At 53.1% G+C, this 142,136-nt stretch overlaps 1 protein-coding gene and 1 long non-coding RNA gene across 2 annotated transcripts; one reads left to right on the top strand and one right to left on the bottom strand.

Moving 5' to 3' along the window:
- The first annotated feature begins 57,542 nt into the window (after positions 1-57,542).
- Positions 57,543-96,896, top strand: LRFN2 (leucine rich repeat and fibronectin type III domain containing 2). The gene is made up of 2 exons (XM_054722321.1): positions 57,543-58,957; positions 95,912-96,896. The coding sequence occupies exons 1-2, from the start codon at positions 57,558-57,560 to the stop codon at positions 96,894-96,896; spliced, it is 2,385 nt and encodes a 794-aa protein (XP_054578296.1). The 5' UTR covers positions 57,543-57,557.
- A 12,039-nt stretch (positions 96,897-108,935) lies between these two features.
- On the bottom strand, positions 108,936-110,504 carry LOC129150588 (uncharacterized). The gene is made up of 3 exons (XR_008557307.1): positions 110,451-110,504; positions 109,906-110,031; positions 108,936-109,596 (listed from the first exon to the last, which is right to left on the bottom strand). It is a non-coding gene; the product is annotated as an uncharacterized LOC129150588 (long non-coding RNA).
- Positions 110,505-142,136: the final 31,632 nt, after the last annotated feature.

The raw sequence follows: 142,136 nt of genomic DNA, 5'->3' as shown, positions 1-142,136 counted from the left end.
TTAATGGAAAGGTCTGGTCTGGAGGTAAAATTTCAAGAGTCTTCATCAAACAGAAGGATACGACTGGATATGATCGTCTGGGAAGAGAGTGTAGACACAGGAGAGAAGAGGGCTGAGGACAGAACCAGGCAATGTGGCAACAGAAGTTTAAGAGCTGGCAGAGGAGCCAAGGAGGTAAGCCTGGAAGAGCCTTGCAGGAAGGAGACAGGGTCAGTGGTGTCAGCAGCCGTGGACAGATCAGGTTAGGAGAAAACAGAGAATTGGGAACAGGCTGTGAGATGTTGGGAACTCGTTGGTGACCTTGACTTTGACCAAAGCTTTTCCATGGAGAGGTGGGGATTGAAAGCCCACAGGGAGGAGTGATGGGGGCTGGGGGGTGTGGAGCAGCAGAGACTGTACTGACTACTTGTGGGTCTTTTGCTGGGGGCGGAACAAGGAAACGAGGTGGGGGTGGGGGGCTGCCAGGCAATGCGGGGCCAAGGGAAACATTTTTCTTTGAAGATGTGAACTATTAGACATGTTTGTTAATGGGAATGACTCAAAGGGAGAGACCATGGTCCAGGGTGCAGAGGGAATCACTGCGGGAGAAGGTCTTTCAGAGGATGATCCTGTGCACACGTGCAGGGCTTGGTCCTAGAAATGGAAGGGGTTTTTTTTCCCAGTATAACAGGAAGGAAGGCAGAAAATGTGAGGACAGATGCAGGTAGGTGGGTGAGCTAGGAGTAGGAAGAAGAGACAGGTCTCTGATTCCATTCATTTCTCTATGAAGTATGCCTCGAAGCTGTCATCTGGTGAGGGGGCAAGCAGAGAAAAATGATAATTTGAGAAATGAGGGAAATTTTTGAAGTGCGTTTCTCGGAGAGCTGGCAAGTGGATTTACTGGGTAGAAAAGTACAGAGACATGACCTGGCAGAGTTCAAAGGTATGCCCCGCCGTGAATCTGACCCAGCCTGCATGGCGGTGTGATATTCTCTAGAGGGTCCTGGATAGGGGTCAGGTAAGTGGTGGCTGGGTTTCACCAGGGTTGGCTGTTTCTAGATGGGTATGAAGCGGGGAGAGGGGCCAAGGACATCAGGAGTTCCAGGAAAAGGGTGGTTGTAGAGCTGGTCCATGAAATCCGGGCTGAGTAATGAAGGGAAATGAGAACAGTGTCTGTCAATAGCGAACAAGGTGACGGGTTGGGAAGGTCTCAGTAGGTGAGAGAATTGTTAGCACAGGAGAAGAGAGTTCTACAGGGCACGGGAGTCAGACCCCGGGGCACCCTGGAAGCCAAGAATTGAGAGGCGCGGCAGTTGTTGGTGAGGATGGGGTCCAGGGTGTGACTGTGGGTGAAAGGCTGGGAAAATGCACAGGAAACCGGAGCTACGGTGGGGGTCAGGGAACTGGGAGGCCAGGTGCTGCCTGGATCGCAGCAGGGATGCTGAAGATGTTGAGAGTGACGGCAGGGAGAGTGGTGGAGGGAGGAAGCGAGACAGAGCCGAGCGCGGCAGCCATCCGTCGGTGACGAATCTGTAATCCTTGGAATGTCACCGTCTTCTGGTGGAGAGGTTTTAAAACGGTTTGTAAGAGTCTCGAGTCTTGTTTACAGGAAGCACTTTGAAGCAGCTTGAGCAAACAGCAGCCGTGAGAGCACACCTGCTGCTGGAATCGGGGCTGGGGAAACTGAGTCCCTACTCCCTCCACGACGCCGAGGGCCTTTGCAGGGGCTCCTCGGCACTTTCCCTGCACGCAGCTACACACCGCCGAGGGAATCCAGTGCCCCTATTCTCCCTGAGGAACAGGAGTGCCCCTCCTCCAAGGCCACCCTGGGTGTCAGCACAGAGACAGGACTGGATCCCGGCTTCATCACGCTCCAAACCTGCCTTCCCACGCTGTTGGGTCCCCTGGGGTTCCTACACGCTGAGCTGTAAACGCAGGCCTGGCCAACGTTAGCAGGCAGCCCTTCTCCAGCCGGCCCTAGGGAGTCCATTTCATTCTGTCCGCCCTGTGTCAGAGCTGCGGGTCAGCACTGAAGTCCTTAAAGAAGGCCCGGCTCGGGGGCAAGTTCATGCCGAGGGCTGAGGGACTGACCCAGCTGTGGGGTCTGCCCCTGGGGGGCCAGATCAGGCTTTCAGAGTAACTGCAACCTGGACTTGGCCATGACTGGGCTCCTAGAGCCTCGGCTGGATGTGGGTGAGGTAGGATCGACCCAGGGGGTGGAAGTCAGTGCCCGGACGTGAGGTCCGCATCCAGCTGAGTGGACAGTCCAAGTAGGACATCAGCGTGGCCTAGAGGCAGAGCCAGCTGCAAGGCAGCGCGACGGATACCAGACTCCAGAGATGGTAAGGACGGTGCTGGCGAGACTATATACGGAGGGGCACGTCCAGTCCAGCAGGGTGAGCCCAATAATGGGGGCCTGGAGGCCAAGGGCAGTGCTCAAAGCCAGCTGAACATCCTTCATGGTTTTGAGCCATCTGCCCATGCACAGGGGAACCCTCCTGGCCTGGGATATAGTGTCTGCCTTCGGGGAGGGGCTGTTAATTGCTTAATGCAGTGGTCAGCAAACCGCGGCGGCTCGATAGCCACATGTGGCTCTTTGACCCCTTGAGATTTTAGCAAAGGCCAGCTTAGGAGTACCCTAATTAAGTTAATAACAATGGACCTACCTATATCGTTTAAGTTTAAAAAATTTGGCTCTCAAAAGAAATTTCAATCGTTGTACTGTTGATATTTGGCTCTGTTGACTAATGAGTTTGCTGACCACTTGCTTAACGGGTGTCAGCCAAGTAAGTCAGAGTTCAAGTCAATACCCAGCAGGGCTGGAGCACCAGGAAGGGAAACTGAGGCAGAGGGCCAGGTGCACTGACAGAGGCAGGTGGAAGCTATAGAGGGACACATTTCCCATCTGTGACCTTGGGGCCCCAGGGCACAGAGGACTCCAGGACACCCCCTCTGTCCTGAAGCCCTATCCCCGCCCCCATATCAGCAGGGCTCAGCTCGCTCACTTGCCCCCTCCTAGGGGAAGCCTTCCCAGATGCCTTGTCTAAAAGCGCTCCCAGGCCTTCGCTTCATTCCTCTCCATTAACCCGCTTTATGTTTCCTTGAAGCACTTATTACCGCCTGACACCAGAGAGTATGTGTGTGGTTGTCATTGCCCACCTTCCACACGAGCAGTAGACCAGAGCGCCCCCGAGGCAGGGAGCTTGGTTTGCCCATTTGTCTGGATCCAGGGACGAGGCCAGCTTGACAGGGAATCGGGAGGGTGCCCTGTGGCCCCTCCCCTCCCGCTTCTCCATCACCAAGGGCACGGTGGAGTGGCAGGCACTCTGCTCTGCACGCTTCGGGCTCCGGAGCTGGGTCTGGGTCTGCAGAGAGGCCATCCCCCAGGCCCATCCAGCCCCTCCTGCCCAGGGATCCTGTTCCCGCTGCCCTAGGCCCCCAGCGGCGTGCAGGGGCCCTGGCTGCCGCAGCAGCTCCGTAAGGCTGTGACAGTCACCCTCCCTGAGAACTGGGCCATTGCAGGCCGGGGGCATGTGAGCAGCTGGGCCGGGGAAGCTCCAGGCTCGTTGCATCCAGGCCGATAAGCCTCAGTAAGTGACTCTAAAGATAATCAATTGTTTTCAATCTAAGAGAAACAACCGGCTCCAAGGAACCTCTATTTAAAAACCACACACACAGGCCAGATCCATCTTTTGCTAAATTGTTGCACATGCTGATATGATTTGGCCTGGCAGGCTCAATGTGCTTCCTCGCAGCGCCAGGGAGGGGGCTGGGAGGGCTGTGCAGGACAGTGGAGCAGGGGGAGTTTCCGGGTTACAGGGGCAGCTGAGCAGAAAGGAGAGAAGGGTCTGGGGCAGACAAGGCGGAGGGAACCTCACTTCCCAGCTTTACCCACCTGAGACTCAGGTAAGGGCCCCTGCTGTGTGGGAAATCCTGCCTTAACCCCCTCCCTCCTCCTCTGCTGATCTGATTAGTGGCCTCCTGAAGGGACCTTATACAATAGGGTCCAGATTTTCCAGAGAGGAAAGCAGCCTCAGAGAGGGTAATCTGCTTACCCAAAGTCACACAGCAAAACACTGGCAGAGTGGCGCCAGGGCCTGGGACCCCAGAGGCGCACCTGGGTTTGGTTCTCAATGCAGCCGGGAGGGAGTCTTGTCTCCTCCCAAGGGCTGGGCGCACCATTCTCCTTCCCTGCCCCCCGGCTCCTCCCAGGCGGCTCCAGTGAGCACTGTTAAGTGAGTGCAGAGAGGGGTCCAGGGGTCCCCGGGAGGAGAGTCTATCGGGAGGGAATGGAGCCACTTGCGCAGACGAGGCCCCAGAGGACAGACACGCAGCAGTCTTTGCAAACCTAAGACGGACCGTGCCCTCCTCTGCTCCAGACCCTGCGGCGGCTCCCCAGTTCACCCAGAGTAAAAGCCAAAGTCCTGCCCAGGGGCGCGGGCCCCACAGGATCCCACGCTGACTGCTCCTCCCCCCTCCACCTCAGCCACCTGGTCTCCTGCCCTCCCTCCTTCATGCCACGCACGTGCCACCATTTTACAGTGAGCCGTAGACTCTGAAGGAGTCAAGGACATGAGGCTCCACTCAAGGCTGAGTGGGGTGGGAACCAGGGGAGCTGGGGGGTGAGGCAGGATCCAGGACAGGCAGGCAGTGGAGGGCCTGGCAGGCGGTGAGGGTCCCGCCCTGGCAGGTGGGCAGCAGGGGGAGCCTCGCCCTCTCTGAGCCTGGGAGGTCCCCATCCTGGGTGGCTACTGAGGCGCCTGCAGCACCGCCACAGGGAGCTCTGGAAGGAGGCAGCGCCTGGGCAGTGTGGGGGGTCCGCGGGGCTGAGGGCCACAGCAGCCAGGATTTCTCAGGTGTGGGTCTTGAGACCCAGTCCCAGGGAGGAGCTGGGGTGACTGTTGGGGCCCCGGCAGCTCCGGGGTGTCCGCGATGGCACCCTGAGAGGAGGGCTGTGGTCCTGTCTGTCCTTACTCCCTGCATGGGGCAGCGGCGGCCTCCCTGCCCCTCCCCCGCCTCCCCACACTGTCGGTGGCCCGAGGCATGGACACGGCCATAAATAATAGTAATAATGAGAGAGTCTGTTCCAAGCGCGATGATTTTATGAAATTACATTTTTGAAAAGGTTAATTCTTCCATCTCCCCACTTGTACTCCAATCTGGAGAGACAAATGTGAATTAATTGCTCCCATTTCCTCCCCGGCCTCCACAGAAGGCTGACAAGACATCTGCTTCATGGGCCTGCCTTCCGCAGGCTTGCCCGCCGCAAAGGCTCCTTCCAGGGCTCCCTGACCCCCCTGCCCCGCAGGGCGAGTGCGGTCCTGCCTGGGCCGCCCACTGGTCCTCACCAACAGGATGGCGGGGAGCGCAGCTCGCCTGGGGAGACCTGGCAGACGAGGGGCAGCACAGGAGACTTTATGGAAACGTGGATGTGGAGGGCAGCGTGCAGAGGAGCAGAGGGGGTGAGGTGGGGGGGAGGGGCTGGGGCTCCCCACATACATACCAAGTGGGCAAGAAGGGTGAGTCAGAGACCGGAAGTGAATGGAGACAGATGGACAGACAGACCTGAGGAGGGGCCAGAAGCCGGTGGGCAGGTCCTTTTTCTGGTCCCTGCTTTCCGTCTTTTTATTGTTATTTTCCCCTAAATCAGGCAGAGGATGTGTGGGGAGACAGACCCTGAGGGAAGACATTTACCTCCATAGGAGGCAAGGAGAATGCTGAAGGAGTACTTCCTTGGAGTCCTAAGTGTGACCTCCCCCCACATTATCATCACACTCCCAAAGCAGCACTCCCCTCCCCCATTTCCTCCCCTCCCCCACTGTCTCCCCTCCCCGACTGTCTCCCCTCTCCCACTGCCTCCCCTCCCCCACTCCATCCCTTCCCCCACTGTCTCCCTTTTCCCACTGTCCTCCCTCCCCCACTGTCTCCCCTCCCCCACTGTCTCCCCTCTCCCACTGTCTCCCCTCTCCCACTGTCTCCCCTCCCCCCTGCCTCCCCTCCCCCACTGTCCTCCCTCCCCCACTGTCTCCCTTTTCCCACTGTCCTCCCTCCCCCGCTGCCTCCCCTCTCCACTGCCTCCCCTCCCCCACTCCATCCCTTCCCCCACTGTCTCCCTTTTCCCACTGTCCTCCCTCGCCCACTGTCTCCCCTCCCCCACCATCTCCCCTCCCCCACCATCTCCCCTCCCCCACCGTCTCCCTCCCCCACTACTTCCCCTTCCCCACTATCCCCCTCCCCCACTGCCTCTCTTCCCCCACCGTCTCCCACTGTCTCCAGTGCCCTCCTCACACCCCCCACCCCCACCACCCCAGTTCACCCCCCACCCCCGTCTTGGATGCCCAGCCTCCTCCTCTAGGGAACAGCCCAGGTGGCCTCAGCAGGTCTGCCCTGTGTGCCTGGCTCTGGGCTCTGCCACTCTCAGCTGCGCCACCTCAGACAGCACTGCCCCACTCTGAGCCGCAGTCTCCTGACCTTCGAGGTGGTTCTGAGTGCCCTGCCAGCTCTGAAGTGCGGGGAGCATTTGGAGCTGAGGGCAAAGGTGCGAAGGCGCGTGCGGTCTGTTGTTTTGTTGTGTGATGATTCCATTGTGGTTGGACATCGTCAGAGGTTTTCAAGTACAATAAAGTGGGCCGGCAGGGGACACAGAGAGGAGGGAGGTGGAGGCAGGCTGCGTGAGGGTGTCTGCTGCCTGCTTGCCTCTGGGTGTGCTGTGAGGGGCGGGTGCCTGTAGTAGGTGTGGGGGAGGGGCATGTGCTTGGTACATATCTGGAGAAAGAGCGATGGCTTCAGTCAGTCTGTTTCCTAGGGTGATTCCTAAGCCTGGTCGTCCCCTGCCCACCACCCCGAAGCCCTAGGGGGTACAGATGTGAACCTGCCTTCAGGAGGCAGAGGAAGCGAGACCCCTTCCCACCAGGAGCGATTCACCTTCAGACCAGCCCAGGGGGCTTGTGCATTAATTGGAATTATCCCTAATTCTCAGTGTGTACAGGGAGGAAGCTTCAGTTCCACCTGAGACTTGTAGTGGGGGGAGGGGGCGCATCCTGGAGGAGGAGACATTGAAACATAGAGTACACTCCGTGGAACAGGAGGCTGGGCAAACGGCTCACTGAAGGGATGGAGTGTCGGGCAGGTGCCCAGGGTGGGGGGCGGGTGGAGGGTTAGGTTATTGTATGACTGTGGCTCCGTTGGGTCTGAGATGAGAGGGCACAGAAAGGCTTCTCACAGGAGGGGGGGCATGGAAGAGACTTGGGTTTGTTTCCATGCAGGAGAGGACCGCTTGGCAGGGGGGCATGTGCTTCCTCCGGGGTGGGGAAGGAGTGGGACGGAGGGAGGGAGACAGGGTGTGGGTACGGAGGGGACGGGCAGGCGGCCAGCAGAGTGGGCCCCTGCTGCCTGGTGGTCCAGAAGAAGGAAAGTCTGGGCTGGAGAGCAGACCCGGGCTCCGGCGGGGCCAAGCACCTATCCTCTGCCTCATCCCCCGGACAGGCGGGCTCCCTGGTTATTCCTGTTCAAAGAGCGGGGAAGACCTACTTCCCTCCCAAGAGCCTATTTATGCTGCTTTCTCATTTTCCAGTCCAGTGACTTTACGGCTTTGTGCGTGTGTGTGTGTGTGTGTGTGTGTGTGTGTGTGTGTGTGTGTGTGTGTGTTTGGCTCCAACAAGGTTCCCCAACAACAAGAGGAACCATTCCCTCTCCCCGATCCCCTGCTGGGCACCCACCAGATGGGGAGGGGCCTGCCATGTCTTCTCCAGGGCACTCAAGGCTGGATTGGAGCCCACACCAGGGCTGCAGCGGTGGTGGCCTCGGCTGCTCCCCCTCTCACTGCCTCACGGCCCAGGGGCCTGCAAGAAGAAGTGGGGTTTGGAGAGCAGGGGCCGAGGGCCAGAGGTAGAGAGGGAGCCGGGGAGGGTGAGGGGCTGCGGAGGGTGGGCTGGGGCTCGCAGCGTGGCCATGGATGGCGGGCCTACGGGCTTCCTGTGGTTTGCGCCTGTCATGTCTTTCCACACGTGAGCATGATCCCTCCTCCCAGCCATTTCCTAGGTCCACGGCCCATGGATTTGCTCATGAAACCTACTGACTTCTTTCCATTATTTCATGGTCCCTCCGCTTCCAGCCATCCTTCTCACCACCGCCTTAACAGAAATAAGAGGTCACGTGCCTCCCACAGCTGTCTGCCCACCTCCCCTCCCTGCCTTTCTAGGGACGGAGACTCTGTGGGCAGCTATTTTCTGAGAGAGGAAGCTTTCAGGAGCACCAGGGTCTCGGGGAGCAAGAGCTGTTTTATGGCCCGATTATGGCTGGGTCGCCTGGTAGACATCCAGTGGAGACATCCTGAGAGTCTGGAGTGCAGGATGCAGCAGGGGGTGGGCACATGGACTCAGGACTTATGGGCATGGGGTGATATCTCCCAAAAGGAAAGGACAGAGATAGAGAGAAGGAAGGGCCAAGAATGGCCTCGAGCACGTCACTCTTTTGTTGAAAGAACCAGCAAAAGAGCCCTGACTGGTTTGGCTCAGTGGATAGAGCATCGGCCTGTGGACTGAAGGATCCCAGGTTCAATTCCGGTCAAGGGCATGTACCTTGGTTGCAGGCACATCCCCAGTAGGAGGTGTGCAGGAGGCAGCTGATCGATGATTCTCTCACATCCATGTTTCTAACTCTCTATCCCTCTCCCTTTTTCTCTGAATAAAATATTTTAAAAAAAAGAACCAGCAAAAGAGACTGAGCAGGAGAGGAGAGAGGAGGGGGACCAGGAGCCCTGGCATCTCATGTTCCCAGGGTCTTTCCAGCTTGGCCACTTCACACATTAGGTCCATGTGCTCAGGGAACAGCCCAGAAAGAACGCAGATTGAACCAGAAGCCCAGCCCAGGCCCTTCCCAGCTAGGTGGCCCCGGGCAATGTTTACTTTGCCTTCAGAGCCACATTTTCTCCTCCTGCATGCCGAACGTTCAAATCCATAAAGCTGGTGGAACACCTGGCACCTGGTAGCCACGTCACAAACGTCAGCCCCCCTCCCGCTCCTACTCTTGCTAAAATAAACCCCCCGTGGCATGCACCATCTCAGGAGGAAGTCCTGTAGAGCTGGAGCTATTTGTCTTTAAATACACCATCTTATACTTGCCCACACCGACTCTCATCTGGCACTTTCCCGCCCACACGCGCACAGGCGTGTGGGATTCTGTAGTGAGTCCCCCTGGGCTTGACATTTCACTTCTCCCCCAAAAAACTTAGCGCCCTTTGCAGACTCCCGGCTCCCCCTCTGCTCCCTCTTCTGGAGGATTTATTAAAACTTCAAACAAAGTCGCCCATCCTAACCTCAGGCGCTTCAGTCGGCCACTCTCCACCCAGGAAGTGCCTGGCAAGTCTTCCAGCCTCCTGCCCACTTCTACCCCTGGCACAGTGCCCTTGAGGTGCCCCCTGCCATTACAGAGGCCCTCTGGGAGCCTGAAGGAGTCTGCCACAGGAGTCTGCTAAACCACTCAAGGAGTCCCGTGCTCTGGGGCTCCGGGCTCCTATGCTAGGAGATGCATTCAGCTTTGCCTGCAGGGTCAGAAAGTGAAACTCATCAGTCCCTGGGTCCCAGGACTCTTCTAAGTTTCCTGAGGGCTGTGGTCCCACTGGGTTTTGCCTGCCTTCTGTGAAGCAGATGCTAGCCCCCAGACCCCACCACTATAGTTCCCACCAGCTCCTGCCACCCCCACTTGCATCTTTGAGGCGATGACCTCCCTTGGCTGCTGGAGCGAGCTCTGACTGGGAAGTGCAGGGGTCAGAAGTGCTGGGAACTCTGCCCTCAGGCTGCCCCCACCCGCTGCTTCCACCCCTCCCCCTGCATCTCTTCCCCCCATAGGTGCTGATGGCACCCCTCAGCTCAGCAGCAAGAACTTTAATGTGGGTCCTGCACAGGAGCTCAGAGGTCCCAGCGAGACTGAGCTCCAGTTGCCACCTTTGTAACATCCTTGATAACCCACCTTTTATCAGCTGCCTCCTCTTCCCCATTGTACATCTCCAGTGCCCTTCCCAGTGTTTTCAGGGACCACCTCCAAAATTAACTGTGTGCTCTCAAATCTTTGTCTCAGAGTCTCCTTTTGGGGCAACTTCAACCAAGACGTTCCAGCACTCAGCCCATGATAGCCACATGTCCCCTCCCAGCTCTGGTCAGCAGCCACCAGTCCAAGAGCTGGTGGGATGCTGGGCCAGAGACTGCTCCTAGTCCCATCATTTCTGAGTGTCGCTGTCCATGGTGGAGGAGTCTGTCTTGCCATCAGTGCACGGTCTGCTGATTTATCTCCTTCCAGCGGAGTGGGGCCCAGCTGCAGACAGCAAGTACATTGAGCAAAATCCTCAGCTTCGCATTTCCACCACAGCACGAAGCACCCTCTCACCCTCATAAACACGCGGAACTACTGAAGGGATTACGGCTCTTAGCCCGGCCACTGTGTCACTGAGAGAAATTAATCTCCACGTTTAATCAAAGCCAGAAGGACCAACTGCAGCTGGGAGGGGTTTTTTCTGTCCGTGGTGCCCAGCAGATGGCAGGGAATTCATAGAATCCTCCGACTTGGCAGTGACCTTGAGATGTCATCTGATCCATCCTCCTATGCCTGGGTGCACACAGGCCTCCTTGGCCTGATGGTTGAAAGCTTTTCTAGACATGACCTGGCTGAGAAATGCCCCTTTCGTGAGGGATGGGTCAACCTGAGATGAAGTGGGTTGATGTCCTTTCCTACGAAAGGTTGGAGCGCAGTGCTTTGCCTCTTCCGTTCGTGGTTCCCTGCGACCCTCTGTCCTCACCTGGGGGCTTCCGAGTGGCCACGGCTACATTTGGACTCTCGTTGTGTCTTCCCTGAACTTTTTCGCCTCCTGAACTCTGTCAGCCTCTGTGACCAGGCTGTGGAGTGAGTGTGGAGGGCAGAGCCCTGGGCCACTCTCTGGGCATGCTTGCCGGTGTGTGAGGCTGGAGCGTCTGTGAGGATCGCATTCCTCCAGGGGAGGGACCAGGTGCTGTATGTCATGGCTCGAAGCCCATGGCCGTAGGTTGGACGAGCTCTGGGCCGGCCTGCAGGACGGTTAAGCTGCAGCTGAGAATAGTTTCTGTGCTCAGTGCCTGAAGGAGAGACCCCAGAGAAGCCCACTGAGGGCCTGGGGGCCCCAGAGGGCCCTAAACTCTTGACTCCCAAGGTCTGCTTTTAGGAGGCAGTCCTGGCTCATCAGAGCCCTCATTCCTCCCCAGCGATGTGCAGACAGCTGGAAGAGCCGCATCTCAGGCCCCGCCCAGCCCTCCTGGATCAGGAGCTGCTGTTGTCGGGGCCACACATGGTTGGTGTATGTGGCACTGACATAAGCGTCCAGATAGGCTGCTGGGAGAGAACTGGACTCAGCCGGTGGGCAGGATCCAGCCAGGGGAGGGGCCTCCACCCCCAGTTTGGGCCAGCAGTCCAGCAGGTGAGAATTAGAGAGCAGCCAGCAGACAGGAAGTGGAGGGAAAACCTGATGAGCAGCAGCTGGGCAGAGGCCTCTAGAAATGTGCTCTCAGCCAGGCCAGGCCTGTCCTGTGACCTGTTGCCATGGTCCCAGTCAGGGATGCTGCCTGCCCCCAGGAATGAGATAGTTTCCTTGACAGCAGCACTTGGTGCAGCCTCCCTGCTGAAAGAGGTGGGGGGAGGGGGGGGCGGCGCTGGTTGCCAGCCTCCAGGCCTCGGAGGTGGCCTGGTGGGCAGGAAGCCTCCCACTTAACCCCTTGGTAAAGGTTTGCCAGAGGAGATTAAGAATTCGGTCTGCTGTGGTGCTGAGATGGCCGCACTCCCAGCAGGGAGCGTGGACAGAGACGACCACCGTCCTGTCTGAGCCGCAGGCTGACCGCCTCGGGAGGAGGGTGTGGGAAAGGCTCGTGGGTGAACTTGGACCAGTGATGCAGTCCGGGTTCCAATGCTCCTCGGGGCAGACCCGTCTCAAGGCTGAGACCTGAGAGGAAGGGAAGGACGACCCTGCCGGTGTCTGAGCTGCCAGGTGTCTTCCTCGTGTCCCCCCTCGCGTCTCACGCCCTGGAATTGCTGCTCCTCACTCCTGCCACGCTGGCCGTGGTTCCTCTGAGGGTGAGATGGTGTGGAGACAGTAAGCACGGCGTAGGGGTGATGCGATGATTAACGAGCTGACGTGGGAGAGCTCCTCAGATAGAGGCTGGCATGTGGCACGTGCTCAGTAAACGGTGCCCATTGCCGTTACTGTCCTCGGGCTCTCACTGGCTTCCCAGCAGAGGTCCGGCCTGGCCCTTCTGGAGTCTGAGCGCCTCCATCCCCACCTTCCCTGAGAAGCCCTGGGTCCCCAGGAAGAATGAATGGGTGAACTCCGGGCAGAGGTGTGAGGGTGCTGCAGGCTCGGCTGCTGCTGCAGCAGGAACACCCAGGAGGAAGGAGAGGGGACAGAGTGGGAAGGTGGGGGCGGGGGGAAGATGCAGGAGAAGGGGTGGAAGCAGCGGGGAGCAGAGAGCAGGAAGGAGCGTGGCTCTGGCATTTACTGTGTCTGGTGTTCACACACATTCCTCGTGCACACTCCCCAGTAAGACTTAAGATAAATCCTACTCACCCACTTTGCAGATGAGGAAAGTGAGGCTCCGAGCGCTGAAAGGACTTGCCCAGGGCCAGGCCAACCAGTTTTCAGAGTCCTTCTTCTTAATCACCTTCTGGGCTTTGGAAGAAGAGAGAGCCTCAGAGGCCAGAAGAACAGGTAGGACAGAGGCTGCTGCGGGGACAGGGAGCTGCTGTGGAGCGGGCACGGCCCCTTCAAGCAGGTCAGTCATGCCCAGGCACCGCTGGCAGGCTTGTGACACCCGGTAGCTCATGACTGTCACTTACCTGCCTGTACATTGGGTTCCTCTGAAGATTCCCCCTCGCCTGGGATGTCGCCCCCTCTGCCTGTGGTGTCCAAGCCCGCCTGGGTAGGAGGAACGGAAGGCTGGGCCTGGGGACCAGTGGGGGCATTGAGGAGGCTCTGAGATGGATGGGGCAGCGGGGCAGGGGTGGCAGGAGGAGGGGCAGTGGGGGAAGCTGTCAAGGCCACTGGAGGGAGCTGAGTGCTGACTTCAGAGAGGCTGGCAGGTGTAGCCATGGCAACCACAGACCTGTGACATCTTTGAAAAAGAATAAGGACAAGCTTGGAGATTTTTGTTTGCTGCCTTTGCACCCTTTGCCAGGAGGCGACTGGAGATTTGGGGAGGGGGCTGCTGTAGAAGGCTGGGCATCTGGTGGGTGGATATCAGAGGCAGGAGCTCAGGGGAGAGAGTGTGATTCCCCCCAAAGATGGCAGAGGCTCCTCCTTGGGGTCCTCAGGGCCTCCAGGCCCTGGCATCCTCTGCTGATGCCAGTCCACCTATCCTCTGCCTCCCGGCCCTGTTTGGAGAACGGAGGACCTCCCTGGGGCTGTCATCCTGGCCTGGTCCCATCAGGCCCTGCAGGGTGACCAGCGAGGAACCCCTCTTCAGACTCAGGCCTCCCAGGAGGAGTGAGTTCAGGGACCAAGTAGATTTTCAATGCCCCATCCTCCACCCACGCCTAAAAGCACCCCTTCATTTGCGTGGCATTTGACCAGCATTCCAGGGGCACATGGAATAGATTCAGACTCCAGAGCCACACTGCCTGGCTCCACAACTCCAAGTCCCTTCCAGCTGCTTGGGCAAGCCAGCTCACACCCCCCTGCCTCAGTTCCCCCACTGTGAATGGGACAACAGTAACACGGCCCCTCAGGGTCTCTGGCGGGAGTAAATGAGTTAGTGTCGGTAAAATGCTTAGGGCAGTCATGGCTCGGCCCGGCCTGGCGCTGTGGGGCTTCTCTGTCTTCAGCCTTTGGCCGTGGAGCGGTGGCTTTGGATGGCAGGACCCTGGGACCGAGTCCCCAGCCAGCCCCTCCCGTGCCCGCTCACAGGGACCCCTCAGTCCTGGGCGCTGCCACCTAGTCTCTCCTGCAGGGCCTCCGGCACACTCCCAGGTGTCTGGACAGTCCCCTCGCCTTAGGGCTGCCTTTCCAGGCTACGCTAGGCCTGGAGGCACTCCCAGATCCCCTGGGCCTCAGTTTCTCCGAGGTGCTATCCGTCTGCGGCACGTCTAGGATTCTGAACAGGAAAAGTAAGGAAACCCGAAGCAAACCGGGTTTGTTCCGAGGGGAGGGCCTGCCTACACGGATGCGGGTCGGAACCAGAGTCTGCCTTCAATGAGCAGTTTCCTGACTTCAAAGTCAGGCCCTCGGGAGCCCCGCCTTCCAGAGCCGACCCAGACTCTAGTGGGGGCCCATCAGCAACTGGTACTCATCAAATTAGCCTGGCGGCTGCTGATTCATGAAAGTCTCTAGAAAGTGTCCCTGTGGATGTCCTCCCCAGAATTTATTTTTTAACCTTCCCTCCAGATGTATAGATGCCATAATTTCAGGCTCCTTCTTGGTTACTATGAATTTCCGCGTAATTAGGTCTCGCAGGAAGTGCCCAGTCAGCAGTCTGATAGTCTTTAAACCACAAATAATCCCCACCATTAGCGAGTCCCATGTCCCACCAGGCCCCGACTGAGGCTTGGTTCTATGCACCATCGAAGTCCCCAGTCACAGCTCTGCAGGCAGCTGTCCTGTCCTTATTTCAGGGGAGGAATGTGAGGCCCAGAGAGGGTGAGGGACTCATTCAAAGTCACAGTGAGCCTGTCAGAGTCAGGTTTCCAGCTAAGAGCGCCCAACTCGAAGGCTCTGTCCCTGACTTTGGGGGCAGCCAGAACAGTGAGCAGGAGCCTGGACTCCTGGCCTCCGTGGGAGACTGACTTCCAAGCCCCCGTGTACTCGCTTGAGAAACAGCGATGATACTAACTTGGTGCTGTTCAAATTAATGAGCTAATCTATGCAGCGCTCTCAGAACAGGGCCTGGTATGCAGCAAGCACCAAATCACTGCTTACCTTTATCCTTTCTGCTGGGCTTCCTATATGGACTCGGCACAGGGGAATTCAATACACATCTCTACCCAAACATCAATCTCTGAGCCCTTGAAATTTTCCTAGAAGCAGGCTTTTAAAAATCACAGGTTTTAAGCCCAAATGATTTTCCTAAACATATTTCACAGCTGGCAGGGCCTCGTGTGGTGGGGAGGAGAGGAGTGTGGGGCCAGAGGCCTAGAGTTAGAATTCAGGTTCCGCCCTTCACAGGAGTGAGACTCCTCACAGCCTTCAATGCCCTGGAGCTCTGGAGGGCTCTGTGCTGGGGACAGAGAGCCAGCAACCCCACCCGGCAGGCCAGTCCTGTCCTAACTTGATTGGGTTTCCGCCCTGGGTCTCAGCTTCCTCACTCTTAAAGCGAGGGTCGTGCGCCACATGGTTTTAGCAGCAGACTCAGGTCCCCCCCCCCCCCCCCAGCCCCCAAAGCACCGCTCAGGATCCTGGGTGGGAACACTGGGCACTCACAACAGGAAGGAGACAGGAGATTGGCTTCTAGAAATTCTAGAAATTACATCGTACACTCCCCATTTCACAGACGGGGGTGGCCAAGGAGGGAGTCGTCCAATGTCAGAGCTGGGACTAGAATCCATGTGTCCTGTCGTGCAGGCCCAGTGCCCTTGACACTATAGCTGCTGTCAGCGCAGGATGGGACGTCTGACAGCCTCTTGTGCGCTTTTACTTGTCAGCTTGAGCACAAAGGATCTTCCTAAGTGTGCTTCCAACAAAGACTGGGAGACACGTCCTATTAATTGCAATGATGATGATGATGATAGCTGCAATTTATTGAGCGCTGCGTGCCAGGCATTGTTCTAAGTGCTTTCTAGTCCTTTGATCCTGGGAGGGGGGAACCGTTCCGTCTCCCTTTGCAGTGAGAAAGCTGCGGCACGGAGAAGTTAAGCAGTTTGCCCAAGGTGAACCAGCTGGTATGTGTAGGAACGTGCTCTTGAGCCAAACAAAATTCAAGAGTCTGCCCTTCAGCTCACTGTCTTTATCGACTCCTTGGAGTCTAATGTTTCGGCATCTCCAGTCTGTAGGAGTGCAGGGAATGACACTGTGCTGCATTCGATTCCGGTTAGCTCCATTAGCAGATTTGACACCCACGATGTGATCAGCTGGATAGCCAAACACAATGTCTGGTTCTAAATTAAAAGTGTCAGTATATAGTAGATTTCAGGATTGTTCTGTCACACATTACACATATGTGCATGTGCACACACTCACATGCATACACACACATGCATTAGAAAGGGCCCAGAGCATGGTCAAGCAGGAAGTATGCTGAACAGAGCACCTCGCTCAAGCCCTGGCCCACCTGGTGTCCAGCTGAAGGGGGCGCCGCAGGCTCATGTGCCTGCTCCATGAGGGATGCAGGTTGTGAGGATGGGGCTGTGCTGACACTATTTGCCCCTGAATGTCCAGTTGTTCTCACTCAGCAAATGAATGGGTTATTTCCTCACTTCTACTTTCTAGCTGTGTGACCATGGGCAGGTTACTCAATCTCTCTGCTCCCTAGTTTCCCTGTTTATAAAATAAAAATAATAATGGTACCTATTCCTAGGGCTATTACAAGGGCTAAATGAATTGATATGTGTGGAAGACTTAGAGCTTGGCTCAAAGTAAATACACACAAATATTAACCACTGTGCGAGTGATCATATTATAATTTTTGTCTGGAAAATGGGCCAAGCATAGCATTTACCTCTAGAGCTATTCTGGGGACCAGATAAAATAGTTGTACAGATCTCGGCTCAGCTCCCAACTCAGGGCTTAGGGCGGTGGAAGGAAGGGTGTGTAGGGAATGGGAGGAAGAGGAGGACAGCAGGGGGCCTGGAGCCTGGTCCCCGTGCCCCAGTGTAGCTCCCTGGCTTCCCGTCCTGATGCTGCCACTTTGCACGTGTGACCCGAACTGCCTCTTTAATTCTCACGGAGGAGCCGCAAACAGGCTTACGATATTCATGGTTTGCTGCCTCCGTGCGACATCCGCGTGCATGTAAACAACATCTTGTGGCATTGTCTGATAAATTAAACATCTCTGCTTCCCGGGCTTGGCGAGGAGCGCCGGGTCCCCAAAGAGGGGTGAGGGTGACTCGCCGCCTCAGCCCCTGAAGAGCCTGAGTGGGGCTCCTGGAGCAAAATGCTCTGGAAGGCACAGGGTAGAGGGTGTGCAGCTCCCACTGGGGGGAGGGGGGTTTATTGGGAGGAACGGCAGGAGGTGCCCAAAGCTGGCCACGTACACAGGGCCAGGGAGTCCTCATAGAGGGAGACAGAGCATGAGCGCCTCTGTGGCCCAGGCAGGGAGGATGGGGGAGTGAGAGGTTGGGGAGAGCACACTCCACACCACCCCAGAGGCTCATGTGTCCCCTCGTGCGAGCCCCCCTCCCCAGCCCACCACCAACCACTTGTTGAAAGAAGCGGACTTATCAGCGCAGCCAGGCCATGCGCTCGCCGTGTGAGCTCCTGAGAGAGGCCTAATCTCTCTGGGCTTGTTTTTCTCATGGGACCCAGACCATGGGGACAGCCTGGTTGAAGGCAGGCAGCGAATCACACCACTCCCACCAGACCTCAGAGCCCAGAGCCTCTTCCCAGTCCGGCTTCCCGGAGGTCCCTTGACTCAGAAAATGAGCCCAAACGCATCATGAGAACAAAAGGGGGGACCCTGGATGAGCAGACCCACCAGCGAGATGAGTGCTTTCCCACCCACCGAGAATTAGCATCGCCGGGAGCCTTCTAAAAAGTACCCAAAGCCCAAAGCACTGACTCGCTCCCCTCCCTGGAATTGCTGATGTAAGTGATCCGCGGGGAGCCAGGCTCTGGGATTTGGCAAAAGCTTCCCATAAGTCTACCGTGCAGCCTGGGCTGGGAAGCGCTGACCTGGATAATCCATCCCCCGGTCATCAAGCCGAAGGTGATTTTACCTAATGAAGAAGGGAGGAGAGATTCTGGGGCACCAGACCTGAGGAGGTCCTCGGGGTCCAGGCAGGCTGGACACAGGATGCTGATCCTGACTCCCCTTCCCACCGAGTGCGATGGAACACCACCATGGGGCCGCCGATGACTGCTGCCAGGAGAGCCAGCGTGCGGGGGGAGGGGGGGGGCGCGTAATCTGTCCTTCCGTCTCTGTGCCCTGGAACTAGGGGAGCAGACAAGGGAGAGGCGGGTTCTGTCTAGAAAGGAGAGGAGGCCTTCTGGAGGCAGGAGACTGGAGCTGAGGCGTTGAAGGCTGTATACAAGTTTACCAGGTAGAAGGCAGGGACAGAGCAAGGTTTCCAAGCATGTGCTTCGGAGCATCTAGCCTGGGGCTGCCCCTGCTAACTCAGCACTCCTGGGACTCCCTGTGTGCCCAGCTGTGAGCCAGGCTTGGCTGGGGTGTGGGAGGTGGTGCCCACAGGAGGGCAGGGCCCTGCCCGTAAGACGTACAGAGAGGCTGGTTCAAAGGGAATGTCATGATGGCTCCATACAAAGGAAATTCCTAGTGGGGCTTCCTTGCAGGCCTGTTATCACGGAAGGCTGCCTGGAAGAGGGGGTTCTGGAGACATGTGCAGGCAGATGGAGGCAGGTGCCATCTCAGGGGACTGAAGTGAATCTGTTAGGCCTGCATATGTGATGACCCAGCACCTGGCATGGCCAGGGTGTGGGCAGGGCAGGGAGGTCTGTGATGGAGGGACAGGGCAGTGGCTGGGCAGAGGAGCCCCTGGCCAGTCTGGAGCCAGGTTGGCTGACTGGACTCATTCTGAATTTTTAGGGTTAAAGAAAACATTTTATTTTTAACCCAGCAGGGCGTATACTCATGCCTATACCAGTGCAATCATAAAATACACTTTTTAATATGTTTTTATGGAGGAAGGAGCCAACCGAGGCAAACATGCCGAGGGCCCAGGAGATTCGCAACGGGGCCCTGGGGCACCCGCTCGGCTGGGATTCTACACCCCTGGGTGGTCCCCTGAGCCCTACCTTCGGTTAGCTGTGTGTTTTTGGGCAAATCCCAATCCTCTTTGAATCTCAGTTTCCCCTTCTGTAACCAGGGATCAATAGATCCATCTCAGGGTGGCACACTGCAGGGGGCGCCGTGGGCCTGGGAGCCGTGGAGAGCGGGCCCCCGGGAGTGCGCAGCATGGCAGAAAGCCCACAGGAGCGAGGAGGCCACCAAATGGGGGCGTGAAACCGCTTTCTGAAAGAGCAGCTAAGTGAGATCATTTAGACAGAGAAAGACAAATACCGTTTGATTTCTCTTATATGTGGAATCTGAAAAAACAAACAAAGAACGAACAAACAAAGCAAATCCGAAACAGACTCCCCGGTACAGAGACCAGACTGATGGCTGTCGGGGGGGGGGGGCCCGGGAGAGGGGGGGGAACTGCCGGTGATGAAACAAGCCTCTTACCTGGATGTCGTGCACAGCCAGGGAGTACAGTCAGTGGCATCATGACAGCCTCGCCAGTGGCAGATGGTCACCAGACTTGGTGCAATGATCGCATCGTACGGGATACAAATGTCCCGAAGGTACCGCAGTATTGTATGTCAGCGATACGTTAATTAACTAAGGAGCGCCAAGAGGAGAGCCTCGTCTGCGCACTTGGGGAAGGGATCGGAACCCGGCTCTGCCCTCTGTTCCTTCCCCTGTACCTCCACCCGGCTCTGCCCTCTGCTCCTTCCCCTGTACCTCCACCCAGTCTTCCCAGGGAACAAAGAGGACCTCCCGGTTGCCAGTGCTGATAACACTCAGAGCACGCCGTGCACCGCACACGTGCACACTCCCCGGCCCTCACGCCACCCCGCCAGCCCCAAGGCCATGAGGGATCCCCACCCCTCGCCCATGCACGCGGCTCCGCTTCAGCCAGAAGCCTGCGGCTGGTGGGCGGCCAGCTGTGCTTGTCTGGGGTGCTGAGCAGAACCCCAGTTGCTTCCCTCACTTTCCCTCCAGGGCCCCTGCTGGGCTCCCGTCCTGGTCTTCTCCCTGCCATGTTCTTCTGGTCCTGCTGCCATCTCTGCGCAGGACGGCGACAGTAGTCAGAAGGCTGTCTCAGTCTCAGCCCGGTGCCTGGGTCCCCAGCCCAGCCCAGCCGCTGGCTTCCACACCCTCTGGGGGTCATGCAGACCTCTGGCTGCTCCTCCTCCATGTGTCAGTGCACGTGCCGTTCATGCATGAAGCTCCAGGCTCCAGCCCCCGGGGAGTGAGAAGGTAGCTGGGCTGCCTCCACTGCCGCCCCGCCTCAGGGTGACTGCTGTGGTGCCCTGCTCTTCTGCCTCCAAGACCCGGGAGAACACAGGTGCCCTTAGCTTCCCCTTCTCTTTTTGGAAGCAGAAGCTGCGACCAAAAGGGTGCATAATGGGTTGAATAGTGTCTCCCAAAAGCCAAGTGCACCCAGAACCCCAGAATGTAACCTTATTTGGAATAAAGATTTCGAGATGAAATCATCCTACGTTAAGCTTGGTCCTAATCCCAAAGTGGGTGTCCTCCTAAGAGAGAAATAAAGCATCATTTCTTCACGCCTCATGTGGCACAGAGGCTGAGAAGACAGCCGTGTGACGGAGGCGGGGTCTGGAGTGATGCAGCCACAGGAGCCAGGAGAGGCAGGGGGTGGGGATTCTTCCCTGGCATCTTCGGAGGGAGCGTGCCGCCTGCATAAACCGGGTTTCAGACTCCGGCTTCAGAGCTGGGCAAGAACAAACCCCTGGTGCGGTGAGTCAGCCCGTCCATGGCCATTGGAGTGACAGCCCAGGAAGCTACTGCAGAAGAGTCACAGCTCGGCTGAAGGGCCTGGCTCCCCCGTCCCATCCCATCACCTGTGGTCCTGTCCAAAGACCCCAGGTCTGAATGACCACCAAGACCGTCTGGCATTTACCGAGCGCCTGTTGTGTGTGTGTGCCGGGACTAGCTGGGCGTCTGCATCCCCGTGAGCTCAGAGATCACGTGTGAGAGACCGTGTGTGACAGTGATCAAGGGCACGGCAGATCCAGGCAGCTCCCGTCTAGTTCCGTATCTCTAGGCAAGTGACTTAACCCCTCTGAGCCTCAGTTTCCTCATCTCCATCTGGGCTGTCATGAGGATTAAACGAATTGGCATGTATGACGCTCTTGGCACCCTGCGTGGTACCCTGTGAGGGCTGACCATCACCGCTTCCCCATGGCTCTGGGGAGGAAACGGAGGCCCCGTGGGGTGGCGGGGGCGGGGGGTGCAGCACTTTTCCTGTGCAGCTAGCAGATGGCTGGGCTGGATTTGCACCCCAGTCTTCCTGCCTTTGAGGCAGAGTCACTTTCTAGTTTGACACACCGTCTCCCTTCCAGGAGTTCCCCTGACACTTGGCACTTACGCTGGGAGGAAGCATGGTGTTACCTGAGATGCTTCACGGGTCTTCTCCCCCAGGGCTGGCAGCCAGGGGCTGATTGTCACTTCATAACCATCACCCCTGGCCACCACCTGGCAGAGAGGAGCCCTGGAGCTGGGCTGGAGCCCGGAGATCAGCTTTGATGAGGAGAAAGAATGGAGAGGCGGGGACTGAAGGCATGAACTGGCAGATGAGATGGGAGGAAGGGAGGGAGGGACTCAGAGGGGTAGGGACCGGCTAGGTGTGTGTTGTGTGTTCTCTGGTGACACAGAGAGCATCTCTGTCCCAGCACCTCACCCAGTGAGATCCGTTTCCGTAGCAACCTGAGAAACAGGTGCTTAAGAATCTGCTGGAGAGGCAGCCTGGAGTGAATGAAGGGTGTGAGAGAGAGCCAAGGTGAGGAGACAGGAATAACAGTCCTGGAAAGTTGAGAGCCAATGAGAGTGACATTTGGGGAATGACATGGCTCTTGCCTGCCAGCCTGCCAGGGTACCTGCAGGTCAGGGGGCAGCCACAGGCGGGGAGAGCCGAGGGGAAAGACGCTACCGTGTGACACATCCAGGCCTCCCACAGGATCTCCCTGCACCCACGGGGTGCAGCATCTCAGGTGATGTGTAACAGCCCCAGTGCTGGCAGGAGGGAGGTTGAGCGCATGGGGTGCCGGGCCTGAGGAACAGGCTGTGGTTCAGGCAGGTGCGCTGGAAGCTGTATGGGGACCAGGGGGCACTTCCAGGCCTTTTCCAAAGGTCATTTAGAGGGACCCCCGGAATCCTCATTAGATGACAAATGATCACAGTGGACCCCCTGCTCCCGTGCCCTGAGGGCCTCCCACTTCTGCTGAGTCGCTGCTGTGGCCAACAGCTTGGGGTCTTCAGATGCCGACTCAGCGGGCAGAAAAGTGAAAGGTTCAGGCAGGCGTGGGGTTGTTCTCATGCCACGAGACTAAATCCTCGGATTTCTGCTTTTCACAGACACCTGCCTGCTAGGTTCCTGAATTGGCAGAGTCAACCAGTTGCTCTGACCTGGGGACACCCATCCAGCCCTGGGGAGGAAAGAGACCAGAGAACTGAAGGGGCTGGAGGGAGGGCAGAGGGAGGACAGGAGCAGGCGGGGAGGGGCGCGGCAGGGTGGGGAAGCTGTGTTTCTGTTTAGCCACCCCTGATTTTCTTTGTCCTGTGTGTGCGCGCATCTTCAAACCCCACACGTGGGCATCCTTTCATGCAACTTGCCAGGTCCCTGTGACCGTGCCCACCAGCAGGTGGGATACCTGGGGACATAGGTTCACTAAGTAAGTGAATAAGTGGGCCTCACTGCTTCTGGGTATGAGGGCACCCTCTTGTGGGCCTTGCTACAAGCAAGTATATGCTGGCTGGGGGTGTGCCTTTGAGGGGCCCTTTCTTTTCATCCCCATTTGCAGCAGGGGCTTCAGTGAGCTGCTCTGGCACCTCGATAACAGAGCAGGGACTTGAACCCTGGCCAGCTGCCTCCAGAGCCTGGAATCCACACCACACAACCTGTCACAGGCACCTCGGGTGTGTTAGGGAGAGATGTTAGCAGCCAAGGTGATGCATCCTTAACAGAGCTCCTGGACAGCATCCCTGGAAGTGCCCCCTGACAGTCCAGCTTGCTCATTCTTTTGCCAGGAGCCAGACCCACCTTCCAACAGTTTGGATTTGGGGGAATGTCATTTGGAGGTGGAGCCCCTGACTTGCCCCTGGCACCCTCCTGCCCTGGTTTCAGTTCTAGAACCACTGAGAAGTCCAGGCCTCTGCCTGGTGCCCTCAGATCTTTGTCCTGGCCTCTGCCTGGTGCCCTCAGATCTTTGCTGGCCAGCCTCATACCTGCCCTGCAGACCTGGGTTGCACAAGTGGGGTCCCCTGGCCCCTCTGTCTTTCCTCCTTCTTAGCCATCAGTTCCCACACCCCCACCTGTCAGGCCCAGACCCGCTGGACACGCTCTGGTTTGCCAAAATCCTTCTCAGCCTGCTGCCACCAGGCTTGGGCAGGTGTGATCCTGCCACTCCTGGTCACTCAGCCTCATCTGCAGCGTGATGGGTTGGGTCAGGCGGCTCCTACACTATGTCCAGCTCTGACATTCCAGGGTGCAGCCTCCACCCCGTCCTGGTCCTGTCTCTGTCTTTCACACTCAACCCCACCCCACCCCCATGCTCCCTGCAGGTGGGCTCCAGGCCAGGAAGGGGATGGCTCTGGGGCGACAAGTCTGTAAGGCAGGTGGACACTGGCTGGCAGGGACCCAGCTGCAAGTGGACAACTAACTCCCAGAGTTTACGAAAGAGGTGAGTGCAGGGACTGTTTGCAGAGAGCGGCGTGAGCAGGGGAGGTGGAGCCGAGGGGGCTGTGCCCTCCCAGGGGAACTACAAGGCAGGAGGCAGTTAAGGTACTGTCCCCGGGGCAGCAGAGAGGGGGCAGAGACACCACTGGGAGCTGCAGCCAGGGAGAGACCGGGAAGCAGGTGCCATGTGAGGGCAGTGGGAGAAACGCCCTGCCCGCTCCTCCAGCCAGTCCTCCAGTGTCCTGTGGGTGCTGCCCAGTGACCAAGCCCCAGAAAACCCACAGGAGGGGGGCGGGGGAGCCTGAGACATGCAGACACTGGGGCCCAGCTCCCAGGGGACAGAGCAGAGCAGAGGACGGATTGAAGACCAAGTAGACTCCTGGAGAGTCAACCGCGGGGCATCGAAGACGGTGCTTGTGTCCGTTTCCTGGGGCTAGGGTAACACATTCCCTCACACTGGGTGGCTTGGGACAGCAGAGGTTTGGAGGCCAGGAGGCTGAAACCAAGGCGCCCCTGCTCTAGGGGAGGACCCCCGGGCGTTCCTTGGATTGTGGCGGCGTCACTCCCATCTCTGCCTCAGTCTTCACTGGGCAGCTCCCCGGTGTCTCTATATCCTCTCCTCTTCGTCTTACAAGGACATGTGTCCCTCTAATTTGGGGCCACCCAAATGGTCAGCTCAGCTGAGCTCCTGTCCCTCCTCAAAGTCCCCTATACATGGCACCTAGGCACACTTGAAGACTGGCCAGGAAGGAAGGTAGGCTGACATTCTGTCCCTTTTGCAGGTGAAACCAGGCAGGGAGTGCACCTGGGAGGACTGGAGGAAGCAGTGGCGGTGGGAAGGGAGCGGGGGGGGGGGGGGGTGGCTGTCCTGTGCCGTGTCCCCACCCCGCCACAGACACTTAGTCCACTCCTCCATTAGTACTGTGTTCACTGTATAATTTTTCCTCTTTGAATTCTGGTTTAATATCACACCTCATTGGTCTCATATGACCCATTTTTTCATTTGGGTATTTAATTAGTTTCCTTTATTAATGGAAGTACAAATTCAGTAGGTACAAATTCACCACCCACAAAACAGCTTGACCATAACATACATGTGAGCTCAGCCCCACCTCATCCCCCACCCCTAACCCCAAATCTGCATCCCCGTCACTGGACCCTGGCTGTAGCCCCATGCTTTTCTCACCATGTTTCCTTTCTTAAATTATGAATATTTCAGGCATGCAGGAAGGTGTAAAAATACCGCACTGATACCTGCCTCGCCGTTTTAAATATGGCGAATCAGGTTTGAGTGCCTCCTTTGGGGCCGGACTCAGAGCTGAACACAGGTTGCAGAGAGGGCCAAGGCAAGCCCCATGGCCAGAGAGGCTGGAACACAGAGAGGGCGTCAGGGGACCTCCGGTGTGGGAGGGAGCGAGGAAGGGCAAGGGGGTGAGGACTTGCTAACCTACCCATTTACAATACTGGACTGGGAATTTCTGGAAGGCAGAGGCCAAATTCAAAGAGTTTCATCTCTGAACCCCCACTAGCTGGCTCAGAGCGAGTGCTCAGTAAACATTTCTGGAATTAATGACAGAAGAGTTTTTGGAATAGACAGGAAACACCATTCTAGTTCAAGAGGGCCTGTGGCCTACTAAGAAAGTCATGAGCAGGGTCTGGGTTTGCAAGGCAGCCCTCACCCTGGTCTGATCGAGGGGACTCATTCCCTACTGAGCCCAGTCTATGCCTCTCCGCGCTGTGCTGCAGTGCGCTGGGCTGTGACAGGCACTTGCTCTCCATCTCCTCTCACTAGAGGCTCCCTAAGACCAGGCTTTGGGGTTCTAAGGTCAGGGGCTGAGTGTCCTGCCTCAGAGTTACAGATTCCTGAGGCGTCTACCTTCATTAGAGTGGGGGCTGCCTGTGGCAGGGACTAGGTCCTTTCCATCCTGGTAGGAGAGACCACAAGTCAGGCCTGACTCCCCTTTCAGACTGGGGCATCCCGAGGTTCAGGTGTCTCACACGATGGCTCTTCCTGAAATCACAGGCTGTTTCCCTCCTCTGCTAGGAGGCTTCTAAAGACAGAGCTGCATCTCCATCGGGCCAGAAAGTCCAGGAGGCTGGGCTGGTGTTCCTCCCATCGGAACCCGGAACCTCCTGCGGTCAGAGCTGTCTCCTCATCATTGCACAGAGGGACCACCCTTTCCCGTGTGCTTCTGGGGAGAGGAGCCAGCAACCACCTGCCTCTTGCCCCTGAGATGTCCTTGATCACTGCCCGACCTCTCTGAGATGTCTCTGCTTTCTCTTCTTACCACCCAACCTGGAAATAACTCACCTGCAAAATTCCTGTTGCATTGCTCTGGACTTGGCCAAAAGTCACTTACTGTGGCCCCCAGACACTGTCTCCCGGACACTGTGTCTCCAGGTCTGAGCAGCTGAGATGTGAACGTGGCCTGACTTCAGGAGGGTTGTCATCGCAGGAGAAGATGTCATATCCCTAATCCAGGTCTTGATTCTGGCTCAGAGTCTGCTGCAGTGTCTAAGGCTGAGTCTGGCCTCTGGGGACATAGGCAGCTGTGCCTGCCCCCAGATGGGATCTGGAGGGAGCTCTTCCCCTCAGCTCACCAGTGATATCCAAGAAAGAGCATTAGGGTCCTAGGAAGAGAGCAGGTGAGAGAGGGAGATGGCCTACACATACCACACCACCAACAACACCTTCATCATCAACATCATCATCATCATCTCATTCAAATTTCGAAATACTGAGATAAGTACAACACATGTTGTCTTTATTTTGCAAATGAGAAATTAAGCGGGAGAGAGAAGTGGCTTGCCTGAGTGATGCGAGTGGGCAGTACAGCTGAAGTGTGTTGCGTACATTCTTCCTGTTAATCTCATGCTATGTCCAGTCCAAGGCCTGTGGCTTTTCCCTCTAGCGGGAGTGGTCCTCATAGGTTCTTGAGTGGGGTCCTCTCCACTGTGTCTACATCACCTCATGGTGGAGACACCTGCTGATACAGGATTCTGTTGGTGGGTGGCCAATTGGTGTCTTTCAGGTGGTGTCCTGCCCCCGCCCCCCTGTGACATCAGGGGCTCCTTAAAGACAAGCCTGAGACTCTTCCTTCAGGCTGGCACTCCCCAATGCAGAGCTCTGTTCCCCCAATGGGGCCCTTCCCTAGAGAGGGGTAAATTGCAGAAGGACACCTGACTACACTGGGAAGGCCTTTACTTAGTGTATTTATAGGCTCTGGTTTTGGCCTTGCTGCCTGCTCCCTGGGGTGGTCTGGTCATCTTGTCTTAAGGTCATAAAATCTCCAAACTTGAGATTTTAATGGGCCTACAAAGGCCATCCCATTTATTATAGCTCCCATTCAAGATTGGTTATGGGGGAGCTAATTTCTTAGCATTTCTGGCCCATCCACTCTAAGCCAATGAACTCCTCTGCCAGAGAAAACCTTTAGGCAGAGTTATAGATTCTTGAAATAGCAACCCATCAGTGTGCATGGTGTTGACCTTAAACAAATAGCCAGCAAACTTGGTTTATTCAGGAACAACAAAGAGTTGCAATTTGGGACATACAGTCTAATGGCAAACCTTGAGTAAGGTAAGAGAAACAAAGGAGAGGACCTCTCTTCATGGACTTGAGAGGGGCTGTTGTAAGGAGTCCATTGGAGGACACTGAAAGTTTGAAGTATAGTGACTTTTCATTGGTTGACATATGGCAGTCTCCCATTGGCTGAGCTGTTACTGGGCAAGAAGGAATCTTTTCTTCCTCTTGCTGAGATAGTAAAATGGTATTTCTTCCTGTCCCAGATGCAAGGTACTTCTATCCCTGATAGGGTCAGTAGTGTCCGTTGAGTGACACGTGCATGAGGATTCTCTCTTGTAGCTTCTAAACTCCATTTTTAAATGAGATTTCTGTTTATTAACTTTCACAATGGGAATGATGAGCAATGAGGGGATATGGGTGGCTCACCAACAGCGTCTGCTACAATTAATTAATCTATTTCTCAAAAACTTGAATGTCTGGTTTGGTCAGGCCTTTACCAGGTTCTGGGGAGAGAATGATGAAATAGATGCCAGTCCTTGCTCTGGAGGTTTCACAGTCTGGTGGAGGGGACAGACACACAGGAGATAATTATAACGCGGTGAGATGAGTGTAGCCATAGACCAGAGTCTGGAGTGGGGATAAGGGGTAATCAGAGAAGGCATCCTGCATGGCTACAGCCGGAGTTAACACTGCAGAACACTTAGGCATTGGCCAGACCACAAGGGCTGGTCACTGTTCCAGGTGGAAGAGATGGTATGAGCAGCACACCTGGGCAAGAAATGGTGTGATGTGCGCAGGGAGCATGAAGTGGAGTGAGTAGCCTGGCTTTGAACACTGGGCAGGGAAGGGTGGGATTCCTCTGGAGAGCTAGGCTGGGGCATGGTCGTGGGGCACTAGCACCCATAGGAACAGGTTGGAACACCATCTTGAAGCAAAGGAGAAGCCATTGAAGGTTTTGAGCTGGGAAGGGTTTTAGCCAGATTAACTTGATAGGTGCCCCTGTCCCTAGTGTGGAAATCGATATGAGTTAGTGAGACTAGAAGCAGGGGAGACCAGGGAGCAATTATTACAGTAGTCCAGGGAGAGAAGAAGGGCCTCTGAATTAGGAGTGTGGTTGCAGAAATAGAAAGGCATCTGCCTGTGTTCTAAGGCCAGCTCTGTTTGCAGTAAAATACTATTGTATTACTAAGACAAAGTATGACTTAGAATGAAAAAAAAAAAAAATTGGACAACAGAAATTTACTTTCATCTTACATAAAAGCCAAGCTGGGCATTCTGAGCTCCTTCTCTCTTGTTGGCCTGCTGGGTATGGCCTCCCTTTCCAAATTCACCTCATGGTCCAAGATGGCCAGCGCAACGCCACGATCACACACACATTCTGGCCAGCAGGAAGGGAAAGAGGAAGAGCCCAGCCCTTCCTGTAAGGACACTTCCCAGAAGCTGCCCATACCTTCGCGACTTTCACCTCATGGCCAGGCGTAGTCACATGGCCAAACCTAGTTGCAAGACAGACTGGAAAACCGTGTCTTCCTTCTGGAAGCCACGTGCCCAGCCACAATTCTGTGCTACAGGAGAAGGGCACAATGGGCCCTGTAGGCAACGGGGTGTGATGAGCTAATGGTGGACCTGTGCATTGTGTCCAGAAAGACCTGGCTTCTTTCATTCTTTCTTACTTTTGGGCACCTCCTCTGAGCATTTGTACCTTCATCCATAAACAGATGTAGAATTCTGGTGTGATAATGGACACAAAATAATTTATACATTGTAAAGTGGTGTCACTTGTGAGGTATCACTGTGGTGGTGTTCATTGTGGTCCCAATGATGAGTTGGAATTGCTTAACAAGGACTAAATGAGATGCACAGATGTCAGTAAAAAGCACGAGATAGAAGAGGGAAGAGTAAGGTAATGACAGGGCTTTACCAGACAGAGAGGGCTTAGAAGAGGGAGACTGTGGACCAAGTACTCAGGGAAACTGTGGCTGTCCTGGCATGTTATCCATGTGTCTCTAGAGGAGACATCTTCAGCCAAAGCCCAGGAGTGGTACCTGGAACTCTGCAGGAGAGTAAGGAGGAATTTCCATAGCTTCCTTTGTAACCCATGCACTCCTGCCAGCAGCCCTCCTGGGCTCTCCTCCATCTGCCTGAGCCCTCCTTTGCTTCTCTCCTTGGACCAAGACAGGGGTAAAAACCCAACACAGGGCAACCATCCCAGATTCATTGCTTGGGCCCCGTTCTTCTCTTCCTTGGCAAATGAAGTTATTTCTTGTTTTAGCCGAGATACCCTTAGTTCTTTACAGTAATTATTGCTCTATCAGTAAACGGAAAGGCTTAATTTCACAAGGGTATGTGCAAATTGCATGTTTTGCATTTGCTCAGCCTTAATCAATACTGTAACAGAATTAAGAGGTCCCAGCAAGACTTGTGATCTTACCCAAGCTAATAAAAAATAAGCCTTACATAACCACAACAAGATCTTAACTAACACACTTGTAGATAGCTGGTGACCACATTTTTTTCTGCCTTACACCAAATTTTCTCTAGTTTATCCAGGTGTTGACTGAAGTAATGTGTTTTTTGTTTTGTTTTAGAGGCAGGGGCAGTCTATGGTTGCTACCACAGTGGAAGGTTTTGTGTATCCTTCCATGTCACCAGGCACATCAAATGTCAACCCGAGCCTGGTAATCAATCAGTAATCTTCACCCCCAATCCTGCTTTATTTTTCTGCTCAGCACTTACCACCTTCTATTACATTTTTCATTGGTTTATCTCATGTATTCTCTGTCTCCCCAAACTAGAATGTCTACTCTGAAGGCAGGGATTTTTTTTTTTTCATCTGACTTATTTACTGCTATATTCCCAGAGCGTAGAACAGTGTCTGGCATGTGGTCAAAGTTCAACTAATTATTTGCTACAGGAAGGAGTAAAATCACCTGGTACAATGGTTGTACTATAGTTTTACTAATTTCTAACGTTATTTTTTGGCTCTAAAATTCTGTGTTTCCAGATGCTTGCTAAATAGTGTATGCTTCCTGAGTGCCTGGCTGGTTGATTAAATAAATGGGCCAATCAAATGTTACATTACAATGATGGAAAGTAATGTCACACCATCCAATAGCCCTGTCCCCTCTTCCCTAGCAGTTCCATAGACCCAGCTGGCCAGAAGGAAGAAGGCATGGAGAACAAGCATATATCCTCTGTCCTTATCTCTCCAGCACACAGCCAATTTTTAAAATAGCATTTAATGACAGTTGCATAAAGATGCCGCTGCATCAACGTTGTCCCCAAGCAGTTGGAAGACTACGACGTCCCCTGGTCTTTCTGTGGTGAGCAGTCTCAGGGACCACAGAGGGGGCTTCCAGGGCCAGTTTACCTATTTCATTTCTCACCCAACTCCCTGGATAGGGTATTCTGCTAAATACACCCTCTCCGTTATTGGCCTTTCCTATGGTAATGCACTTGCTACATGAGTCAGACAATTAGAGGTAATTGGGATAATCGGCATTTATTATGGCAATTTGCATTTCTACAGCAGGCAGCACAGAACTCATCACCCAGCTTGGGAATGGGCTATTTGGTTCTGGACTGAATTGGCTCTCCATTCTCACACACATTTTAGAGCCCAAGGGGTTTGCCCTTCCTTTGTTCCCTGGAGATGCTTAGGGCTGCGTTAGGTGTGAGTCTCACCAACCAATTAGATGAGAGTATGCAGATTAGGGTCTGGGAATTAGGACTGCATCTCTTTCATCATCTGGGGCCTGGGGACCTAGGGAGGAATCTACCACCTGGAAGGAGCTCTGGGTCTGTGGCCAGACCCCTGATTTTTTGCTACATTGACCATATATTTGATTTAATTGACAGAATTGTTTCACCACCTCTGCTGAGTAACTCACAGCTCAAGCCTGCTGTTGATAGAGACCTACGCAAGGGAGCCCATGCAGGAGCCCACACAGAGGCTTTAGAAGTGGCACCTGCTCCTGTTCACAGCCACCTTCTCTGGTGTGGACACTTTCCCATGTGCCCAGCTTCTCAGGCACCCACTTGTCCATCTCATGAATGAGAGCAGTGTCGTGAAGGGACTGTAACTATCAGCTCTCCACTGCAGCTCCCGAGGTTGGAATCTCTTCTCCACCAGTTGTTAGCTGACCAGGAGTTACTTACCCTCATTGTGCTGCAGTTTCCTCATCATTAAAGCACCTGACTCATAGGGTTGACATAAGAATCAAGTGAGATGATGTCTCTGAGACCCCTAGCAGAATGCTGTAGACAAACCTTGATGTGCTCAGTGGAAGGTCCTCTCTCCAGCCACTCCACAGCCTTCATTATGCATCTTCACCAACCCATCTACAAGGTCCAAAGCACCAAGAGTCCCCAAAGAAGCTCAGATAAAAGGCCTTAGCAGTTTGGAGAAAGAGTAATTGATCTGATTGTAGAGGACATGCAGGTTTTTTGAGGGGAGGAGTTTGCCTTTGTTCTGGACCCTGAAAGACTGGTACGATGGAGAAATGACATGTAGACCATCAGGAAGCAGGAAAGGGTGGGTGTGCATGAAGAGAAGTTCACAGCAAAGGGCACATTTTGTATCTGTACCTAAACTATCTCTATCCTATATAATAAAAGCCTAACATGCTAAGTATCCGGTTGTCTAGTTGTCCATTCAACCAATCAAAGCGTAATATGCTAATGATATGCTAAGGCCACTCAACCGCCCGCTATGATGTGCACTGACCACCAGGAGGCGGACAGTCAACTGGTCAACCCGTCACTATGACATGCACTGACCACCAGAGGACAGATGGTCTGATGGGTAGGTTAGCTTGCTGCTGGGGTCTGGCCAATCAGGACTGAGCGAGACAGGCTGGACACACCCTGGAGCCCTCCCACAGTCCCTCCCTGGCTAGCCAACCTCCCGCTTCCCTCCCCAGCCCTGATCATGCACCGGTGATGTCCCTCAGCCTGGCCTGCTCCCTCTCACAATCTGGAACCCCTTGGGGGATGTCAGAGAGCTGGTTTTGGCCCGATCCCACAGGCCAGGCTGAGGGACCCCACTGGTGCACGAATTTGTGCACTGGGCCTCTAGTTTACATATAAAGACAGTTTACAGTCTAACTGCAATTTACAAGGGAGTTATACATTACACACAGCCTCCCCTTACATTATTCCATCACCCCCTGGTCAGGGAGACCTGTCATCACCTTCACTGATAGCTACTCTGGTACAAGATTTTACTCCTGTGACTATCATAGACTTTGTGCACTTTGTTGAGAATGTTGTGGCCAAGGTAGAAGACAATTTCCTTAGATTATTGGGGAAAATAAGGAGTATTAAATGGTGGTAGCAACAGATTGCTAGACCCTTAGGACTCCCAGCCTGCCTGCCCAGGACAGGAACCTGGTTTTCCTTCCTAGGGAAGGCAGAGATCATTAGCCAGACTTACAATCAAGAAAGATTGCTTTTGTTGCTGTGGGTCCTTCGGGTTCTTGGGGAAAATGTGTGAAATAAACTAAGACATTTGCAGCAGCATCTTTTTATCCAGTGTATTAATTAGGGTAAAGGTGAAATTTCTGTAACAGAGTCCCAAAAGAGATTAGTTTAAATAAGATGGGAGTGTATTTTACTTTTACATAGCAGGCTAGCTAGTTCAGGCTGTTGGGGCAGCTGTGATTGACAGTCATTCAGACCCAGGTTCCTTCTATCTTGTGGTTCCATACTCCCCTTGGGTGTTGTGCTTATCTGCATGGTTGGAGCTGTGTGGCTGGCACATCTGCTTTCCAACAGATGGGAACTGATAAGAGAAGCTGAGCATAAGGGCCCACCCCAGCATGAAGGCTGGCAGGTTTTTTCCACATGTTGTTGAAGAGAAGACAGGCTCAGTGAAGTTAAATAATGTGCTAGTTACAATAAGCTAGTTTTGATTTAGTAACAAGCAGCCCTTAATCTCAGTACCACAACACAATAAAGGTTTACTTCTCACCCACACTAAATCCACTGGGGGACTATTCAGGGCAACTGTCCTCCACATCATCCTCAAAGATCCAGGCTAATAATACTCTGTCTTCCTGTAGCCTCACCATCTGGAACATGCAGGCTCCTGGGTCCTCATGTCAGGGCAAGAGAGAGACTGGATAATCACGTCTGGCTATGACACACATTGTCTGCTCACACTCCATTGGCCAGACAGAGTCATAGAGCTCACAAACCAGCAAGGGGCTGACAAGTGTTGTCTGGAAGGGGCAGAGGGGAGAGCTGGATATCGGTGAACACCAGATATATCACCACAAATGTTTGGCTAAAGATCCATGGCAAACCATGGCACCTTAAGCTTTTTAAAGAGGTTTCTCATTTCTGATGTAACCCTAGACTGACAATAAGGCAAGCTCCACCTCCTTCTCCCCAGGAATACCAACAAATATTTACTTATGTGACTGATATGATAGTCATTCTGGGGAGAGGAAGGCTAATCTCATACCCAGAACCTCCTTGTGAGATGCTGGGCTTTCTTCCAGAGTAGGCAGCTTCTTATATTTCAAGGCCCCAAACCCACATAATTAGTATCCCTCCTTTGGATTCAGGCTGTGGGAAAACCCTCTTAAAATGCACACTTTCTCTTGGCTTGGAGACAGAAATGTACAGCCATCATTACTCATTCATGCCTCCATATGGCGATGGTATTCTTAGTGGGCAGAAACTGGGAATTAGAACATGTCCGTTTCAATAGAGGAAAAGGAGGAGGAGGGAAAAAAAGGAAAGGGTGGTAGGAGGAGATGCAGAGGGGAGAGTATGGGATGGCTGGAGGGGAGGGATGATGACCAGCCTAATTTTTCACAGAGTAAAAAGCTGAAGAGCTGTACGGTTGACCTGTTATGGGTTAGAGAAAAGTGTATATGGGGTGAGGGGAATCCTGGAATGCCATTTTCCCCAGGTGCCAAAATTACTATAAGTATGAGTAAGGCTGCATTTGAGGCTTGTTTTTGTGGCTTTGATCCAAGGAGCAGCTGCTCCTCTTTCATCCTTCTCTTTTTTGTCCTTCCTTGGAGGGAGCCATGAGCCTTAGGTCTTGGTCCTGGACACTGAATAGCTGTAACTGTAGAGAGGCTTTATGATCTGTTTTTATTTTATTTATTTGTAAAGTAGAGATAAAAAATTATTCTCTACAGGGTTCTTGGAGAATCAAACATGCCAATAAATATACCAGTTTTGTTAATTATAAAGGACCAAGGGCTTACTATTGTATCATCATCATCATCATCATCATCATCCCCTTCATTATCATCACCATCAACATCATCACCATCAACATCATCTTCATCTTCATCATCGTTAGTTTATTCCACAGATGAGAACACAAGATACAGTGATAGCAGCAATTACAAGTAACTAGAGTGGCTACAGAATCAAGCTATTTCCAACTTAGGAAACAAATCTTGTTGGCATATCTAGGTCTAGTTTCTCTCAGTCTCTCTTTCCTAGACCTACTTCTCCATAATGCAGTGTCTTTTTCCTCTGGCTTTCTGTGCAGTGAACTGCCTCCTCCTTTGAGTCTGAAGTGAATTCCCACTTCTGGACATCTGTATTAGTTTTATATTGCTGCATAATAAATTACCACAGACATTGTGGCTTAAAACAACACAGCTGTATTGCCTCACTGCTTCTGTTGATTCTTTGCTCAGTGTCTCATATGGATGAAATCAAGGAATCTGTATCTGGAGGCTCATCTATGGAAATATCCACTCCTAAGCTTTCAGAATGTTGGCAGAATTCAGCTCCTTGTGGTTGTAGGACTGAGGCCCCGCTCCCTTGTTGGTTATCACCTGGGGGTCTCCCTTAACTCCTAGAGGCAGCCACCTATTCCCTGCCAGATGGCCTTCTCCACACATGGTCCTTTTATTTTCCAAGGCTAGGAGGAAAACCTGTTCTTTGATTTTAGGAAAGGCTAAGTCCCTTTAAAAGGCCTGATTAAGTAAGTCATTTTGATGAATTCAAAGTCTTTCTTAATAATCTCCCTTTTGATTAATTCAAAACCTTCCTTAATAACATCTGCAATGCTTTCTGCCATATTTTATGTAATAAAAGAGTAATATGCAAATTGACTGTCACTCCAACACACAAGATGGCTGCACCCATGTGGTCAAAGATGGCTGCCCCCATGTGGACACAACATGGCCACCACAACATGGCCAGCAGGGGAGGGCAGTTGGGAGGGACCAGGCCTGCAAGGGAGGGCAGTTGGGGGCGATCAAGCCTACAGGGGAAGGCAGTTAGGGGTGACCAGGCTGTCAGAGGAGGGAAGGTGGGGGCGACTGGGCCTGCAGGGAAGGGAAGTTGGGGCGGGACCCAGGCCTGCAGGGGAGGGCAGTTAGGGGCAATCAGGCTGGCAGGGGAGCAGTTAGGCATCAGTCAGGCTGTCAGGGGAGTGGTTAGGGGCAATCAGGAAGGAAGGCAGGCGAGCCTAAACGGGCAGTCGGACATCCCTCAAGGAGTCCCAAATTGGAGAGGGTGCAGACTGGGCTGAGGGACACACACCCCCTGTGCACGAATTTCATGCACCGGGCCTCTAGTAAAGTAACATAATCACAAGAGTGTTATCCTGTCATATTCACAAGTCCCCATGCCCTACTTCCTCACACTCAGTGTGAGGGGATTCTTCATGGGGTAGGACTCTTGGAGATCATCATAGAATTCTTCCTACCAAGAAGTTTCTTTATCCAAGTATCCAGGAAGTTTCTGTTTCTGGTCCTCAATTCTCTCAGACCAAGCTGAGCTCCAGTCCAAAGGTTGAGTCTCTTCTGGTACCTAATGGTGCAAGACAAAAAGAGGCCTAGGAGCAAGTAGAATGTCTGAGCGGTTGTCTTAGCCTGGAGTTCTAGAAATGGGAGCCTGAGGCAGGCATTGAGTGCAGATGCATAATTGGGAGGTAAAGTCCCAGGGCAGTGAGAGTGAGGGCAAAGGGGCGAAAGACAGGGAAGGATGGGCAGCCCTGCATGGTCATGTGTCACTGGTTATTGTGATGGCCCTTGCTCCACCAAAGCCACAAGAAAGTAAAGCTGATCATTTATCAGTGCACCTGCTCAGCCAAGCAAAATTCTCTGGTCAGGTTGTATGGAGAACTCATGTCCTGGAGGGAAGAAGAAATGAAGCTATCTGCCTGGTTTCCTTCTCTCTCCTGTATTCCATTGGCCATAGTTTGACCAAGTTAATTGCCCTGCACTTCCAGGTTGTGTCATTGGCCCCTTTATGGAGCTGCTCTAGAAGCCAGACCCCACGCCCTGGGAGGTGGAGTCTTGTTTCAGGCCATGCTTGTCTGCATGAAAGTGTTCTGCACGTTGCTGACGATTTTGGAAGCAGGTGAGGCCACGAGATTACAGTGTGGTCAGTAGAGGGAAGTGAACTCATGTCATGTAGTAACAAAGCAACCACACATCAAGCAATCGTAGAAAGGGGCACCATAGAGCTCCTGCCGTCGACAAGTGGAAGAAATGGCTAGAAGGCAGGGATAATGGGAATATGGATGAGGTAGAAGAATCTAGGTGAATTCATTTATTTAAGATATTCATAATGGCCTTTTTATTATAAAGGTAGTACATTTAAATAAAAAGTGAAAACAGTACAAAAGTGTGTATAATGAAATGAAAGTCTTTTATATGCTCTCAATTCCCAGTTATGGTTTCCAGAGAAACCACAAATTTTCTGTTCCTTTCAAAAACTTTCTGCTTTATAAATCAAAGGTAGATGCTAGATAGATAGAGATCGTGTGTGTGTGTGTGTGTGTGTGTGTGTGTGTGTGTGTGTGTTCTTTTCAAGTGTACATGTAGGTTCCCACGATACACTAGGTTTTGGCATATTCGGGTATGGTGTAGGTGAACATCGAACCTACATACAGTCCTTGGCTATTGTAAATAATGCTGCAATGAATTCCTTTTATCTTTATCTTTGTGCATATGCATAAGTATCTGTGTAGAATATCTTCCTAAATGTGGAACAGTGGGTGTTATTTAAATTGCTATAGATATTGCCAAAGTGTCTTCCAACAAGTCTTTCCTAACTTGTAACCCTCCTCTCTCTAACCTCAATGGTATTTGGTTCTTCTCATTTACCTACAGCCCCACCAACACTGGGTATTACTAGCCTTTGCCAACCTCTTAACGAAAAACAATATTGAAGTGTTTTCATTTGCATTTCCTTAATTATGAATAAGATTGAGCATGTTAGACATTGAGGGAGCTTTAAAATAATGAAATTCTGGCTTTTTACTTGTTCCGTGAATCTGTCAGTCTGTCCCCTTGGTCTGGGGCATCCCAGCTGCACAGGGAACCCTACTTCAGGAACCCTGGGGTCACTCCTCACAGAACGAGTGGAGCCGAGGAAGAGTCCAACACAAAAGCACACAGGGGACTGAGGGTTAATCCCAAGTGGGAGAGGCTGGGCAGTATCTTGAACCTGATGAACCATGGGCAGGCTGGCTATTTATGGGGACATTTGCTTTGAGTGTCGGCTTGTCTGGGAAAACCTCAGAATTAGTTTGTTGTAGAGGATGGTCAGTATGAGTGACTTTCTGGTCATGAAACATGCCCTCAGCAAATCAAAGACCCCATGAGAGGTTTGTGAAACACCCAGTCCTGACCACACTTCCTTCGGAGAAATACTCTTTGGGGAAAAGAGGGGTGTTTGAACCCAGAGGGAAGAAACATCAGAACATCAAAGCCAACTCAAAGAGAGCTTTGTGTATGTTCGGGTGGGGGGAAGGGTGGGTTTCCCACTATTGTGGGTGTTATGGTGGGAGTGGCATTGCTGAGGGTGGGGGTCGTAGGTGTTGTGGGGTGATGCTCATCTTGATGATGCTTCCCTCTTATGTCCCTAAGGTTAGAAAGGGTTGGGAGATCATTCATCCATCCCTCCACAGTGGGATGCAGATAAGCTCATTGATGCCAGCCAATCCGTTTCCTCACTCCCCAATTCTCCTTTTCTCCTCATCCTCACTCCCCAATTCTCCTTTTCTCCTCATCCTCACTCCCCAATTCTCCTTTTCTCCTCATCCTCACTCCCCAATTCTCCTTTTCTCCTCTTGCCACTTCCTTCCAACCTAATGACACAGCCAATGATGTTCCCAGGGTGGCAGGCTTTACAGGACACACAGGACCACTGCTGGTTGCCTGCTGGAGTGACCTGGGGTCTTCCCCGAAGTGGTGATTACAGTGGGGCAGGGCCACAGCACATTCTCCCTGGGGAAGAAATCACCTACTGTGTCATCTCCAATACTTGGCAAGGGGTCACTCTTATTTTGCATAAGTAGTTCAAGGTTACAACCAAGTCTCTTGCCTTAAGGGGGCTGATGTGAAATACTGTTTCTAAAATTCCATGTTTTCTTCCTTCCTTCCTTCCTTCCTTCCTTCCTTCCTTCCTTCCTTCCTCCCTCCCTCTTTCCTTCCTCCCTCCCTCCCTCCCTTCCTTCCTTCCTTCCTTCCTTCCTTCCTTCCTTCCTTCCTTCCTTCCTTCTTTCCTTCCTTTCTTTCATTCTCTCCTCTCTCTCCTCCCTCCCTCTTTCTCTTTCTCTCTCTTCCTCTTTCTCCCTCTCCCCACCCCTCTCTCTGTGTCTGGGTTTCTTTCCTGTGATAAGGAAGTATTGAGGGGAAGAATTATTCCATATTGCTCACACGATTAGCTTCAGGGCATCTCCCTCACTAGTCAGTGAGTCATTTCTCTCCTCTTTGTGGTCTGTGTGGCTCCTCTCATAGCCCTGTCACCCACCCGGGACAATGGAACAATCAGGTGGGTCTAGTCCCTCAGTTCTTCTAGCTTCTGACAAGGAGAATTTAGTGAGGGCTGCACTCCCACACCACAAACAGAAATGCACTTCTCTCTCCCCATGTCACTATGCGTTGGGTAATAATCGAGTGAGCTCAGGAATGGCCAATGCTGCAGACAGTGACGTTGTAATCCTGGCTGGTGGCACCATTGGCTAGTGTGGTTTTGACAGCTGTGGTTAATTCTGGATCATTGTTAGCCTCAGGTTTCCATTGCATCATGGGAGCAAATCAATGGCATGGTTGACCCAGGATGTGGTTGGCCTTGGACGTATGATGTTGATTCAGAGTCAAAGCCATCATTGTGGCTTTGAGACCTACTGACACCATGGATGTCAAGCAGCTGGACCTAGAGAAACTGACGTGCATTGTCACCTTACACAGCAAACCTGGCCCATGCTTCGCCCTTTGTTTCCAGAAAACATTCACTGGGGAGGTAAGATTGGAAACTTTGGATGTCCTCTCAGAATCTTCTACTAACTCCCCTGGACTTTATCCTGTGCCTTTGTTTCTCTTCCTGCAAGAGGGAAGACAATGGTGATCCCAATAGTGATCTGGGGTGTCCATAGTATCCGTTTAATTGGAGGAGGTACCCTTGGAAGTGACAAGATGGAGAGATGGTTCCTGGAAGATTGTCCACCAGCATCCTATGGAGTTCATTCTCATTCCTAATCTGGCAGGGAGCAGTGATGTATCTTCTCATCATCTCTGCAGCCAGGGTGGTCCACCCCAGGGGCACATCCAACAAGGCCCCCCCTCTTGTACTTTGGGATCTCCTGTAAGGGACGTCTGGCTTCTCCTGGTCACATAGAGCTACATGTGCTACTAGGGAGTGGGAGACAGTGTATGATGTTTTGAACATGGTGAGGCTCACACAAGGATGCCACTCGGCACTCTGGCTCCTTCTAATAATTGTCAGGAAACCAAGATCAACACAGCGCCCCTGAATCTGGTAATGAAATGTCTGCTCTCCCCAACACAGGCGTGTGGCCAGGCCAGAGAGATGCTCATTAAGTGAAAGGGCTGGTGATTCAATCACCGCAGAGCCAGACATAAGCAGAGGATGCTGCTTCCCCAGGGAAGAAATTGTCTCGCCCTCCCTCCCAGTTCTCGGCCTCCTGCCCACCCTCTTGAGCTGGGGCTGGTTTAGTCTCCCCATATTAGGCAGTAACGCATGTCGGAGGAATCAGAGTTTGTGAAGGAAGAGCCACGTGTAAAGTCTCCAACTTCCCTTCATGGAGCGGATTCACTCACACCAGGTCCAACAAGGCCTCACGTCTCGCCAACTTCTAGGCTAGCACTTCAATTTTGGGAGAAATCACCTCCACCTTGAAGAATTTATTGAAAAAATGTGGCATTCTTCCTAGAAAAATGCACGATCGCACAAAACTCAGCACAAAATTTCAGTAAGTCCACAGACCCCAGAAACCCTTCCTGTGCCAGATTATGTCACATGTCTTGCTCCTTTAGGTGCACATCCCTCCAGTTTGGGGGAAATGATGGTAGTGAAGCTCACAGTAATGTGGGTAAAGATGCTTGATACTTGCTATCTTTGAGATGAAGGGCATCTTCAACCCACATCTGTGCATGTCCCTCCTTCAGGCTTCATGACAAAGTCTCTGAAATGTGTCCCTTGCTCTTTTCCCTTCCTAATCTGAGGCCCCAAAGAACTTCTACACCAAATGATGACGATCATTTTCTTCTTACATTATATGTTTGCACACCTCCTGACCTCTCTAAAGGGGAGCCTTTCCCAGGAGGTGAGGAGCAGCCATATTTGTTCCGCTGCTGGTTGCCCTCAGCGCCTCCTGCAGAGTTTTTGTCTGTAGGGAGTGCTAGTAATGTTCTCTGGATGAATAAATCAGTGATGAATGAGTGTCCTCAATTGGGGACTGCCCACTGCCCACAGTGGGATGAAGCTGGACATGGACTGACACTGCACGTGGACTTCCTTACAGACTCCCAGCATAGCTGCATCTCCCCCCCGCACACCACTCAGGGACATGGAGAAGGCTGTCCCCAAGAGGAGATGCTCCCTCCTCCCTCCCTTGCAATACGCTTGGGAGCCTTTGACATTTAGCTCCAGTGCAATTTGTTTGTTTTTACCTGAGTTGAAAATACCAACAAATGTCACCTGCCTTCACTTCCCTCTCCTGACATGTGACTTCGATGGGCCAGGAGCCAGCAACACTAATGAGCATCTTAAGTTTCCATGAATTAGCAGAAGGGTGCAGAGCTCTGGGTAGGTAGGTGGTGAGTCATTAAGAAAGATGGAACCCTTCCCAAATAAAGGCACACTCTTTCTTTAAGGACATTTCTAGGGTATCACATACTAAGAATTTACCTCTAGCCCATTGGCTAGAACATAGTCATATGACCACACCTAGGTACAAGGGAGGCTGGGAAATGTAGTCTTTTTCTGTGTGGCCTTGTGACCAAATAACACTTGGGGATTCCTGCTGGGGAAGAAGGAGAAAATGGACATTAGAGGACAATCAGGAGGCTCTATGTACTGTCACCTGTTGGAGAAAGAGCACAATGCTGGGTGTCAAGGAAGAGCTGGTTGATGTGATTGCCTACCCAGCTCTCCAGCCTGAGTTCCCCATTATCCCAACTATGGCAGGAGGTGCCTTGTTTCCTTCCTTTAGCAAAATAGTCTCAGTCCTCCTTCACTGGTCCAGGGATCCTCCAGCCAATTTCCTCGGCTCCTCTACGTGGGAACTTAAGCCAGAGGCATTCATCTTCCCCGGCTCTGCTTTATGTTCAACTGCAGGAGGCACTTATGTGATGTGAATTAGGAGAAGTGATTATATCCTCCCAGCCTTGCAGTCTCTCCAAATACCACCCCCACAAGTCAGGGGATAGTGCCCACAATTTCATTAGGGATTCAGCTCCTTGGTTAAGGTGGTACAAAAAAAAACACACCTCATTTACTCTAATCAGCCATTACTATCTTAGCTGTTGATTGATTCGATCTTTTTGAGTGTTGTGGCAAGATAAGGGTCCTGAAAGGTTAGGGTGGCAAGAGAATTCAGAGATCTCACTGCCCCTAACCACCCACCTTTGTACATTTGAGGCCATTGAGACCACACCAGTTAGCTTCAAGCTCACCCTAATCTGCTGACCAGCGGAATAATTTTTTCACTCTTCCAGATGTTGGTTGAGGTGGGGTCTGGAGGGGAATGCTTGCTGGCTGAGTACTAAACTCCCCACCCCGAGGGGGAGGGTGCAATAGAAACAAAGCTCACTGCCTCAGCTTCTCCCATTCACATGGGAAGGTGTGAGCCCCTTTCCCAAATCAGCCAGGCCCCTGAGTCCTGAGGCCTAAGACGGTGTGAGTGGAGGGCGCTCACACTCCCTCCCCCACCGGATGGTGTGAAGGACACCACTCAGGAGCCCCCAGCCCGATCTCTCACCTGCTTGTGTTCTAACACTGGGAGCACTCCGGCCTTCCACACGTCAGGCCTCCCCACCCCGAAACTCGGCGGTGAGCTCACATTCCCTCCCAATGAAGTGCTCGATCACATAGTGAGTGTGGTTTCTGTTCGGCGAGAGCATTCTATAGATTCTGTTGGTTGACTGTCCTGGAAGAACATAGGTGAGCCCTGGTGTCCGGGTGCTGACTCTATCTACGAGCTGTCGGAGCCAGAGGGGCGAGTGGTCACGCACTAGGCCGGGGACTCTAGTCAAGTCGCCTAAACGCCTCTCCAAGCCTCGCTTGCCTCGTCTATACAGCAGGGATCATTGTCACACACCACGCAGTCCCCACCCTGCAGGCGTCCCCCGAGATGACGGTGACAGGGATGGCCAGGTCATCTACATTTGAAGTGACAGAGAGCAGGGATTACTGAAGCCGAACTCAAGTCTTCTGCCTTCTGAGAAGTTCACGGTAAAATGTAGGTTTGGGGACAAGCGTGTAAAGATCGAGCTCAGGCCCCAGTTAGTAGAGGTGGGAGCGGACTGCCAGGCAGTGGCAGGTGTGCCCAGGCGAGGCTAACAGGCAGTCCCATTGGGGAAAGGGGGGAGCCTGAGGGTGAAGCGCACCCCTGCATCTGTGGCTAACATCACAGCAACTTTCAAATGAATTCATGGGCACGTTTTCATGGGGGAAACTGAGGCACAGGGTGGGGCCATGCTTAGCCTTAAATCAATGAGAAGGTCAGAGGGGTTTGTATCCCTGTAGAGAGCAAGTATAAATGTTGTGTTCATGAGGAACAACTATCGTGATGAGCAAATACTGGCCCCTGTGACCAGGGAGCCCCAGTCTGAGGGGAGACACAGCCCTGTCCTCAGGGAGTCCCAGTCTGAGGGGGACACAGCCCTGTCCTCAGAGAGCCCCAGTCTGAGGGGAGTCACAGCCCTGTCCTCAGGGAGCCCCAGTCTGAGGGGAGACACGGCCCTGTCCTCAGGGAGCCCCAGTCTGAGGGGGACAGGGCCCTGTCCTCAGGGAGCCCCAGTCTGAGGGGGACACAGCCCTGTCCTCAGGGAGCCCCAGTCTGAGGGGAAGGACACAGCCCTGTCCTCAGGGAGCCCCAGTCTGAGGGGGACACAGCCCTGTCCTCAGGGAGTCCCAGTCTGAGGGGGACACAGGCCTGTCCTCAGGGAGTCCCAGTCTGTGGGGAGATAGGGCCCCACTTCTGGGGCTCCAGCCTGAGGAGGGAGGCGGGCAGTGTTGCGTGTCCCCTGTCCCCTGCCCGCACACCCCGCCTCCCTCTGTGCTGGCTCTAATAGGCTGCAGTGTCCAGAGGACAGAAGGGAACTTTTTATCAGACTGTACGGCGCCCAGCACAGCCGCTGCTCAGTGAATGCATGTCGCTGCTAATGATGAGCATAGTGGACACATGTAAGCCACGTGCCGGGAGCCTAATGAACAACCATAGCACCTGTGCTACGGGTTCTGGGTCTTCATTGCTGTCCCCTCGAATCTCACCAAACTGGGGCTGGGAATGGACTTGAAGAGAGGAACCCCCTCATACCACCCACCTATACACACACAGGCACACACACACACACACACACACACACACACACATGCACACACACATTGTCCACATGAGGAAACTGAGGCACAAAGAGAAGCGGCTTGCTGAGGCCCAGGCGGGCCAGGGCGGAGGGCCAGGTCACGGAGCCCTCTCGGGCTGTCCCTGCTGAGTCAAGCTAGCGCTGGGAGTCGGACTCACATTCCAACACGAAGAAAGACAATATTAGGAATGCAGAGAGCAGATCTCGGGGTAATGGAGCCTGGTGTTTGCAATAAAAATTTAAATGTGCTGTCCTGGTGGCAACAGCGACTTTTATCTGATCCGACCGGCAGCGCTTAAGCAGGCGGGTTGTGTAAATGCAAAACCAAATTGAATTCATATTTACTGCCCTTGAGTCTGTGGGCTTTGTGGTTTCCAGTGGATTAGTCTCTCTCCTCTTCCTCCTTCTCCTCCTCCCTCCCTCTCTTTCTCTCTCTCTCCCTCTCTCTCTCCCTCTCTCTCTTCCTCTCTCCCTCCCTCTCTCTCTCTCTCTCTCTTTCTCTCTCCCTCTCTCTCTCTCTCTCCCTCTCTCTCTCCCTCTCTCTCTCTCTCCCACTCTCTCTCCTTTCAAGTGGCTTTCTTATCCAACCACTCGCTGGGAAAGCTGAGAGAGCAGGTGCTCTCTGTGTGGGTTATTTCCCATTTGCTCCTCCGAGTATACGCTCCATCCGCCTGCCCTCGCCCCAGGCGGCTGATTGGGAAGCTCCTGGTGGGCTCCCGTGCCCCCCCGCCCCCGCCAGCTTCGGGGTTTTGGCTTTGAGGGGCCCCAGCAGGATGACAGGGAGGGGCCTACCCCTTGGCCATAGTTTGCCAGTGGGTTATATCCATCCAGCCACTGAGGCGGCGCTCCTGTGGGCCCTCTGCCCTCTCTCTGCCCCTTTAGGCCCAGGGTGGAGGGGTAGAGGCTCCTCCTGTTCCAGCCCCGGGGCTGCCCCACCCGACTGCTTCCCAACCTGCCCACAGGGCTATACGGGGTCAGGTCCCCTCACTGAACTCCCTTCAGGGACCCCTCCCGCTCTGTCCTGTCTCCTCTCCTCCCAGGACCCTGACTGATGATGACTATGTCTCCTCCCTGGAACTGAGAGGACAGGAGAGAGCAAGGCAGCGAAGGCGCCGGAGGGCCGGTTCCCTGTGCTCGTACAGGATGGGAGCGCTGTGGGCTGTGCACTGGGCTGAGCGGGGCAGAGCTGGCATGCGGCCCCGCACCTGACCCCCAACGGCCAGACTGTCCTGCTGCCTCTCTGATGACCCCTTTAGGGCCGCTTTGCTGGGGCCTGAGGGATGGGACAGCTGTGGTGGGACCCCACAGACAGACTGTGCCCTTGTGCGGAAGGTGCACCACTGAGAGTCCTCTTGCAAGTCTAGGGTGGCTAACGGGAGCATTCTGTTCCCCAGCCAAGTGTAGACCAGACGTGGGAGGGGCAGCAGGGATTCCTCCCTGGGGCTGTGTGCTCCCTCCTCCCTGGGGCTGTGACCACCCTCCTACCTGGGGCTGTGTGCTCCCTCCTCCCTGGGGCTGTGTGCTCCCTCCTACCTGGGGCTGTGTGTTCCCTCCTCCCTGGGGCTGTGTGCTCCTTCCTACCTGGGCTGTGTCCTCCCTCCTACCTGGGGCTGTGTGCTCCCTCCTACCTGGGGCTGTGTCCTCCCTCCTCCCTGGGGCTGTGTCCTCCCTCCTCCCTGGGGCTGTGTCCTCCCTCCTCCCTGGGGCTGTGTCCTCCCTCCTACCTGGGGCTGTGTCCACCTCCTACCTGGGGCTGTGTGCTCCCTCCTCCCTGGGGCTGTGTCCACCTCCTACCTGGGGCTGTGTCCACCTCCTACCTGGGGCTGTGTGCTCCTTCCTACCTGGGCTGTGTCCTCCATCGCAGCAGCTCCTCCCACCATCCATAAACAGGAAGCTGAAACAAGCAAATGAAGCTAACTTGCTTTTCTAGGTTCCTTTTGTTTAATGGTCAGAAGCTTCCTTTCATACTGAACACATCGCGGGCAGGATGGCAAACCCAGGCCTGTGAGCCTCGGTGACACTACCCCGGAGCTGCCCCTGCCCCGGCCCCTCTGCAGACTCGGAGAGGGACTGTGACAGGGAGACGTGGCCCCCACCTGGGCCCCCGAGGGTGTACAGAGAGGAGAGGAGGACACAGCTAATGTCAGCCTCAGAGCCCAGAGGCAGGACTAAGGCTGCTGCCTGGATATAGAGACTAGGCAGGCCCTGCTCAGAGAGCTGCAGTCTGAGGGGGACACAGCCTGCCTCAGGGAGCCCCCCTCTAAGGGGAGATGTAACCCCCAGGTCCAGCAGCTTCTGAGTCTAATACTCTGTTCGGATGTTGGCCCCTAATTATGTCCTCCAGCGGAGTGAACTTGAATGCTACCTGGCCATTGCCTACCCTGTAGCCTCGGTGACTTGATAAAGAAAAGCCAATTTTAATTTTAGCCTGAGCCAGACATAATGAGGAGAGTAAATCATAGCTCGAACATTCCCCAGCCAAATGGAAATGAGTTCGGATGATCTGCCGCTTTGAATTACCCGCCCCAGTGCTCCCTTCATGAGCGCAGCCCTGGGGGGCCGGCTGGGGCTGGCCCCTGCCTGTGGGCACAGGGAAAGGCCAGGGAGGAGGGGTGCTGAGGAGTCAGTGAGGCTGGGGTGCCTGTGGTCCAGAGCAGGGAGGATGGGCGGTGAGGATGGAGGGCTGGGTCCCCGGATCTGCATCGCTGGGGCAGAGCTCCGGACCAAAGAGAGGACCAGGAAGGCCCTGTGGCTGGAAGTGCATGCCTCTGTGTCGGTTCTCCACACCACCCCTGAGGGGGAAGGGCGTGGCCCCCAAGTTCCCAGAGCTGAGTGCTTGCTGGAGGCTTCAGGTGGGAGGACCTCAAAGATGCTTGGAATGGGGAGGGGGGGGGTGGTTAGAGAGAGAATGGTGAAAGTCGTAATTAAATTCAAGCAAACCTCTCCCTGTGTGAAAGCAGAGCCCCCACACTCACACTGGGGCTGCAGTGGAGGTGACAGGCGGTCTGGAGGAGCCAAGCCCCGAAGGGATGCTGAGAGCTGCCAGCCCATGGCGTCTGTGTCCGAGCCGGACAGATCACAGGCACCAAGGAGACGAAGGCATTTGTGGTGGACAACAGGGCAGCAAACAGCATTTGTTTCCATCAAAGCTGAGCAAACAAGCTTGCTGCTCCCGTCCCCACACACCCGCAGCTCCCAGGCAGCCTCATTCACATCCGGGCCGGTTCATAAAGCCAGGCCCTCCCTCCCCCACAGCCTCCATTCACACCCACCCACCCACTCACTCACTCACTCACTCCCTTACTCGCTCACCTCCACTCAGGGACACCCCTCACCCCACAGCCTCCATTCGCACACACACACACACACACACACACACACACACACACTCACTCCCTTACTCACCTCCATTCAGGGACACCCCTCACCCCACAGCCTCCATTCACACCCACCCACCCACTCACTCACTCCCTTACTCACTCACCTCCATTCAGGGACACCCCTCACCCCACAGCCTCCATTCACACCCACACACTCACTCACTCACTCCCTTACTCACTCACCTCCATTCAGGGACACCCCTCACCCCACAGCCTCCATTCACACCCACACACTCACTCACTCACTCCCTTACTCACTCACCTCCATTCAGGGACACCCCTCACCCCACAGCCTCCATTCACACCCACCTACCCACTCACTCACTCCCTTACTCACTCACCTCCATTCAGGGACACCCCTCACCCCACAGCCTCCATTCACACCCACACACTCACTCACTCACTCCCTTACTCACTCACCTCCACTCAGGGACACCCCTCACCCCACAGCCTCCATTCACACCCACACACTCACACACTCACTCCCTTACTCACTCACCTCCATTCAGGGACACCCCTCACCCCACAGCCTCCATTCACACACCCCCACTCACTCACTCACCTCCATGCAGGTGATACCCCTCACCTCACAACCTCCATTCACACAAATACCCCATTCATGCACTCACTCTCTCACCTCCATGCAGGGGACACCCCCTCACCCACACAGGCGCCTGCCATCAGACACCTGCTTCCTCACACACACCTCTCCATTCACGCCCACCCTCCATCACACTCCACACGACCCTGACAGGGGCCTCCCTCACTCTCGCACACTCCCTCACACACTGGCTCTCAGACATCTCAGCACACAGAGGGCCAGTGCTCTGCAGCCGGCAGTGAGCGCACTGGTAGGAGACATTTCACTCAGGGGTTACTGCCCATCGTTCATGTGGGGCCTGAGCTCTCCTTCCTCCACCAAGTGCTAGTTTTTGTTAGTCATCGACAAGAATGTGCACGGTTTTCACATCACTTTTTGCTTTTATGCATCTGCCATGTCCACGGTGGCCCAGGCCCAGGTGGGACTGTATGTGATGAGAGTTATAATGAAGACGTGCGCACAAGGCTGGGTCTCCCAGAGGTGGGCCTGGGATAAGAACTTGAGTGTAAGAGGCTTATGGGGCTGGTGATGACAGGACTCACAGGGAGGGGAGGGGAGAGGAGAGGAGGGGAGGGAAGGAGAGGGGAGGGGAGGGGAGGGGAGGGGATTGAGAAGAAGAGGGCAGCCAGTGCAGGGTGTGTTAGGGGCCCCTGGGCTCAGTGCCACTCGGGAACTCTAGGGGGCTGTACAGGGTGCCTCAGAGTCATCCCACCAAAAGGGGAGGAGGTGAGGTGTCTATCCTCCGTCCCCTCACTAGTCCTGCCCTCTGGGCCTTGCCTCTCCAGCAGCCTGGCCTGCCCCAGACGAGGCGGCGAGCCTGCTCCTGCAGGGAGGCGGCCTGCACAGGCTGACTCAGGTGCGGAAGGGTCTGACTCTCCAAGCTGGAGCACTTATCCATTCACTCCTTCACTCGTTTTGGTATCGATCATGTCCCAGGTGCCTGCTCTGTGCCAGGGACTGGGCTTCTCCTGGGGATTCAGAGATGAATAGAATACGGTTCCTGCCAAGATGGGGTTCCCAGGTGAATGGGGTAGAAGACAGGGAAACGCACACGTACACTGCAGCACAATAAAAGCTATCATGGTTGCATTAACACGGAGGCATAATGCTGTCTGAGAACAGAGAGGAAGCTGCTCTGAGCTTAAGCTTAATAACTTACGATAACAACTGTTTATCTCTCACCAGACATTTAAACGCAGCCTAAACGGCTTCATTCTACCCTTTTGATGTTGAGACATTGTTTCCCCTTTCTCTCCTGCTCCCTCTGCTCTCTAAGAGACTCTTTCAGCTAGAGTGTGTAGAAGCTTGGTGACTGGGGATGTGGCTTTGTTTGGGGGCCGCGCAGGGGATGCTTTTGTTCGTCCTGCGTGGGTGTCATTCTGTAGGGGAATTTGGCTCCTCTCTCTTTGTCTCTCTCTCTCTCTCTCTCTCTCCCCCTCTGCTGTTAAACTGGGAGCCAACTGTAGGACGGCTACCAGGTCCCAGGGGGTGGCATAGCCACCACAATGAGCTCAGAAGGCAGAGCATCAAGTCAAAGAGGATGCTTCTCGAGCCTTACAAGCGAATGCATTCGCCCTGCTCTAGGCTTAGACCTGCCTGGGACCAGCCATCCCCGCCTCCTCCCTTACTTCTCCCTTAGAGTTGATGCTGGAATGGATTAAGACTTCTGGGATGGAGCGAAATGAATTTTGCATAGAAGAAGAACATGAGACTGCGGAGTGGGCAGAGGGAAACAGGTTATGCTGAACCCCTCCAAATTCATATGTTGAAGCCCTAACCCCAGTACCTCAGAATGTGGCTATGTTTGGAGACAAGACTTTAAAGAGGTGACTAAAAAACGGAACTGCCATTTGACCCAGTGACCCTGCTTCTAGGAATGTATCCTAAGAAACCCAAAACACCAAACTGATGAATCTCAGAGGGAAGGCGGGGAGGGGCACCAGGTGGAGGGGGGATTAACCAAAGAACGTGTATGCATGTATGCATTGCCCATGGACACAGACAACAGTGTGGTGAGGGCCTGGGAGGGGCAGGGCTGGGGTGGAGGGGTCAGTGGGGGAAAGGGGACATCTGTAATACTTTCAACAATAAAGATACATTTAAAAAGAGGCAATTGTATTAAAATGAGGCCATTAGGGTAGGCCCTAATGCACACTGACTAGTCTCCTTATAGGCAGAGGGAATGTGGACGCACAAGGCGCCAGCAGCACATGCCTGGGGTGGGGGGCCAGGTGAGGGCACAGTGAGAAGGTGGCCAAGGAGAGAGTCCCCACAGAAGAAACCAGCCCTGCTGACGCCTCGAGCCTCCTGTACTTCTACCCTCTGGAGCTGTGAGAAGATCAATTGCTGTTGTTTAGCCCTCCCCAACCCCCACCCCCCAAAATAAAATAAAATAGCTGCCTGAGGTCAAAGCTCTGCCCTCCCTGTGGGACTGGGAGCTCTTTGGGGTCAGGGCTACCTCCCTCTCCAACACGCACCCCCAGCCTGGCCCTTCCTCTTTCTCAGGGTGCTCCAGGGACCCTGTGCAGGGCAGCATCCGGAGGGCGCGTGGGAAACCAGCTGTCTGATGCTACTGCTTTCTCTTACGCGTAGAAGAAGCCTCACACTATTACTTCCTGGGGGTCTGGGAGGCGGAGGCCTGCAGATGGCAGGGCAGGGCTGGAGCCTCCGACTGGAGCCGCACCTGGGGCTGCTGGGCCATCACCTGGCAACTCCTGGACCAGAAAGGCGGCCCCACCAGTGGAGTCTGAAGTCCAGGCTCCTTCCCCGCCCGCTGGCTCCCGAGGTGTGATGTATGGGAGCAGGGAGTGCTCTGGGAGGGCAAGCCTGCCAAGCAGGTGCAGGCCTGCCTCTCCTGGCAGCTCGAACCCCTCCCTCCCTTATTAATTCACACTTTCCCAGCCTGGAGCCCCCTGGAGGGGCCATTTCTTTGTACCTGAAGCAGAGACAGGCATCTTACTTGATTTACAGGCTCCAGGGGCGGGTGGCTCCTGGCTGGTTGCTAGGGTATCTTTTAAATGGAAATCAGGGTGGAGAGATATCACATAGATCTTGCCAGCCATCTGCTAAATGTTGCTGCTTCTGTCTGGAGCAGCTCGGGAGGCTCTGGCAGGGAGGCAGGCCCAGGCTGGGGGAGGAAGGGGACCTCTCTGGCCTCATCCTCAAGTGGAGGAATAGGAACTGGCCTTTTCTGCGGAAACCTCTTCACTTTCCAGTTTCTGTCCTCGTCTTCCTTTTTTCTCTTTTGTTTTACATATGAAATTCCATCTGTTGCCTCTGATTACAAGCCATCAGCCTGTTTCCACAACTCTATATATTGCCAGTGTATATAAGCGCGTGTGTGTGTGTGTGCGTGTGCGTGTGCGTGTGCGTGTGCGTATGTGTGTGTGTGTGTGTGTGTGTGTGACTCGCCACCATCAGGGCCTGACAGGTGGATATTTCTGAGCCAATTAGGCCTCTGCTTCGGAGAAAACCAGTCCCCAAGAAGGAAACACAAATGCCCTCATTCAGCGGAGCAGCCGGGCGTCGCTGGTTTCCCAGCAGTCCCTGCGGAGGCAGCAGCTTTCTCAGAGTCACCCGACGCATGGAAGCTTCCAGGGCCTCCTCTGCTCCCCGGACGGCCTGAAGCCGGGCAAGCCTGAGTTCAAACGGTGCTTCTTCTCGGGGAGCTGGGCGAGGTTGGGCAGGCCCCACCTGCTTTGGACCTCACTTCCCAGTGGTTAAGATGCCGGTAAATACTCAGGGTCTCAGGGTACATAGGGCAGGTTGCTCGCTGCACAAGGCTGTTCAGATAAGGGGCCCTACAAACACCCAGCGGGTCCCCCTTTCTCCTTGGAGGGGAGCACCCAGCGGGTCCCCTTTTCTCCTTGGAGGGGAGCACCCAGCGGGTCCCCTTTTCTCCTTGGAGGGGAGCACCCAGCGGGTCCCTCTTTCTCCTTGGAGAACAGCACCCAGCGGGTCCCCTTTTCTCCTTGGAGGGGAGCACCCAGCGGGTCCCCCCTTTCTCCTTGGAGGGGAGCACCCAGCGGGTCCCCCCTTTCTCCTTGGAGGGGAGCACCCAGCAGGTCCCCCTTTCTCCTTGGAGGGGAGCACCCAGCGGGTCCCCCTTTTCTCCTTGGAGGGGAGCACCCAGTGGCCCCCTTTCTCATTGGAGGGGAGCACCCAGCGGGTCCCCCTGTGGCGGTGGCAGCACTCCCCTTGCGGAGTTGCTGGGGAGGCTGCATGGAGAGGCCGAGGGCAGAGACAGGCTCCTCCCTGGACCAGCTCCCAGAGACCCTGGAGCCCTGAGGTCCAGGGAGAGGTTTCTCTTCCTCTCCCCGCCCCCCTGTTGCTGTCTCTCCTGGCACCGCCCCTCCTCTCGCCCTCCCAGACGACGGGCTCCTAGACACTCCACAGACAAGCAAAGGCTCCCCAGGGCAGACTCTGACACTTGCTGCCAGTGGCCACTTCACGGCCTGGCCTCTGATCCCCCCCCCCCCCCCCGCACCCCTGTCAGCTCTGCCCCCAGCAATCCGGTGGCCCTCCTGCCACTTGGATGGGGCTCTTTGTTCTGATGCCAGCCCCTCCGGCTCCCTGCACCTCTCCTCGTGCTCCTTCCGCACCTACAAGGCTGCTCCTTCCAGCATCTGCTGAAGTTCCTGCTCAGAAGACAGTGCCTCTGCCCATTGGTACCAGTGACGAGCCGCCACACAGTCCCCTCCCCCCTCCCCACTCGGGGTTTAAGCCGCTTTTCGTTGGGCTGTGAGTAATATTTTAAGTGACAGTTCTCAGAATACAATTTTAATTGAGATTCAATAGTCACTTCTCCGTCAGTAATCTTCCATGCTGATTACTTAAAACATATTTACCCAGCTCTATTATGTCACAGATTGGAATTCATTAGACATTTGCTAATCCGCCACCAACTTTTTTAAATGTGATTTGTTTAGCATGATTTACAAGGACAAACTGTTTAAAACAATGGGCCCTGTGCAGGGTGTGCATCCCAACGAGTCCGGTCTCCCGCTGCCACCACGGCCAAGGTTGTCTGCGAGCAGGCGACAGGCCCACGGATAGAAAGGCCCCAGGATGCTGCAGGCGGGCAGTGCACCGTATTGTGCTGATGCAGCTCATACTGGGCAGCCTCCCAGGACTCGGGAGGGCAGAGAGAAGATCTGGAGGGACAGACGGAAGCTGCCCAGCACAGGCCGCCGAAAGCCCAAGCCTGGACTCAGCTGTGCCTGCCAAGTATCAGCATTTCCTACGGGCGGTGACGGGAAAGGGTCGGGAAGCGCTGATAACCCGAGATCACTAATCACCGCAGCGCTGACTTGACAAGAGCGCACGGAGGCACCTTTCTCCTGGGGCCCTGGGCTCTCAGAACACTGCCCTCCTCCACACACACACCCAAACGCATGCAGGCGTGTACATGCTCACACATGTCTGCATGTGCACACGCATGCACACACATATGTGCACATACACACATGTGTGTGCACACAGTCACCTCCAGCTTAACTAACAAGGGGCATCCTTGGGTGTGTCTGGCCCTGTGTCCTGGGCGGGGGTAGGGGTACCACTCACCTCCACTTGAGCAGCTGAGGGGCCGGAGAAACACGGCTCCTTGACGCACTGCCGCGGTGAGTCATGCTGGAAAATACAATGGGTGTTTAGCGGACGCTGCTTCGGAAGCTTCTGCCGTGACCAGCCCACGCTGTAAAGGTGGTTTTCTCAGCTGATTAGCCAAATGCACTCTGCCAGTGCTGAGACAGAACCCAGAGCCTCAGTGCCAATGCCAGAAACGCCCTTTGCTCAGCACTGTGTTTCACTCATTCAGCTGATATTTATTGGGTACTTACTGTACTGGTACGTCAGGTGCGGGGCTGGGTGCTGGGGATGCTGAGATGGGTGGGCAAGACAGGTAAGTTCCCTGCCTTTTGGAACTTATGCCGAGTTTTGGAGTTTACAGACTAGGAAGGCAGACAGGTAAGTAATTAAGGAATTATAATGCAAAGGGTGACCATCAGTGTGCAGGACAAGTAGAGGGCTGGGGGTAAGCGGCAGGGTAAAGGGCCTGCTTTGGTGAAGGTGTTGCAGAGGCTCCCTGGAATCGGTGGTATTTCGTCTGAGACTGGGATAGAACAGCAGCTTGGCCGGGCAGGAGTGGAGGTGGGGAGAAGCCAGGATGAACACAGAGCTTGTCGGAAGTCCTGGAGGACCAGCAAGCGTGGATTTATAAGACAGAGGTGGAGTGTAGCTGGGACAGGACGAGCAACAGGGGACAGAGTGGTAAGAGATAAGCTGGGCTAGCGGGCGGGACCAGCTCTTGCAAAAACTTGTTCTTGTGCCGAAACCGGTTTGGCTCAGTGGATAGAGCGTCGGCCTGCAGACTCAAGGGTCCCAGGTTCGATTCCGGTCAAGGGCATGTACCTTGGTTGTGGGCACATCCCCAGTGGGGGGTGTGCAGGAGGCAGCTGATCGATGTTTCTCTCTCATCGATGTTTCTAACTCTCTATCCCTCTCTCTTCCTCTCTGTAAAAAATCAATAAAATATTAAAAACAAAAAACAAAAACAAAAAAACTTGTTCTTGTGCTAAAAAATAGGAGAAGGGTCGATGCAAATGGAGATGAGTCCTGTCTTTCATCAGGCCCCACCCAGCTAAATGTGGCCCCAGGGGCCAGGATACACCTGGGCATGGAGGTGGGGGTGGATGGGAAGCTTCCACGTGTGGCCACCTCTGGGACGGGTGCTCCTGCTGGGACCTGGGTCGGGTGGGTTGGGACCTGGGTCAGGTGGGCTGGGATCCTCAGTTAGGAGGTTGGTGAGAGCAGGGGCTGGCCGGGGAGGGATGGCCTGGCCACTGCTGGGAGCCCAGAGCAGAACTATGTAGAATTATCACATTGGCAAAGGCTTTTAATGACAATGACTATAATGAAGAAGATAAAAAGAAAAAACATCTCCTAGAACAGAGGTCAGCCGACTTTTTCTGTAAAGGGCAAAATAGCAAATGTTTTAGGCTTTGCTGGCCACATTGTATTTGCTGTACCTTCTCACCTCCGCATGAGAAAAGCCATAGACAGCTTGTAACTGAATGAGCATGGCCATGTTCTAAGAAAACTTTATTTATAAAAACAGGCGGCAGGCTGGTCTTGGCCCTCAGGCTGTAGGTAGCCAACACCTGCTCTCATAGCGCAGTCCACAGGGCAGCCAGTGGCCACGTGTGCCGAGTGAGCACTTGAAATGCGCTCTGAGTGTTAAATACACGCTGACTTAGAAAATGTAGAACAAATAAAAGAAGGTTAACTTCCTCATTAACAATTGTTTGTGTCGACTGCACGTTGAAATCATATTTTGGATATGGCAGTTTACATAAATATATTATCCAAACTGATTTCACCTGTTTCCTTTTACTTTAAAAAAATATATGGCCACTAGAAAATTTACAATTACATTTATGGCTAGTATTATATTTCCAGTGGACAGCGCTGCTCAGAAATAGCATTCTCTACGGATGAAATACAGGGCAAGTCTCTGGCCCTGAAGGCTCTCAGGTGGGAGATTTACCCTTAAAGAGACACCGTAATGGAATTCAAACCTTTACAATAAAATAGGACCTGATTGGAATAGGTTTTTAAGTTTACAACATACCTTTGTTTTATTAGCTAGTTGCTTTGTCTGTATCTGTGTGCCTCAACGTGGGAGCTAGGGAGCTCTACTTCCTCAAGATATTAATAGCTGCTGCTCAGAAAAGTGAGCATCTTCAGCTAAAACAGAAAAAGGGAGTCAATGCAGAATTAAACGTTAACCCAGTTTCTCTCCTGCAGCAGAATTTCTCAACCCTTCTGAACTGACGATGCGTCTAGAGCTTTTGCAAGAGTAAGGGGGAGTAGGCAACGCTTCCCCAGCTCCCTGGCCTCAGACGCCTCTCTTGCAGACCTCTAACTAGCACTCCTAGAAGGCAGTTTGAGAGCTGCTGGCCTGCGTGATGCCACATAACCAGAGCGTGTGATTTTCCAAAAGTTCAACTCAATTGATGTGATTCTTGGCACTCCATAAATAGAGCCACAGTCAGTCCAGCATGGCTAGTGAGAAAACTGTCAGATTTGGAGGCACAAGGACCCAAGCCAAATTCCTGTTCCTTCCCTTTCCAGATATTCATTCATGTGAAAACACCTACTGTGTGTCCGGGGGTGTTTGAGACTTTGAGAATATAACGGTGAACGAAAACAAGTCTCAACCTCTTGGGGCTTTGTTGCTGGTACAGAAGACACACAATAGGATGCCGGGTACGGCATAGGGAACAGTCAATGATACTGTAATAACTATATATGGTGTCAGATGGGTACACACTTACCAGGGGACCCCTTCTTAGGCATATAAATGCCCAAGCTCTATGTTGTACACCCGAAACTGATATAATATTGTATGCGAACTCTAATGGAAAGATAAGAAGCCCTTACCCTGTCATGCTGGATATGCCCCTGTGAACTTGGCTTTCTTCCACTTGGGTAGCATGCGACAGAAATCGCCCCTCATCAGTTCACAGAGATGGTCTTTGTTCTTTTTTACAGCAGTATAACACTCCATTGTGCTGATGCGGCATAATTTATTCCAGCACGCTCCTATGTATAGACATTTAGGTTGTTTCCAGTATTTGCCACTTACAAACTATGCTGGCAAACCAAAAAATACATAAAAATAAATAAAAAGTAAAATGAAAAAAGAGAAACAAGTAAGACAAGGAGGTAAAATATATACAGTACTTAGGTAGCGATCAATTTCAAGGAGAAAACACAAGCAGGGGAGAGGGAATGCACAGTCCGGTGGGGCCTGGGGGCGGAGATGACTTTTGAGTAAAGACCTGAGCGTTAGGCCATGGACAAGTCCTCATCTACACACAGATAAGCCCTTCCTGTGAAGGCTGTACCTGAAGCCCAGGTGAGATGACGTGTTTGAAATTCCGGGCAGCGGACCCAGCACCTCCGAATACTCAGAAGTTCGTGTCCCACCACCTTCTCTACTTCCCTGAGCTCCCAAAGAGGCATCTGCACTCGGGTTCTCCATGGTGAAGCATTTATCCAAAGCCAGTTCCCCACTAACCGGGGTGTCTCTCAGAGCCAGCTCTCTCCTGGTCCACGTCCTTGTTCTTAAGGATGCGGGTCCTATTTCATTTCATGCCGAGTCTAAACCAATTAAGAAGGTGAAACTGCTTCAAAGCGCAGCCAGAACACACTTTTCAAATCCGTTGATCACAAATGAACCACTAGTGTGAGATCATCCATCCACCCATCCATCCATCCATCTGAAAAATACGTATTGAGCAGCTACTGTGTCCCAGGCCCTGTGCCAGATGCGTGGGATTAGTGATGGTCAAAGAAGACACGAGCACCTGCCCTCATGGAGCTGACATCCTGGTGGGGAGAGAGGAAGCATCGCATGGCCACGGTTAATAAGTAAATGCAGTAGTCTATTGGAACGTGGTAAGAGCTAGGGAAAGAAGAAAAAGTAGAACTGTATTAGAGGGGTTGGTAGGAGAGATTACACCTTGCAATGAGCAGGTGCCATTCATGGCTGCTCCCCAAGGACATAGTCGTGTGAGGGAGAAAGCCCTGGACGGGGGCCTTGGGAAGTCGCCTCCTGACCCTGACCTGTCTCCCTCCCTTCCAGGCGCGGCAGCCTGAGTGACCAGACCATGGAGACCCTGCTTGGCGGCCTGCTGGCGTTTGGCATGGCGTTTGCCGTGGTCGACGCCTGCCCCAAGTACTGCGTCTGCCAGAACCTGTCTGAGTCGCTGGGGACCCTGTGCCCGTCTAAGGGGCTGCTCTTCGTGCCCCCGGACATCGACCGGAGGACGGTGGAGCTGCGCCTGGGCGGCAACTTCATCATCCACATCGGCCGCCAGGACTTCGCCAACATGACGGGGCTGGTGGACCTGACCCTGTCCAGGAACACCATCAGCCACATCCAGCCCTTCTCCTTCCTGGACCTCGAGAGCCTGCGCTCCCTGCACCTCGACAGCAACCGGCTGCCCAGCCTCGGGGAGGACACGCTGCGCGGCCTGGTCAACCTGCAGCACCTCATCGTGAACAACAACCAGCTGGGCGGCGTGGCCGACGAGGCCTTCGAGGACTTCCTGCTGACGCTGGAGGACCTGGACCTCTCCTACAACAACCTCCACGGCCTGCCCTGGGGCTCCGTGCGCCGCATGGTCAACCTGCACCAGCTGAGCCTGGACCACAACCTGCTGGACCACATCGCCGAGGGCACCTTTGCCGACCTGCAGAAGCTGGCCCGCCTGGACCTCACCTCCAACCGGCTGCAGAAGCTGCCCCCGGACCCCATCTTCGCCCGCTCCCAGGCCTCCGCGCTGGCCGCCACGCCCTTCGCCCCACCCTTGTCCTTCAGTTTCGGGGGGAACCCACTGCACTGCAATTGTGAGCTCCTCTGGCTGCGGAGGCTGGAGCGGGACGATGACCTGGAGACCTGTGGCTCCCCGGGGGGCCTCAAGGGCCGCTACTTCTGGCACGTGCGCGAGGAGGAGTTTGTGTGCGAGCCGCCTCTCATCACCCAGCACACGCACAGGCTGTTGGTTCTGGAGGGCCAGGCGGCCACACTCAAGTGCAAGGCCATTGGGGACCCCAGCCCGCTCATCCACTGGGTGGCCCCGGATGACCGCCTGGTGGGGAACTCCTCAAGGACGGCCGTGTATGACAACGGCACCCTGGACATCCTCATCACCACGTCTCAGGACAGTGGTGCCTTCACCTGCATCGCCGCCAACGCCGCCGGGGAGGCCACGGCCACGGTGGAGGTCTCCATCGTCCAGCTGCCACACCTCAGCAACAGCACCAGCCGCACGGCGCCCCCCAAGTCCCGCCTCTCGGACATCACTGGCTCCAGCAAGACCAGCCGGGGAGGGGCAGGCAACGAGGGTGGGGAGCCTCCCAAAAGCCCCCCAGAACGGGCCGTGCTTGTGTCTGATGTGACCACCACCTCGGCCCTGGTCAAGTGGTCGGTCAGCAAGTCAGCGCCCCGGGTGAAGATGTATCAGCTGCAGTACAACTGCTCCGACGATGAGGTACTGATTTACAGGTGAGCCGGGGCTGCGCGAGGCAGGGAGGGGTCTGGCTGGGGGAGGAGGAGGTGAGGGGAGGGCTTTGAGCTGTTCCCACCTGAAGCCCTCCTCCCCAAAGTTGCCTGTGGGAATCATGGGCAAACCGTGCCATGAGTGTAGATGAAAGAACATCATCTACAAGTTGAAGAAGAGAGGAGCCCACACGGGCAGCCCCAGGAGATGTGTGTGTAGGTGAACCAGGCCCCCTAGGGGCGTGGCAGGGTAGGTGATCATATGGCTCTGAGCCTCGGAACTTTCCATTTTAGCCACAGCTAGGGGACATGCAGGAACATGAGTGGACCTCTTGGCTGAATTGTCTGACTCCTCCAGGGAGGAGCAGGTCTGGCCTCGCCTGGACTCAGATGAAGTCGTGATTAAGGCTTTGAGGTCAGGAAGAGTAGAATTCATGGCTTGGCCACTTGCTAGCTATGCAATTCTCCTGGCTGCCTCAGCTTTCCTCATCTGGAAAATGGGGGTAATCCATACATAACTTAGTCTGGACACTTGGTTGCAGGTAATAGAACCCAAGTCAAACAGGCTTAAAAAAAAAAAAAAAAAAAGAAGAAGAAGAAAAGCAATGTGTTGGGTCATGTTGCTTCCGGCCCAGCTAGACCAAAAGCCCCACAACCACCTGCATTCTCAGAGTTTCTTCCCTTCTCCAAGTTCCATTTCTTCTGGGTTGGCTTCACCCGCAGGCAGCCTCTTTCCCTGAACAGCCCTAGAAGGATTAGTGTCTTTTTCTGGGTTTGTCCCACTGAAGTCCTGGTGAGCTTTGATTGGTTAGAGCAGGTCACGTGGCACCCGAGGTAATCCTGACCACCTGCACTGACCTCTCTGGTGTCAGTCTCCTCACCTGGAAATGGAGACAACGACGTTGACCTTGTGAATTTGCTGTGACAATCTAGGGGCCGTTGCCCAGGCCTGGTACAAAGGGACCAAAAGGCTGCACAGAATTGCCTGAGCCATTCAGAGGAAGGGAGGAGCTCACAGCATGATGGGTACAACCCAAGGGGCTGGAGGTCTGACCCCACAGGAGTTTCCTTCTCAGTTTGTGCCTCGTTTGTGCCACAGATGAAGGGCATGGCCTAGAATCTTACCACTCAAAGAATGCATGGTTTCTTTGAAATCCTGTGTTCCCTTCTATGCATGTAAAACGGACATTCTGGGAAGAAATCCTGTAGGCTTCACCTACAGCCCAGGGGTCCATGGGTCAAGAGGTCAAGGACCCTTGATCTAGCGTTGAGGTTTCTTCCAGCTCTGACCTCCTAAGTTGATGAGTCTCTGCCTGGGCAGGTGTGGGAGAGAAGCAGAGGTTCCCTTACCTGGCACATGCTTACCTGGAATTTCCTTTACCTGTTTTATCTGGAGAGCAGCTTCATTTCTCAGGATGGAGAGAAAGCATTAGAACAAACATATGCATATGTGCATGTGTAGGCAGATATATAGACAGAGATATATAATTAAACTTAAATATGCATATGTGCATTTTTCTAATTATAAAAGTAATAGTCTTTATAGCAAATTTGGAAAATAAGAGAAATGATAAAGAGGGAAATAAGAATTATCTGTAACCACTCAAAATTGACCCAAGGCCTTTGGCCTCTCCATTTTATTTCAATTCAAAACAATATTTATGGTCATTCTAGCGTGTGCTTTTGTTTCTTAATTCCTCCACTCAACATTATAGCTGCTTAGTTCCCATCATATTCAAGTATTTTTCACTTGCTGTCCCATAATTTATTTAACCAATCTTCCATTGTTGGGCATTTAAGTCATTTACCATTTTTGAATATTAAAAGTAATGCTGCAATGACTATCTTTGTACATCAATTTATTGGTGCAGCTTCGGTGATTTCCTTAGCATATTTTCCTAGGAATTGAATTACTTTCTTAGCGAGCAAAGTATAACCTTTATATGTTGCATATGAATATTTATTTACTCTCTCGCCGGGGGAAGGCGACAGTGGCCACTTTGACCACTCCTTTGCCAGTTATTGAATATCTAATTACTTGCATCTTTGCCAATTTTACAGTTGGAAAATGGAACTTGTTTTCATTTGCATTTCTTTGATAACTTCTGAGATTGACCTTTGAAAAATATGTACTATTTCTTCCCTTGTGCATTTGTGATATGGTCTGACTTTGATAAGAAGTGGTAAAGGTGGAAGCTCCCAGCGCTGGGGCTGGCACAGGCCCGGGATGAGGGGGACTGAAGTCTGCGAGGCAGTGACATTGCATCCACGTGGCAGCAAGATGAGGGTCTCAGAAACTCCGGGAGGGTCACCGGAGGCGCTGGGACAACACTGCTGAAGTCACTCAGGGTGGGAATTCAAACTGCTTTATTTGGTGATTGTCATCCTGGAGACACTCGGTTTATAAATATAAATAAAATGGAAGCATCAGCAACCTCGGAATTTAAAAAAAATGCTGAGTTCCTTTTAGGGCGTCATGAGGATTAGAAGAGATACAGCATGGAATGCTCTCCAAATAGCGGGGACACGTAGTACGTGCTCAAGGAATACAAATCATTACTATTGTTGGTAGTGACAGTAACCACGGTAATGGGGAGAGTAAGACCATGACCTGCCAACCTGGGGAAGGAAATGGAAGAGGAAGGTGAGATACACAATTCAGTCTTTAAGAAGACAGGTTTCCAAAATTTTAGAGCAGAAGGTCAAAGTGCCAGATAATAACAATAGCAGTCACCAGCCAACATTACTGCCACTTATATGCATATGATGTGTAGCTCCACAGGCAATATCTCATTTAATTCTCCTGGACATACCAAGAAGTGTGGAGGCTGAGCAAATTAGACAACTCTCCGAGGTCACATCGCCGGAAGGAGGCAGGATGACTTGAGCCCAGGCCTTCTGGCTTCAGCTCTGGTGGCATTGCCCTGACCATGAATCTGACTCCAGAGAAACAGGGGACTCAAAGAAAGAAACTGTGGATTTTTATTTAATTTTTAAATAAAATTTTTATTGATTTCAGAGAGGAAGGGGGAGAGAGAAACATCAATGATGAGAATCATTGATGGGCTGCCTCCTGCAGCCCATTGATGGGCTGCCTCCTACTGGGGGCATGTGCCCTGACTGGGAATCGAGGAATCGAACCTGTGACCTCTTGGTTCATGGGTTGATGCTCAATCACTGCACCACACCAGCCAGGGCTGAAACTGCGGATTTTTAGAAAGGAATTGAACCCATGAGAAAGAAAAGACAGCAGCCGCTGCACAGTGGCTCTGTGGTATGCTCAGACTTGGACAAGAACGTGTACAAAAGAAGGGAAGGAAGGATTGTATGCAAAAGTGAATATTAAAGAGGGGCACACACTGTGCAGAGAGCTCAAGGCGGCCAATAAGGGCTTTCAATCCATGGCCAGAGCACAAAGAGAAAAATGACAAAGGTCGCTGTTTGGGAAGGAGGTTGTGGGAGACGGGACAAGAGCCAGCAGGCAAAGCTGAGCAATTTCCAATTTGCCTCCACCCTCCCCAGCAAGCACAATAGCAACAATATAATCAGTCCTCACTTAACATCATCCGCAGGTTCTTCGACTTTGAGCAATAGGACACAAAACCAAGCCAATTTCCCCTAGGCTAATGGATACACACAAGTTCCTCCCACATCCATCAACGTGATAACGAAACGACATTATTATTGGAGGATCTTCGTGGAGAGCTTACTGTCACCCAGCACTCTTCTAGGGCGTTATGCATACTAACTCCTTTAATTTTCTCAGACTGCCCTCCCTCGCCACCCCCTCCCCAGGCCATTTCACATGAGAAACTTGCTCCAGGTGTTACACATGGGGTAAGCAGCAGAGACAGAATTTGAATCCAGGCAACTTGGGGAGGACAAGACTGATACTACAGAGAGGGCACCGGAGCCCAGCAGAGATGCATCACATGGCGGACTGGTCTCAGGCCCCAGGGGACGTGTCCAGGACTAAAGGAAACTGGATGAGTTTCCCAAGCCCGGGGAGTGGTCCTGGGACAGCAGGGACAGAAAGGGAAGTGCCTGAGATGGGAAATGGGCATATACTCTACTTTCCACGGAACAGACCCAGAGAGCCAGAGCAAGCACGGCTGGGCGGGGGCGTTCTGAATTCCAGGAAGAATTTTTCAGCAGATGCTGTAAGCCCCTGGAAAGGAAGGCTGATCGCCGGGATCCGAAGTGGGTTCACAGGGAGCAAATCCTGCCAAGTTGTCGAGCTGTCTTCGGGGGACACTGTGGCCAGGAGTTCTCAACCTCTTAGTCTGCCTCCTCGCCATTCAGGAGGGCAGCCTGCTCAGTGACGTCCCTCCTTGCTCTGTGATTCTCTGCTAGGCCCTGTCCCCGTGCGTCTCCGCGGGGAGGTGGGCCGGACGCTCTGGGTAGTAAGTGCACTTGGAAAACGTCCTAGGAGTTTCCACCACCTGTGACTCACTGCCATAAACGGAGCACATCACCGCTGCACGGGGTGGTTGACAAAATCTCACACTGTTTTTGGAATGAAATGGAGAAATGGAAAGGGTGGTGGACTTACACCTGGCCAGAGAAGCAGACTGATGAATAAACGGACGTGAACATGCCGTGTGCCTCAGTACCTGCCTCCATTCCTGTGCTGCTCAGTGTATTTCCTATTGGCATGGATGACAGCACAGAGGAAGAGTATTCAGGACTCAACTGCCAGAGTTCAAGGTGGAGAAAATCTGGCTTCACTGGAATTTTGTGTGGCCGGTTCAGAGTTTTAGTTGATCTCGAAGGCATAATGGCTACAAAGTAATGGAGCCGCTCAGAGACACCTATAGTGTTCAGTTGTGTTAACTAAGTAAAGTGCTCAGATCATGGGTGGGAAGTTACTGCTCTGATCACTGAATCATCTGAGCAGGCTGTGATATGCTTAACACAGAAGACACAACCTTAGGAGTCATCTTTCTAATTGCAGTGTGCCCAGTGATCAGGTGATGAGGATGGGGTTTGGGAGCTTGTGTGTGATGGGCCAAGGTTACCTTGGAGACAACAGGACTTAGAAAAGATGTCATAGCACCCTTAACCTATTCAAAGAACTTACATGAGTAGAAGGGAAACACACACACACACACACACACACACACACACACACACACACATACACACACACGTAGCCATTGGCCCAATACAAAAAAATTTCAGCAGCAACAGCTGTCCATACCTCTCCCATAGCCTCTCTGGCTGTGGGATGCTTGGCTTTGTGTCTCTAGCATGTGCTATTCATGTGCTCCTCATCTCTGGACCCCACAGCTCCTAATAAGTCCTGGCCCACCACAGCTATCAAGTCACTGTTTGGTGAACTGAACAGAATGGAAATGAGCATCCGCGCTGCTCAACAGCAGAGTAAGTCAGAGCTGCCACTAAGCCGTGAGCTGCCCATGCCAGGAGGGTTCAGGCAGAACCCGGCTGGCTGTCCCGGGCTACCGGTGGGCAGCCTGACTTTAACATGTGACTTGAATGAGTCCAGCCCTGATAGTCTACTAGTATGACTCTGTTTGAGACTTTTATAATCCCAGGATCAAGACACTATGGTGACCTATGGTTGGGGCCACTAAGCCTCTTGCCTCTCAGGGTTAGGGGGCCCTGTCTCACCAGGTTTTGAGTCCCAGGACCTGCGGTCACAGACAGGGACTTTGGTTGGACCTGGACACTGGTCACTGACAGGTCACCACGACCAACACCAAGGCCCCACAGGAGCCTGGGAGCTGCGAGCAGCGTCTGAAGGCATCAGGTTCTGTTCTGCTGCAGGATGGGGGAGCGGCCCCCAAGTCATGGGAAACTCGAGTTTGAATCCGGCTATGAAATAGTGCCCTGCTTTTACCAGATAATTAGCTCTCTCATGCTCTGAGGGTTCTTGCTGACTTCCCAAGGCCTTTGCCTTCCCTGAGTGCACCCCGCCGAGCTCTGCAGGCAGGCCTGGGACATGGGACCCAGACAATCCTCACGTGGGGCCTGTTTCCCATATGAGCAGGGAGGGTGCACTGCCCCATCTCTCAGCCCTAGAACCTGCCCTTGCAGGAAGTGGCCAGCATTACCTGGCTCAGTGTCAGAGGGAGGAGGGGCCAATAAGGGGAAGAGGAAGGGTGGCGAGAATGGAGTCAGAAAGAAGAGGTCCCCCCTACCCACACAGGAAAATCAGCAGCCCATCCAGCTCAGCCTCCTCCCTGGTTCGACCTGGGAAGTTAAGTGGCCTGCATGTCATTATCAGTCCAAGTGACATTCACAAACACTTGTCTCCAGGAGTCATCAGGAATGTCTGTCAGCAGGTGTGATGCTGGAACGGTCCCCAGGAGGGCCGGGGCCCCACAAACTCGCCTCCACAGCACAGGGTGGGATTAGCCAGATGCAGCCTCGCCCTCATGGTGCCTATTATGTGCCATCGTCTCCACGTTGGGAGAGTGAGGGATTATGGGAAGAGAAACCTGTGGGTCCTTTTCCAGGCCACGTTCTTCCATGATTCCCAGGCACGCCCCCCACCCTGGGGCACTGAGCTTTGCAGGGCTGTGGGGAAGCAGCTTTACTGTGGCTACGTCTCCCGTCTGGGGAAAGGATAAGAGGGCAGAGCCAGCTCCCACCCTTTGTCAATCAACATTTCAGTGGAGATCTGCCCCTCCCCTGGAAAATACATACTGTGAAACCTTGGTTCTCGAAGTTAATTCATTCCAGAAGTCTGTTCGAGAAGCGATTTGTTGGAAAACTGAGTCATTTCCTCCCATTATAAACAATGTAAATTGAATAATCCATTCCAGACCCCCAAATGATTCCCTGTTTTAACCTTTCTCAATTGCCTGTGATTGTTGTTCTGTGAGCAGTTGCACACCATTAGCACCATCAGCACTTTTGATGGCCTCGTTGTGTTTTAAAATTGTGCTAATTGTTGATTGCACCATGCCACATACTCAATAACCAACCAGATCAGACATGCGAACACTCTCTCATACTTTGCAATTATTTATATTGTTCTCACGACTTTCCTTTACACTTTGCTGCTATCACTAACCTCCTTAGGACCTGTGGTGTGAGTATGTATCTATAATAATAAAAGGGTAATATGCTAATTAGACCTGACGTCCTTCCAATGAAGGCGGGGCTTCGAGGGAAGCCCAGCTCCCAGGTGCCAGAGGGAAGCAGGTGCCAACAGCTGGGGGAAGGAAGGCCTACTGTTGCACGAATTTCGTGCATCGGGCCTCTAGTTTAATAATAATAAGTAGCATCATAAGCAAAAAACAAATATATTCATAGCACTATTACCTGAGATGTTAATAAAGCATGGTTTAGAGTAAACTGACTCATACTCACAGGTTCTCTCCTTTGTTCCCTGAGAGATGTGTGACTGATCATACAGGTATCAGCATGAAAAGGTTGTCAGGTCAAGAACTGTAGTTTTGTTTGACAACCGATACATTTTTCCATGAACAATTTGGTCGAGCACTAAATTGTTTGAGATGGGAGACGTTTGAGAACTGAGATCTGGCTGTGCATATCTTCCATGGGATGGAGGGAAATTTATTGATGAACCCGAGATCTTATGGATACGTGGAGAAATGATAGGGACAGGTGTTTCTTAAGGGAGGGGGCCGGCCAGGTCCAGGGCCTGCTCCTATTCAGGAAGATTCTTTGACTCAGCTACTCCCACAGACATCCCAACTTCTACTTGAAAGGGTGGATTGAGCCTCCACAGGCAGAGGAAAGCAAAGGTATAAAGAAGGAAATTGGGGTGGATGCGGGGGGTGGGGGTGGGGAGGGGGAGAACTCCCCAGCAGTTCCGTGGTTGGATCCAAAATCAAAATCAGCCTGCCTTGGATTTTATTTTTCTAATACTTCTAAGGTTGTTGTTTTTGTGTGTTTTTCATACTGTTTGATTATTGGAACCTGACATCCACAAGTGGGGATGGACAGGGCAAATAGTTTCCTAGTATGTCCATTGCATGGTTGCTAAAACTAAGTCTCAAATGAACTGAGTTGATTTCCTAAGGTTCTACAAAACAGACTGGGGATGTGGTTTCCCAATCCTTGTCCCACGCTGGAGCACATCCCTCTGACACCCTGCGGATTTTTGGGAAGATTGATGACTCGGCTGAGGCACTAACTGTCATTTCTCTGTGGGGAAGGATGTGCTAGGCCACTGGGAGTTTGATGGGCTTTCTCTTTCATGTCTAATCGGCCACACCTGTCTGCAAGGAAGTTGGGGAGTGTAATTTTTTTTAAGGTAGGCATAATATACTGCCAGAAATATAGAGAAAAAGGGAGGCAGCTAGCAGCCCTAGTATTTAAGTTTGCACCCAGCTCCACCATTTACTCGTCCTTGTTCCATGGGCAAATCATTTCACTGTTCTCAGTCTGAGTCTTCTCATCTGTGAAGTGGGAGCAGAGATTCCTTTCTGCCTATTCATACATTGCGGTATAAATTGAATGAGATCAGGTATTTGAAGGTACATCTTTCATAGTCAACTATGCAGTACTGGATACATGTAAGTACATGTAAGTACTTACTGTGATTAAGAGACCGCCCGCTCTCCCTTCCCTGTTCTGGCCGCTGTTCTCCAGGCTGCCTCGTGTGGCGCATTCCTCAAAGCCTTACTCCCAGAGAGCTGTCAACCAGGAAAAGGATCTGCTAGAGTTTTAAGAGATCAAGGTATAAGGTGTAACCCCTTCCAGAAATGTTGTAGTTCAATTGGGAACTCTGTAAGACCCAAACAAGTGAATCTCTAATGGTGGAATTTCAAAACTCACAGCAGGTTTGTGTATAGGAGAGGCGTTTTTAAGGGGTGCCTTCCAAGGGTGTCTCAAATCGTAGCACTACCTCCGCTTCCTGCCCTCTTGCTCCACACGGGAAGATGACACACTCGGATTCCAAAGCCTCAGGGCGTCTGTCTAGAGGTGACTAATTTCTCCACTTGTCATTTCCTCATCATTCTCAGAAAGCTCTGCGGGCGACGTCTCCCAAGATAGCAATGATTAGCAGAGCAAAGGGATTCTCGTGCATCAGAGTACCGGCCCCCCGTTGACTTTGTATATGTTTGGTTAGTTTGCAGGTGGGGTGGGGATTGTTTGTTTCAAACCAGAAAAACGCCAAGGAAGGTTTGCAGAGAGGGACCTGGGAGAGTAGTGTCTGGGACTTGGGGGTCAGGGCTCCTGGTGGCGGCCATCAGAATGACAGCCAACACTGTCTGGCAACTAGACTTTTCCTAGCGTGTTCCGGGCAGCCAGCTCCTGACAGCCTCAGTACAGCGCGAGTGGACCTGGGTGGCAAGGGCTGAAGCCAGGCTCTGAGACCAAGCCCGAGGTTTCCCACCAGCCCGGCGTTTCCCACCTGGCTTTGCAATTTCCCACTGCAATCCCCTGGGAGCTGTGTGCTCCCTCCAGGAGACCCCGATCAGCCTGGGGTGGCGCCCGCCGGAGCACCGGGATTTTAAAGCACCCCAGGGATTCTGGAGTGCATTCAGCGTCATGCCACTGTATCACAGACCAGTGAAACCAGGTGTGTGGGAGCACTGGTGGGTGGACCCCTGCAAATCCCACAGCTGGGGTTTGGTCTCTGGGCTTCTGGTGAGGGGAGAAGCTGGAGGTCTGGATTCTAGTCCCAGCTGTACTAGGCACTAGTCCCCTCACGTGCCTGAGACTTTTCTCCATCTGCGGCATTGAAAGAAAACCCCTTCCAATGGGGATATCGCCAAAGAGATAAAGTGTAGGAAATACAAGCATCTCATGCATTTATGTGCTGGAGCCATTTTCCTAATGCCCAGCTGAGCCTGGGTGACGACGGATACGGCTGAGTTTCATTGTGCTTTGCAGATACTGGGCTTTTCACAAGTTGAAGGTCTGTGGCAACCCTGCCTCGAGCAAGTCCAGAGGCGCCCGTTTTCTACCAGCATCTGCTCACTTCCTGTCTCTGTGTCGCGTGTTGGTAATTCTCACAGCATTTCAGCATTTTTATTATTATATATGTGTTATTGTGATCTGTGATCAGTGATCTTTGATGTTACTATCATAATTGTTTTGGGGTACCACAAACCGCACCCATAAAAGATGGCAAGTTTAATCGATAAATGTGTGCGTTCTGCCTGTTCCACCGACCAGCTGTTCACCCACCTCTTTCCCTTTCCTCAGGCCTCCCTAATCCCTGAGTCTCAGTTATATTGATTATTATTAATTGGGCCAATTAACAACCTTACAATGGCCTCTAAGTGTTCAAATGAAAAAGTCACATGTCTCTCACTTTAAGTCAAAAGCTAGAAATAAGTAATCTTAGTGGGGAAGACGTGTCAAAAGCCAAGATAGGCCAACAGCTAGGCCTCTGCACCAATTAGCCAAGTTGTGAATGCAAAGGGAAAGTTCTGGAAGGAAACTAAACGTGCGGCTCCAGTGAACAGTAAGCAAGTGAAACAGCCTTACTGCTGATATAGAGAATGTCTTAGTGGTCTGGAGAGAAGATCAAACAAACCAGCCACAACGTCCCCTTAAGCCAAAGCCTAATTCAGAGAGCAAGGCCCCAACTCTCTTCAATTCTATGAAGGCGGAGGTAGGTGAGGCAGCTGCAGAAGAAAAGCCTGAAGCTGGCAGGGGTTGGTTTAAGGAAAGAGCCATCTCCATAATATAAAAGGGCAAGGAGAAGCAGCAAGTGCTGATGTAGAAGCTGCTGCAAGTCATCCAGATCTGGCTAAGATGGTTAATGAAGTGGCTACACTAAACCACAGGTTTCCAATGTAGACGACCCTTCTGGGACTTTCCTAGCCAGAGAGAAGAGGTCAATGCTTGGCCTCAAAGCTTCAAAGGACAGGCTGACTCTCTTGTTAGAGACTAATGCACCTGCTGACTTTAAGTTGAAGCCAATGCTTATTTACCATCTGAAACCCGGAGGGCCCTTAGAATTATGCTAAGTCTACTCTGCCTGTGCTCTATAGATGGCACAACAAAGCCCGATGACAGCACATCTGTTTACAACATGGTTTCCTGAATATTTTAAGCCCACTGTTGAGACCTAGTACTCAGAAAAAAAGATTCCTTTCAAAATATTACTGCTCATTGGCAATGCAGCCAAGAGCTCCGATGGAGATGTTCAATGAGATGAATGTTGTTTTCATGCCTGCTAACACAACATCCATTCCGCAGCCTATGGATCAAGGAGTAATTTTGATTTTCGAGTCTTCTTATTTAAGAAATACATTTTGTACGGCTACAGCTGCCACAGATAGTGATTCCTCTGATGGATCTGAGCAAAGTAAATTGAAAACCTCTGGAAAGAAATTACCATTCCAGATGCCATTGAGTACATGTGTGAATCATGGGAAGAGGTAGAAATATTAACATTAACAGACGCTTGCAAGATGTTGAGTCCAACCCTCATGGATGATTTGAGGGGTTCAAGTCTTCAGTGGAAGAATAACTGCAAATGTGGAGGAAACAGCAAGAGGACTAGAGTTAGAAGTGGAGCCTGATGTGGCTGGATTGCTGCATCTCATGATAAAACTTTAACGGATGAGGGGTTGCTTCTTGAGGATGAGCAGAGAGAATAGATTCTTGAGATGGAACCTACTCTGGTGGAGATGCTGTGAAGAATTTTTGAAAAGACAACAAAGGGTTTAGAATATTACATAACTTAGTTGGTCAAGCAGCAGGAGGGTTTGAGAGGACTGACCCCTGTTCTGAAGGCCAGCTGTGGGTACAGTGCCATGGCACAGCATCGCATGCTACAGAGCTTGCTCATGAGAGGGAGAGTCATTAGGGTTGAAGGCTTCACTGTTGTCTCATTTAATAAACTGCCAGCCACCCCAGCCTTCATCAACCAGCACCCGGATCCGTCAGCAGCCATCGGCATAGGGGCAAGACCCTCCACCAGCCAAAAGATCACGACTCACTGAAGGCTCAGATGATGGTTAGCATTTGGGGGCAATAAAGTATGTTTAACTAAGGTATGTACATGTTTTGTATATAATGCTATTGTACACCCAGTGGACTACAGTATGGTATAAACATAACTTTTATATGTCTCGGGGAAACCAAAAAATCCGTGTGACTCGGTTTATGGCAATGGTCTGCAACCAAACCCGCAGTATCTCCAAGGCAGACCCGTACAAGGAGGATGGAATCAGGGGCTCCAGACAGGAGCTTCTGTTATCCCCCTGTCCTTCACGTCTCTGAGCCTCAGGCTTCTTGTCTGCAGAATGGGGATAAAGGTAACTGTCCTGCTTATAAAGTGGGAAGTGTTTCTAGCAGCAGAGACCTACTGCAAACCCTTAACTACGTCTGGGGGTAGGTTTCTGTCATGTGACACAGCCCCAGAGGGAGGTAATTCAGGGCTGCTATGATTTCTCCTCGGACTTCAGGGACTAAGGCTCCTTCTGCAGGTCAACTGCACCGTCGCTAACTTGGGGCTCACTGCTCCCACTCGGGGACCTACTCTGGGTTGTCCCGCCCACAGGAGGACTTGATGTTCCCCAAAGCAGCCCCAGCCTATGACGGGGAAGATGGAGAGTTAATACTCCCGCTTCCTCCCCTTGCGGGGAAGAAAGAGGAGGACAATGAGTCATGTTCTATGCTGTCTCCCAGAGGGTCCCAGAGGAATTGAACCCCATTTGCCCACCATGGCAACTTGCTTAGCTAGCCTGTGTGGATTTCCTTCCCTATTCCCTTACCCGAGGGTCCCGAGTCCACCTCCCCGGATAAACCACTGGTCCTGGAATCCTGGTCTCAAGGTCTGCCTCTGGGGAACGCAGACTGAACCAGGCCGGGCCTCCCAGATGAGCCAGCCCCTTCAGGAGCCTCCCAGGGTCGGCTTCCCTCTCCCTGCACTTCCTCCAGCTGCGCTGGAGGCTGAGACAGGGCCGTGCGTTCAGGCGTGTTGCCTCCCCAAGTACAATCAGCGCTCTGCTGGAAGGTAGGGGAGGAGGATGGGCATTGCGGGTGTGTAACCACCACCGAGCTGTGGCAAAAGCGTCAGGCATAACGTTCCTTGGCACCTGCCTCACAGTCCCAGAACTCAGTAGCTAGCCTGGCGCCGAGGCCAGCCGGGAAGGACGCCAGTCCAGGCTGCTCCTCTGCCTCACTGCGGGCTCTGTTCTCACCTCCGGAGACACCGAGCAGCCAAGAGGGATGTGTTAGTTATTGCCAATTAAGCCTGTGATGGGACTGGGCACCCGATGGGTGGCAGAAGGGTTCAGGACGTGAAGTCAATTAAAGCCCATCATCTTCAGAGTCTCCGGGGTGGGCGCTAGGCAGGCAGAATCGCACAAAACCACAGAGGGATGGGCGAGCCCAGGGTGAAAGCCGGGCCACCGAGACGTGCGATATGGATGGACGCGCTCATTAACTATTTACGAAGGAGAGCTATTTCGAGCCGGGGGTGGGCTGCGGGGATGGGCTCCGACTTGCTCTGCGGGGCTGATGCCGTGGGTGGGAGAACGGATCCAGATGTGGGCAGCAACTTCCAATGCATCGAAAAGAAGATAGTGGTCGGAAATTAAACATCACAAGGAACTATTTAACACTTAACCTTCTAACTAGCTAATTAGCTAGTGATGGTAGTAAGTTAAGGGGCTTTTCAGTTGAGTAATTAGCCACCTAAAAGGTTAAAATGTAAATGAATTGCTTGGGGAACTCCATTCGCGTGAGCTTTTTCATGAGCTGAGTGAAGCTAATTCACAGGCCTGGGTCAGGAGGGGTATGCTGTGGGGCTTCCTGGCCCAGATGGGGTGGAGTGTCAGCTGTGTCCCCGTGCAGGTGGGGTTTGGAAGGCAGAGGAAGAGGCGGCTGTTTTGGGCAGAAGAAAGAGGCAGAGGCCGAAAGGTACAGGCCTGGTCAGGGACCTGCCACAATAATGCTGCATGACAAGCAACCTCGAAATCCAGGTGGCTCACAACCACTGATACTTAATTTTCTGATCTGTGGGTCTGCAGGTTGGTTGGAGTTCAACTGGACTCGGTTGGGCTGGGCTGGGCTGGGCTCCGGGCTCCAGGTCGGTTTAGATCTTCTCTGTGCATCTTGTTCCGAGCCTAGGCAGAGGGGCGTGGCTACGCGGGTATGTTCTTCTTTGGCGACAGCAGAAACGTGGGAGGGTGAGCCCAACCGAACAGCCAATGCCAGGCCTCTGCAGGCGTCACATCGCTGACTCCCATCAGCCCGAGTAAGTGACATGGCCAAGCCCGCGGTTAAGGGGCAGGGCATGTACCTCTCACACCGTCAGGCCACTTTATGTCATCTGGCACCACTGTATTACAGGGAGTGAAGAGGCAGGCCCACCAGCTGTCTCCCACACCTGGCCTACCTGGTGGAAAGGCTACCTCTAGGGCGTGGTGCTCAGGCCCGAGCATGGCCTGCAAGCTGGTGGACTTGTTAGCACACAGATGCGGGGTTTCTGGCTCGGTGTGTGTGGAGTGGGCTCTGAGAAGCTGCTGTTCCGATCACTGAGCAGATGCTGTCTGTCTGGGGGCCACACTTTGAGAACCTCTGGTCTAGGGAAAGGATAGGAGTCTGGTTCAGAGAGGATGGGAGAGCGAAGCCTGCGGGTGGCTCTGAATGGCAAACAAAATAGCTGTACTCACGGAGTCCTTCCTACACCGCAGTTATTGCTTTAAAAACGTCTGAGTGTTCTCCTAGTTGGCAAGTCAACCGTGTGAGGTACGGTATTGCCACTCGACAGTTAGTTGAGGACTCTGAGCCATGGAGGTGGGGGTGGGGGCCGTGACTTAGGAGGCCCCACAGCTTGGAGGTGGTGGGACTGCAGCTGGCAGCCAGTGCTCCGTCCTGACTCCGGGCTTCCCTCTGTGGCGTGGGGAGGCAGGGTTGAGTTCTGAGGGCAGGCGCCAGCTGTGGAGGAAAAATCTCTGGATTTGGAACTGGATGCGCTTAGGCACAGAGCACACTTTGACTTCTGGTAGCTGGGTTTTCTTTGCCCAGTCAACAAATATGTACTGAGTGTTTGCTTTGGGGTAGAACAAGATAGGCAAAGCCCTTGCCTTCAAGGAGCTTACATTCTTATTGGGGAGAGGGTTTCTCATTTTAAAATGTACACTACGTATAAAAAATAATTAGTGTAAGGAGACAGAGATGGGGTGGGAGGGGTCTACTGTTTCATTTCTGTGGTCAGGGATGGCCCCTCTGAGGAGTGACATTGGATGGAATGAAAGAAAGAGCCAGGCAGGGGGAGAAGCATGTGCAAAGGCCCTGGGGTAGAAACAGGCTGCTTTTGTTGGAGAAGCAGCAAGGAATCCAGTGCCTCTGGAGGAAACGTAACAGTAAATGAGGGTAGAGAACTGGACAGGGCTGGATCGTGTAGGGCCCTGTAGGCCATGAGGAGGCCTTGGATTTTATCCTGAATGAGATGGGGGCTACTAGGAGGTTGAACACAGGAGAGTGGCAGGATGTGCTTAGAAGGAAGATTCTGGCTGCTGGATGAAGAATAGACTGCAGGGGCATAGGAGTGGAAGCAGGGAGACTAGATGCAGAGGTCTTAGCTATGTCCTGAGACCCTCCTGCTTCTTACTGTCCACATCCATAAAGTGGGAGAAGGACCCCTCTAATCTCTTCCCCTCAGACTCATTATGAGAGCAGAAGGAGGTCAGGGTGGGGGCCTGTGGGGAAGAGGCAGTACTCAGGTAAAGATCAAAGCAGCATGTGATGGCTTTGCTGGCAGAATGTTTGGACCTGCATCTGTCGGGCCCGAGAAGCTCACAGCCCACAGCCAGGGGTGGAGAGGAGCCCCCTCTCCCCGAGCAGCACCTGCCACCCATCACTGCCCCAGCTCCTCAGTCAGCCCCCACCCTCCGCCCCAAGCCCTCTTACTCTGATAGGGAGCAGTTATTTGTGCTCTTGTTTAACGAGCTCATTAGGCATGTGCTGCGGCGTTTCCTTCCCTCGTGACTCTCAGTGCATTTGCTGAGCGTGGCCGTGACAAGGGAGGTGGCAGTGGTGTGAGGGTGGCTGGTGGTCGGGTGGGGGGGCTTGGTGACCTGCAGTCTCTCTCCCAGGGTGCGTGTGGGCAGGCAGGTGGCAAAGCTGCCGAGGCCCTGGCATGGAGGCAGGATCTGGAAGCTGAGATGGTGGCAGCAGCCGGCATTGAACACCAGACATTCTTACCGCCCTTCAAAATGCCACTGTGTGTGAGGCAGTGCCAACGGCTGCTTCTCAAGGCGGCTTTGACTGTCGCTCAAAACAAGGTCTGAGTGGAACAAGGGGGGCATTTAAAATTCCTGGGGTGGCTAGGCAGGGTCTGGAAGGATGCGTGTCATCCGGCAAATGTGAGTGGGTGACAGCTGCCTCCCTGATGCTGGGAAAGCACCCATGCCCAGGTTCAGACCCACACCCCACTCTCCCCGATCCTGCCTAGAGCGGGCCTAGGGCCAGGACTCCAGCCAAAAGCACTTCCTTCCCAGATTAGAGGCCTGGAATTCTACCATTAGAGGTGCATTTCTTTGCATCTGTCATTGGTAGAGACCAGGGAGATGCTGAAGTGGTTTCCTCTGGGACTGTCCAACAGAGGGTGTAAGTGATAGAGGACGTAAGGGAGGGTTCAGGAAGGAGTCCTAAGTCTGTCTCAAAGCCCAATTCCCCTGTGTTGACATGGCCAAGGGCTTGAGAGAACTCAGGGAGAGGGAGGGAAAGCCAAGGTCTTGGGACTAGTCCAGCTATTTTACTCACCACAACTCTCTTGGACTCTGTTCTTCTATCTTTAAAATGGGCCCACTTCTTGCTACTCTCTTAGATTGAAAAAAAGATCAAGAGTGAGAAAGAGACAGTTCAAGGTCACCCAGGCCAGCCCTCTCCTTTCTTTGTGAATCTTATGTGCCCACACACCTCTTACCCATCACCGCCACTCTTCCCTTCCCTGGGATGCTGACTGGCCCCATGTGGAGATAACTTCCAACACAAGGCACTCCCCCTCCTGTTTTTCCAGAGCCTACAGCATGGTGGGTGCTCTAGCTGAGAAGGTTTCCTTATCACAGAGCCCAGATCCATCTCGTTCGCTGCGATTCTGCCTTCCCTCTCACCAGGAAGAAGCCAAATTCTCCTTCCATAGCGTGGCCATGTAATTTTTGCAGATGATTCTCATGGCTCATCTAATACTATATATTTTTTCCAGATTCAACATCCTCACTTCCTGCCTTCCGCCATTCTTTGCCTTTCACCTTTAGTCATTCAGGAGGTATTTATTTTATGTTTATAATGTCAGGTCTGGGCAGCTCAGGGAAGATGACCCTGACCAGGACAGACATGGCCTCCTGCAGCTCCCATTTCCCAGGGGGCAGACATTAAAGGACTATCTACTTGACTAGTGAAAGATTCAGTACCTGCAGCTGTGATAAGTGGTGTATATGTGTGTGTGTGTGTGTGTGTGTGTGTGTGTGTGTGTGTGAGAGAGAGAGAGAGAGAGAGAGAGAGAGAGAGAGAGAGCAGGTCCTGGGGCCTGACCTAGACCAGAAGATCAGGGAAGCCTTCCTGGAGGAGGTGACTCAGAAGGAGAAGGAGCTCAGTCAGTGGAGAGATGTGAGAGGCACTGCATGTACAGGCTGCTGTGTTTCTCTCTGGAGCAGGAGAGGGTGTGTCCTATGGTGCATTGCCTGGCCCGGTGCCTCCGATGAGTGCCAGGTCTGCCATCCCCCTGTGCGTGTGGGGTCCATCAGTGGACATGTGCTGGATGTGGCCTGGCCAGAGCAAAGTGGACTGGGGCTCTCCCTCTTGGGCAGAGGGGGCCCTTCAGCTGAAGGCAGCCTCAGGCCACTCTGCCATCCCAGGGTTCAGGTCCTGCACAGACAGCGTGCCTCTAGCAAAGCGGCCCCTTGGCATCGCTCTGAGGCCGTCACACCCTCCTACCTCCACTGCTTCCGAGATGAAGTCACAAGACTACAGAGCAGCTCAGTGGGTAGGTGGGAGGAATAGCGAACTTAGCACGTGGATGTCACACTCACCAGCCTGGGGCCCGGGCCTTTAGTTCAGCCTTCTTCTTTCTTTATTCTTTGTGTGTGTGTGATCTGTCATGTAACATTTTAAAAACTTACTTGTCTCATTTTACACAGATTTGTTTGTTGCAAGTCACCTCCTCTCTGTGGCTGAAAGTAAATGGATTATAAATCACAAACCAATTGATGGAAATTAGGTCAAAGTGCCAAGTGAATGCAGGTGGTTTCTCCTCCCCTAATGAGGATGCTGATAAGAGCCAACCCTTCTGAGAAGTCAGCGCGTGCCAGGCACTACGCCAAGCGGTTGCCACTGATTAACTCATTTGATCCTTTCCGCATCCTGATCAAGAAGGCGCAGTTATTATTTTGATTTTATGGATGAGAAAACTGAGGTACAAACTGGTTACGTAGCCTGCCCGAGGTGTCCTGCCTGGGCTGTGAACCCAGGCGGGCGGGCTGGCCCCAGGGCCAGCACCTTCACACCCTGGTCCTGTACCTTAGCGTCTGAGAGCTTGCTGTGCGTTTTCCCAGTGCGCCCACCACGCACGCTCCCTCGGGAGGCAGCTGCTACTCTTAAGCCCTCTTCACAGGGTAGGAATCTCCGGGTTCAGGAAGCGGGGTCAGCCACACGAGGCCTCCCAGCTTGGAAGTGGCAGAACCAGATTGCAAACCCAGGCTCGCTGTGCTCCAGAGAGAGCACCTGGCCGCTCCTCTTCCTCCCAACACGCGTTGGGATGGAGAGCAGAGAGATGCTGCCTGCCCTGCCCAGCTGCCTCATCTATTAGCGAGCCCACACCTTCAGCCACTGTCACTCAGAACCCCCGTAAGGACACAGGGGGAGTGGGAACCAATCCACACGGAACGGGGAGCAAGAGGAAACAGTGGGTGCGTGGGGAGGGGCTGCAGTGGGAGACCCTCCAGGCAGCGTAGGCAACGTCTGAGTAACAAAACCATGGCTTTTGTGAAAGTGGAAGGCTCAGCTGCCCGAGGGCCTGCAGGACTCCATGGAGGTGGGCGGGCGGATGCATGTCTTTCATCTCTTATCGGCGCTGAATCCCTTCTCCGCGCTGAGAAAACTGATGGCCATGCGCTGGGCGTTCTAATTTACAAACTGCCATTTGAAACCTAGCTGCTTAGCCTCCCCACGGCTGCCTGCCTGGGTCATGGGTTCAATCCTAGTGATGGGGTGTGTTCAGGGGAGAGGGCAGAGATGTCTGTCTTGGTCTCTGCCCCCACTGAGCCATCATACCCCAGGGCCACCGCCAGGCCCAGTGCTGAGGGGCAGGCAGGTAAGCAGGGCTGGAGGGTGGCACCTGGATCTCTGACAGCCACCGGGCTCCCTGGCTCATGGATGTCCAGTGGAGGGAGCAGCTGATAGATCACAGCTGGGCCGTTGACCTTGAGTCTTAAGTAAAGTGAAGAATGAGAGGTCATAGTTATCCCATCAGAGCCCGGGAGCCGTGAACTATTGCAGTGTGAATAGGACAGCAGCACATCACTCACCACTCCTGGAAACGTGGCTGATCTGTCTTCTGGCCCCGTCACCTGCTGGGCAGGCTGGAGCAGGGTGCTCAGAGACGCGGCGAAGGAAGACCCAGGGACTCCCCGGACCCAAACAGTGCTCTCTCTGGGACTGGACAAGAATCACCAAGATTCATAGGTTCCTAGAATATAGGCTCTCACCTAAAATGTCACCCTTTTAGCCTGGCCAGGTGGCTCAGTTGGTTGGAGTATCATCCCGTACCAAAAGATTGCAGGTTCGATTCCCAGTCAGGGCACATACTAGGCTGCTGGTTTGATCCCTGGTCAGGGTGTATAAAGGAGGAAACTAATCGATGTTTCTCTCTCACATCCATATTTCTCTCTCTCTCTCTCTCTCTCTCTCTCTCTCTCTCTCTCTCTCTCCCTCCCTCCCTACCTGCCTCCCTTCCTCCCTCCCTCCCTCTCCCCCTTCTTCTCTCTAAAGTCAATAAAAAACATCCTTGGGTGAGGACTTAAAAAAAAAATAATAAATAAATAAATAAATAAGTCACCCTTTTAACGAGGTTACCCCCGACCACCCACTTAGAGCTGAGCCTGCCCTCCCTAGGCCTTAGCACATCCACCGTCTCTCACCCTGTGATGCTTTGCCTTTTGTCCGTAGCCCGCTCCACTTTTTCACATACTTAATAACTCACTAGCTGTGGTTCTCATTTGCCGTCCCCCCTCTCCCCACCAAGGTCAGCTCGCGGGGCAGGGGCTTGCGCCCCATGGTCATGGCTGTATCCCATTCCTAGGGCAGCGCTGAGACGTGCTAGGGGCCCCATGGAAACTTGGTGGATGAATGGATGAGCCTGGAGAAAGCTTAGAATGGCCTAACCCCGGCCCCTCACTCAGGAAGAGCAGATACCCAGGCGGGGACAGCGCTGGGTCATGCAGCCTGTTGGTGTTGGGAGCCGCAGAGCTGGGGGGAGAATCAGGCACTGGAGTCCTAGGCCAGCACCAGGCCCTGCACAGTCCCAGCTGCAGTCACCACCACCACCGCCCCCCCCGGAGAATGGGTTTGTCAGTCAAGGTCACGTTCCCCTAACTACCTAGAGGACCAGAAAGCTGTGCAGCCCTGGGTGGGGCAGGCTGGGGGCTTACTTCCTCCCTGATTTAAAAATATATTTATTTATTGATTTCAGGGAGGAAGGGAGAGGGAGAGAGAGATAGAGAAACATTAATGATGAGAGAGAATTATTGATTGGCTGCCTCCTGCACGCTCCACACTGGGGATGGAGCCCACAACCTGGGCATGTGCCCTGACTGGGAATCAAACCGTGACCTCCTAGTTCATAGGTCGATGCTCAACCCCTGAGCCACGCTGACTGGGCCTCCTGATTTTTTGAAAAGTAATAAATTTCCTGATTACCAACATCCTAACCCCAAGGGCATCCAGAAAGATGGGTTCCAGGACTGGGGAAGGCCAGGGGATTTTCCTTCCTGGGAACTTAAGGGCTGGGGTGGGAGTGATGTGAGAAGTGTTTATGAGGCATCGTCACCCGCCTGACCGCCCCGTGCTGGGGCCTCCCCACAGGTCACTCACTTCACCCTGGCATCCAGGCTGTGATGAGGGGGAATGACAGCTGACAGTAGTGACCTGGGTGCCGGGCGCTGTTCTCGGTGCTCGCAGTATTCATTCATTGAATCTGCCCAGCAACTCCGTGGAGTGGATGGCTTCTGTTCTTGTCTCCACGTTACAAATGTGAAACCAGAGGCAGATGTGCCGCAAAATGAGTAAGTGCTGCCCTTCTGGGTGCTTGGATGCATCTGAGAACAAAACAACCTGCAGAACCTCGTCCTGTGGGGACCGGGCACAGGCCTGATAAGTGAGTCAGTTACAGAGGTGTGGGGAGGCCATACGCGCCCTGCAAAGAAGAAACAGCAGCGCGGGGCCAGGCTCGGGGTGGTGGGCAAATGGCAGTTTTATGGAATGAGCTGGGCGGGCCTCACTGAGGGGAGACTTGGCAAAGACTTGAAGGAGGTGAGCCAAGCAGAGCTCTGTGGGGAGGGCATTCGAGGCAGAGGGAACAGCCAAGGCGAGGCCCCAAGGCTGGAGTGTGTCTAAGGAGCAGCCAGGGCCAGAGTGGCTGCAGCAGAGAGGGCGAGGGGCAGAGTCTAGGAGACAGGGCAGGGGCTGGTGGGGCCCGATCACAGCCGTGCAGGCCCCTGCGAGGACATTTTCTCCAGCACCCGGGCTCGTTCAGATGCCCACCTCATCACAGAGCTCGCACACACTCACAGCCTCCAGCCAACACCCTCCCCTCAGCTTTGCTCACACACCAGGGTTGCTTCTACTCATACTCACACACACTATACTCACTCACACTGGCCAACAGGCACACTCATACTCACACACACTAGACTCACTCACACTGGCCAATAGGCACACACATACTCACACACACTGAACTCTTCACACACTGGCCAATGGGCACACACATACTCACACACACTGAACTCTTCACACACTGGCCAATGGGCACACTCATACTCACACACACTGAACTCTTCACACACTGGCCAATAGGCACACTCATACTCACACACACTGAACTCTTCACACACTGGCCAATGGGCACACTCATACTCACACACACTGAACTCTTCACACACTGGCCAACAGGCACACTCATACTCACACACACTATACTCACTCACACTGGCCAATAGGCACACACATACTCACACACACTGAACTCTTCACACACTGGCCAATGGGCACACTCATACTCACACACACTGAACTCTTCACACACTGGCCAATAGGCACACTCATACTCACACACACTGAACTCTTCACACACTGGCCAATGGGCACACTCATACTCACACACACTGAACTCTTCACACACTGGCCAATAGGCACACTCATACTCACACACACTGAACTCTTCACACACTGGCCAATGGGCACACTCATACTCACACACACTGAACTCTTCACATACTGGCCAATAGACACACTCATAGTCACTCACACTATACTCACACACACTGGCCCATGGGCACTCACTCATACACACCCACGGAACTCACTCACACACTGGCCAATGGCTCCTGCGGGGCTTCACCCTCAGCTGCCTGGGTGGGGAGGGACAGGAGTGGTCCTCCTCACCCTGCTCCCTGTGGTCCCGGCATGGCCTCTCCCCAGCCTGACCAGGAGCAGGAGAGAGGCCAGTCCTGAGGCCTCAGATCCATACCCCCAAGCAAAGTGCTGGAGAGACTCCCAAAAAGCACAGATGCGAGCGTCCATGATTGATTCACACATGGTTTACTCACACATGACTGACTCACACGATTACGTCCACACTAAGATCCCAGACCCACGTGGCCATCCTGCAGGGACACGGAGTGCATTCAGTGGCTCCACTCTGTGCTGATTGTCCCCACAGGAGCTGGCTGTCCTCAGGGTTGGACGGGGCTAGGAAAGAGGAAGAGAGTGAAACTGCTATTCTTAGTTATTCCCAGTCAAAACCAGGGCAGGCACCTCCAGGCCAGGCCAGCCTCACCTGCAGCTCCTGGCTAACAAGTAAACCCCATAGTGAGGCTCCTCTTCCTGCTCCGCACAGAGACCCTGAACCCCAAGGCGACTGACCGGTGCCCCCAGGCAGCTCACCTGCCACCGCAAGAGATCCTGCCAGGAGACGGGGGTTGGATGGTGTTAGTGCTCCCTACAAAAAAGATGACGATAATGATGGACAGATGATCGATAGACAGACAGACAGGTAGGCATATGATAGGTGATAAAGTAGGTAAACATTCACCACGTACAGTAAGCCCTCGCTTAACGTTGTCCATAGGTTCTGCAATGAGTGAAATGATGCCTAACAATCCCATTTCCCCGCAGGCGAGCGGATATAAATAAAGAGTTAAGTCCCCGCAGCACCTCCTGAACATTAGAGCGAAGCAGCGTTAGAGGAAGCGGCATTCTGCAATGACCTGCCGTACAACTATGACTTATTGGGCCTGTGTCGCATGCCGGGGCTTCACGGGCATCATTTCTAATCCTCACGCGGGTCTGGAAATTAGGTTTGCAAACTGCTTTTACAAACGAGACTGAATCCCTGGGAAATTGAGTCCTGAAGGTGAGACCAGGAACTTGGGCTTCGGCAGTTGAGCCCAGAGCCCAGGTCACTCTGGTGTCAGATCCTGTGTGCTCTGAGGGCTGGGCACCCGCTGCCCCAACTCCCTCAACCCTTTGCTGGCTGTGCCCCGCCTGCCCTGCTGCTGCACCCCCTTGCTCCTGTCACCTCCGCCCCCTTCGGTGATGCTTTGGTGGAATTCTCGGATGTCAGAATTGGGCACAGAAGCATGGAGAAGGAAAGTGATTGGCCCAGAGCCGCACAGCAAGTCTGTGACAGAGCCGGGCCCGGAGCCTTGTCCCTTCGGCTTGGACCTGAGGATATTTGGAGGGTGGGTACAGCTCTGCTCCGCCGTCCTCCCTCCCTCTGGCGCCAGGGTTGGGATGGGGTCAGAGCCCTGACTTGGTGGGACAGAGCAGCCTCCCCACTGCCCACCTGAGGCCTCTCACCGAGGTCATGCCTGTCCCCAGCCTGATGAGTCCCTTCCTGGCCAGCTGCTCGGAGAGGCCCCGGTGTCCAGGGAGGATCCACAGAAGCACAGCCCAGAGAAGTGCTGAGCGGTCGCCTCCTGACCACCGGCGGGAAGGGCTTCTGTCTGCCGGTGAGGCGATGGGCAAGTGCCCCACAGCTCAGCGCACCGGGCATCAGCAGGCCACTCCCGTGGGTCTGGCCTCCAGGTGTGAGGCATGGAGCAGCCCTCAGGGACGTGCCTGTTGGTGTCCCGGTCACTCGCTCATGCATGTGCTGAGTGCCCCGTTATGAAAAATGACAGTTCCCATCTGTGAGCGCTTTACCTCCATACTGCGTCCAAGGAGACACATCTGTGCAGGTTTCCCCAACCATCCTCTGGCCTGGGCCGCAGTGTCATCACTCCCATTTGACAGATGAGAGAGCTGAGAATCCGAGGAGGCCAGCTCCCTGTTCAGAATGGCTCAGCTGGCGGATGGTGGGCCCGGATTTGAACCTGGTCTTTCAGAGAGACACCAAATCAAACGTCACCATGGCTGCTTTCTCTTGCATAAACACACTGCAAGCCCTGAACTCATTACTGAACAAATATTGTATTTAACTCCATAAGGATGCCATGTGATCAATATTATTAACCCATTTTTGCAGGCGAGAAAACTGAGTGAGGCCCAGAGATGCACGGTGACTTACCTACATCACACAGTCAGTAAGCTTTTGTCACCATAGCACAAATTCAACCCAGGGGTTGATCCCATTCATTTCTTCAGGGAGCTTCTGATTGGACAGAGGAGGGGGTTATGACTGCGGGAAAAGGCAGGTCCCCAAAACGCATCCATGCAATGAGCGAAGGCTTCATCTCATCTTGGTTGGTTTCTTGTGTAGGGGTCATCGGCGACTCAACCATTGTCACTGAAACAAAGCTTAGTGTTCGCTCATTGATGGCCAAGCATTGTGCCAAGTGTTTAACACACTTTCCCTCAGAATCCTGACAACAGTCCTCCAAGTGGGTCCCAGAATTCCTAGTAACTGAGGCAGAGAGGGCTGAGTAATCTGTCTCAGGCCACACAGCTGGTCATTGGTAGGGCGGGATTTGAACCCAGGCCCATCTGGCACCACGTGGACACTGTGAACCACCACGCTTTATTTTCCGCGATCTCTTTGCCCGAGCATTTGACTCGTGCCACGCTCTGCTCCAGAACTGCCCTGTTCTTCAGCCAAGAGGACAGGCATATGGCCAGGGGCCACCCTCCCTGCCCCCCGTCCTCCCCAGTGCTGCCTACCAGCCCTCATCTGACAGGCCAACCAAGCCCACGGCAGCAGGACCAAGAAGCCCCTGCTGAGGGCGACTGAGTGACAAATGTGTTCCCAGCAGCCTCTGCTCTTCCTGCCCGCCTGGCAGAATTTGCTTTGTGATGAATTTTTTTGCCATTTTGAAAGTTGTGCTAAAATGTACATAACATAAATTTTACTGTTTTAACCATTTTAAGTGTGTTTTTCAGTGGCATTAAGTTCATTCACATTGTTATGCACCATCACCACCATCCATCTCCACGACTTTCTCATCCTCCCAAACTGAAACTCAGTGCCCATTAAACACCAGCTCCCCTCCCCCTCCCCAGCCCCCTCCTTCTGTCTCTGTGAATATGACCACCCTGGTGCCTTACATAAGTGGAGACATACCGTGCGTGCCTTTTGAGTCTGCCTTATTTCACTTCACACAACGTCCTCCAGTTATTCGAATGCGGTAACGTGTATCAGAATGCGGCATTATGGGACATGGACCGCTTCTGGACTTTGCTTGTGATCCATGTGCAGCGCCCTGCAATCTCTGTGTTGTTCCAATGTTAGTGTGTGTGCAGCTGGGAGAGCATTTGGAGGAGGTTGGTGCTGCAGGTGAGTTTGCCCCTGGATGGCGCCCTCACGACATCATGGACCTGCCGACTGGGGAGAGCTGTCTGGTCAGGTTCGTCATTGGGTGTAAGGACTCAGCCCTGTGTGTTCTGGACGCGGCTGGTGGGGACTCTTTATTCTGATACTCCTCAGTTTCCAACGACGTGTAGTGTAATTGGTCTGACACCTTCTGCACTTTTCCTGTAAGTGATGAGTTGTTATTGAGCAGGCTTTTCTCAGCTCCTCAGGGAGAGACAGGACAACTCTCGTTGTTATCATCATAGTCGTTGGGGCACCAAATGGGCCTGGGAGGGGAGCAGAAGGGGCCGCCGTGTCCACCACACTATACTTATTTCTCACACTCAGCCCAGGAGGTTGGCACTGCTATCCCCATTTTACAGGTGAGCAAACTGAGGTTCAGAGAGAGGGAAAATGATCCCGAGGCACATGGGCCATCAGGGGCAGAACCTGCCTTCAGAGAGATTCCGGTTTGATTGCAAAGCCCACCCCCTTCCCCTGAGACCTGCCGACCCAGTTCTTGGGGACTGGGAGCTAAAGACAGTTAAATACAGAGAAAAGTTCCACATTCGTAGAGACTTGGATGAGGAGAGATAGAGAGGAAGAGAGAGAGAGAGAGAGAGAGAGAGAGAGAGAGAGAGAGAGAGAGCTGCCTTGTGGGGGAGCTCGCCTGCCGTGGTAGAAATGCCACTCGAGGGAACAGAGTGGTTGCAAATGGCTGGATAGCAACTCCAGGGACATCCCAGGACGTGTCCATGGACAGCCCCCTCGCTCGCTCCGTGGAAGCCCGGATGGGATGCAGCTTCCCGTGGGGCCTCACCAGAAGTGTGATGTCTGTTTGGGGGAATGTGGGGTCTGACTCGGTTCTCTGTGCTCAGACCTCCTCAGAAAGGAGGGCCAAAGACACACTGGTGTGTGATGAGAGGGGACGCAGCCTGGCAGCTGTGCCCGAGGAACGATGGGGAGGAATGGAAGCGGTAACGGGGGAGAATGGAAGGCTCACAGTGGGTTGAGAGAGCTGCGCAATGTGGGAATCACCGACACGTGTTAAAGCAAGAAACACCTTGTTCTGGGTGTCCCCATGGGGTTGGGTTGGGGAGTTGGAGGAGGCAGCAGCTGTCACCACGGCCCCATGTGAGCGGGATTCTGCGCCCAGAGGGGTGTGTGCAGCTGGGGTGGGCTGCCTGGCATGCCCCTGGGAGCGGGGGGAGTGCTGTCAGCCAGAGGAGCCTGTTAGGGAGGGACTGGGGGGCCCTCGCAGCCCAGCGTCCCGTGCTCTGTGAATGGAGGTGGCGGAGAGAATGAAAAGAGCTGGCAGACGTCCTGGAGAGTCAGGCAGAGCAGCACCTGGGCTGAGGGAGGCTGGGGCAGCAGCCTGTGCCCAGACACACAGCCAGATCGCACCTGTGTGCCTGCCGGCTGGTCAGTATGCCGATGACCCTCACGCCTGCCGGACGCATCTCTGTGCGCGCTGGGACGCGGTGACTCCCGCACTCACAGTCACTGGCACACGTAGCGCTCACTGTGGGCCAGGCACCGACTCATTTCGTCCTCACAGCAACCCTGTGAGGGAGGCCTGTCACCCCTTCCCCTTTGCAGAGAAGCCGAGGTCACAGGGCTGGTAAGTGAGCGTTCTGGGCATGGAACCCTGCAGGCAGTGCCAGCACACACACTCTGACCCCCTGGCATTATCCTCTCCGTGCAGGAGCGACACTGTTGTCTCAGCCACACAGGGGCTGGCCATCCCCTCCTCTGCCCCCCCCCCTCCCCTGGGCCGCTGGATCTGCCACAGCCTGAGGCAGGGGCACAGGCAGTGCCTCTGCAGTCACTTCCTCACCTGTCACCAGGGAGTCCTCACTCTGGGAGGTGAGCAGGGGCAGCCTGCGGGCGTGGCACCCTGAGGCCTGACTTTCTGTCTAATGTGAGCCAGGGATTCACTAACACTGTCTCCACGTGTCTTCTGGGAGAGACTTCTGGACCCATGGGGGCAGAGAGCATGTCCTGCTTTGGGGGTGAAGCCACAATGCGTCCTGCCGCAGCCAGGACCGGTGCTACCCACGCCTCCTGTCTAGCTGGCTCAGCGCTGCCAGCCTCAAGGCCCGAGGCCTGGATCTCCAGGATCAGAGGTGCGTTTCCTTTGGCTCAGCGGCACCCTCTGCTTCATACAGCACCCCTCCCGTGAGCCACTCTGCAGACCTGACCTGGGCCTGTGGGAGGGGTGCTGGACACTGCCTCAGCATGTCCACGTGCTGAGTGTGGCTCCTCTGCTTGCCTACGGGGCGAGGCCATCCCTCGTAGATTTGCGTGAGGATTAAGTTAGTGGATACATGCAGACTACTCAAAGCTGCTTGACATATAGTAAGAGTTCGATAAATGTTAGCTGTCATCGCAGGAAGATAAATATTTGTAGTCGCCATCAAACAGCCTAACGCTGAGAGCTGCTTCCGGCTAAAACCCGATTCCTCTCCATTCAGTTCAAGGCAGTGCAGTCTGGGGGAGACCAGGCTCCATGCCTGGCAGACCTGGCTTTCAGCACTAGCTCAGCCACGTTCCAGTATGAACTGGAGCTGGTGAGCCACCTGCCTTGGCCTCAGTTTCTTCATCTGTAAAGTGGGGTAATTATTCCTACCTCAGAGTCAGGGTGCAGAAGCAAAGAGGCCTGCCGGTCAAGCACTCAGCACATGGTAAGAGCTCAATAAACTGTGTGCAAGACAGACCAGCCATGCCTGCACCCCTCCCGCAGCCCCAGCAGGGAAGCAGCAGGCCCCTGGGCTCTCAGGAAAAGGGCAGGCTGGCCAGCCGGGGTCTAACGAGGCCTTTTCATGTGCCCGGAGATCTCATCCGGCCGGAGAGCTTGGCAGGCCTGAGAGTCTTGAAGAGCCAGTAATGAGGGTGCAGAGCCAGGGAAGTGGGGTGGGGAAGCTGGACGGGCCTTCTACAAATTGGGGCTGGGGCAGTGGGCAGCTCTGGTGCGTCCCTGATCGGGGAAGGGAATGGAAGGGCACCTGAGGAGTGGCTGTGCGGGGGCAGTTGAGGAGGTGGAGGCTGAGATGACAGAGGTGGCATTTGCTGACTACTCCAGGGAAGCAAGACCAGCCTTTCTTGTGTAGACATCAATTCTTCCACAAATACACAGTCATCGGCTCCTATCTGTCACTCGCCATGCGTATCAGGCTCCTCGGGTTCCCTGTCTTATCTGCAGGGGCCGTGTTAGTCAGAAGAGCTAATTACTGTGAGCGCATAAAGGCCGAAGCACAACCGAATCTGAGTCCTGGTCCTAGGAGCCCAGCAGGACACCCTTAGTCAGGAAGCCCTCCTCACTGCAGACGCAGGCGCCAGGCGTCCACCCCGCCCCCTGGCCTTGTCCTCTGCGTGGTCAGGAGGGCCACACGTCCAGGGTGCAGCCAGCAGAGGGGAAGGAGGAGGAGAGGCAGGCACTCCCTCTCTCTGAAGGCCTGGCCAGAGGTCGCACACACTGCTGCCACCTCATCCACTTGCCAGGAGTCGGCACGTGGGCACCCCGACCTGCAAGGGAGCCTGGGAATGGGTCTGAGAGGGGAGAGTGGACTTGGGAGTCAGCTCACAGGCTTTGGGTGGCCACTCCTAAATCTCTTCTGTTCCCATTCCGGGAGCCCCAACCGCCTTTAATGGTAGCAATTAGGAAGGAGCAGGCTTGGCCTGCAGGTGTCTCTGGAAGAGGTCACAAGGGAAGTCACCTCAGAAGTGAAGTTTCAGGAGAGGCGTGGGAGCCTGAGGGGAGGGGAGGAGACTGGGATGGGACGGGAGAGGGGCAGAGCAGGGACTAGCATTGCCTGGGGTCTGAACCTTTCCCGACCATATATATGTGAACACAACACCCATTCTCTCTCTCTCTCTCTCTCTCTCTCTCTCTCTCTCTCTCTCTCTCTCTCTATCTCACACACACACACACACACACACACACACACACACACATTCATCTACACACCCACACTCACACACCCCACACACCCACATCACATCCGTAAATGCTGTCAGAAGCCCCTGCAGGGAACCTCGGGGATATAGAAACAGGCCTCTCTGGGAAAACCTCCGCACGGCGGTGCCTGAGAGTCACCATTAGCCAGCCATCGGACTGAAATAAGAACCTCTTACATTCCTATAGATAGGCCTTCAGGTTTAACAAAGCACCCCTCATTCACTGCGCAACCGCAGGGTAAATATTTGCTCAGCGGTGACTCCAAGTCAGACATCATGATTGGCAGTGGAGATACAAGGATGAATAGGACGCAGAGCGTGGCCTCATGGGAGACACAGCATGGACGAGGGCTCCACCAGAGGGCTGTGGGAGGAGAGCGCAGGAGTGGGTCTGGGCGGGGTCAGGCCTCAAAGGACGGACGAGGTCACCAGGTGGAGGAGAGATCAGAGGTTTCCAGGAAGGGGGGCTGCCCCGTGCAAAGGCTCCAGGGGGGTGGTTGGGGGAGTGAGGAGGGATTCAGGTAAGGCCATGATGTGCTGCTGCCAACATGAAGTGAGGATAGTCTTTTCCCAGAGTGTGGGGAGAAGAGGGTAAATTAATAGGTAGTGCAGTCTTCTTTTTCTTTTAATCCTCACCCAAGGATATGTTTCCATTGATTTTCACACAGACTGGAAGGGAGGGAGGAGGGGGAAAGAGGGAAAAAGGAGGGAAACATTGATGTGAGAGAGACACATTGATTGGCCGCCTCCCTCACGTGCCCCAACCGAGGGTGGGGATCGAACCCACAACACAAGTACATGCCTTTGACTGGAATCAAACCCGAGACCTTTGGCTCCGAGGCTGACGCTCTAACCACTGAGTGACCTGGCTAGGGCAATAAAGAATATTCTTGTCCTGTGACAGTTATCTCCTTGTGTCACCCAGGGTGCAGTCGGGATAAAAGAACCCTCCACATCTAAGGGGGAATTCAGTGTGTGTGTGTGTGGGGGGGGAGGTTTGGATTGTATGGGGGATGGAATTGCTGAGGGGTCAGCCAGGGGGACAGTATGAGGACATAACTACAGCCCAAAGCCGCCAGCACCCACCACTCCTGCCGAGGATGGAGGGACATGGAGGAGATGGTGTGACCAGAGCCTGAGCTCCAACTCCATTTGGAAGGAGGAAGAACCCCGGAAACTGGGGTCATAGAGGAGTTTTCAGCAGCCGGCAGGGAGCCTCCCCTCTTCCTACCCTCCAGTCTTCCTCCAGGGCTTCCACTGGCCAACTCTATCTGGAAGCCTGAGGGCAAAGGAGCCTGGGAACAGGCAAGGGGGCCTGGGAAATGTAGTTCCTTATCAGGCCGATGGGGCAGGGAAAGGAAGCCGGGTCTGAGAGCAAGCAGTAGAAGAGCCGGTATGCTGTGATTTCTTCTTAAACCTCTGGTATCAGCTGTAGATATCACCTGTAGATGTGTTTGCTAGTGTTAAATTGAATGGAGAAATGCCAAATGAACATTAATAGGGGGGAAAAACACAAGAAAAAGACACTCAGAAGCAGCCTCTTACGCTCGTGTTGTTTTCCCTGGGCAGGTCTTGGGGTTGCCGTTTTAAATTGTGTTTTAGAGCATGTCAGCTTAATTAAATTTAACACATCGGAGCAACTTAACTCAAAATAGCAATTCCTGGTTTCCGCTAACAGAAATGTCACCAGTTTGTGTGACGGGAAGGAGCCTCTCATAATTTGAGGCTGTGACGGGGGGGTTGTGCCAGAGATCATCGCTTGCCTCTCCGTCCACTCCCCTCCTCCACCCTGCGGGTGCCCTGGGAGGCTGGCCAATATGCAGCCATGAACTCTGGCTTCCGGCTGGGTCGGCCCTGGGGACAGGAGCAGAGGAGTGGGCGGAGGGAAGAGAGTGGGGTCAGGGTCCTTTGTGTCTGGTTCCCATGCTGTAAGATTGCCCCTGGCTGCCCCTGCCCCTCGTCTAAATTTCCCAGACCAATGTGTCTCCACAGGGTGATTCTCCCCCAGAGGACATTGGTCAGTGCCTGGAGACACCTCAGGCTGCCACAGCTGGAGATGCTACTGGCATCCTGGGGGGCGGGGCCGGGATGCTGAGACACTCTCCAGCCGCCAAGACCAAGAACCCCTCAGCCGAGGTACCAATCGTGCTCCAGCTGAGAAACACTGCCCGGTCAGCGCTCGGCGCTGCTCCAGCTGCTCGTGGTGGAGGGCTGGAGCTGCCTCCCCGCCCCCATCCAGGGCAGACCAGTGGTCTTGTAAGAATATAATAGAAGTAAACTACCAGGAAAGGGGTCGTGCACTTGGATGTCACCCTCAGTGCTGATTGGCGGTGCCCCTTTCTCAGTGCTCGCTCTCCATTTCTGTACCGCCTGTTCATGGACCAGGAATTGACAGCCCAGGGACCAGCATCCGGCTGTGGGCTGCACCGAGTAGGGTGGAGCTGCATGGTTCTCTCCCCTTTCTGGGTTTGGTGACCTCCCCCGGTGTGCTCAGGCCTAGAGAGGGTCACAGCTTGGCGCTGCCAACCATGAGTTATCGCACATTCCCTCGTGGTCCCCCACCTCCTACCCACCCCCCGCCCCCTTGGTAATGATTCCTCTTGTAAGTAAAGTCTTGTATCCCTCTGGGAGTGGGCCTTCTGCCCTGAAAAGCCTGACCGATGTGCAGTGTTTCCCTAAAGCCGTGGTCGGCAAACTGCTGCTCGCGAGCCACATGTGGCTCTTTAGCCCCTTGAGTGTGGCTCTTCCACAAAATATCACGGCCTGGGTGAGTCTATTTTGAAGAAGTGGCGTTAGAAGAAGTTTAAGTTTTAAAAATTTGGCTCTCAAAAGAAATTTCAATCATTGTACTGTTGATATTTGGCTCTGTTGACTAATGAGTTTGCCGACCACTGCCCTAAAGAATGTGCACCAAGTTAGAGGGTGTGTGGGTGGAAGGCCGAGAATGTGATGGGCAGCCAGGTGTGGGAGCTCAGCTCAGGAGCTTGGGCTGTGCCTCCGAGGTCATGGGCAGCCCTTGGAGCGGGTCTCCGGGACGAGGGCAGGGCCGGAGGTGTGCTTCAGTCAGATGCAGCTCTCTGGAGGAGATGGTGCTGAGCACAACCAGAGGCGGGGAAGCTGGCGGGAGGCAGCGGCATTGATCCAGACCAGAGACGTGAGGCCTGAGCCAGTGTGAGTGTGGAGGAGTCCGGAGGGGGACTGCCAGCCAGGGAGCGGGGGGATGTGGGTGGGCATGGAGGTCGATCCAGGATCCAGATCTGGCCTGGGATTCAGTGGTTGGTCCAGTGGGGGCCCATGAGGGGTGGACAAGACCACATGGGCAGGAGAGAGTTGGGGTCTGTCCTGGAGTCCGCGGAGTGCCCATTTCACATGGCTTTCTGTGCAGTGTGTTCTTTCTGCTGCCTCAGGAGGGAGCGGTCTGCTTCTAGGTGTGTGAGCTCTGAGTGCCAGGGGATCCAGAGCTGCCCTCAGCTCCACCAGGGCCCCAGAGAGTGAGAGCTGCTGAGCTCCCTCCTCCCCTAAATGGGAATGACTCCCTCCTCAGGGCTGTTGGGAGAGGAAAGCATGGAAACTTCAGAGCACAAGGTTAGCACGTGGCGCATGTCATCACCGGTTAGTGATATTATTTGTAAAGGCAAACTTGACTGCCAGGGGCTGTATTGAGCCACCTGGCTGCCACTCTCCTGTAAGCGCGTGCGCGCACACACACACACACACACACACGCACGCACACGCACGCACACACACGCACGCACACACAGGAACCAGGAGCAGCTTTCTCCTAAAGGCCAATTCTTGTGTGGGGCTTTTCCAAGCCTGACCCTTCACCCTTGGTGCCAAGGATCAGCCCTGTCACACCATCATCGGTAGCACAGCCCAGCTGTGCTCCATCGCGGCATGATTTCCCTGACTGGGAGGCAAGCGGGAGAGAGGCCAGGCGGAGTCCCTCGCAGTGACCTGCGGAGGCAGAGAACAGGCAGTGGCTGCGTGGCACAGCAGTCAGGAGCAGAGGTGCTGGGGGCAGGCTGCCTGCCCAGACCCAGCTCTGCCACTTACTGGAGTGCCACTAGGCAGACGGCTAGCCTTTCTGTTCAGGTTCTTTATCCGTAAAAGGGAGAGGATAGTAACAGGAACAACGTCCCCAACATCTGTAGGGAGGACTAAATGAGGATTAATCATCTTACAGAGCTCAGGAAATTGTCTGGCACAGAGTCAGGCCTCAGTGTTAACTACTCCTCTTCATCAGTATTAGTATTAGTATTAGTATTAGTATTAGTATTAGTATTAGTATTAGTATTAGTATTAGTGTTAGTGTTAGTGTTAGTGTTGGTGTTAGTGTTGGTGTTGGTGTTAGTATTAGTATTAGTATTAGTATTGGTATTAGTATTAGTATTAGTATTAGAATTGGTATTGGTATTTGTGTTGGTGTTGGTATTAGTATGGTATTGGTATTGTTATTAGTATTAGTATTAGCATTAGTATTGGTATTAGAATTGGTATTGGTATTAGTATTAGTTTTAGTATTAGTATCAGGACCTGCTTCCTAAGAGAAGACGATTTAAACAGTGAGATGATCTCTGGGCCCATGGTTCACCTCCTGAGTCCTGAGGTTGTTGTGAACAATAAATGCAACAGAATGTGGCAACCTTGTCACATAACAGGGGCTCAATAAACAAGTGGCCCATCCCCATCCCCAATGGACCTGCTCTCACATTGCTCGTGCCCCGTGAGGGGCAGAGTGCGGTGACTCAGTGGACAAGAGCCAGGCTGCCTGGGCTTGTGTGCCAGCTCTGCCAGTTATGTACGCTTCCTGCCCCTGGGTCTGTCCCCTTATGTCTGCTTCCTGCCCCTGGGTCTGTCCCCTTATGTCCGCTTCCTGCCCCTGGGTCTGTCCCCTTATGTCTGCTTCCTGCCCCTGGGTCTGTCCCCTTATGTCTGCTTCCTGCCCCTGGGTCTGTCCCCTTATGTCCGCTTCCTGCCCCCAGAGTTGGTTCCATCTGCAGGAGGAGAAGCCCACCAGGGGCCACCTCAGGAAGCTGCTGCCGGACTCAGCGAGGTGGCAGCACAGGGCACTGACAGCCTGGCCCCCAGCTGCCCTGGGCGTTTGCCACTGTTCTGGGTGTGGTGGCTCCCGCCTCTCTAACTTGCAACGTGACCCCGAGGGGAGGGACGTGGGCCTGAAGCACTGGCCACAGAGGGCTCCTGCGGCTCTGCCCAGAGATGGCCCCGCAGGCCGGGGACCTGCTGGTGGAGGAGTGTGAGGCGCAGGGGCCGCTGACAGCTGATCCAGGAAGGAGGTGGCTGACAGGCCGCAGGAGGCAGCTTCTCACAGAGATGAGGAAAATGCCCCTGGTTGTCCTGTGGGGAGGAGCAAGCCCAGGCTATGGAACTACAAGCTGGGGTTAAAGTCCCAACTGCCCCACCCAGCCGTTCAGCTGTGTGACCTCGGGCTAGACACTTAGCCTCTCTGAGTCTTGGTCGGTCAGCTTCCCTGACATGAGAGCACAGGGTTCCACAGTGTCCACAGGCTCTGGCTGGATCCTGCCTCTTCCGCCCCTAGCTCTGTAGCTATGGGCTCAGGGTGAGGCGGGGACGAAGGGCCCTCCATGTGGCGTCCCCAGCAGAGCAGCTGGGCGGGCGAGGAGGGAGGCAGAGCTCCCGGCTGTGCTGACTGGACGTCAATACCTGCCTGTCAGCTCCCCTCCCCCACACGGGCTTCCCTGGTGGAAGTTCTCAGCCCCGGAATTTCATATTTGAGGTCTCAATTAAGCTGCCTGGCTCTGGGAGTGAGGAGTTGACGGCCGCTGATGGAGCCCTTGAATAGCAGAGGCAGGAGAATGGAGGGCCCCTGGGAGCAGGGGGCTCTGTGAAGGCTGCAGAGGGGGACACGGCACCCTCAGGCTGAGGACAATGTGTATCCCGCAGGAGGGTTTATGGGTAACATAGGCATCCTCTCTGGAAACAGCAGAGGTGTGATACCTGAACGAGGGCTCAGAGATCAGAGTTGGCATCCAGGTAGGAACAGCCCAGGACCCATGGATGGGTCCCACTGTGGGGAGACCGCTGCTCATCGGACCCTCCCCTAGGGTGGAGGGACCCTGGGAGGCCTCCCCGGCCAGAGCACCTCTTTCTGCTGATCTCAGTGCCCCGCCGGCTATGGCTGTGACGGAGGACGGTCCTTCCCTCCTGGAAGCAGAATCACCCTCTCGTCTTCAACACTGCCCCCGCCCCACTTTGCCTGGCACACCTCCCCTGCCCAGGCATGACGGCCATCTGGAGATGAGCACGGCCGAGGCCTGAGGTCAGGGCCTTGTCAGGACCCCGAGAGGAGGCTTCGTCAACGTTGATGAGCCTCCAAGGACAGGGCAAGGGGGGACCGAGCCTTCTGGTGGGCTGGCCCAGGGCCAGGGCCGCCCTGACTCTCACCCCCTCCCCTTCCCAGGAGCCTCGGGGATATTTGCAGCAGACAGGGCAGAAGCGGGGCTGGGGCAGGAGGCAGGAGGGGGGGTCCCTTTGTTTAATTTCTGCTGCTTCTCAGGCCTTTAACCTCTGCCTCTGTGTCTCCCTCTGCCCTCCCTGCTTCCTCCCTCATCTCTGCTGGCTCTGCTTTCCTCTCTGTGCCTCCATCTCTAAACTCCTTCCCTGCCTCTGCTTCCACTCACCTGCCTCCACTCCCACCTCTGCTGGGTGGTTCCCACGTTGACGGCTGATGTCTGTGGACATCTCCCTCCGGCACGCCTGCCCTTGACTCTCCCTCACTGCCCTCCTCACTCCGCCTGTCTCTCCCGGGTTCTTACCTGGGGCCCTCTCCTCGCATCTGACTCCTTCACTATGTCCTATGCTCCCCTCCCCTGCCTGCCCCTCCACTTCTCTTCCCCTCCCCCTCCTCTCCGCCCCACCTCTCCCTTCCCTGTCTCCTCACCTGTCCCTCTCCTGCGCTGCCTCATACTGTGTCCCTGTGTCGTCTGTCTTTCTCACCCCCACTTCTTCGCCTGTCCTGTGTCAATGCCCCTCTATTTCTGCCTCTGACCCCCACCACTCTGCTGTCCCTCCCATCACTCCCCTCTGTGTCCCCCCACCCACCCCAGGATGATCCCAGCTTCCAACAAGGCCTTTGTGGTCAACAACCTGGTGTCCGGGACCGGCTATGACCTGTGCGTGCTGGCCATGTGGGACGACACGGCCACGACGCTCACGGCCACCAACATCGTGGGCTGCGCCCAGTTCTTCACCAAGGCCGACTACCCGCAGTGCCAGTCCATGCACAGCCAGATCCTGGGCGGTACCATGATCCTGGTCATCGGCGGCATCATCGTGGCCACGCTGCTGGTCTTCATCATCGTCCTCCTGGTGCGCTACAAGGTCTGCAACCACGACGCCCCCGGCAAGATGGTGGCCGCCACGGTCAGCAACGTGCACTCGCAGACCAACGGGGCGCAGCTGCCCGCCGTGGGTGGCGTGCCCAGCGGGGCCCCCGCCCCGGCCCCGGGGCCGCCCAAGGTGGTGGTGCGCAATGAGCTGCTGGACTTCAGTCCCAGCCTGGCCCGCGGCAGTGACTCCTCTTCCTCCAGCTCCCTGGGCAGTGGGGAGGCCGGGGCGCTGGGGCGGGGCCCCTGGAGGCTCCCGCCCCCTGCCCCGCGTCCCAAGCCCAACCTTGACCGCCTGATGGGGGCCTTCGCCTCCCTGGACCTCAAGAGTCAGAGAAGGGAGGAGCTGCTGGACTCCAGGACTCCAGGCGGGAGAGGGTCTGGGACACCGGCCAGGGGCCACCACTCGGACCGAGAGCCGCTGCTGGGACCACCTGCGGCCCGGGCCAGGAGCCTGCTCCCCCTGCCCCTGGAGGGCAAGGCCAAGCGCAGCCATTCCTTCGACATGGGGGACTTCGCAGCTGCAGCGGTGGCAGCAGGAGGGGGCGCCCCGGGTGGCTACAGCCCCCCTCGGAGGGTCTCGAACATCTGGACGAAGCGCAGCCTCTCGGTCAATGGCATGCTCTTGCCCTTCGAGGAGAGTGACCTTGTGGGGGCCCGGGGCACGTTTGGCAGCTCCGAGTGGGTGATGGAGAGCACGGTGTAGGCTCGGGGTGTCCTCCTCCTCCTGCAGGTGGAAGGGGAATCTTTACTGGCAAGTCTTTGTGGGGTTTCCATGGTGATGTTTACATCCAGGGACAGTTGAGTCTCGCAGTGGACTCCCCCAGCACCTCCCAGGCCTGCCCCACCCCCTGCCCAGCAGGGTGTGCTCAGGGAACGGGACTTGACCACCAAGTGTCAGATGAGCCCTGAGGGTCTGGAAAGGCCGATGCCTTTCCAATCACAAATGCAGCGTCTAAGCAAGCGCTTTGATTGCTTCCGGTTCCGGTGTTGTTTTTATTGCTTAATTTACTTTCTCCCACTTCCCAAGCACCCCCTCTTCACTCACACAGATAACGGGGAGTTCGCTCTCCATCTGAAAGCCAGTGCCGGGGCCCTGCATGGCCGTCACTGCCCATGGAGAGAAGGGGCGGATGCTGGTTCCACACGTGTTTGGGGGAGACCCCTTATTATTCACAGCCGTCCCCACAGTTGGAGGGTTGAGTGACCCCCATAACTGACCCAGCTTCCTTTGCTCTCAAACATGACTGTCCACATCCATCACATCAGCTTAAACCTCGGGCGGCTCCCCAGACTCCCTGTGTCCGGGAGAGGGGCTGGGGGTCTGAGGCTCAGGGCCTGAGGGATATAAACTCTTGGAGTTCCTTTGGGATTTGTGCCTCTTCGGTGGGCCCTGGGAGGAAGTCCCCATGAGCATGTGGTGGGCCAAGAGGACTTCGTAAGGAAGGCAGGGTGGGTTGCCATAGGAGCTGGACTCTGAGTCCAACGCTCTGAGTCGGGGTCCCAGAGCCACCACCGAATCAACCCGCTGAAAACACTGGGGCTCGGGCCTTTCCTCGCTTTGGCCTTCAGTCCCCTGAATCACAAATACTGGGTTGCACCGGGCCTCCTGTTCCTTTCCAGTTCCAAGGACGCATGAACTCCTGAGCTTTAAAAGTGAGGTCTCCAGCTCGGCACCCCGGGGTGCACAGGCTGGTAGAGCAGCCCCTCCCCCTCCCACTGGGCATGGGGGATCCTGGAGCTTCGCAGGGAGAGCTGAGCCTTTCCAGTGCCGCAGTTTGGAAGCTGGAAGCGGTGCTTGCATTATCTCCATGACCCTCTCTCCCCGCCCCCAGAGTAGAAGGACTTGCCCAAGGTCACACTGTGAGCGAGTGGCCGCGTCAGCACAGAGGCCAAGGCCGCCTTCCTCCTGGGGGCGGGGGGTCTGTTCCCAGGCCTGCACCCTGTCCAGGGCATTTCTGTGTCTAGAGTCTGTCCTCTGTTCCTGAAGGAGCTGGCTCAGGGTGGGGCATAGGCGGCCTTCCATGGATGCCGTCTCTGAGCGGGATCCATCTGTGGAAATGACACGATGGTGATGGGAGGGGCACGTGCGCTCCCTCCAGGTGGGGTCAACCCCACTCTCCCACAGAGACTGCCCTCGGAGCCTCTGAAGGACTTGCCCGCTTCTGTCTCTCCTGGCCTCTGTTCCAGGCCTCTCCGCATTGCCAACGCACTACCTCTCACTGGTCTCCCCAACTCATTCTCCCCCTCCCAAGCCTCCGCCACAATTCTAGCCTCTCTTGTCCCTCTCCCTCCTTCTTCTACTTGCCAACCACACAGCAGAGAGCACACAGGTGAGTCTATCTGGGGCTGCAAAGTCCTGATGGGCTCAGGCCTGGAGCTGAGCTGTGCCCCCACCCCAGCCCAGAGCGCACAGGAGGGTGGGGACTGTCTATGCAGGATTGCCTTCCGGCTCCAGCCCAGGAGCCTCCGAACCCCATGCCTTCACCCTTCCCTCCCACGCCCTCCCGTTCCCTCGCCTCATCTTCCCTCTACTTCCTGTTTTCACTCTTTTCTTCCTGTGACTCTCTGCCTTCCCCAGTCCCTGTCAGGTCATTCACAGACCAGGCCAGTCTCTTCCTGAGACCGCAGGTGAATTTCCCAGGCCAGTCCCTGTGCCAGAGCACAGGCCGTCCCCGCTCACGAGGCGCCTAAGAGGGGACCTGAACTCTCTCCCGCCTCCCGCTTCCCCGCCCCGTTTTCCTCCTCTCCCTCTCCTCTGCACCTCTCTCACTCAGCCTTTCAAAATGTAGCCATTGAAGAAGTGACCCCAAACGCCACCTTTCTTTTTGCCTTTGGGTTCAGACACCTGAGGGAACGTGGTGGACACGGGGAGGGGGAACCCGACGTCTGTTCCCGTCAGTGGCTCGGAGCTCTGTCGTGACATGATATGTACTTGCGTGTGTCTGTCATGTTTCTGACTTGGGGTTTGGAAAGCATCATTCCTGTGGTCAGATACAAATGCCAATCTTCTCCTTTGCTAAAAAAAAAAATGTACAGTAAAATGTACAGTTTTAAAAACAACCAACCAATCACACTTCTTGGGAGAGAGAAAAAAGAATATTCTCGTGTCTGTGAGTGTCTGCTGTCCATTTCTCTGGCAACGCTGCCGTCTTCTAATGGGGCTTTGCAGTGGCATTTGCCCTCACACCTGTTTGTCACTGCCTGGCCGGAACCTGCTTCCTGTCAAGTTCACGTATAAGATGGAAACCTGTAAAAAAGAGAATGAGGCCGTCCTCCAGAGTACAAAGCAGTAGAGGGATCTGGAGTGAAGGTCCGGGTTAAAACAGACTAGCCCATCCCCAGCTACCCGCCTGTCCCACCTGGTAACAGATTCTCACGTACCACCTGCCTCTTCTTTCCTGGGCCAGGGCCACACCACACTGAGCCACTAGGGGCGCACGTGTGCCTTCCACCCGTTTTGGTTGAGCCTGGAGGGCACTTTTGCACAAAGGGTCTCTTACTGGGGACGCAGTACAGCCCAAAGCACAAACCCAAAGTGTACACACAAATGAGCTTCTGGAACACAGCTTCCCAGCCTGCTTTCATCTAACGTCCACATCAACATGAACAATAGGCACGACGTGGGAGCCACAGTGGCATCTGACATTTTCCGTGGCCACATTAAAGCAAGTTTAAGAAACAGGTGAAATTAATTTTCATTATATATGTTATCTAACTGAATATATCCAAAATATTATCATTTCAACACCTAATCACTACAAAATTATTTAACTTTTGTGGCACAAAGTTTTGTATGTTTTGCACAGATGCCACGTCTCAGTTCAGACCAGCCACTTTTGGAGGCACCTGTGGCTCATACGGGCCCCATTGGACAGCACAGCTCTAGACATACAATGATGGACGCGGAAGCCCAGCTTTGGGAAGGAACTGCTGTTAGGGAGCACCTGCGTTTTCCGGGACTGTGTTGGGGTTTCACATGCATTCCTCACTGAATCCTCACTGCAGCCTCTCTACGTAATTGTTATGCCGATTTTACAAATGAAAGGATTTAGGCTCAGAGGGGTTAAGTCACTTGCCCAAGGTCACACAGTAAGTCTGGCTGCAAAGCCTTAGATCTGTCCACAATTTCAATGCTGCCTCTGCTAGCCTTTCTCCCTCCCTTCAACCAGTGACAGAGGGCAGTTCACACTGGCTGAAGTATGCAAATGCATAGCCAGGCCTAGAAGCCCTTGTTTTGACCTCCAGGTCTGCTAAGATTCTCAGTGTTGACGCCCGCAGGGCTTCGGTGGTTCCTTGTGTCCTCACTGGCCGTTCTGGCCCTTCTCGGCTGGTAGCACGTTCCCTCCTTGGCCAGGACGCTCCCTGCAGGCTTCAGACAGCCCTGCCCAGACCACTCTGGTGGTCATCCCTTCTCCTAACCTGGGGACTTGTTGAATAGCTTTCCACTTCCAGCCTCATCTGTTCCCTCTGCCCCGATAGCCTGTAACTTCATCCCCTCAGCCCTGGCTGGTGTGGCTCAGTGGGTGGAGAATCGGCTCATGCACTGAAGAGTCACGGGTTTGAATCCCGGGCAAGGACACATACCTGGGTTGCAGGTTCAATTCCTAGGCCCTGCCCAGGGTGTGTGTGGGAGGCAGCCAATCTCTCTCCCTCCCTACCTTCCACTCTCTCTAAAAATCAATGGAGAAAGTATCTCCGGGTGAGGATTAACAAACAAGCAAAAGCAAAAAGATAGGACGCTTCATACCAGCTTGCTGCCATGACCAGGCCCATCTCCCACCTCTTCCGACTCCAAAACCCTTGTCCCCACCAGGAAAGGTGTTTGCCCACCCAGCCCCTCTTTGCTGACGGAGAGGAGCCTTCCACCTCTGGTCTTTTGCAGGAGCAGGTAGCGCATGCACTCCGAGCCTGATGAATCATTAAGCTTCATAAAAAGTAATTCACCCCCCTGTCTCCAAGTCCTTCAGGCTCTCCTCAGAGGAGATGTTTTTTCACTTTCCTATCATAATAGTGTTGACATTCCCAAAGAACTTAAACACACGCACTGCTTTTTTGAGGGCCATCATTTCCAGCCAGGTAAGGGGAAGGTCGCTGTCTTAGATTCAGTCCTTTCAAAACGAGCAGTGACTTTCTCCCGGAGCCTGTGGCATTGATGTTTGCGGGCACAGAGTACAGCCCGGCACTTCGGAGCCTTCCGTTCTCTGTTCTCAGCGTGTCGCCGTGAAGGTCTCGGGGCTTCGCGAGCTGGTGGCACTCCTCTGCGCTTGCAGCCGCTGGGGTCTCTGCGAACTGCCGCTGGGAGGAAAGACACTATTGGGGAGAACAGGCAGCAGTCAGGGCCTGAGCACAGTTCTCATGCCACACCGGGGTTCCCGGCCATTCCCTGACATGCGCGGGCAGCGAGGAAGATCTGTGTGACAAGAAGGCTTCTCCAGGTAAATACCTGAGCTTCCTCCCTTGGCCTTACAATAGAAGCCGACCCGTCCAGATTGCTCTCCCGACGTCTAGAAGGAACACTGCCTCCTTTACCATTTAAAATATCTGTTTGTGCTTTGAGTCTTTAAACCAGAGATCTTAATTTCTGAGCCTCCATGACCTCATTTAAGGTTCCCCAGCTCACAGCCAGCCCGTGTTTACAAGGCTCATTGGTTTCCCTTCACTGCAGCCTCTAGCGGAGGGCAACAGATGAGCTTCCCAACAGACCAAAGCGGAGCTGGCCCTGCCTCCTGACTGCCCGTGCCCTGTGGTCCTAGCCCTTCAGCCTCTCCCACAGGCACAGTGGCCGTGCCAGGTCTTCATCTCGGACAATGTGCGGCACCTTTCTTCTGCTCGCCAGCTCTGGGGAAATGGGCCTGGATGGCAAGCTCTGGGTTGGTGATTTTCCTTGTTGAGATGAGTGAGTATCTGGTCCCTGTAGCCACCAGCCGAATGGCTCCTGACAGTATTCTCCTCCACCACCTTGTGCAGGAGTTTCTCTGGGGCTGGAGCCAGACAGACCTCATTCTCTAGTTCCTCTCTGAGATGTCAGTGCAGCCTGCAGTTGCCGGCTTGGCTCCTACTGATGAGGGGGTGAAGCTGGAATTTTACCCATCTCCGTGGGATCCCAACACCCATCTGGCCCACATCCAGTCGGCCCACTGTCCAGCCTCCCACAGCCCGGCCTCTCTGTCCAGCTGCCTGTCTGGTGAGGTGATGATGGCCGCCCCCTTCTTTTGCCACCTCCTCTGTAACATGTGCTTGTTGGTGCTCCTGGCACACCCAGCACCAACTCTACCATCTATATACTTTGCAAGGGTGAGTTTTCTTTCCCTGGACTCCCTTATGTCACATCCACGATGTCCCCTGTCCCCCAAGCTGTGGTTATCTGTTGTGACCTTCCCGATACTGTTCCCACTCTCTCACGAAGAAAATCTCAGAGTCCCACCTCTGTCCCCTCCATCACTAACCTGGCATGTCCTGGTCACTGCAGGTATCTTGCTCACCATTTGAGAAGGAATATGACAAAGAAGAAGAGATTTAAGTTCTCAGTTATACCAAATGCTCCTCAATGCTCCCCTCCTGGGGTCCCCGTCACGCTCTCTCCACCCTTTCCTTGGGGATCTCTCAGGATACAATTCTGCTGTCCATGAAGGATGGGCTGTTTGGCTTCCTACCCAGACTAATTGCAGGAAAGTTCTTTTCCCTTCCTTAAGTTGCCAGAGGATTGGCATTTTTCAAGTGGATATTGAATTGCAACATGAATTTGATAATAATAGCTGACTTTCATTGAGAGTTTCTTATGTTCCACGCACTGTTCCAAGAACTTTATATAGATCACCTCAGTTTAGCATCAAAACAACACAATGAAGCAGGCATTCTCCCATTGCCATGGGCAAAGCTAAGGTAGAGAGGGGTTATCTCAGTTGCCCAGGTCTCCGCAAGTGAGCGGCAGAGTTGGGTAAACCGTTAATAACTGGATTGGCCTGGGGTTGCCTGCAGAGCTGCGGAGTGATGAGAAACACAGTTTTCTGGGTTTCATGTAGAAAACCTAATCTTGGTGTGTGAACCTTGAATTTGAGAAGACTGAGCCCCGCAGAGAAAGTGAGAGAGTAGAGAAGTCAGTGCTGCGTGTGGTCCACATGCATTTGCCGACCAGCTACGTCCCCAAACTGAGCCTGATTTCGAGAGAAATCCAAATAAAAATGAAGGACACTGTGCATGCCCTTGGCTTCACATGCTCCCCTGCGGGGCAGCAATGTAAACTGGTGTCTAGATCTCTGGTTTTACCAAGATGGGTCTGTGTTCACTCGTTTCAAGATGATATATAGCTTTGGGGAACCTACTATATAAGAGAAGGTGGCTGTGGGGTTGGCCAGGGCCACAAGCCCAAGGTGGCACCTCTGGCTGGAAGAATTCACTAGATTTTAAGTTCCAAAGGGACCTGGTATTAGGAAATGACTGGCTTTGGGTCAAATGGGGGCCCAGCCAGGGACTGAAGTCCCCAGCTGGGGCCTGCACTGGATGAGAGGTGAGAGGAGGGAACTCTAGCTGGGAGCTCTGGGGAGGGGTGGGAGGTGGGAAAGAGCACAAAGCAGGCCTAGAAGGAGCAGCTGCAGAGAACGGGGGTCCTGAGTCACTCAGGCAGGCGCAGCTATTCCTGGGGGGAGGCGCCATTCCTTACAAAGAGCTGGATTCATAGCCTGTCTCTTGGCCTCAGTTTCCTTCCCGTGAAGTATCGATGGTAAGTATTGACTTTGGTAAGTACGCCTGAGCAGTACCATGCGGTTCCATAGCTCACACATCGAATTGAAAAAGGCAGAGTGATAACAGCCATTATTATGAATGCTATGCATCACTGAAAACATTATTATAAATTATAGTGGATTAGTGATAATATTCGGTAGCTCAGGCTCAGAGCAGCTCAGGGCTGGCACAGCTCTCAAAGGTCATCCGATCCAGCCTCCCCTGATGGGTATTAGAATCCCCTGTTCAATATCCACGGACTGTGATTAATATTATTACAAGCAAGCGTGCGTGATGGATTTCAGCATTCACCCCAGGCGGGGAGTGGCTCCCCGTGCTCCAGTCAGACAAGGGCCTGATGGCTACGGCTCCACACTCCTGTCGGCTCTTGCGGACCCAGCATTCCTGCCTCCGGAGTAACCAGAGCCCAGACAGAAGGCAGCTCCCACAGACTCCTGTGGCCAAAATAGTGGTGGGACTCTAGGTGCAGAGCCAGGGCCCTGGCTGGGGGAATCTCGGGGCAGGAGGCAGGGTATGGGGTTGGGGGGTGGGTGCTGTTCCCTTGGCAAATCAGCCCTGGTGTCTGTGGCACTGAGAGAAGGAAGGGCAGGAAAGGAGCAGAAAGCACATGGCAGCCTCTGAAGCCCCTGATGCTCCTTTATGTTCTGAGACCCACAGTCCCAGCAGCAGCTGAAAGGACCCGGAACAGTCCAGACCTCACCCTTGGGCTCTCTACTCATCTGCTCCTCAGTCCCTGCTCACCCTTCACCCTTATTCCAGGTCCTGGCCAAACAGCCAAAACCTAGCAACCAAGACTCTGGAATGACACAAATGCTGCCTCCAGAAACCTCCCACGACTTTCCTTCATCCCTTTGGGTTCACAGACATCCTCCCTCCTAGGATGTAAATGCTCTGGTGCCAGGTGAGTCACCTGGTGAGAAGCTGGCTCTACTCAGAAGGCTGAGAGGAGGCCGAGGGTCCCAACTTGAGTTAGGAGGGGAGCACTTTGCAAGGAGTGGTAGGATGACCCAGGGCAGCCCACTGACCAGCCCTCTCCACCTCTCCTAACATCCAGGTTCCCTCTGGCACAAACACCATCCACCTGCTTGAGGTGACTAAAATTGGGTCCCAGTTTGGTCTTTATTTCTGTCTTTGTTTGTTTTCCTCTTTTTATTGATTTCAGAGAAAGGAAGGGAGAAAGGGAAAGAGATAGAAACATCAGTGATGAGAGAGAATCATTGATAGCCTGCCTCCTGCACACCTGCTACTGGGGATTGAGCCTGCAACCCAGGCCTGTGCCCTATCCAGGAATTGAACCATGACCTTCTGGTTTAATGCTCAGCCACTGAGCCACACCAGTCAGGCTGATCTTTACCTCATAATCATCACGTTAATCCCGAAGGGAATGAAGAAATGTCAGAGAAGTGTTTCACCCTAGCTAGGGGTCAGAGGGGGTTGGCTGGAGGGTGCATGGCTGGGCAGGCTGCTTGGGTAGAGCTGACACTTCCCAGTTGCTTCAGAGAGAGCTGTGAGGTAAGATATGTTGTCAGGGACAGTGCACCCACACTCATGAAGAGCTTGGCTTCCATGTTGAAGGTAAATGGAGCCAACTGTGAGTCACCCCAGGATCTTGGAGGAGGTTGGGAAAACCTCACCAGCAATCAAGTAAAGGGGCCCAATTCTCCCTTGTTCTTCATACTTTTAAGAGATTTTATGCGATTCCACCTTCGGAGGAAGCCTGCAAACAGCTTTATGTTGGTTCAGCCTTCGCCTATTGGGGAAGCAGAGGCTGGGCTTTTCTTGGGACGTTTCCTTAAGCCATAGGGCTTTACATTCTCCCTGAGGTTTATGGGAAACGGGGCCTGTGCCAGGCATACAAAAATAAGATATTCTCACCCGAGCCCCTCTATCTTTAGTTCTGGGTAGAAAACAAGATGGTGGGGCTTAAGCAAGAATATCGAATTCCAGAGTGGTCAGCTGAGGCTCATTCCCTGTGTCAGCCTTGTCTGCAGAATGGTGAGGAGGAACCCTAGCAGGAGACCTTTGAGACAGGCAAGGTCAGCAGCTGGGCTAGAGCAACTGTACACATCTCACTGGTCCAAGTACATTCTTTCACGTGGATTAGCCACTCCTTCCATTCTGTACCTAAAACCTCCAATTTATACATCACTGCTTTCCCAATTTACAGATTTTCCAAACTGAGGATAAAAGGTGTTTGGTCCCCCACCCCACACCCTGTCAAATTCTTATGGAACAGAATCTGATTCTGACCACAGAAATGGAGTTCCCTCACTCCCCACCCCAATTCTTAGCCATGACAGTGAGGGCTGGCTGCCACAGAAGGAAGAAGGCGAGGTTGAGAAGACTGTCAGAGTTGGAAAGAAAACATCCACACAGGCAGGAGGAAGTCAGGGCTGGGTGAGGTGGATAAAGAATATAAGACCCTGGAGAATTGAGGGATGGGGCTGAGAAGGGTGGCTCTGCCAGGAATTCTCCGTGGACATGAGGCTTTGTCAGTCTTCCAGGGCTAGGCCAGCTGGGAGCTGGGACTAGGGTCAGACACCATCATCTACTGTGGGCTAAACAATAGAAAAGGGGTGGGGGAGTGAGGGGGGTCCAGGCAAGAACAGTACGGAAGAGGTGAGGGCAGAATCAAAGAAACATAGGACCCAACTGCAGGTCCAGGGTATGGGTCCAGCCCACCCACCACCCAAGTCTAGGAGAGGAGAAAGGAACAGAGGCCAGGACAGGGCTCCACCTGGAGTGTCCTTGTAGGCCCTCTCTCTTCCCAGTGAAGCCCCAGGCAAGTGGGGCCTACCCAGGGGTTGAGGTCCTTTTCAGGATTCAAGTTTTTCCCATATGCTTTCAGGCTCTTGTTCCTCCCTGGGGGAAGGTAAATACTCCTGACCCCAGGTAGGAAGAGAGGTGCAGTGAGAAATCATGGCTGTGTCTACACCTGCATTTCAAGGTCTAGTGAAAGAAGGAAGGGCTGGCTTCCCCATGAATATTGGAGGCTCAGTGCATAGCCTCACCCATCAAATCCATTTGTCTCTCCCAGGAATGGCTGGACACTAAATGAGTGGAGAATAATTCAGGGTGATGAGCTCCAGGCATGCCAGATTATTCCAGGGTAGACTAATCTGCTATAGCCAGTCTCTTTGGGAAGAGGCTGTTGCATAGAATGGTGGAGCTTTCAGAGACTTCTACAGAATCTGGATTGGCCTTGAAGCCACTAAGGAGAGGACAACAGGACGTTCCCCTGTTGGTTGTGAATCACCATGAATAGGAAGCTTCTTCGCAGAACCCTAAGAACTATCCAAGCAGGGAAGGGGGACTGGTGCTATTTAATGAAGAGTCTGGTAAGCATCTCATATACTTTGTTAGTGCTCATAATCCTTACCCATCCTTGTGACCTAGAGGTTAGAGCATCCGCCAAGAAAACAGGCACAAAGAGATTAAATAATTTTCAGAAGTTCATATAACACATATGGGGAGAGCTGGGTGGTCAATAACTGGAGTTGTTCCTAAGTTACCTAAGGAGCAGCAGGGACATTATACTTTCAGCTAATTTTCTGGAAGAAATGTGAGCAATGAGAGAGTAAATATAAAATTTAAAAATGGGATACATGGGGAAATGTATTGAGCAAATAGTGACCTCTCAGTGCCTGCCCCAGTGCCTCATGGTAAGAGAAGGCTTCTCCTAAGGCCCTCAAACTTTGTCCTGACAAACAGGGCATCGAATAATTCCAAGGTCCCTGTTTGCTTCGTTTTTGTCTTCTACAGTGTGGGGTTGGAGAGAGCAGAGGAGTAAGATAGGCCTAATGAGGCGAGTGAACTGCATGTCCTCTCATTAAAGGGAATTGTTTTTCCTGGTTTCAGTATCATCTGTAAAATGACCAAAGTATCTACCTCCAAAGATCATTGTGTTTGCAAATTTTAGAATTCTGCATATCTATACAAGTAACCCATAAGATTTGAGAAATCACCAATTCATGATGATTAATGATGTGGATCTATGACAACACTGTCATAAAATATAGGATTTTATGTATTAGGCCCAGAGTCTCAGGATTAGAAAGATCAAAGGTCTCCAAATAAGCCCGCCTCTGCGCATAAGTATCCTGCCAGGTGGTACCAGTACACACGATTCCATACTTTAAAGTCTTCCAAGGAAAAGAGCACATGAGGAATCCATGCCCTGTGCTCCAATGAGCTCAGCACTGGATGGTTTTGGCTCTAGGGTTGTACAGACTCTGCCATTCCTGTTCCTAAAAGACCCAGAGCCGCTACAGAAGACAACTCCAAGAATATTCTGTGGTCATCATTGGGGTAGAAAAACAGAATGGAGGCTCCAGCTGGGGTAGGGATGCCTGTTCTCTTGATAAATCAGCTCTGGTCTTCATGGCACACTGGGGGAAATAGAGGCAGGGTACTGGGAAACCTCTGAGATCCCAGTAAGTGGATGTGTTCTGCTAGGATTTCCACTACCAATTGTGAGATCCAGAAAAGTTGCCTACCACTTCCCAGGTGCATGGCACAGGCCAATGATGGGATACCAGTACTTTCACAGTCTAATAGGGACAACCACCCCCACCCACCAATAATTTGTTCCTTAATTCTCCCTTTACCGGCATTCAAGGGTTAGAAAAACAAGGTTATGAAAATAGTATCTCAAAGTTCCAGGACCTCAGTACAAATCACTCCCACCTCCTTCCTAATGCCCTGCCATTGGGTGGATAAATTTGTTCTTGCCCTATTACAGTGTAAATGCTCAGAGGAAACTCTGCCAGGTGTCTTGAAAACCAACCGATTTTTACGTCCCAGATAGGGATGGGCATTATTCAAAGGGGTGTGTGGGAGGACCAGGGGACGCCCCTATACAGCCCCCTGCCATGCTCCCTCCATTCCCATTTCCATGCAGCACAGACACCACCTCGTTTGGGTGGGAAAAAAATAAAAGGGAGGCCCAAACCTTTACTTCTGAGTCAGCACACCAGTCACAAGTTTCGGGAGACAAGAATGACCTGGAGCCTTTATTATATGTTTCCACTTCACCTCAGAGCTGAGGGGCTTTCTGAGGCCTGGGTGATTGGCCAGGCCTTCTGAGCCCTCCAATCCTCCTTCACGGAAGGCCAGCTCCGAGGAGCAAGATTGTGCATAAAAGGGGGAGAATATACCCATGCGAAAAGCCAAGTTTCCATGTTGATGGTAACTGGAAAAGCCTTTGGGTCAGAGCTGAGCGCTGGGACAAACTAAAGCTACAGTGATGAAGGGACGGGACCTGATCTGAAAACCCACAGCTCACAACCTCATCCTTTCTACTGAGGAGTCACGTGGACCTTGACTTTGGGGGAACCATGACCTGTAAGGACTAGGCTTTTCTCCCCTGCCTAGAGCTCAAATCTCCTCCCTGCCAGGGAGTATACAGTACTGGGTGTCTTAAGAGGAAAAGAGGGTGACAACAATGCAAACCAAGTCCCAGAGGCCGCCAGCAGACCCTTTTCCAGATAGCTGAAGCCCTAGCAGAGCCCAGGAAGGAAAGAGACAGGGAGACGTCCTCCGGGAAGGCTGCTGCTAAAAAGGTTGGCTTCCTAGTTCCCAAACAATGGCGGTGGGGACAAAGACAGTGCCCCCGTATTCTTTGTTAGGGCTGGACCGATGATCACCAGCAGCCTTCAAACCTGCGAAAGTAAAAGAAAATTGAGACACAGTAAGGCAGCGGCCGGCAGAGTTAAAACCACAATAAGGAATGTGTCGCAAGACATTCACATAATCACGCCCGTCCTCGCTCACACTGTGAACTGGGCATGATTACTTTGTCACTTTTCAGGTGCGAGGACACGATTACCCAGAGCTTAGACAGGAGACCTTGGGCTTGAGAATGAGATCTCCTGACCCCAGGTCTGGGTTCCATCCACCCACCCTCCGCCAGCCACAGCAGGAAGGGAGGTGAGGAATGGGGTAGAGAAAGAAGCCATAGAAGAAAATACCTCTATATCAAGAGGGCGAGTCAGTGCTGGGAGAGGCCGGCAGGGGGCGCACTGGTCCTGGTTGTACTGTAGTCTCTCAGGGCGCTCAGAAGACCTCTCACTTGGGATAGAGGAATGGACCGACTCCTTCTTCCATGAAAGAGAAAACACGGAGGCAAAGGGAGAGATGCAAAGGTGAGGACCAAGGCAATGGAGCAGGGTCGCGAGGGGGGCTTTGGGGTGCTCCTGTCAATGACCCATCTGAGTGGGGAGAACCAAGGTAGGACCCCAGGTAGCAGAGGTTCCTGCCAGCTCCCCCCGCCCTGAGTGAGCCATTGGGGAGAAGGGGGAGGGCACCCCAGTTCCCATGGCCATTGGGCAGCTGGTGCCAGCCAGCGGGGTGGCCCGGGGTGCAGTGTGGAGAAGGCAGCTGAGAGGGTGCGGCCCAGGCCAAGGACCGGGTTGGTTGGGGAGCTCCCAGCAGCCCTGCCCACCGCCCACCCGCAGGACAGGACCCCACACTGCGAGGGGGAGGGCAGTGGTCCTGGGCCACAACTGCAACCAACCTGGGGTGAGGGATGGGGCGCCCCGGTTTCCACATCCTGGGCCTGGGGGTTTCCTGAGTCCTTACAGCAATTCTTATTTCACTGGGGAGCATCCCCTAAGCTGGTTTACCAACTGAATCAGCGAGAGCCATTGTGGAGCGACCCACCCGCTGCGGCCGCTGCTGGAAATTAACTGCCACTGCTCTCTGGCCGTTGGCCACACCCACTCCCAGGCCTCGTCCAATCACAGCCCTTGGGGGCTGGGGAGGGGCCCTGGCCTTCCAGAAAGTTCCACAGCCTCCGAATGGTCCTGGACCAGCCTATTCGTGGGGGGAGGGGCCACCTTGAGTTCTTGGAACGCAGGCGCTTCTGGGAAACCCCTGGGGCCTAGGAGGGAGGGCATCATCTGGGGAAGGTGGTGAGGGTGTGGGAGGGGAGTCCCAGGCCTGGGGGTCCTGGGAGGGTCACCTGGGGAAGATGATGAGGGTGTGAGAGGCGAGTCCCAGGCCTGGGGGTCCTGGGAGGGTGGGCATCACCCCGGGAAGGTGATGAGGGTGTGGGAGGTCAGCCAACAGCCTAGCCTTGGGGGGCAGAGGCCGGGTGCCGCCTGCTGGGAGTGCCCCTGCTTCATGTTCACCAGGCCCTAACTTAATCCCAGGCACCTGCAATCCTGAGCCCTCACTTCCATTTACCTCAAAGGAAAGCACTATCCAGGAGGCACTGCCTAACTCATAAGAATCAGGGGCCCGGGAGCAATTCAGACTCTCCTGATGCCAACTTCTGACATTTCCCCACCAACCAAAGACCTCTCACTAGAGAAAAATGCTTGCGCGGGCGCAGCCAGCTTCTGGGAGCCCAGAACCCTTAAGGAGGGTTTGCCATTAGGTACCTGTTGCAGGGCCTGAGGCCCCGGTTCCCCAGGCACCAGAATCCAGCCAATAGGAGAGGGTTGCTGAGCAGATGAGAATGCCCCTGACCAATGAGAAGCGGGGAATGTCTTACAGACTAGTTGTTGGAGTCCCATGTGTTAATATTTATTGGGCACTTATTTTGAAAGACTTTCCTGGAGAAGTTCAAAATGCATCTTCATATTTTAGCATTCGGTATTATATTTCGAAAAGTAGACCTAGAATTCACGTTACATAAGATTCCTCATTTTAACCATTGTAAAGTGTACTATTCAATAGCTTTTTAGAACATGCACAATGTTGTATAACCGTTGTCACTAATTCAAGAACATTTTATCACCCCCAAAAGAAGTCCCATACACCTTAAGCTGTCACTCCCCATTCTTTCCTCTCCACCTCTGGCAACCACTAATCAGCTTTCTGTTTTGATGAATTTGTCTATTCTGGACATGTCATGTAAATGGAATCAAACAATATAAGACCTTTTGTGTCTGGCTTCTTTCACTTAGCATAGTATTTTCAAGGTTTGCCTGTGGCTGTAACATGTATTGGTACTTTATTCTTTTAAGGCTAAATAGTAGTCCACTGTATAAATAGACTACATTTTGTTTATTCATTCATGTTGATAAACATTTAGGTTGTTTCCACTTTTGGGTTATTACGAATAATTCTCTATAAAATGAGTATACACTTTTTGTTTGTTTGAACCTATAGTTTTAATTCTCAATACTTAGGAGTGGAATTGCTGGGTCATATGGTAACTCTATGTTCAACTTTTTGAGAAAATGCCAAAATACTTCCCACATAGTTGACGTACCATTTTACATTTCTACCAGAAATGTATGAGGGTTCTAGTTTCTCCACATTATCATTGATACTTGTTATTTTCACTTTTTTTAAAAAATTAAAGCCATTATAGTGGGTGTGGAGTGACATCTCATAGTGGTTTCGATTTGCATTTCTCCTGTTATTTGTGACTTTTCTGAACTAGTTTTGTACAGTTTGTATCCTTTGTCATGTGTCGTCATCAAAGTTTGTTCTGTTAGACTAATGGTCAGCTAGTGATTCAACAGAAATTTCCTTGAACTCCTAGAACTAAAAGAAAAAAATACCCCAATCTTTGCAGATGGACTGTGTGTATGTGTGTGTGTTGGGACATGCATTCAACACACAGCCAGACAGCTGAGCCTTCACTTCCTGCTTGTGCAGAGCCTGATGGTAAGCCAGAGGGAAGCGTATTCTCGGGTCTTTTCTGAGCATGTGCCCAGCCTGCGTATGTGCATGGCCTTCTAAATTCCCAGAAACACGGGGTAACTTTGCAAACTCCTATTTCCCAAGCATCTCATACTGCAGCCTTTCCTCCCAGGCTTTGGAGCTGGTCTATTGTTTTCCCCAACTGTTCTTCCTTGCCTGGAATACATTGGCCTTTAAATGTTTCTGACAAACTCTCCCTAGGTAGCTGTCTCAACCCTGGGAATTTTTTAGGTGAAGTAAGGCAAGCCCTTTGAGACAGTTCTTCAAGGAGCCACCAGACAGGTCAAAACAAAAGCGCAGTTGTTTGAGAACAAGCTGTTTTGCTTCCGCTGATACCAGGTACGCACTGGGAATGCCACCGATTTGCTGTATTGTCCATGACAACTGGGGCGTGGGAGATGGTGCCAGGGTAAGTTAAATTGCCTCGCTAACTGAGGCTCATCTGGTTTTCCTTGATTAATCATTTACCTGCTTACTGTAAAATTTTGATATTGATATTAGAACTTAAAAGTGCTGTGGAATAAAGAAATTGAGATACTTATAGGGTATAAATACAAATTTTTATTCTGTCTTAGTTGCCAATTTATAGAAAAGTTTCAAGAAGAGTACATGAATTCCTATATATGTTTATTCAGATCTAGTCATGGTTGTTAGCATTTTGCTACATTGGCCTCATTTTCATTCTCACTCCCTCCCTCCTTCCCTCCCAGCCTCCCTCCACGAAGTTGCAATAACTTGTGCCTGTTTATGCCTTCATAATAAGGAAATTTTTTTATGGAAGCATGGAGTTACCAATCAGGAAAATTAATGTCTGTACAATATTATTATCTAACCAACAGTTTATATTCTAATTCCCCCTATTGTTCAAATAATGTTTTGTAGCCTAGGATTCAATCCTGCATCATCCTTTTAAAAATATATATATGTTTTATTGATATCAGAGAGGAAGGGAGAGGGAGAGAGAGAGATAAACACATCAATGATGAGAGAGAATCATTGATTGACTGCCTCCTGCATGCCCCATACTGGGATCGAGCCCACAATGCAGGCATATGTCCTGACTGAGAATTTAACCATGACCTCCGGGTTCATAGGTTGACCCTCAACCACAGAGCCACGCTGGTTGGGCTAACATTGATATCCTTAAAGACTACAGCATAGTTTAGGATGTCCATTATTTGGGTTGGCCTTGTGCTTCCTGTGGATTAGATCCAGTTAATGCAGTTTGGGCAGAAACACCACTTCAGTGATTTTTATCCTTGTCAGTGAAATACATAAGGGGGCCATGTGTTGCTTTGTCTCATTATTGATCATGCTAACATTGATTATTTCATTAAGATGTTTTAAGCCAGCCAAAACTGGTTTGGCTCAGTGGATAGAGCGTCGGCCTGCGGACTGAAGGGTCCCAGGTTTGATTCTGGTCAAGGGCATGTACCTTAGTTGCGGGTACATCCCCAGTAGGGGGTGTGCAAGAAGCAGCTGATCGATGTTTCTCTCTCATCGATGTTTCTAACTCTTTATCCCTCTCTCTTCCTCTCTGTAAAAGATCAATAAAATATATTTTTTAAAAAAAGAAGTTTTAAGCCAGATTTGTCCATTATAATGTTACTAGAGGCCCGATGCATGAAGATTCATGCAAGAATGGGCCTTCCTTCCCCTGGCTGCTGGCACCGCCTTTGCTCTGGCCAGAGCCGCCTTTCCCCTCCAGCCTGGAGCCACCTTTCTGCCTTCCCACACTGCCCAGAGACCCTGAGTGGCTGGGGTGGTGCAGAACACCTGCATCCCGCCCCGCCCCCAGCCACTCGGCACCTGCCATCTTTGTTGGGTTAATTTGCATACTCACTCCTGATTGGCTGGTGTGTGTCTCAAAGGTATGGTCAATTAGCATGTTACTCTTTTATTAGGTAGATTTTTTTTCTTTTATACTTAATAAGAAATGTTGGGAGATACTTAAGAGATGGATAAGTATATTTCCCTCATGTTGATTCAGTTTTATTCTTTGAATATGTAAAATAGTAATATGATTCTAATTTAAAAACATATAAAATGCATAATCACTGAACTTTTATTCAGTCTCCTAGTCTTTCCAGCCAGTTTATTTGCATATATGTGTGGAAAGTAGCTACATTTTAAAAATTTTTTCCTAAATGTTAATGGTTATTTCCTCCTAGTTAATTTTTACATACATTTATGTTTTCTTGTTTTTAATCTGAATTAGATTAGCTAATGTCTTATCTATATTGTTAATTTCCAAAAAACAAAGATTTTAATTTATTGTTTAGATTTACTACTTTCCTGTTCTCTCTCTCAACTATTTATATACTTAGATTTATTATTTCTTTCCTTGTGCTTTTTTTCTTTTGAGGAAATTCCTTTTTTGGTTGTTGTTTTTGAGGTAAACAATTGATTAAATTATTTTTATTCTTCTATCTTTAGAGATACAGGTGTTTAGGGCCCTGAAATTTCCTCAAATCACTGCTTTAAATATAATATGTGGGATACTGGGTGTTCTGGTTATCCTTTTTTTCAGTATCATCTATTTTTTGTTTATATTTTATTATTACCCAAGGTTGTTTAATAAAATATTATTTTTAAATTCTAGTTGGAAGGGCATCTTTAAAAATATTTTTTCATGTGAAAATCTTTTCTTATTAGCTTTAGTGAGAAATACTTGACACACAAGAAACTGCACATATTTAAAGTGTACAGTTTGATGAATTCTGACATTTATAAACACCCGTGAAATCATCACCATCACCACAATCAAGTTAGTGAATATCAGGTAAACCCAAGTTTGTGTCCCTTTGTAATCTTTCTCTCTCACCCTGTATTCTCCTCAAGCAACCATTGCCCTGCTATCACTGCAGGTTAATTTGCATTTCATAGAATTTTATATAAATGAAATAATATAATATGTATTCTCATTGTCTGGCTTCCTTCATCAGCATATTTATTTTGGGATTCTTCAATGTTTTAGAGTTAATTTCTTTGTATTGTAGAATAGAATTTCATTGTATGTATGTACAATAACTTATCTATCAGCTGAGTATGAGCATTTGTGTTATTTCCAGTTTCTGGCAAATACAAATAAAGCTGCTAGGAACATCAGTGTACGCTTTCATGGACATAGGCTTTCATTCCCCTGGATAAATACCTAGGAGTAGAATGACTCGGTAATATGGCATGTGACTATCTTAAGAACTTTCCAAAGTGACTGGGCTTTTACATTCCCAAAAGCAGTATATAAGTTTCATTTTCTCCACATTCTCACCAAAATTTGACATGGTCGTCATTATTTTACATTTTAGTCATTCTGAAAGATGTGTATTAGTAAACCACAATTAAAATCTTATTGTGATTTTAACTTGTTTTCCATAATGACTTTTTATAGTTAGTGTCTTTTTATGCGCTTACTAGAGGCCCGGTGCACGAATTCATGCATGGGTGGAGGCCCTTGGCTTGGCCAGTGATCAGGGCTGATCGGGGCCGCTGGTTGAGGGGAGGGACCACAGGAGGTTGGCTGTGGGAGTGCACAGACCACTAGAAGGCAGCTCCTGCGTTGAGCATCTACCCCCTGGTGGTCAGTGCACATCATAGCTACCGGCTGGTCATCTGGTCATCCCATCATCAGGTTGTAATGGTTGCTTAGGCTTTTTATATATATAGACTAGAGGCCTGGTGCACAAATTCATGCACGGGTGGGGTCTGGCTGGCCTGCCCCGATTGAGGCTTATCGGGGCTGATCGGGGCCAGCAGTGGGGAGTGACTGTGGGAGGTTGTCCAGTCGGCCCGCCCCCATCGGGCTGGTTGGCTGGCCGCAGTGCACATCATAGTGATGGGTCGTTCTGGTCGCTTGGCTTTTATATATATAGATTTGCCATTCATATGTCTTCTTTGATGAAGTATCTGGTAAATCTGTTGTTTTTTTCTATAAATTTATAAGGTTTATTTTATCAAATTTTTAGAGTTTTTATATATTCTGGATATAAATCCTTTGTCAGAAATGTAATTTATAAACATTTTATCCCATACCTTATCATTTTATTCCCTTAAGAGTATGAAGAACAGTTTTTAATTTTGATGAAGTCTAATTTATCAATTTATTCTTTTATGGGGCATGATTTGGGTATTACACCTGAAAATTTTTTGCCTAACTCAAGGTTGCAAATGCTTTCTTTAGAAATTTATGCTTTAAGATTTTACATTTAGTTGTGCAATCTATTTTAACTCAATTTTTATATATGGTGCAAGGTTTAGATGGAAAATTATTATTGCTTTGCATATGGATATCTGGTTGTTTCAGGACTATTTGTTGAAAAGATTATCCTTTCTCCACTGAATTGTCATTGCACCTTTGAAAATTGTCCATGTATATGTAGGCCTACTTCTAGACTCTATTCTGTTCCATTGATTTATTTGCCTATGTTTATGTCAGTCCTGCACTGTATTGATTACTATAACTTTATAATCAGGCTTGAAGCCAAGTACCATTAATCAAAGTTGTTTTGACTATTTTTGGTCCTTTGATTCCCATATGAATTTTAAGGTCAGCTTTCCAAAAAGCCCTGCTGACATTTTGGTTCAGAGTGTATTGAATATAACTGTAAATTTGGGAAGCTACATCTTAACAATATTGAGCTTTCTAAATTATGAACATGGCATATCTCTTTATTTATATCTACTTTAATTTCTCTATTCCTATATATTTTATATTTTATGCTCTTATAAATACTATTTATGTAATTTTAATTTCCTGTTGTTCATTGCTAATATATAGAAATAAAATTGATTTTTGTCTACTGTCTTTTATCATGCAAACTTGCTAAATTCACTTATTGGTTCTAGTAACATTTTTGTGAATTTCATAGAAATTTCTGCATAGAAAATTATGTCATCTGAAAACAAAGGTAGTTCTATTTTTATAATCTGGATACTTTTTATTCCTTCCAACCTTGTCTTACTGCTCTGACTAGAATCTTCAATAAATATTGAATAGAAATAGTAAGTGCAAACTTCCTTATCTTGTTGCTTCTCTTTTGGGGAAAGTATTTAGTCTTTCCCTATTAAATGTAATAATATTTATAGGTTTTCCAAAAATACCCTTTATCAGGTTGAGAAAGTTCCTTTCCATTCCCACTTTGCTGATAGATTTATTCAGTAATGGATATTGTGTTGTTGTTGTTTTTCTAGATGATTTTTCTGAATCCATAGAGATGATCACATAGCTTTTATTTGTGGTTTCTTATTGTATTAAATTATATTAATCAATTATTTTAATTGTTAAACCAACCATGAACCCCTGAAATAAATCCCACCTGGTCATGAAATATTATTATTTTAATATTTTGTTGTATTTAATTTCACCTGCTAAAATTATATTAAGAATTTTTGCATCTATGTTCATGACAGATACTGGTCTTTAGTTTTCTTTTCTTATACTCTCCTTGCCTGAGTTTGTTACCAAGGTTATCCTGGCATCATAAAATATGCTAGGGAGTATTCTTTTCTTTCAATTTACTGGAAAAGTTGATGTTAAATTGGTATTATCTCCTCCCTGGATGTTTGTTTGAGTGTACCTGGATGTAAAGTTTTGTAGGGAGCAGCTCTAGAGTTAAGCCTCAGATTGACCTGTGGCAGAGCCACAAACAAGTCCCAGTTTAGAGGGCAGAGCCCTCTTAGCATAATTAAGCTTGACCTTATGGCCACCCCCTAGTTCCTTCCTAGGTAGCTAATGGGGTGTGGGAGGTGCAGCAAGTGCTGCCAAAACAAGTGAAACTCACAAGAACATTGTAACTATGTTGACCACTACCTTGTTTTTCTCTGACTATAAAATAAAGGCTCAGCTTGCCAGCTGGATGCTTCTCTGTGGCCTCATCCAGGCGCAGGAGATCTACTGAGCCCCATCTATATTCTCTTTGTCTTTTCTTCAATCCTTCACCACCCCTCCTCAGGCTCACCAACTTGGCTGTGCTGTCATGGCACAAAGTTTTTTGGTATTTTTCCTGTTTGAAGGTTTCTAATTATAAATTAAATTTAAAATATAGACATAGGACAATTCATGTGATTTGTTTCTTCTTGCATAGAGTTTGTGTCTTTCAGTGAATTTGCCCATCTTATCTAAGTTGTCACGTTTATTTGGCATAAAATTGTTCAAAATATTTTCCTATTATCTTTTAATATTAGTGGATCAGTTCAAAATATTTTTATTTCCCTTTTTTATTTCTTCTTTGATTTGCAGCTTACTTAGAAGTATGTTATTTCATTTCCAGATATATGAAGATCTTCAATGATTTTTCTGTTTCTGATTTTCTTTTAATTTGATTTTGTCCAGGAAATATATTTTGTATAATGTGAATCCTTTTAAATGTATGTTGACTTTATTTGTGGCCCAGAATATATTGGTAAATATTTAAGATGCACTTGAGAAGAATACATATTCTGCTGTTGTTGAACTGTTTTATAAATATCCACTAATTCAAATTGGTTGATTGTGTTAAAATCTCACATCTTTACTGATTTTTCTATTTGTTGTATCAATTATTGAGAAAGGGGTATTAAAATTGCCAACTACAGCCGTGGCTGGTGTGACCCATTGGTTGGGCATTGTCCTATGCACCAAAAGGTTGCCGGTTTGATTCCCAGGCAGGGCACATGTCCAGGTTTGGGGCTTGATCCTCAGTATGAGGCAGCCAATTGATGTTTCGCTCTCACATTGATGTTTCTCTCTCTCCTTCTCCCTTCCTCTCTCTATAAATACCAATAAAAAGTGTTTTTAAAACATTTCAACTACAGGCTCTGGCTGTTAGCTCAGTTATTTAGAGAATCAACCCAATATGCTAAAGTTATGTGTTTAATGTCTAGTCAGGGCACATACAAGAATCAATGAATGAATGCATAAATAAGTGGAACAACAAATCAATGTTTATATCTCTCTCTTTCTCATTTCCTTTCTCTCTCTAAAAAAAATAAATAAATAAGTAAATAACTTTTTCAACTACAACTTCTCCCAAACTCTTATTTTTTAGCTCTTGAATCACTTTGTTTTAAAATTTTCTCCTAAATGTGGAAGAGATTGAAGTTTTGAAAATCTATTTCTTTTGCTAGATAAGTTAATCTCATTTATATTTATTGATATGACTAATATATTGGATGTCAACACATACCATCTTATATTATAATTAGTCTATGTATTGTGTTATTTTTGCTTTGTTCTCTATATAAATTGTCTTTCTTGCTCTTTTAAAATATTTCTTTGATATTTACAATAGTACATATTCTTGTTCTCATAGTTACTGATATATTTTAAAATATTCCTATTTTCTTTTTACTATCTCGATTGTCAATTCTAAATGGTATCATTGGATTCCTACCTGACCCTATGCAATGAAGACATAAATCTTCTTTCCTCTTCCTGTCTTCCTTTTTGGCTCCACTTTTAAGTTGCAATCTTTCTACTTTGTCAGAACATATGACATTTACACGTTATTTTTTACTCTTGTCCTGGCTCCTTGTTGCAATTTTAGATCTCCACTTAAATACACTGCATGCGCACCATCATTCTTTTGCCAAAATGTCCCTCCCCCCCTCACCCACCTAACACCTCCTCTTAATTGGATAGAATGTATGCTCCAGCCGGTTATCCAAGAAGGGCTCATGTGTACAGCACTCTCACTCTCTGCATATATGATTTGCTTTTCCATAGGCTTGACAATTGAGTGATTGCTTTGCTGCATATAAAGTCCTTGGTTCACAATATATTTCCTTTTTTATAGATTTCTTGAAAATAATGCTCCACTCTTGCTTTCAGGTTGCTCTTGAATACCCTAATGCCAATATAATTTCCATACTCTCATATGTATCATGGGTGCTGTAACTAAAGGTCTTGAGTATTGTTTCTCTGTCTCTAAAGTCTAATAATTTTATTGCCTATGTCTCCAAGTTGATCATTCTCAGTCAGTTTTTCCAGGAACATGGTTGGCCTTTCCGTAAATGTAGGTTTTCTCTTTCTTTTATAAAGGGTCCTTGAACCTCTTAACAATATTAGTTCTGCTCCATTGTTTTCTCAAATTTGCAATGTTCTTGAGTATGTGGGAAGGGATGAGATACAGCGGGAAAGTGGAGGGATTAGCTTTTGATAGGGGCACATAGCTTTTGACTATGATGGGCAGGAAAGCAGAGAGTGTGGACATGGACACTGGTGGGGAGATGTGGATGGTGCTAAGGAAACACTCTTCTAGTTGCTTTGAATTTCTCAATGGTAAGGAAGCAAGATCTAAGCTAGCTCTCGAATTCCCCTCACCCCCTTCACCTAGACAGAAGAACTGTGTTGAGAGGAAAACTTAGATCTGTGGTCTGAATATGAATCATTTATCAAAATCTGTGATAAGACAATAAGTCTCCAGCCCTCTTACCTGGTAGAAGACCTGTAAGTGCTTCCTCCTGGGAGTTGTTCTTGTGCAAAGGGGCTGGAAACTGCACTGATGGGATATGAGTGGAGGGAGGGCCAGGCCCATCGCTGTCAGGAGACTGGAGGGCTGTCTGTAGAGCTGGTGGAGGGCTGGCCTGTATTGCCCGAGGAGCCATGAGCAAAGGATAAAGGGACACGGGGTTTGAGCAAGTGTCAGGAAAAACTTTAAAGGACTGGATAAAGCTGTGGGTGAGGTGGTGAGTCCTCTCGCCCAGGCAATATCCATTAAGTCACTAATATAATGATGTCAGGGATATTGGGTTGCAGATTCCTGGGTCAGCAGAGTGATTGTTGGATGGTCTCCATAGCAACTCCAAATGAACCATTCACCTTCTCTCTCTATGCAAACTCTGTCAACAACTCTTGTCCACTCTACCTTGAACATATATTCAGAACCCAACCATTTCTAGCTTCCTTCATCTGAATTGCTCTGAACCAAAACATGGCTTCCTCGCTTCTGAATTAGTCCATAGCCTTCGGATGGCTTCTCTGCGTCCTTCTTGGTCCCCACTCCCCTACCCCAGTCCATTCTCAAAACAGCAGTCAGGGTGATCCTGTTAAATTAAGTCAGATAATGTCCCTCTTCTGTGTCAAACTTCACATGCCCCAAAGTCCCGACAGCGCTGCTCATCATGGAGTGGGACCTGCCTCCCCACCAGCCCCCAACCTCTGACTTCACCCCCCCTGCGCCCTCCCGCAAGATGCTCTGGCTGAGAGGCCTCCTGGCTCCTCAGACATGCCAGTCTCTCTCTCTCTCTCTCTCTCTCTCTCTCTCTCCCCTCCCCCCCCCCACCCTGGCCCTCCAAGGCTCTTGGCAATTTCTTCTTCCTGGAACAATTTCTTTCTTCTGCCTCGGAGACTGAGAGAGCGCACTTTTTCTACCTCCTCCTCAGACTTCATTACCCCCTGAGAGAGGCTCAGCCTATCTACCCTTTATTTTATTTTTTAAGAAGCACTCCCGGCCTTCCACCTTCCTTTATTTCTCATAATAGTGCTTATCGGCTACCTGGTGTATATTTAATTATTTGTGAATATTCGGACTCCTTTGTCTGGCGGCGGCTTTGTCTGCTTTCCCACGGCTGCTCTCCCAGCGTCCAGGAGAGCCGGGCGGCGTCGGTGCTCAAGAATATCGGTTACCGGGGGAATGAGTGAGTGGGCGTGAGTGGGATCAGGACAAAGAGACGCCCGGAGCTTGTCTCCTTCCTCTCGGAGGGAAGAGAGGACCTCGGTTTTCTAACGTGATGGGTTTCACATCTTACTGTGTCCCGCTCCCCACACCACCAGGTGCGCACCGGCAGCCCCTGACCCCGCACAGGCTGCGCGATGCGGCTCTTGGCTGTCTCTGAACAGCAAGTACCAGCAAGTAAAGTGGGGGCGGGGGAGCCAGGGTCCCCAGTGCCACCCAACTGGCGGTGCATGGAGCATCGTTTTCCGTGGGTCTCCCCCAGCAGAGCTCAGCACAGCCTGAACCGGAAGCGAGCGCTGGGTACAGACAGAGAGAGACCCAGGAGGAGCCCTCTGGTTCTGCTGAGAGCAGAGGAGTCGGGACTCCTAACACTCAGGGCATGGGATGTCCCCAGTCTCTTCTTTCCCTTTTTCTCCATTCTGTGTTCCCCCAGGGAGTCCGTGCAGGAGAGGCAGGGCTGGGGGTGAGGGAGGAGAGCTGTGTTCGGCCTCAGGGCGTTCCTCCTCCTGTAGGGGGCCGGGCTCCTGCCACCTCTCCCTCTTTAACCCGGGGTCAGTGCACCTGCTCTCCATGAGACCGCAGTTGTCACATCTGGGACCAGTCCAGGAGCCTGGCTTCGGGCCCCCCCCCCCCCCCGGAACATCTGGGCAGGCCCTGCCTAGCACCCCGCCCAGGTCCCGGCCTCCTCAAATGAGGAGCTGAGGCCCCCCAGGTCAAAGTGCAGAAGGAAGAGGCAGTGAGTCACTGGCCTTCTAAAAGCTGACCTGGTCCCGGGTCAGCCATGACAGCCCTGGATGTCGAGGGTGGGGATAAGGTGGAGCTCAGGGCGGGGAACAGGGGGGAGGGGGGCGCTGAGATCTGGCCTTAGGACTGTTCCCGGGGTGCGGGATGGCACATCCATGGCACCCGTGTTGAAAGATCGCAGCCCTGCTAACCTTTCCTGACTGATCCATGAAGAGGAAGGTTCTTAGCACTGTAGACAGGAAGCTGTGTGTCTTTACACACCCCACCCCCCAAGCACCTCATAAGTGCTATGCCAATTAGTCCCCACTAAGCCTGTGGCATGTGTAGGCACCCACTTTTCAGATGAGTAAGCTGAGGCAAAAAGAGCTTAACAAACCTCTGTGTCAGAGGTCCTAGTCCTGGTAAGCGACAGGGCCCAGTAAGCCTTCTGTAAACCCATTTGCCTCTATTGGAATTGAATATGCCTGAAAATGCCTGAATTCCTAAAGTCCTGAATCTAACACGTGGGCCAAGAACTGTAGGTGGCAGAGGCCCGCAGCTGTGGAGGGAGACGTAGAAATCGGAATAATTCACATCCAGGGACTTGCTGGGGAGAAGACGCTCTGCCCACGTCATGAGAAATGAACGAACTTGACCCTGAGGTCTTCACAGGTCTCCCCGAGGAGCTGGTCTCTGGTTGACAGAGACAGGTGTGTCTTTCAGCCATCTGCCCGGCCCCTTTGTGCTGGGGCACGCCCTGCCTGGGGGAGGATGGATAGGCAGAGGACCGCGCCGTGCAAGTGGCTGTCACCGCGGAGAACTCATGGGGTCTCAGGGTTCCCCGCTGCATGCCTCACTTATCAGAGAAGGCGACCAAGGCCTTCAAAGGCAGAGAGATTTGCTTTGAGTCCAACCGGGATCTGTCAAGACTGGCTGTTTGTCCTGAGAATGAGGCTGAGGGGCAAGCTCCAGCTCTGGAGTTCGGGGGGCTGCGGGGGACAGCCAAGAGAGTGAGCAAAAGCGGGGAGTGAGGGCTGCCCAACTCGGCATGAGTGAGGGGAGGGAGCTTCACTTGGTGACCTCAGTTCCTTAATTTGTAAAACAGCAGTGGAGAAAGATTTAGCTCAGGGGCTGTGTATTTATAAACTGAAAAGCACTCGGTAATTAAATACATAACACGTATAACTAAAGAAGTGGAAGTGCTAAGAGTCTCAGTTACACTAATTATATGCACCACTGAGCACATTGCAATCAATTACATAATAATAATAATAATAATAATAATAATAATATAAAGTTAACCCTTGAACAACGCGGGGGTTATGGGTGTCACGCCCCCTGCTCCCCACATGGTCAAAAATCCAGAGAACATTTGACTCCCAGAAAACCTAACTGCAGTTGCCCCTCGGTATTGTGGGGGGTTGGTCCAGGACCCCCTGAACACCCGATCACAGATGCTCAGGACCCTCTAGAAAAAGGCCCAGAACAATGCACACCATCTGCCTTCGCATGCACGGACTCCCACCAGCAGACGGAAACACTGGGTTTAATCTGTGGTCGATTGAATCCGCAGATGCAAAGCCCAGGGATAAGAGGGCCGACTGTATATTTACGGGAAAAATTCCCCACATAAGTGGCCCGTGCAGTTCCAATCCTGTTGTTCAAAGACCACCTGCCTTGAGTTCTAGCATCTGGGGACCAGCAGTCAGTCCTCAGAGGCCCTCCAGCCCAGGCTCCTTGCCTTACCTGCTGCTGGAATTCCCTGCTCAGTATGTGCCCGGAGCGCTGACCTTCTCCTGAGCCATGACAGCATGCGTTCACCCCGGACTGGAAGAGGGGGGTCTTGTGGCCCCGCTCCCGGGGCCCGGGCTGACCAGACCCATCCCCTCCTAGGCCGGGAGCACAGGCAGGCTCTGCATCCGGGTGGTCTGTGCTCACCAGGTGAATAGGGAACCAGCTCTGGGTGAGGGTGCTGCTGGGAAACTCCATGGTGTCGGCTGTCCTTTCACCCCAGCACTGAGGCAAGGGAAGGAGTGGGTGAAGGGGCAGCCCCACTTCCCAGGCCCAGGAGGGCTGATCCTGCCCAAGCCACTCTCGGTGTAAGCCCCCACCTACACCGAGCTGTGAGGACAGTATATTTACCGTCTTGGCCTAACCGTGCAAGGAGCTAGGTATTCTGCTCCTACTTCATGAATCACTACCACTGCCACCCCTACACACACACACACACACACACACACACACACATGCACACACACACATGCACACACACATACATACACACACACACACACATGCACGCACACATACACACACACACACACACACACACACTCAGGGGTTGGAGTGGCATTGAAATTGGTGAGGCCCGAGTGCCTGGAACAAGGGCCTTGTCTGCTAGAGTTTGGTGGTACCTCAGTCACCACAGACCACGTGTGGTGTCTGATTCTGCATTTCGCAGACACCGCTGTCCAGAACGGATGCTCTGTCAGGTCAGTTACTGGGTCAGAACATCCATGGCTTGGATCCCGGCTACCCCTGCCCTTCCGTCTTCTCTCAGAGCGGAGGTGCAGCCCCTTCGCCCCCTCCGCTTGGTCCTGGGCTGGGAATGGTAAGTCCGGGGCCAGGGAGCTGGGTGAGAGGGGAAATCCCTTCACCCCATCTGATCTCAGGCCTGCCCCCTCTGTGCCCGGTCCCTGGCAGCTACATTTCGCAAACATAACTGGGAAGTAGAGTGACTGGGCCCTCCAGCCCCTCCCCTTCTGAGGACTCTGGAGGGCCTTTTCCTTACAACCTTTAATCAAGTCTTCCTTTTCTCCCGCTGACACCAAAGGCCTGGTCCCGGTGGGGGAGGCAGTCCGCCCTGCACAGAGGTCCTGTTTTCTGTTCTGCAGTCGTCCCGGCCAGGGGTTATGGGTCTGTCCTCAGAGGCATCTTATCACGCTGTGAAAAAGCGCATGTAGGTGGGGCTGCTCCCTGATGCGATACGGCCAAGTTCTAATCACAGCACGCGGCCGCTCATCTGAGTGCGCAGGAGTGCACGCCAGTGCACAGACTCGTGTGTGTGTGTGTGTGTGTGTGTGTGTGTGTGTGTTGGTGTATGAACAGAGCTCACTGATCACTAAGTCTCTATCGAGGGTGCAGCATGTGCCAGGCCCTGGCGGTCTAGGTGCAGGGCGCCTGCACTGAAGCAGAAGGGCAGGCTCGCTGTGCCCGGGGAGTGCACATTTTAGTGCAGAATCAGTAAACCGCAACGTAAGGTCATTTCAGTGAGAAATGCTGGAGGAAAGGAAGCAGGCGGGTGCACAGCGGCTGCAAGGTGCAGGGGTGGCTCAGGGTTGTCAGGTTAGACCTCTCTGAGGAGACAGGAAGGTCTGGAGGCCAAACACCCCAGGCAGAGGGGACAGGAAGGACAGCCCCCTGTGAGAGGGTGGGATGCTCCAGGCAGAGGGGACAGGAAAAACAGACCCCTGTGAGGGGTGGGGGTGCTTGTAGCTGGACAGGGTGTGAGGTCAGAGATATCAGCAGGGACCCGACCCTGAAGGGCTCAAGGCAGCAGACCTGGGACTCCACAGTCAAACTCCCTAGGCCCAGTTCCCTACTGTGCCATTTACTAGCTATGTGACTTTGAGTGAATTACTTAACCTCTCTGGGTCTCTTGTGGGGGGGATGTGGTAATGACAGTAACTTCTTTAACGTATGTAAAGGGCTTAGGACAGTGCCCGTCATAGGTGCCATATGTGTCTGCTGTTCTTTGTAATAAGTATTTGCTATTATGATCAGCTTTATTGTTATATTTTTTTAAAAAGAAGCACCTGATCAGTATGGCTCAGAGGTTGAGTGTGGACCCATGAACCAGGAAGTCACGGTTCGATTCCCAGTCAGGGCACATGCCTGGGTTTCTGGCTCAATCCCCAGAAGGGGGTGTGCAGGAGGCAGCGGATCAATGTTTCCTGTCATTGATGTTTCTCTCTCTCCCTCACCCTTCCTCTCTGAAATCAACTTTTAAAAATGAGCTTAGATTTTAAGGGGTGTGTGTCTGTCTCCTGGGACAAGGTCTAGACTGAATACTAGGGGAGACTTGAGTCTTACCGCTTGTTCTGTCTTCAAGTCCCTGGTGTTCAGCCTCCCGAAGGGCATAGCAGGACTGTTCTGTGGGACCCCACCTAGATGCTGAAATAGCAGTTGGCTCTGAAGGGTGAGGTCTTTATAAGAAGACTAGAGGCCTGGTACACGAAATTCGTACACTGGGGGAGGGGGTGTCCTTCAGCCCAACCTGCACCCTCTCCAATCTGGGATCCCTTGGGGGATGTCTGACTGCCTGTTTAGGCCCGATCCTACAGGGATCGGGCCTAAACAGGCAGTCAGACATCCCTTTCACAATCCGGAACTGCTTGTTCCCAACTGCTTGCCTGCCTGCCTAATTGCCCCTAACCACTTCTGCCTGCAAACCTGATCACCACCTAACCACTCCCCTGCAAGCCTGATCAATGCCTAACTGTTCCCCTGCCAGCCCAATCATCCCCAACTGCCCTCCCCTGACAACCCGGTCACCCCCAAATGCCCTCCCCTGCATATTCCCTCTTTATAGATAGGGTTTTTTCTTTAACATATTGGACAGCCCTAATTGGTTTGGCTCAGTGGATGGAGCATCGGCCTGCAGACTCAGGGGTCCCAGGTTCAATTTTGGTCAAGGGCATGTACCTTGGTTAGGAGCACATACCCAGTGGGGAGTGTGCAGGAGGCAGTCTCTCTCATAGATGTTTCTAGCTCTCTAGCCCTTTCCCTTCTTCTCTGTAAAAAATCAATAAAATAGATGTAACAAAAAAAAGAAACATTTAAGACTTCTCCATATCTGCCTGGCTGGTGTGACTCAGTGGTTGAGACCACAGGCTGCCACCACTGGGAGGGGCATCGCGCCATGGGAGTGCACACCCCTCCATCACTGAGACCCCAACCCAGGCTACAGCCATTGGGGTGCACACCCCTCACAGGCTTAGACTCAGCCCAGGCTATGGCTGCTGGGAGGGGGATCACGCCGTGGGGTGCGCACTCCTCGCATTCTGAGACCCCAGATAAGGCTATGGCCGCTGGGAGGGGGATCGCGCTGTGGGGGTGTGTGCCCCTCGCACTCTGAGGCCCCAGCCCAGGCTATGGCTGCTGGGAGGGGGATCACGCCGTTGGGGGTGCATGCTCCTCGCATGCTGAGACCCCAGCCCAGGCTATGTCCATTGGGGTGCACGCCCCTTACAGGCTTAGACTCAGCCCAGGCTATAGCCATTGGGAGGGGGATCACGCCATGGGGGTGCGCGCCCCTTGCAGGCTGAGACCCCAGCCCAGGCTGCCCCCGCTGGGCAGGAATCGTGGTGTGGGGGCACAGGCGCCTCCAAGCTTGGCAACCTGCGCTGCCAAGGCTGGGCGGACTGGGGGACTCGCCAGGGATGAGAAGACTGGGCTCCGCCATCTTGTGGCCATGGGTGCCGCCATTTTTGTCGCGGAGTGATGGTTAATTTGCATATTACCCTTTTATTAGATAGGACGGGGTTGTTACCCAGGGAGTGAGTTCAAATCTCATCCGAGAGGGTGTCATAGGCCAGCTAAAGCGCAGGGGACACATCTGTGCTCCGGAGAAGGGAAGGGGGAAGGCAGAGGGTGGGAGGAGCCTGGACAGCAAGGCTGGCCTCCTGCAGGTCTTCTCCTCTGGTTTTGGCCCCGCCATGCACTGTGGGGGTGGCTGGGATAGTAGCACGAACGGCTTAAGTCCGGGGCCACTGCCTATGTTTTCCTCTGTCAGGTGAGGGAATTGCCTGACCTGACTAATCCCCTCTTTTCTAGCTACTCCCCTCAAAACGGGATGCTGCCCCATTACAGGGCTGGAGTAGACAAGGGGAGCATCAGAGATGTGGCATTTGAAGGACAAGAGCGGGGTCTAAGGTGGTCGTGGGGTAAAGTGACAGTCCCCTCTTTACCAGCTGGAGGCGGAGGGGGAGCTGGTGTTTGTGGTCCTGGTGAGGGGCCGCCCTGCGGCCAGGTTTCTTAGGCTGTGGCCACCCCGCTCTGGGGAGGACTACCACCAGGAATGCCCGCCCCGTCCCCAGCTGATGGAGGGAGGCACTGGCAAGTTGTGCATATTAATGAGCACATGGACACCCTTACCGTGCACGAGCGTCTGAAACTTTCAGCTAAGTCCCATTCCGTAAATCAAACCATGTGCAGTGCACTGTGGCTCAGGCTGTTAAAGGCGCCCTGCCGCAAATCCTTTTGTGAAGCAAACATCTCTCCCCTGATACTTATCAATACTCACATCTAGGTTTTCAGAGGACGGGGGGCGTCCGTTCCTGTGTGCGCGCGCATGTGAGCACCTGCATTCATTCTGGCACAAAAAGGCTCCGTGAATAAAATGTTCACTTTCTCTCCCAGGCTTTGTTGTGCTCTGTTACTGGGGAGAAAAAAACAAAAACAAAACACTGTTCCAGCAAAGGGCAGGCTCTGAGCGGCTCAGAACTCTGTCTTCCTGGCATCTGACTGCTCCCCAAGGTATAACGCCACGTGGGCCACCCCAGGGCGAGGCAGAGAGGAGCTTTAATAATCTGGGAAAGTGGGAAGTCTGCCTGCTGCCCGGAAGGGGGTGAGGAAGGGGAGGCAGACGTGGAAGTGAAATGGAGTGACTGGGGTTCTCCTGGAATTCATTCACGGATCGCATTCCCCCATCAACTGTTCATCAGAGCATCCAGGGACCACCGTGGTGTGCTTCCGCTGTCTGCAGGTAAGGACAGTGGCTTGATGTCCCCTGGCGGATCCTGGCTCCTCCCTGGCACCTCCTGGTGCCTCCCGCCCACGCCTCTGAACTCCCCAGCCTGCTGCAGGCTGGTGCGGGGCCAGCGAGGCGCTCTGGACAGACTCCCTCATCATTTATTAATGCTCCCTGGCCTCTTCCCTGAAATAATTAGGGTCGGATATTTTCATATCATGCAGTTAATTGCCATCTGCAGTGCGTAACAAGTCAGGGCTCTGGGTAGCAATCTGGAGGCCCATCAAGGGTGGTGGACAGGCATGAGTCACTGTGAGGGCTGCCACAGCCGGGGTGGGAGGCGGGGAGGGGGCCAGCAGTGGGAGGTGGGCGGTGCAGGGGTTCCAGTTTACAGGGAAGGGGCCAAGAAAGCCTGGTCTCACCACCACAGACACCCCCGGAGGCCCCAGGGAGGGCCCAGGAGCACACGGATTCGGGGTCAGAAGCCCCTGCTCTAGCCCTTCTGTGTCCTAGGAGTGGAGGACTCCTGTGTGTGTGTGTGTGTGTGTGTGTGTGTGTGTGTGCCTGTTTGCATGTGCATGTGTGTGTGTGCATGTGAGATTTGTTGAGCGGGACTCAGGAGAAACTGGGAGGGGGTGAGAGAGCAGGGGAGGCAGGAGAGGAGGAATCTAGGCCAAGATGCCACCTCAGGTGAGGTCTAACCGCCTGATCCCAGGGGAGTTCTGGAGCAAGGATGACCCAGCAGGTTGTTCCATCTTAAGACAAAGGGGCTGGTTCTCTGTCCTGACAGTGTCATTAGCCCCGGGCCAGTGCAGGGAGGGGTGTGATGGGCCTGCTGGATACCTCCTTGGGAGCGGCTCCTGTCCTGTCAGCCTAGGACACCCCATTGGAGAAGGTGGCAGCTAACTCTGCAGCCGCTGTGGGGAGAGGGGTGCTGACTGGCGCAGAAGATCTGGGGGCACCAGTGACATCTGATCCTCCTTCCAGGCTGAGAGAGGCCAGGCATCCCCTTGCTCAGAGGGGAGGCTGGCTCCCTCCCGCATGGGAGAGGGTGGGGCAGCCTCAGGGCCCTCCTGTAGTGCAGAGGGTAGCAAGCCGATGGGTGAGGAAGGGCTGTTAGCTGGGATGTGCTGTGTGCCTACCCGCTGGTGCCACTGCATGACCCCTGCTGCTCAGTGAGGAAGCGAGGAAGCGCCCGGTCTAACTGCCTGTGGCTGCACTTAGGAGGCTCCTCTCACCCCCCTCTCCGGCCCGGGCTCCCTCCACCAGACAAAGGCTTTTTGGGGAGGTATTATCCTTGGGGGTGATTGACAGAGAAAGCAGGGAGGGGTTCATGCTAGGTTCTCGATCAGAATGCCAGGGTGAAGGTCCTGTCCCAGCCCTGTTATAAGGAGCAGGGGAGAGGAATGCGGGCCGAGGGCAGGGCTCGGGCGCCAGAGGGCCGCCAGGAGGGGCCTCCTCCCCTCCTCATCCACAGGGGCAGGCCGACTGGGGGGCTAGAAAGGGCTGAGCACGGGGCTGGTGACAGCGGCCAATGAGTGCAAAGGAAGTGTCCCCCCCTGCCCTGCTGCACCCCTTCCTGCCCAGCTCATAGGAGAAAGGGGGACCCCCACCAAGGTGGCCCCTGTGGCATGAGTGATGTTGTCTCTGCCCAGTCTCTGCCCAGGGTGCGCCCCGGAAAGTGAGGTGACCCTGGGGGAGGCAGGGCGGCGGGGGAGCCCTGCATGTGACAGCTCCTGGGGAGCCTGGCCAGCCCAGCCTGGCCAGGGGGATGTGCGCTGGGGAGGGATCCGGGGAGCGAGGGGCCATCAGCAGGGCCCTCGGATGGGCCGGGCTGAGTGTGGCCTGGGGACAGAGAGTGTTAACAGCACCGGGTCAGACAGCTGCCCTGCTGTCTGTGGGCTTTCAGAGGAGGGAAAAGCATGACTCAGGTGCTTCTTTCTGCCTGCAGACAAGGCGGCAGCGGTCCAAGGTGGGCCCTTGCCCTGGGGGTGGGACTTGGTGCCCCCCCTAAAACAACCTGCCCAGCCCCACCTGGCCTCCTGGGTGTGCCCCACTTCCCAGGGCGCGGGAGGCATACGGGCCTGTTCCTCTGTTGGGCGGGGAAATCCAGAAAATGGCTGGGCTTAGGGAAAGTGCACTTTGGTTGTCATCAGTGGGAACTCGGTACTATTTCTGGGGAAACAACTAGGCTTCACCTTACAGGGCACAAACAGAGTGCACGTGGGAGTGGGAGTGAGTGGGAGTGAGTGTGAGTGTGAGTGTGAGTGTGAGTGAGTGTGCGTGGGAGTGAGTGGGAGTGGGAGTGGGAGTGAGTGTGATGGGAGTGTGCATGTGAGTGTGAGTGAGTGTGAGTGTGAGTGTGAGTGAGTGTTCGTGGGAGTGAGTGGGAGTGGGAGTGGGAGTGAGTGTGATGGGAGTGTGCATGTGAGTGGGAGTGAGTGTGAGTGGGTGTGAGTGTGAATGGGAGTGTGCATGTGAGTGAGTGTGAGTGGGAGTGAGTGGGAGTGGGAGTGGGTGTGAGTGTGTGCCTGTCTGCTGGGGGCCAGGGCGCACTCCCCCATCCCAGGAACACAGAGCCTGCCTGGAGCAGAGGACCAGGCTCAGCGAGGACAGGTCTGACCGCGCCTCTGCTGTCCGCCCAGCTCAGAGCTGGACTCTGTGCTCTGAGGGCTGGAGAGGTGAGCTGGGCAGAGCATGTTTCAGGGTTCAGACTCTCTGTTTACTCTGAGGAGTCCCACTGGGGGTCAGGCCTCAGGGATTAGAGAAGGGAGGCAGTGGAAAGCCCAGTGAATGGTCAGGGAAGGCTGCATGGAGGAGGTGGAGCCTGAAAGTAATTCTGAGGCATGTGAACTGGGAGGGAAGAGGAAAGAGAGAGTGGGAGGGAGAGCAATGGTGCCAGCTACGTGTGGAGGCAGGAAGCAGAGAGGGACGTCTGGCTGGAGGGAAATCTTGCCCAAATAATCATGATCATCATCAGAGCTAAAACTAACTGATCACCTACTGTGTGCCAGGCACCATTCTTAGAGCTTTACGCACTAACTCATTTAATCCTCGCAACAGCCTCGTATGGCAGGTGCTGTCATTCCCACCTTATGGAGGAAGACACCGAGGCCCAGAAACATCAATAATGGGCACGAGGTCACTCAGCCAGCGAGTGGCAGACTCAGGGTTTGAACCTATGCAGCCTGGCTCTGGGCCTCTCCTCCTCCCCAATAAACCTTTCTACCCAGGTTAGCACACATTGAGTGCTATGTGCCAGGCACCATTCTGAACCTTTTATTCATGCAGTCCTCATTGTAAACCTCATTATATAGATGAGAAAACTGAGACAGTTTCCCATAAGATTACTAAAGGTCATGCAGAGAGCACTGACAGAGAGAGATTGCTCAAGGTCACGCAGAGAGCACTGACAGAGAAAGGTTTCTCAAGGTCATGCAGAGAGCGCTGACAGAGAAAGGTTTCTCAAGGTCATGCAGAGGACAGTGGAGCCCACACTGGCCCCAGGGGGTCTGAGTCCTCAGTGACCAGACCACACATCCATGTGAAGCGGTGGGGAGATGGGTGGGTGAGGTCTTGGCCGTTGTACTTGGCCCCAGGCACTGGGAGCTGCTGTGCAGTTTGGTCACTGAGAGGGAAAGAGTCTTGGGAAGAGGCACTCAGCTGGCACATGTGCCAAGGGACCACTCATTATGTGAAGGCAGGAGACGCAGCCAGAGACGAGCTTATTACGGGCACCTGAAGCCCTTTCTGGAAAGCCCACTCACCCAGGGGTTGGGCAGTTTTCTAGCTGGGGCAGAGGGGCTCTCTCCTCTGTCCCTAACTTGGGTGCCACTCCCTGGGACCTTCCCAGGCTGGGAGGCGGGGGCAGGGGGCAGGGCCGGCTTCCTCCCCTGGCTCCTGTGGCCTAGTTTCCAGCGGCCTCCAGGTACCAGGCCAGGCAGGCAGGTTATAAATATCCCCCAGTGACAGCGAGGCCTTCACTGTGACACGATGCGGATTAAGCTGGATGTGCAGCCGCAAGGTCATTGGCATGGCTGTAGCTCCAGCTGCTCTTGGAGGGTTTAGGTGAGGGGCTGCCAAGGAAGCCACAGCGGGAGGAGGGGGGCAGGGGCCTGAGCCCCAGGTCCTGCCCAGCTCTGACTTTTCCTCCCAGGTGGTCCAAGTTCTTTATTCCTGCTCTACCCTGCCCTGTCTCCCTGTAAACCTCCCCCAGCCCTCATCTGCCCTCCCCAACACCTGCCCTCAGCGGTTTCCTCAGCCCAGTCTGGGCCTGAAGGACCTCAGCCACCACCTTGGTGGGAGGGTGGGTTATAAGGTAGGGGGTGGTCGTCAGGTGGGGATGGGCTGTCAGGTGGGGGAATGGGCTGTCAGGTGGAGGGATGGGTGGCCAGGCAGGGCAGTTCCTGGCCTGTCTACCTTCTGCTCCTGCCGCACCTCCCTCCCAGCCCCATCCTCCCACCCCCTTTTTAAGTGAGTTGGCCAGTGACTGAGCTGACCCGGCAAAGATGCACCCAGCTCCCTGGAGACCTTGCATGTGTACCTGTTTATGTGAAACCATATGCATTCTGCTGTTTTAACAGAAGGAAAGGCCAGTTGGAAACTTCAGAGTCTCAGGGTGAGGTAGATAGATGCCCTCTAGGAGGCGGCTCGGGAGGGCAGGTGAGGTTGCCAGGCTGCCGCCCGGCTCTCAGAGCTTCCTGGCTCTAGGCAGTGCCCTCCTCTGGCAGCGGCTCTGGATTTGGTGCCAAAGGAGCCAGGGGCCCAGGGACCAGGCTGGGGATAAGAAGACCGGGGTTTAAGGAGGTGGGTGAGGGGTGGGGAATGGGTGGGGCTGTGGCAGTCCCCTGCCCCGTGGACTGTGAGGACATCCCAGCAGCGGCGAGTTTGGGGCAAAGATCACAGGCTTCAGTGGGACCACAGCCCGGCTGAAGTTCAAAGGAGTTCCAGGGGGTGGGGCGGGTGGCTGGACAGTGTCTGCAGGCACTTGGCACCGTGCACACCCTCTTCTCTGTTCCTTCTGTATCCTAGGAGCCAGAGGGTGTAAGAGTGACATTCCCAGAGTCCCATGCTGCTGGCATTCTGGCTGCAATGTCAGTTTTGCCCACAAGAGGCATCACCATGCGCTCTGGACCGTGCCCTGGAGCCAGAGGCTATTTCCTCTGCCAGGGTATTGGCACTGAGTGGGCTCCGGTCAACGTGAGGATTTGCAGCAACTGTTGCATCCATGTTGTCCCCAGCTCCCTGGGTGCAGAGCAGCTCCGGCAACGTTGGGGGTCCTAGCAGTGACAGCAGCTGGTGTCAGGTGTGCAGGTGTGATCTTCAGCCAAAGCCTAGCAGTGAGCCCTGACTTCCATTTGTCTAGCCCCTATGATGATTTTGTACGTCCCCATTTCCCTTACTCAATTAATTAATTAATTCATTCATTCATTTCTCTCTCCCCTCCCTTCCTTCCTCCCTCTCCCTCCCTCCTTCCCTCACTCCCTTCCTTCCTTTCTTTATTCCTTCCTTCTGTGGACGAAAGGGGCCACATGCTAACCTGAAGTACATGCCGGTCTTGCAAACTCAGAGACCTAAAGCAGTGGTCGGCAAACTCAGTAGTCAACAGAGCGGCAAACCGCGGCTCACGAGCCCCATGTGGCTCGCGAGCCGTGGTTTGCCGACCACTGACCTAAAGGAACCACAAAGGATGGTCTGAAATGGAACTTTAACTAAAAGCAGCTATGATGGGTAGTTACCTCCTAGGCCAGTATCTTCCCTGACAAGGTCAACCTTTACCTTAACTGAGCCTATCTGTCTTTTTGCATCTATGATAACATACCCTTGAAATGTCTGGGTAATTTATAGCTTCCCTTTTTCCGGACCCCTCAGGGCATAACCTAATGTGCCTGGGCGCCAGGACAGACACCACAGATTCCTTCATTGCTATCATGTTAATTGTTGACTGTTGGCTATCCTGCACCCACCTAAGTGTGTGTCTACCATTTTACTTTTTATCCAATCCAAGAGGTTTCACCACTTTACTTTCTCCCATCTCTCTAATCTATCACCAATGGATTTCATGTAACCCACCTATGCCCCCTCCTTTGATTGCAATGTATAAAAATAGATGAAAAAAACACACAAAAAAACGTATTCTCTGGAGCATTATCCCAATCTGCTGAAATTTTGCTTCCTGGCAATTATCGTCAGTTTGGCTCAAATAAACTCACAAAAATTCTTTACAGGTTTGAATGTTTTTACGTTAACCCTTCCTTCCTTCCTTCCTTCCTTCCTTCCTTCCTTCCTTCCCTCTCTTCCTCCCTCCCCCCCTCCTTTCCTTTCTCTTCCCTCCCTCCCTCCCTCCCTCCTTCCTTCCTTCCTTCCTTCCTTCCTTTCTTCCTTCCTTCCTTCCTTCCTTCCTTCCTTCCTTCCTCCCCCCTCCTTTCCTCCCTCCCTCCCTCCCTCCCTCCCTCCTTCCTTCCTTCCTTCCTTCCTTCCTTCCTTCCTTCCTAGGAACCTCAGGTATTTTCTAAGTGGAATGCTGATTGACATGGGATGCAGCTGGGGCAGGTGGGTGCTGGGCTGAACGGAGGAGAGCTGAACTTGGGTCTGATTCAGAGGCCAAGGTGGACGCTGAGCCTGGTGTCTGTGATGAGGATGTAATGTGCGGAAGAACAGCAAACCGCAGGTATTTGGAGAGCCAGGGTAGAGGCTGTCTGGGTGGCCACCTGGTCCTCCGTGGCCCAGTTGCTGTGGATGCTGGAGGAGAGATGGTGGCGAGGGGAGGCAGGGTTTGCCACCCTAGAATATGACTTGCAGGACACTGGCTATTTTTAAGAAACAAAAGACTCAGAAAGAAGCTTTGACCCTCTCTCCTTACCTGCCTATGGGAATTCAGATAGAAATACCTGATAAAAGGAAGGGAGCTGTCACCATAGCATAATGTAATCTCAGTGTGGCAGATGGGGAGGAAGCTGCAAAGTCTGTGTGTTGGACTCCCCTCTGCACCGCATTGTTTCTGGGTGGCCCAGCAAGCATGTTTCCCACCTGTTTGCTCTCTCATCTACCTGGGAATTGCCTGCTTTCCCTTCGAAGTCCTAGTCCCTCCATCTCCCTCCCTGAGACCAGAATGGCATAAAGTGTCAACCACCTAGGGTATCTGGGGTCCCATATTCTGATGGAATCCCTGTGTGTACATATGTAATGCATATGGCCATTTCCTCCTGTTAGTCTGCCTCACGTCAATTTGATTTCTAGAGAAGCACAGGGATTTAGGAGGGAGGAAGGAAAGGTATGTTTCTTCCTCCACAGAGGAAATCCCAGCATAGCCTTTTCAAAGACAACCTACCCCTGCCCTGGTTCAGGACCAAGGCCTGGTCCCTCCTGCAGAGTGGAAGGGAGTGGGAAGCACATTCAGGCAGAGCTGACGGGGACCCAGCAGGGCCAGGCTGAAAACTATTCTCGCACACCCCACACCCGGGAGAGGGCGCAATGCCTATGAGCACCCCCCTCAGGAAGGCGGCTGGAAAAGTGTACCAGGTGTTGAGAGCATTCCCTGGGGGACTCGCCCAGGTTATCCTGGCCCCATGGGACTCATCTTCACCATCTCTCTGCCTCCAGGAAGCCCAGATGCAGGTCACCAGGAAAGAGGAGGTGCCGCAGCAGGTGGCTCAGAGGTGAGGCCCAGGCCCTGGTCCTGGCCTGCCTGCCTCCTGAGGCCTGTACCCACGGCGAAGGAAAGGCTAGGTGCCCCGGAGAGGGCCCAAGTGCCTGCCAGACCACATGTGAGCACACACACTCCGACAGAATAAGACAGATAAGGACTGCGAGAGGCCAGGTGACCGGGAGAGCAGCCTGGCCTACGGCATTGTTCCTGCCCTGGCTCCTGACAAGCTGACTGGTCTAGAACCAGCAGTCGCCAACCTTTCGGACCTCACGGACCACTGGTTGGCGACCGCTGGTCTAGATGCCCTTGTCATAGAGCCCTCCCACCGCACTGGACATGTGAGCTCCCCACACAGCCCCCCACTGTGTACATTCCCCATCTGGAAAGTGGAGTAATAGCAAAACCCATGCACTGGATTAAACCTCAGGGTTAAAGGTTCAGGGTGTAAGCAGTACCAGCATGTAGGTGCCTGGTAAATGTGAGCTGCTGTTGGCGCTACTGTTATTAATTAAACCCATGAATCAGATGACTGCCCTACCTCTCCAGTGTCCACAACCAGAAAAGTGACAGTGTTTAAACATGTGTTTACTTTTTGTTCCTAAGACTCCAAACCTCACATCTGAGGTCAAAGATTAAGGCTCAGTGTTCTCACCCAGCACTGGGTGGCCATCGCAGCACAGGTGACCCTGCCCGGAGTTGGTGGGGGCAGCCTCGCCGTCTGTGGAAATCAGAGTCTATTTGAGGAATATGGCTGCCTGTTGAGTGACCTACAGCACCGCCCCGCTTGGCCCTAAGTGGAGTTATCATCACTACAATGTTACCGAAGGGGAAACTGAGGCTCAGGGAGGCTGAAGAGGCAGCTAGTGAAGCAGCTGGGATTTGAACCTAGTCTGTCTAGGTCAGAGCCATGGGTACAACCACTGGATGTACTGCCAAATGGAGCAGGTGCCTCCTGGGGCCCTCCTTGGGAGTGTGAGCTGGGTCAGCCCCACCTCCCACCTCTCCCCGCCCCTCCCTGCCCAGCTCCCGCCCCAGGGCAAGGCAGAGGCGGAGTTACTGTGGATGCACAGGGCTTTGCTCCCCACCGGGTGTGGCTTGATCATTTTGGGTGTTTTTGTTTTTCCCCTCCTCTCTCTCTTTAATCTGGCTCCAGTACCGTCCACTGACAGGTAAGTCCCAACTCTTTCCGTATGAGGAAAGGGCAGATGGGCCTGGGCTTGTGCTGGGGCAGGTGGCCACTGGTGGTGGGCCTTCCCACAGCAGCATCTGCGAGAGGGGCATCAGCCCCTGGGCCAGCTGTTGGGCTCCCTGGGAGAGGAGCAGGGGGAGCCAGCTTTCTCCCCTGGTGTAGACTTGGAGCCACCTACAGTGACATGAGGGCTAAGAAGTGACCCACTCCACCCATTCTCACTCCACCCTCAGCCTGAATTCCACCATGCCGGCCACCATTGTTTCGGGTGGCGAGTTGGGGAACATAGACAACATAGCTCACAATTTTGAGTTTGAAAGCTGTTTCCCTCAATTCTTCTGCCCGATCAATCCCTATCGCCCCACTTGCTACCATAAACACTCACTTTACCTGCTCGCTACCTGTCCTTGTGCCATCTCCAAACTTCTGTCTTGTCAATGCTGGTGGCCCTGGGAAGCAGTGTCCAGTGGCCACAGAGGCAGTTAGTGAAGGGGCCTGTGACTTCCCACCAATCACACTCTGGTTGCCTAGGGCCCTGGGGGCTGGGGCTGGCCTGGGTCATTTGGACTAGAGCAGGGAAGAGCCGCTTGCCCCAGTCCTCACAGTGGACGAGAGACCCCGGGGTCTTGCTGATTTCCAGAGCCCGTGCACCTTCATGTCAGCGCAAGGACACGTTATCTTCCCAGGGCAGGGTCTCTCACAGTCTCTCCAGAGGTGGGTTCCTGGACATCCCCTCCCTGAAGGATCCAGGCCGGACGCAGCCTGGGCCTCTGACCAGTTCCCAGCTGATGGGAGAGGCAGGACAGGCAGCCAGGAACCTCATAACTCATGCAGGTGGACCCTGGAACGCTCCCCACCGCCCCCAACATCTCCTGGGGGCTCACTATGCACTGGGCTGTCCTAAGGCTCCGCAGGGGTTAACCCTCTCAAAGCCCCACAGGTAGGAACTGTCACCATCTTCATTTTAGTCAAGAGCCACCTGGGTCTCAGAGACCCAGTCATTTGCCCAATGTCACAGCTAGCAGGAGCAGGGCCAGGGTTCTTACCACGGCATTGCCCAGCAGGTAGGAACGTGCCTGGAAGCACAGAAGATGCACAGCTCCACTGAGAACCCCACGTGCTGCTGGCAACAGGTCCACACGCCAGACAGGTCAACTGAGACCAGAGCGGTAGGTGAGCTGCCCTCTGCTGGTAGACGTGGAGCTGGGTTTTCCACCCCGGGGCTGTGTCTCTGGGACTTGTTCATCCTTTACCTGCCCTGCCGGAAGAACTTGTTAGTGGTAGGGAGGAGGTGATGAGGAATGCTACCACAAAAAGGAGGCAGCTCAGGAATCCTCAGATTTGAGGGGGAAGGCGTCTGTTATTTAGTTTATGAAGTCCCTGGGCTGTTGGAGGGCTTCGCCGGCAGCCTCGGTCCCGATGGTGATGTGCAGCCTCCGCTGACTGACGGCCTGAGCCTGTCCATCCAGAGAGCGTCATCTCAGGGATGAGAGCCTCCGGCATGTCGACATCTGTACCTGTCAGGCGACCAGTCCCCACACGCTCCCTGTCTTCTCAGAGATGCCTCAGGCCCGATTAGGCCCGGGAACCTGCCTGCTGCTCCTGGATCCCTTTCCCTGAAAGCCGCAAAGATAAATGGGAATCAGGAGCAACCCACGCCCCGAGTGGCCTGGTCACATGCTGTGACATGGGGAGAGGGGAGAGTGGAGACATGGGGAGAGGACACCACCCACCACTCACCACTCACGTGACACCAGGGTGGAATGAATGACCCGCCACCTGTACAAGCAGAAGGGGCCCCTGCCTCCCACCCCCAGTCCCTCCCAGGTGCTAAAAGTCCCAGCACAAATGCCATCCACCTCCGGGTTGCAGGGGGCGTTCTTGTCCTTTACCACCTGCTCCCGGCCTTGTGGGAGGCACAGCTCAGCCGATGCGCAGAGGCATCCCCCGAGAACAGGTGGCGTGGCCAGCCTGCCTGCGTCCTGCCTTCGGGTTTGGATGCCAAGTCTTCCCTGAGGTTCCCCTTCAGCCGAGCACATACCTGGGAAGGGCGCCCCCTGCCACTTCCGCCCACGAGCCCTTTCCCAGCAGGACCGGGCGGCTCCCAGGCACAAGGCAAGCTGCAGGTGGAAAGACACCTGGTGTATCTTACCTGCTTCCCCGCGAGGCTCTGCTCACCTCCCCGTTGTTGGCTGCCCTGTTCTACCTGATCACAGGTGCCCACTCCCCTGCTGTGCCTCCAGTGCCTGCCAGGGCAGCCGCCAATGAGCGGCACCTCCACATCCATAGTCACTGCCGCAGGCTCTGCCAGCACCGAAACGCATCCATGAAGAAGCCTCTCTGCCTTTCCCCCTCCCCCACCCACCGCCCGACTCCACCTGACTCCACCTGGACCGTCTTCCTGTTCTCTCTTCCCCTCCCCTCCCCCTCTCCCTGCATTTATCCCACATCACCCCCTTTTCCTCCCTCCCTTCTGCCCTCCACCCCTTACCTTTCCCCCACCTCTCTTGGCCACATCTCTGCCACCTACTTTCCTTGCCACTTGGCCCCCAAACCTCTCCTCCTCTTCCCACCGGGCCATTCTCTCCCAGGAACCCCTACCTGGCCACACTTCTCACCCCCTGTCCACCATCAGCTGCAGGAACTCCAACGCTGGGCAGCTACCTCCGCCAGCTGACAGACATCACTCCCTCGCAGGCCCCGCCCTCAGCCCTGCAGGGCCATGCCTGAGTGCTCCGTGTGCTGGGGACTGGACAGGCAGGTGGGCAGCATAAGGAACCGGGAGGGTGGGGAATGGTGGGGATTCAATCATGGAGACACGGAGGGCTTCTCTTCTCCTGGACAGCGAGTAGGGACCTGCAGTGTGGAGGCTGGTGCGAGGAGGCAGAGGAGGCCTGTGGGGGAACCTCCCCCCCTGGCCCATGTGGGTCTGCCTCACTCTTTCTCTCTCCATCTCTCTTCTCTCTGTCTCTCTGTCTCAGAGTTTCTCTTGCTCTCTGTCTGTCTAGCTCAGTGCATGGAAAAGAGTGATTTGCAATAACTTCTCAGCATTAACCACTTCTCACCACTTCTGTGCAGTAACGTTATCTTAATTGAGTCACTTGTTCACCGCCACTCAGCTGCCATAAATAATGGATGTCCAGATGGACTGTAAACCTGAGGCCCGAGCGATGCTGTGAGCACTCGCCACCGTCCTCTCTTCTGCAAGGAGCCGGCCTCCTGCTTACTAATGCGTGGTCCAGGCCGCCGCGACAGATGCCCAGGTCCCAGCCAGGAGACTGTTGTGCTGGGACCAAAGTGGACTGTGGGAGGAATTGGGGACTGGCCACCCTCCGGTCCTTTTAGGTGAGGGACCACACACAGGCAGCACACGCCCCACAGAGAGGTTTCTGGGGTCTGGGCTAACCCCCTGCCAATGACAACGTCACTGAAACACGGAACTGATCCGTTCCCTCTCCCAGGAGCACTGTCTCTGATCTTTTGTTTGTGGCTTTGATCTGGGTCTGAATCCTGTGGCTGGCCGTCTGCTCACCGGGTCCCTGATGATGGCACGTCCTCTGTGTACAGAGCAAGCTGCTGTT

The sequence above is a fragment of the Eptesicus fuscus genome, chromosome 10 (assembly GCF_027574615.1).
Source record: "Eptesicus fuscus isolate TK198812 chromosome 10, DD_ASM_mEF_20220401, whole genome shotgun sequence".
Lineage (NCBI taxonomy): Eukaryota > Metazoa > Chordata > Mammalia > Chiroptera > Vespertilionidae > Eptesicus > Eptesicus fuscus.
The sequence above is the reverse complement of the archived record's forward strand: the minus strand, read 5'-3'. Positions and strand labels throughout refer to the sequence as shown.

Excerpts from the sequence above, each read along its gene's own strand:
- LRFN2 (XM_054722321.1), top strand. The coding sequence starts at position 57,558 with ATGGAGACCCTGCTTGGCGGCCTGCTGGCGTTTGGCATGGCGTTTGCC. Across the intron at positions 58,958-95,911 it reads GATGAGGTACTGATTTACAG|GATGATCCCAGCTTCCAACA; the intron begins GTGAGCCGGGGC and ends CACCCACCCCAG.